Source organism: Carassius carassius, chromosome 12, assembly GCF_963082965.1.
Source record: "Carassius carassius chromosome 12, fCarCar2.1, whole genome shotgun sequence".
Classification (NCBI taxonomy): domain Eukaryota; kingdom Metazoa; phylum Chordata; class Actinopteri; order Cypriniformes; family Cyprinidae; genus Carassius; species Carassius carassius.
This window is the reverse complement of record NC_081766.1, coordinates 7,941,066-8,061,057: the sequence shown is the minus strand read 5'-3', so window position 1 is coordinate 8,061,057 and position 119,992 is coordinate 7,941,066. Positions and strand designations below refer to the sequence as shown.

The 119,992-nt window shown below is 37.2% G+C and overlaps 3 long non-coding RNA genes across 4 annotated transcripts; 1 reads left to right on the top strand and 2 right to left on the bottom strand.

The window, feature by feature from the left end:
- Positions 1 to 7,494: 7,494 nt before the first annotated feature.
- On the bottom strand, positions 7,495 to 88,828 carry LOC132154146 (uncharacterized). Of its 2 annotated transcripts, XR_009437084.1 has the most exons (3): positions 88,717 to 88,828; positions 10,689 to 10,810; positions 7,495 to 7,846 (listed from the first exon to the last, which is right to left on the bottom strand). It is a non-coding gene; the product is annotated as an uncharacterized LOC132154146 (long non-coding RNA). The 2 variants fall into 2 exon arrangements; XR_009437083.1 differs by lacking the exons at positions 7,495 to 7,846; positions 10,689 to 10,810 and adding an exon at positions 87,969 to 88,163 and having other exon boundaries at positions 88,717 to 88,805.
- Positions 13,307 to 14,411, bottom strand: LOC132154145 (uncharacterized). Its single transcript, XR_009437082.1, has 4 exons — positions 14,198 to 14,411; positions 14,020 to 14,088; positions 13,726 to 13,798; positions 13,307 to 13,583 (listed from the first exon to the last, which is right to left on the bottom strand). It is a non-coding gene; the product is annotated as an uncharacterized LOC132154145 (long non-coding RNA).
- On the top strand, positions 78,019 to 79,852 carry LOC132154144 (uncharacterized). The gene is made up of 3 exons (XR_009437081.1): positions 78,019 to 78,305; positions 78,473 to 78,651; positions 79,547 to 79,852. It is a non-coding gene; the product is annotated as an uncharacterized LOC132154144 (long non-coding RNA).
- Positions 88,829 to 119,992: the final 31,164 nt, after the last annotated feature.

Genomic DNA, 119,992 nt, shown 5'->3' with positions numbered 1-119,992 from the left:
TATATATAGGCATATACCCCTGATTACAAATGAGATCACAGAAACCAGAGCAGCCTGGAAATTTCAGCATTTTTTATTTTTTTAAGCAAGGTACGTTGACAGATATACACACTCTATTTGCATTATTGCATTCTCTTTGAAATGCACCAGTATTTCACCTCCCTAAATGTCTCTGGTCGCTGCAACCTTTCTAAAAGGACAGACAGCTAACACGCCTGCCCAGATTCAGGGCATAAATCCACACAGACTCCAAACAGATATTCACTTGCTAGTGAGTCAGCAAATTAACAAAGTGAGAGACCATTAATGTTTTTTTCAAATGTATATAAAAAAATAAAAATAATAATTGCCCTGGAAGACAGCAGCCCACAGGAAGAAAAATGATAATAATAGTCTTATAAGAGAAAATCTCTAATAAAGAAGAAGCAAGAGAGCGATAAATGTGAATTTAAATGCAGCCTTATTTTCTCATGACTGTGTTTCTCAGGTCTGCATCTCAAGTTAGGCTGGGAATTGAGAAAAATTTCACAACATCCACATTGCAATTTGATTCAGGCTTGATCTCGATTCATATTGATAAATAGGCAATCAGATCAGTGGCGGTTCTAGACCACAGTAACTGGGGGGTGGGATGGGGGGGGCACTTTTGCTTTTAAAATTAATCTTAACTTACTTTTAGTATTATTCATGTTGTCGTTTTCATCATGTCAAGTAAAACAATTGTGAATAAAAACAGAATGCAATGATGTTGAAGTTTCAAATGTAAATATTTTATTCAGAATACAACATAGATGACATATCAAATGTTTAAACTGAGAAAATGTATCATTTTAAGGGAAAAATAAGTTGATTTTATATTTAATGGCATCAACACATCTCCAAAAAGTTGGGACAAGGCTATTTTTACCACTGTGTGGCATCTCCTTTTCTTTTTATAACAGTCTGCAAACGTCTGAGGACTGAAGAGACAAGTTGCTCAAGTTTAGGAATAGGAATGTTGTCCCCTTCTTGTCTAATACAGGCTTCTAGTTGCTCAACTGTCTTAGGTCTTCTTTGTCGCATCTTCCTCTTTATGATGCGCCAAATGTTTTCTATGGGTGAAAGATCTGGACTGCAGGCTGGCCATTTCAGTACCCGGATCCTTCTTCTACGCAGCCATGATGTAATTGATGCAGTATGTGGTCTGGCATTGTAATGCTGGAAAATGCAAGGTCTTCCCTGAAAGAGACGACGTCTGGATGGGAGCATATGTCGTTCTAGAACTTGGATATACCTTTCAGCATTGATGGTGCCTTTCCAGATGTGAAGCCTGCCCATGCCACACGCACTCATGCAACTCCATACCATCAGAGATGCAGACTTCTGAACTGAGCGCTGATAACAACTTGGGTTGTCCTTGTCCTCTTTAGTCCGAATGACATAGCTTCCCAGTTTTCCAAAAATAAATTTTGATTCGTCTGACCTCAGAACAGTTTTCCACTTTGGCACAGTCCATTTTAAATGAGCCTTGGCCCAGAGAAAATGCCTGTGCTTCTGGATCATGTTTAGATATGGCTTCTTTTTGACCTAAAGAGTTTAAGCCGGCAACAGTGAATGGCATGGTGGATTGTGTTCACCGACAATGTTTTCTGGAAGCATTCCTGAGCCCATGTTGTGATTTCCATTACAGTAGCATTCCTGTATGTGATGCAGTGCCATCTAAGGGCCCGAAGATTACGACATCCAGTATGATTTTCCGGCCTTGACCCTTACGCACAGAGATTGTTCCAGATTCTCTGAATCTTTGGATGATATTATTCACTGTAGATGATGATAACTTCAAACTCTTTGCAATTTTTCTCTGAGAAACTTCTTTCTGATATTGCTCCACTATTTTTCGCTGCAGCATTGGGGGAATTGGTGATCCTTTGCCCATCTTGACTTCTGAGAGACACTGCCACTCTGAGAGGATCTTTTTATACCCAATCATGTTGCCAGTTGACCTAATAAGTCGGCCTTTTCCGGCCTGTTATTGCTACCTGTCCCAACTTTGTGTAGCTCTCATGAAATCCAAAATGAGCCAATATTTGGCATGACATTTAAAAATGTCTCACTTTCAACATTTGATCTGTTATCTATATTCTATTGTGAATAAAATATAAGTTTATTATTTTGTAAATTATTCCATTCCTTTTTACACACAATTTGTATAGTGTCCAAACTTTTATGGAATCGGGTTTGTCCATGTACATCTAACAACCGGCTAGAGGTACATTATCCTTATTTATCCTTATTTGTCGCTTATTACACGGCTCCTTGCCACATAAGTAAATAATTAGATCTAAATATAGATTTGTATAGAAATCTATATATAGAAATCAAAATATCAAAATCAAAATATAGAAATCAAAATATTGATTTGAGTTTAAATATTTGAGTGCAAGCTCAAACTAGACATACATTTAAGGGAAATGTTGATTCAAGGAAAAGGAAAATTCAATTTTGAATGAAATTTTTTTTTTATTATTTGAATATAAACAAGTATAAATAGTGTTTAAATCTATAATCAAATCAGATTATAGTAATGACTGGTTCTTTCATTCACCACCTGAATTGATGCATTTGGCCTACTTGTGCTCAAATACCTTTAAACCTTAGGCTACATCTGCTTCGTTTGTGTGCTAACATTTTGATCCATGATACTGATGCAAGTTTTAAATTAAAAACATTTATTTTTGAACAGGAGAACACGAGACAACTGTACCCTCAGAAACCAATCAAATAAGCTAAGCCTGCCATAATGAAAAAAAATGTCAACTATAAAGGAATAACCTTTCAGTTTTGTAAATTCCCATTAATTCCCTTATATTCTTGTTAACTCCCATGGAAATTTTCCAACTTTGAAAATTCCCAGAATTTTGCAACCCTATTCATTCATTGGCTTTGATAACATCATGAATTTATTGAGCATTGACTATAGCTTTTAAGCAAAGCACTGTTTGTTTCTGAAACTTGTTAATGTTGGCAACCTGACGTTAGGCCTGGCCCATAATTTACTTACAGCAACAAGCAGCCTGGTTGACAAACTAAGCTAAAGATTTAACATTAGCATACATACATTAGCAGCAGCTGTCTGGAGTTGACTACGTTAACTTTAATTTGATGTAGGTGCATAACATTCCTCATTCTGCCTCCTTTCTTTTTCCTTCCTGTCTTTCTTTTTTTTTGAAAGCCCGATTTGGTCTTTTTTTTTTGCGCAGCATGATCAGGCTCCCAGGCTCTAGACCGCTCAAGACTCACTGCGTTACTTGTTTGCCGCCGGCTGCCGTCTATTGGCGGACTAAACCATTTTCGGTGGGGGGGGTCCAGAGTGTCTGGCACTGAGTTCATTCTCTCAGTTGGTGTTATCAATATATTTTGAAATGAATAATGACATCAATTAGAGGGCCCAATTAATTCGAATTAGGCTACAAAAAAATAAAAAAATTTACAAAAAATTGATGGGATTTCAAAGGGCTCTCTCCCTAGACGGGGCCCTGGGTAGTCAGGTCCACTTCCCCCCCCCCACTACCACGCCCATGTATATATATATATATATATATATATATATATATTATCAGTTAATGCAACAGAAAAGTAATAAGAATGCCTAATGTCTTGAGGCACTTATGTCAGTGATTAACCTTTAGTGGCAGTGGTAATGGAGCGAGGCAGCAATCAGGCGTAACATAAAATGTGTTTATTTGTATTTATAAATCATCTTTATAATTTTTATTTTCTGTTGTGACCATTTCTGGGGAATGTATCGTTTAGTTTAACATTTCGCTTGCCTCACTAAACACTGATTTTACATTCTGGCAAGCGCTGAAAATAGCAGCTTAAATTAGCCTTCACTGTAAAAAAAAGTCAGTAAAATATACAGCAAAACACCGTCAAATTCCAACGGTAATGGAGCGTAAAACCAAAAACTTCCTTTTACTGTATTAAATAGATTGAATAACCGTTAATTGTGAGACTGGATAAAACTTTGTTTTTTACTGTAATAAAATGTTGAAATTCTAAATATTTTCTGTGAAAACAAATAAATATGCATACATTTAACAATTAAATATTGTAATGTTGAAAATGTCTGAAAACCTTAGATTTTACGGTATTATTTGAGTAAAACTACATCTTTTGGGGTTGTGCACATTGGAATTCACAGTATAAATCTGTAGATTTTTAAGCAAACAAAAACATCCATTTTTACAGAAGCAAGATGTTAAAAAATAGGGTCCACCGTAATAATACAACAAGTAAATACCATTTAAAAAAAGCTAATATCAGCAGTAAAAGACAATAAAATTGATAATATTTTTTTATTTTAAAATTCAGGTACTGATATACAGATTAAAAGTTACACTGTTAAAAAAAACTGTCAAATTTATGGTAAAATACCGGCAGCTGTGGTTGCCAGGAATATACCATGAAAAAAATGTGGAATCTGTAAAAGACAATACGGTATTTGTAACCCTAAATTTTACGGTAGACAACATATTTTTTTACCAAAATCATGGTAGAAAAAAACAAATATATTTGTCAATTATACAGTAATTTTATGTAAAAAATGCAAGTTTCCATAGCTTTTTACGGACATTTGCAGTAAAAAAAAAAGTTATAATATCATAATATATCACTGTAAAAAAAAAAAAAGTTGCATCAACTTAAAAAAATAAGGCAACTTATCGCAATCGCTTTTTTGAGTAAACTTAACAAACGGGACTAAAGTCCACCCAACTTAAAATAACAATAAGTTGTCACAACATAAATAGTCATGTTAACCTTAAAAATATCAGAACAAAATATATTTTGTTTGCTGAACACAAGGCCTATTATCTATAAGCATACACAATTTTAAAGTGAAAAAAGTGACACGACATTCAGCCAAGTATGGAGACTTATACTCAGAATTCATGCTCTACATTTCACCCATCGTGCACACACACACCATAATTTACGCTGCAGCACCCGGGGAGCAGTTGGTGGTTCAGTGGCTTGCTCAAGGGCACCTCAGTTGTGTTATTGCCGGCCCGAGTTTCAAACTCACAACCCTAGGGTTAGGAGTCAAACTCTCTAACCACTAGGCCACAACTTTACATTATTCAAGTCGTCTAAATAAATAAAAGACCATAACACGGGTCAAATAACTTTTTTTATTATTGAAAGTTTGTGTCCAAAGCACAAGGACATACCAAGTCTTGTATATTAATTTCTTTACTCAATGCATTTTACACTGAACTCAACACATGGTACATAATGCATGTTAAATAAATCCAGTGTTATTATACCTTCATACGTTAGCAGTCTTTTGGCATGAAGCCACATGTATTTAACATTTTTGTTTGTTTTTAAAGGAACTATTACATGAAAATTACTATATTGCGTATTTTAACATCAACCTAATCCAATGGGCAAAGTTACGTCCAGTGGACCTCTTTTTATTTCTTTGCAGATGTTGAAAAGATGTCCACTGAGGAGACAGAATGTTTTTATGATGTCTATTTTTTATGTTTTTTATGTCTTCTGTACGTCCGATATAGACGTTCACAGATCCTCCTTACAAGGTTTTGTGACTTTATTTCTGTCAGACATCTAGAGAAGCTCTTATTGAGAATTAACAAAGGTTTAAATGTTGATACTTGATTCACTTGAAGTCACCATTGTGGAGGAAAGTGTTTGGTTTAGTTGGGATCTTGGTCCAGTTACTTCTTTGCTCCAGTTACTTCTGTTTTTGTGGCAAAGAAAAGCAAAATTTAAAAGAGCTCAGGTGTTATCCACTCTTTGCTGGTGTTAGCTTGTCTCTTGCTGCTGTAACTGTGTGTTATAAAACACTCTTATTGTGGCAGAGAGAGAGTTGAGATCAAGTGTACTCTACACATCTTGTTTGTAATGGTGACAAATTATAGCAAAATCAGATGTTAATGTATTGTTGCGACTGTGGATTTGTTTTTATGGATCGAAACCTTGTAGAAAAAATTATTTTTAGAAAACAGATCATGTCGTCACAAACAGACATCAAGATTTTGGATATGCATCACATCAATGGTGACAATCAGAACAAAAAAGGCTGGAAAATAAGGATGAGTTTGTGCTATGGAGCTCTTTTGTTTGTCACCGTTGTTGTGATGCATATGCTAAATCTAGAAGTCTGTGTGTGTGAGTACATGATACTTTTACTCAAATTATTTCAAACGCATTCATTTTGACCATCTTCAAAATATGTATTTTGCTCTTGGTGCCTGTTAAAAATATCAAACAAAAAAACTTATTATGTGATGACTTTCTCATCATCAACAAAGAGTGGATAACACCTGAGCTCATTTAAATTTTGTCTTTCTTTGCCACAAAAACAGCGTTTTAAAATACACCGTTACAGCATTTAAAAAAAGACATCATAAAAACATTCTGTCTCCTCAGTGGACGTCTTTTCAACGTCTGCAAAGACATAAAAAGACGTCCACTGGAAGTAACTTTGCCCAGTGGATTAGGTTGATGTTAAAATACGCAATATAGTAATTTTCATGTAATAGTTCCTTTAAAAACAAACAAAAATGTTAAATACATGTGACTTCATGCCACAAGACTGCTAACGTATGAAGGTATAATTAACACTGGATTTATTTAACATGCATTATGTACCATGTGTTGAGTTCAGTGTAAAATGCATTGAGTAAAGAAGTTAATATACAAGACTTGGTATGTCCTTGTGCTTTGAACACAAACTTTCAATAATAAAAATAGTTATTTGACCCGTGTTATGGTCTTTTATTTATTTAGACGACTTGAATAATATAAAGTTGTGGCCTAGTGGTTAGAGAGTTTACTCCTAATCCTAGGGTTGTGAGTTTGAAACTCGGGTCGGCAATAACACAACTGAGGTGCCCTTGTGCTGCAGCATAAATGATGAATACTGAGTATAAGTCTCCATACTTGGCTGAATGTCACTTCACTTTTTTTTCACTTTAAAATTGTGTATGCTTATAGATAATAGGCCTTGTGTTCAGTAAACAAAAGATATTTTGTTCTGATATTTTTTAGGTTAACATGACTATTTATGTTGTGACAACTTATTATTATTTTAAGTTGGGTGGACTTTAGTCCCGTTTGTTAAGTTTACTCAAAAAAGCGCTTGCGATAAGTTGCCTTATTTTTTTTTAAAACTTTTTTTTTTACAGTGTATATATTATAACTTTTTTTTTACTGCAAATATCCATAAAAAGCTATGGAAAGTTGCATTTTTTACATGAAATTACTGTATAATTGACAAATATATTAGTTTTTTTCTACCATGATTTTGGTAAAAAATATGTTTTCTACTTTAAAATTTAGGGTTACAAAAACAGTATACCGTATTGTCTTTTACAGATTCCACATTTTTTTCACGGTATATTCCTGGCAACCACAGCTGCCGGTATTTTACCGTAAATTTGACAGTTTTTTTTAACAGTGTTGATAATTACAGAAGTTAAGTTGACATTTTCTCTTCTTCAGCTCTTCCTGTGTTTGATATGCAGAGAAATGTTGGGGCGAGGAAAAGGCTGTCCATCTGTCCTGAGGTTTTGATCTTTCCAGACATGATAAGGAGAGTTTAAAACCCCACAGTTCTCCAACCTATTCCAAACATTCAGGATCCCTTCCTCTCAAAGGGGCACACAAGACAAACAAAAAACTAATTTTCTCGGGCATTGGGCCAAGAGATTCTATAATTATCCTTCTTTAGCTGGTTCTCTCCTCTTCTAAACTGTTCCAGTCTTGCACTGTTCTCTCTGACAGCTCTGTACTTAATGCTACGGTGTTTAGGATTTAATAAGAGGTTTGCTTGCACCTACTACAGAAAAGGGAAGACACAAAATAAACAGTATTTAGATAAACCCGAGAATAATAGCAATACATTGTGCACAGTTGAAACATTTCACTTGTCTGAGCCTGAACTCAATGGTGAATACAAATGCAAACCAACATGTCAAAGGCTTCTAAAAATACCAGCAGGTTAGCACATAAACTAAATTTCTCCAGAGTGAGGCCAGTAAAAAAAAGGCTGTATATTAATTACATTACATCCATATTTCGGCTCTAATTTCTACAGGCAGCAATTAGGATGTGTAACTTAATTTAGAGCGTGCACTGACCCGTGAGATTGCCTATGCAAACCGCTTTGACAGAACTTCACCACAAACAAAATAAGCAGCAGGAGTTTCACATATCATTCTCTCTATGGTCGTCCCCAGGTCTCTTCATTTCAGCTTCAAATTAATTTACAAGTCACTAGAAATAGGACTGTAATGCAGGAAAATGATTTCTTGACAACTGAAATAAGTTGCTCTTTGTTCATTTTCGAAAAAGAAATATAACACAGTCACCAAATTACCACGCAGCTTTTTTAATTTTGGCCTTTAAGCCTGGAAATATTTGAGGTCAGAAATTTAATAAGGGTCAGAGCTCTTATAATGGTAGAGTGTCTCATTTGAGGATATTGAAGTCGTTGTTGTGGTCAATATCTAAAAAGTCCATCATCTCGCCACTCTCAATTAGTATGTGATGAGTGAGAGCGTCACGGTTTGACCTTGTCAATGGGGCTTAAATGGTCGCCATAATAAGATGTCTATGGGAGGAAGTGAATTTAGCCTCCATGCTGAAACATTGTTAAAACATCCCAAAGATGATCACATTTCAAAGTCTGTTAATGTTATTGAAGACGGTCACACTTCATATGTGCTGTTAAAACAAGAGAATAGAATGAAAATGCAAACATTCAACAAAAAATGCCTCAAAAATGAAATCTAACACTTCAGTTTCTCCACGTGGACTTGGAAAACAAAATTCTTAGGTGAGACCTTTCTGAGTGACTTGCAATTACTTTTCTTTCCATCTTTGTTTTGTCTCTCTTCTCTTATTTCATCAGGGTAGAAAAGGAAAAGGATCTGAGAGTGCGGAATATTCTCAAATAATGAAGTTGGTTTACTCTCGGAGTCGCAATGAACCATGTCATCCATCTTTAGGACTGTCATCCTGATTCTATATTTGAATGGCTTCAAAGGGAACGGAGATGTGAACTGCCGGCTTGTGTTTCGTTAAGAGTGTCTGACTCGTTTAATAGTCGTGAGCTTCACAAGAGCAGCACACTGTTGTTTGCTCTCCTTATAAAGAGTTTTAGAGCTTGTTGTTTGAAAAGTTTTTGAATGAAACTTCAGGAATCACAAATAGAAAAGTGTTTATTTATTGTAATGCAGTGTAGGAAAGGTTAAAGCAAAGTCAGGCTGATTGGGCCACTTTTTGATCATGAGACATAAATTATCATAAAGAGGCCTGATTTTCTTGGTTCACTATAAACTATTAATTATTCATGTTTAAATACAGGTTCTTTACTAGCATTGATAGTTCCATGAAGATATTTAACATCCGTGCAAAAAAAAGAAAAAGAAATAAAATGTTATTTTATTATCAGTTCGTCTATGACATTGTTGCAAATACGTACCATCTTCCGGAACATTTATTTTTAAGAGTGTACTGGCACTGATGGTTCCATGAAGAACTTAATATCCATATCCACAAAAGATTCTTTGTAGTGGAAAAATGGTCGTTAGATTATTAAAATGTTCTTTACACTAAGAAAATAATCATTCTTTTTAGAACTGCTCACTGAAAGGTTCTTTGGGGAACCCAAAATATTTGAAAAAAGCACTTTAGCTTTATTTTTTTATAATATATCTAGCAGTATAAAGAGTTCCACAATAATTTTTCATCTCTTGAAAAATCCTCTATGTACGTTGTATAAAGGATTTTGTACAACAATACAAATGTAAAAAAGCCATAAATTGTGCAGTTATGAATTCATTTAGAAATTATAGAGGTGGATATGAGCAAATGCTTAAATTGTTCAATTCGGATACCATAATGGTAAAGCCAAATTAAACATAATTGCACAAAAAAATCGGACAAAATGAGCAATTTGCTGGCAATTGTTGAGAAAAATGCTCCTAACCTATCAGCTTTGCTGCAAACCAACAGCGCCTGGTATAAAGCAGTATTGATTTGTTTCCTATTTTCAGTCCATTTAAACTGATGTTTACCATTTTCCTTTGCCTTCACAATTCAAAGCTGTCTCCATTTCAACAGAACCCTGTCTAGCAATGTCAATCAGCTAAATAATGTTACTTCTCTGACAAATTGAAACTATAAGCATTCACAACATCTAAAAAGGTCAAATGGAATGAATAGATGTGTGACCAATGCTGATTCTTATAGATAGATTTGTTACAGTAAACCAAAGCACAGTGAATTACAGAATCTTTCACACTGGCACAATCCTTACAATTGAGATTCGTTATATAGCATTAAAAGCAGAACAAAGTGATTGTATAGTTTTATGTTAACTGGCCACCTCCAGTGGACAAGATTAGCTCTTTTTAGCATTGGTTGAGAGCATGAGTGAATCAATAATAAAACTAGTCAATTTTAAAAATGGCAACTAAATTCTAAGAACTGTTAACGAGAGCTAGACTGATGTGAGCGGACATACTTAATATTACATCAGTAAAGCTCAGTTATATGTGTGTGTCATGTTCCAAGTAATTTTGTGGCATTCAATCAAGAAATTAATCAGGAGGATTGAATGAGAATGACAGGAAAGAGAAAGAGTGATAGAAAGAAAGAAAAGAAGAGATGGTAACCTTTAAGCAAACCTTAGTCATCCATCAGTCAGTCCTCGGTTTGATACTTCTCTCCATGTCTCTGGTGGGATCTGGTTTGCATGTCAATGCACTGCGGAGGCGGCACCATCTCCATACACAGCCTGAGAAGAGTAAAACATAGTTGTGACTGATGACTCCGGACTCTTCTGATTGTATTTCTGATTGTTACCACATAAATCACACATTTACCAATGCAATGCTGATGCATTTTTACCCTCCAGTAAGTAAGTTCAGGGAGATTACATGTTAAACATAGTGAGTGTTGCGGCATCGTAATGCGATCATCTAAACAACACGGCCCCGAATATATAAGGCAAACTCTGATTAGGGAGCCTGCATTAGAATTCATGGGAGAGCAAAATTTATGCAGTTACAAACATTTCCAGCCACAACCACAAACAAGCTCCACTGTATGGAAGACCAAAATATTAAAGGAACAGTTCACACCAACATCATGTGCAAACCCGTATGCTGGCTTTTTTTTTCTTCTGTGAAACACAAATGGAGAATTTTGAAAGGTCTTCATGCAGATTGTTTTTTTTTTCAACTGTGAGAAAAAAATAGTTTTGGTTATAAACTCAGAATTATTGAGAAATGTCTAAATTGTGAGATTAACATGCACAATTATCTTTTCATTTTTATTTATTTTTATCCTGTGGTGGAAAAAAAAGCTTTCATAGCTATCAAGCTGCAAAAAGGAATCCAAAAACACTATTACAACACGATAAAAGTAGTCTATGCAATGTGCATTAAATTCCAGTCTTCCAAAGCCTTGGGACAGATTTGAATGTGAAAATGACTGAAATTTATGTCATTACTGTAATTACTAAATCAATGAAGACTTAATCAATTAAGAAATGAAGAATTCACCCAAAGATGAAAATTCTATCATTTACTCACGTTGTTCCAAAGCTGTATGCATTTCTTCCTTCTTTTCTTCTGCAGAACACAAAAGATAGATATTTTGATAACCAAACAATTTCTTTCTCACAAAAACCTATTACATGGCTTCAAAAGAATGCAATTTTGTATGACTGGCTAATTTTACAATGCTTTTATAGAGATTTTCTGTTAATGCTGCCATTGTATGAAAATCCCGAATGAAGATTCTTCAGAAATTCTCATTTTTGTATTTGATTGTAAAAATAACAGCATGTGGATTTCAGATGTCATTTGCATGAGTAAATGATTAAAACAATTTAATGTTTTTGCCTGAACTATTCCTTTAAATGGAAGTATATTCATGTTCATGTTGATATGAAAATATATTTTCTTTGCTCTTCTTAGACAGCCATCACGTTTCCATTCAGTAATATGGCAAGTGCATGACAAGGTTATCATGCCACCGTAACAGACCCATTTGCATCAATGTGTAGCCCTCAATTACTCTGTCAAGTGGTTAAAGCGAATGTGAAACCTCTCGTTTGAATGTGGCTAGGACATCATGTTTAGCCTCCTGTTTCGAGCACAGATGAGTTTGTTAAACCTCATAAAGCCAGCGGGGAGGAAAAGTAATTTCTGCAGAACTTTTTCTGCACAGGCCACAGGCACTGGTTTTCGGAGACTTGAGGGCTTAAATTTCACTCATCATATCAGAATGTTCCTGCATATGGAGCCTAGCAGGGCGTCTGCTCATTGCGAATTCCCGCCGGCAACGGTAGCTACCATCAATCGCTCTCTTATCTGGAAAGACCCACCCAAGGTACTGACAGAAAAAAACAACAATCATCACTGGACAAAAGTTGCATATTTTATGCATGTGTGCACGTGTGTGTCCACACTGTAAAAACTAAAGGTTCCTGGAGGCACCTTTTGGGGTTCTTCACTTCGCCACACCGGCGGAACCCTCTGAAGAGCCTCTTGGCACCGCTCTAAATGGGGGTGGTTCTCTGAAGAACTTTTAATGGTTCATGGAGGAACCCTTTTATTAGGATGGCCAGGAACCACCTAGGGTGCTTCAAGGCACAATTTCCCTAATTTCAGTTCTTTAATATCCTCTTAATATCCAATTCTATAAATAATCCCACCGGTTTATTTGTCCTGCTATTGACATTTTTAATGATTTAAAAAAAAAAACTGAAAAAATAAAACAAATGCGTATAAAACATAGTTTATTGATAAACAACAACAATATCCATAATCACCTTAAATAGTCAATACTGCACATCACAATCCCATTATATACTGCTATAAACAACAACAACAAAAAAGCATTTACACCTTGGTAAAATTATAAACAAATAAATGCGACTCAATAATCTTAGAACTTTAAAAAACATTTTATTTACCTAAAATAATGATACAATTTAAATTAATAAATTCAATTAAATTTTAGACACAATGCAATTAATAGTAACATTTTCTTTCCTGTTCTAAATAGTGGTAAGTGATTGGGAGAATTCACACAGGACATTTTAAGAAATTGATAAGCCTCAAGATAAACTTAATAAACCAGTTTCTCAGCAGCATAAGTTGTTATAGTTGGGTTAACTTCGAGAGAAGTGAATGGGAGAGTATCACAAATATAGTTTTGCATTCTCATTTACTCAAATAGCAAAATAAAAAAACTCTAAAGATAGCATTTTTACAACTTTCAATCAAAGAAAAAAATCTGACACACTGATAACAGCAGTCAGAAGAGAGAACAATGTCAAATTTAGCATTCCTCCCAAAGACTCTGGATTAGAAACACCCTTGCATTAGCATTAACTATTTTTTTCTGTAATTTGATATGAATGTGATATAATACAAAGTATAGAGTAATAAATGCACATCATTTTTTAAAATAAAAATATACAAACATTGTGAGGATTTACGATGAAAACACAGCTGAAACACATCATCAGTCTTGTGAAAATGGTCCATGATCTCCTCCTGAATGGCCAACAGATACAGCAGAAAAATAGTGCGCTTTAGTGTACTTTTAATTGCTTTTCTGTATAATGTTGAACAGAACATAGGCACTCATAGTAAGGTGAACTCATGTTGGCAGGTTCATCAGCAAGAAGCTCTTAACCATCAGGAAAGTCTGCAGTGCTGCTCTCACCAAATGGGTCTCCTGTTATTACCACAGCTGTTCTGAGATTAGACTGTTCATTGAAAAAAAGAGTGATTTACATAAAATTAAATAATAAAATATTACATTTATTCATTTAGCACAGGTATTTTTTTTATTAACTTAAAAATGAGGAACACCATAGGAATTATTTTTGTCATATAAGTGCATTGATTAATGGTTGTGGCCTAATTAAGTGCACAATGTGTGTATAATGTACACTACATATGTCTACACACATGGACAAACTCATACTTACCTCATCATATACAGTCCAGGACAGCAGGATCTTCATGTTACAGGAAGGGCAATGTTATAATTTCTCTGAAAAAAAAAAGAAAAGAAAAAAAGAACTGTTAATAAACTATAAATAATTGAATGTTTTAGAAGGGGTTTCTGGGGTGTGTCTGCAACCGTTCACTTATTTACACACCTGCAAAAGATGGGGTATTTCCAGGTCTGTTTATTGTCAGCCAGCATCAGACATCAGCAGCTGTCTGTCCACTGCCTCACAGGTGTCCACTACAGAGCCACATTTCTTTATTAACTGCTGAATAAAAAAGAACAGTTTTTTTATTGTTTAATTCAGTTCAGTGTAACAGTGTACACAGTCATATATAATTTTGGATTAGGCCAAGCTGAAACACTATTTCAGTTATTTCCTTTTGAGATTTTTTGAGAAGTCATTCTGGATTTTCTGAGGAGAGAAAATTATCAAAACCAGTTTTATGTGCAAATGACTCGAAAAATAGGCTAATAGCCTAACGTTACATGTACGTTAACATAACGTTAACTATTTAATAAACGTAAACAACAACAATAATTTAGAAAAGTTAAAGAAAAGAGTTACAATGAATAAACGTAAACATAATGCATAAACAAAACTAATAATTATTGTTTGTGACCTTGTGTTTGTTTTCTCCATTTCGTCCCACAAAGTACATTAGACTCGTTATCGTCGTGGCTATTAAATTAATGGTTAAAACAAACATTTTAAATAATAATAATAAAAAAAAAACATAGTTTAATGTGTCAGTGTAGGAACTAGTGTACAAATAATAAATCTGTGTAACTTATTTATTTCAGAGCCTTTACTCACCTCTCACAGTGGTTGTTTCTTTGAGGAAAGGAGCCGTTACTTCTTTGTATTTGAAATCGCTCTTCCACGCACGCGCGCGCGAGCAAACAGCAGGAGCGCGAGGATGCCAAACCTCATGCATTTTCTTCTTCTTGACAACAGCTGAACAATTATTTCTGAATAATTTAAACTTATTTTATTAGGCAAATTAAAAAACTCTAAATATTACTATTGTACCGATTCTTATAATTTGAGTATTTTTTTCATTAAATTAATACGTTGAGTCACATTTAGTTCAATAATATTTTTAATGTTTGCTTTAAAGTTTCAAGGTAAACTATCCACCTTCAAATGATTTAACATTTAGCCTATTTCAATAAAACTATTTTAAGTTATTGCAGTATTTAAGTTTAAGTCTGGAGGAAATTAATAAATAACAATAACAAACATGGTGAAACATGCTGGATGCCTGTTTGCTTGTATATATTCCCTATTGCTGAGAACAGTGTTTTCAGAAATAATTGTAACATTTTAGTTGGATATAGTGGCTGTTTAGAAGATTTTGTATGTCCTTTTGTTATTTTATTTATTTATTTATGTTTTGACAGAACAAGTGTGAAGATTTTTACAAACATTTCGTTTTTTTTTTTTTCACATGGAAAGTGCCACAAAAGTCATTGTTCCATCACATGCCTAAAAAGTAAATATTAATAATAATAATCAGTCAAATTTAATTTTTGTCACATGAATATCTGGGTTCTTCCAGATGCTGGCTTTTACAAGTGAGATCTTCCAGGAACCACTTTAATGTTAACAGAGCTTACAGTAACCCTTTTTAAAAATGTGAGTTCCTCCAGGAACCTCCAGAGCACTTTGAGGTCTCAGTGTAATGAAAGTGTGACTCCAGAACCTCAGAACTGGGAACAAAGTGCTTCAAGGATCCCATGAGTTCCTACATGAACTGCAAAGACTATAATGGTTCCTCCAGGAACCATATTATGAGAAAGAGCTTTGGGGCACTTAAAATACATTTAAAGGTTCCTGGAGTACTCAAAAGGATACCTGAGGCACCTTTAGTTTTTACAGTGCATAATCCATAAAACAGCTGCATTGTGTTCTTCCTCTGTGGAATTTTAGGATCACAGTCTTATAAAGCTTCTCTGCCAGGCTGCAAAGCACTGCCGGTAGTCCGCACTTGCCGAAAATGTGCAGCGCTAGTGCAGCTGCTATAGAGCAGTAACCACAAGAGCAAGTCTGTTCGCCTCTGGATAAATTAATAACTATCAATCTCTCCAAAAGCCGGGCATTTCCTTTAGTTTTAATGCCAGTCAGCGAAATGCGAGGCAGCTCCTAAAGGAACTCAACACGAGGCCTTACAGGCTTTTGAGTGTGGCGGTGTCATTTTTATACTTCGAATTATAAGCATCCGCAATGATTAACAAAATTCTCATCACTTGCAGCTCCTTCTGTAATATTTGCGATGTGATTTATGCGAATATTATGAGCCAAAACCTATTTATGAAATTGAGTTGCGAGGCTTGGTGCGTATTGGATTTTTGTCCTTTCTTATCAACGTTTCAGTCTTGATTGATGACTTATGCTTTAATTATTTATTGAAATACTGTAAGTGGATGATAATTAGAGAATATCTGGGCTGAAGAAAGTGCTGATCTGAAAGGCAGAGCTGAAGGTTGACAAAGTTCATCCAGACAGCTCAGAATTTATCTGCAGTGTGGACTGAACTGCAAAATCTGATCAACTGCAAACAGTCTTCTGGCATACTAATTATACACTGACACATGTTATTCATGCTTCCACACACACATGGACATATATGCCTGTTCCTAATTTATCAAAGCGACCAGTGTCCATTTGCGAATTATTGTCATTCTTGGAGCATTTATGGGTGGTATTTTTTGACTATTTGACATTTTAAAAAATAAACTTTTCCTTTTGCCCAATTTACATTGCAAAGGTGGCAGAGAGTCACTTCTGAAGTGACATCAATGCGGCTCAGAGGTGGCATTAATGCATTTACACAACAAATACAACTATATGCTGTAATACTAGGGGTGAAGGTGGGTCAGAGCAGGCATTATTTAATAGCACCGCTGTTTTCATTAAAAAAATAATAATGTTTTCAAGAACCAAAATGGCATTTTATAATCATCTCTGAAGTATCGTGTGACACTAAAGACTGGGGTAATGGATGCTGAAAAATCAGCTTCGCCTCAAAGGAATAAGTTATTAAAGAATACATTTTTTTTTAATATATTCAAATATAAAAAAAAAACGTTACATTTTAACAACAGTTCACAAATGTACTGTTTTACTGCATTGCAATCAAATATATATATATATATATATATATATATATATATATATATATATATGTTTAAATGGCAGTGCATTAGATTACGAGTGAATAATAAAACATAATAAAACATAATTCACAATGGAATGTTTTTATTTATGGGAACTGGGTAAATAAAGATGCATATCTAAATATTATTTTTGCATGTCAACAATGAAAACATCTTCAAATTTAGCCCAAAACAGCTTTGCATCCAGTGCCAGTGCTCTGTAATATTCCATAACTGCTTCATAACAGCTGGATGTTTGCAGCAGTATACAGCAGCAGAGCTCAAGTGAGACTTATGCATTGATAGCTTGTCCAAAATATAATTTTAGTCTCCAGTCTAACTTGTTAGTTTTTCCCCAACTACATTTATGCTGTAGTGGGGTACAACAACAACTATCTGCACCTGTTTTATCCTTCCTTTCAGTATGTCTGTTTTTTATGCTGATGAGCAGAAAAACTCACCAAAACAAATGATTTGCATCATAGCAGTGACAGCACCTGCTAGCTGCAGAAGCCAGCAGTGTGTGTGGCTCTGGGGTGCATTACAGTACTCTTGCAGGGCCTTTCCTAGAAATGAACTCTGAAAACATGCTGTCACAGAGAGAGGATGAGCATTCAAACCCATCTGCCATCAGCTGCCTGGAGGTGGAACAAATTGCACAAATACATCTGAGTAATACAAGTGTATTCCATTCATACTAGAAAATAAGATAAATGTGTGGAATAATACCTTATAACCAGGTCCAGACACCACCTATTGATTTTTTCAATATGCTGGATATATACTACTAATCACAGGAGCGCCTTTACTGACGAGATGCGCATGATAATCGCATTCGATTTTATGCACAGCCCTAGTTCAGTTCAACACATGACTCCTCTCTCTATGGTGTGCTGCCCATCCCAGGCTGGTGGGCGAATGAAACGCTCTTCTGAGATGTTCACAGGTCACAGCTGATGAGAGCTACAGCCAGTGTTTTATGAATCTGTAATGGCCATCATATTTCAGTCAGGCCCGTATGTTGTGTACACCATGCTGGAAACCAATTTCCTTTATTTTGGGAAAAACTTCGCTTTCGTCCAGTAAGCAACTGCTGTTCGTTTTAGTGTTGGCTGCATCTAATTATGGCCATGTTATTTTGCTCAGAGGAGGTTTTAAAAAAAAGCTACCGGGTATGAATAATTCTTAAATCAGACCCATTATGAAGCCAATATGAATTTCATTTCTAAATAACCAAAATATCTGTGTAGAAACCTGAAGAATAGAAACCCATAACTGCACTTCCTACTTGTTTTCTGCTGCTTAAATGGCTACAGCATGTCCAAATCTAAACACTGGAAAGACTATAAAAATATTGCTGGAATGAATGGAAAACATTGAACTTGTTAGTTTAAAATGGGGAGGAAAAGCAAAATGGTTTAATCAACTTACTGTGAGGTCCGTGCCGGGGTTGGAAAAATCTTATCTTAATGTTTATTCTTCCCTAAGTGTTCCCATATATTTCAATAGTAAGAGGTTCTCCTACTTCCTGTGATATTCAGGAAGACTGTGTTGTTGGCTGGCTGAGCTGAGGGAGGGATTTGGCTGACCTGAGCTTCTCTCATGTCTGTTTACTGAACTCCCAGTTTAAACGTTCACCAACAACCTTATGAAAGTGAAATATTTTGGCTCTGATAATTTCCTCCTGTTGTTACACAAAAGGAGCAACCAATGCTTTCACTGTGATACGGCTGTATACAATGGGGAAAAAAGTTCAAATAATAATAGGGAAGCAGTTTTGGCTGACACAAGAGACTCCCAGATTTTTCTGTTGGGGGGAAAATCATGTCGACCATCAAGTCGCCCATTCAACCATAAATTAAGGTCATTAAGAACCCAAGGTCATTCCCATTACCCCCTTGATGTCCGTACCTTAATTATATATAAAGAGTGCGTCAAATGCACATTAATATTTATTGTAATTCCATTTGTAACTTTGCCAATGCAACAGCATAAGTCAAATCTATTTTTTATTGACTTTGTCAAATTTGCAGAGGAACAGGCATTGGAGCGCTGGATGTAATTAGTGCTATTGACTGAACTAATCCCAATGGAGCCATACGATTGGATGAGTATCAATATCAATTCAAACTAAGAAACAGCACAAATAAACAAATTGAAGACCTCAGAGGAAGGAGGAAAGTCTACATTTTGGGGGAAAATATACCGAAACTAAACTATCATGACATATACTAAAATCGAAGTGTACGGGTACTTTGTCAAATATATGAACTGATTGAAATTAAGACAAAAGAGATTTTCTCATTTAAGTAGCTTTGATGCAGAAACTTTTGAAAGCAAACTTTTGTTAAGGTTTAACAATAGCTGCTATTTATTAGCTTATATACAGTATAATATATAAATTATACTTCAGCTGTTTTTAGACTTTCAAAGTACTTCAAAGTATATTCAAAGTGTGTATATATCTGTGTGTGTGTGTGTGTGTGTGTGTGTGTGTGTGTGTGTGTGTGTGTGTGTGTGTGTGTGCACTGTGAACATCTAAAAAACAGTTGAAATATCATTTTTGCTTTGGAAATGTAGGGAGTTAAAGTACTAAGTATTCTGTTTCAAAGGAACTTCAGTTAAGAACAAATTCCTCATAATTTATTGAAGTACATGTAGAACCCCGACTTTGATTAACTGCTTTAATTACAATCTATGTCACAAGTTGCAGGACGCAAGTTCCTACCAAACCAAATTACACATGACCCAGGTTTAAATTTCAATCCTGGGCATAGTCCTTTAAGAAGACATCCACAACCCTGGCAACAAAAGTGCACTAAAATAAATTATGGGCTGGACCTTAGCATTTAGACCTTATAGTTTAACTTTTAGATAAGAGTGAAAGGTAAATTAAATATTCAATCATCAATTTCTCTTCAGAGAGACTTCAAGAAAATGTGATTCCTTTTCTCCTCTATTTGACCCTCTTGTACGTCTCAGGGGAAGGGACACAACCCGGTCATAAACCCAGGATCTGCCACTTTATTTATTTAAAGTGCAAGGCATTTCACTGACCCTGCATGAAAAGATTCTTTATATTTGGAAAAGTAGTGTGAGATCTCCTTGGAGAAACCATGTAGATATCACCTTTTCTCTCTCCCAAACCTTGTCTGCTGCCTGTCAAAGTTATGCATGCCAATGTGTTAATGAAAAATCACAAGTCTATCTTTACATTTTTGTTGCCATTCGTTAAACATAACACTATGCACCGTTTTTCAAGTAAGAGATTAACCCAATTCCATGACTCTGTCAAAATGTTCTAATGAGGAGAAACGCTTATGTTATTGCACAAGAAAGCCGTTTTATCATGAAACTCTGTGGATGACCTATGGTCAAGGCCTTCAGAAACTGTCAGTATAGTGGACTGCTGTCATCTTAAACACCTCTCAAACACCTCCTAGAAGCATGTTAATGGTGAGATGACTTGTTTGTCCTTGTTGTCCGCTTGTTGAGCTCTACTCCCATCGACCACGGTTCAAGTTTCTGTGGAGTAACCCATGTTTGCACTAGTATGGAAATAGTTTCAGAAGCAAAATATTTTTGCCTAGTTTGTTACATTGAGTGCATGGAAAGTTTGCACACAGGGAGGAACTCTTGCAACTCTTGGTTTTAATTTCAAGACATCAAGTGGAAAATTAATGATTTTTATTTACAACACTTCCTCTTTTTTTTAAACAACAGAACATTTACTGGAGCACTACAGCAATAAACAATTTGGCTTTGAGAAATTTGTCTGTTTTAGAAGCTGCATGTAAATTACTTCTTCACCCTGGTGTGTTCCAAATTTACACTATATATACTGTATATAGTGCATTTATTGGAAAAAATAACATCATGTTGGTTTTAAAATTACACGAGGGTCAAAAATGACTGATTCTGTGCTAATGTTATGATCACGGGTAAACCGAAGGCTTTAATGAAGGGCAATCATCGGCAAAGGCGTCATTACGTCAAGCTCAAAAGAACGGGCAAACCATTTTTCTTCAAATTGTTTATTGAATTTAACTGTCCAAAAGAACCGGTTCACGGAAAAGAACCGAACTTCCCATCACTACTGGTGATCCGAAAACAGATGTAACCGGTTCTTGACTCGAGAACGAGTTAATCTTTCTGTAGAAGAGGAAGCCCAGCTGCGCCCTCTGCTGGACGTTATTATTATTTGTTCTTTTAACAATCATACAGGATGAGCCTGATCATGCCCTGATCACGTGAATGGACAGCCAATCAGAACAGTGCACAGAACTTTTTAGTTTGTTTAGTTCAATCATAGAGAGGTGGTTCGTGTGTTGTTTCCTCCTAATTCCTGCTAGAGTTGTGTGCGTCAATGATTAAAAGTAAGTGTTTGTTCATTCTGTTTATTGCTGTAGCCTACTGCTGATTAAGATTATTTGCCGAGTTGTTTATATACAAGATTAAGCAGATGCGCGGAAGACCCGCGGCTCCGCACCAGCGAATGTTAGTGTAAACATAAGCGATTTAAATCTAATATGTATATTCAAAATCGTCTAATGTGAACCTGTTAATGCTATTATGTGATATTTCTGCCTAATTCAAATAATAGTTAGTTGTGAGAGTGCTTAATCTGTTAAATCTATACTTAATATTTTCCTATGAATACATAGGCCGTGTATTTGGTATTTGGTTTATTAAGCTTACAAGTTTAAGGATTCCCATTATTTAGATACTGTATAACAGTGCTGTGTACAGCTTTACATATGTTAATTTACATGTGGTAATGTTATCCTGTTTATTCTAGACTCATTTAATTTATGTGATTTTATTTCTCCTTTCCTTTGTTTAGACCACACACACACACATGAAAACAACACTTGTGCACATGCTAAAGACCATACCAATGTAACCAGTAAACTTGAAGAACATTAAAGTCATTTAAATGGGGTTCCTGTCTCCGTGTCCTTACCGACACACCATGGCGATGACCACATCTACCTAAGAACCAGTCAAGCTTCATTACATTAATGGTCCTTCGAGCCGGATCCAGGTCGTTACCATGGCAACCCCAAAGTCTGAAATGTCGAAGTCTGCCCCTCCCTCATCCCGACGTCCACGCAGAGTAATCCAGAGACCTGTCTACCTAGATGACTATGTGGTCGACTATGCTGGGAACCCATCAGGGCAGGCTGTTAGACCAAAAGAGAATGCAATGGTGACTTCAACCCCTATCTCCTCTCAGCACCCATTCGGAACAGCTGGTTCATCAGAAGACTTCATGCTGCAGATAATGGAGATTACAAAGCAACAGAGTGAGACTGCTAGGCGTCAAACAGAACTCTTGGAGAAAGTCCTGCTACACAGTACTCCTCAAGCATCTGCCCACTCCTCACGAGCATCATCCCGGCATCAGACACCTAGAACCCAGATCCTGAAATCAGTGGAGAAGGGGCAGTTAAAATCTGATGCTAGCCCTGATGATGTCAGTTCAGACCGTCATCCTTGGCCACAGCCTGCCAAAACCCAACCCCCTTTCATTGAGGAGCTTTCACAAGTACTGAGGAAAACCCAAATCAGAGACACTCATTTCCAGTCACCACCTCCTGTAAGCAGAGAGACTACCCTGTCTGAACATCGGTATGCCTCACCATGCCGCAGCCCCTCGTCAGACCCAACCAGAACCCAAGTGTGCCACAGAGAAGAACCCTGGATTAAACCATTGCCTCCTCTCCCTGAGCAGAGACCGAGCCAAAATACCCAGCTTCCTTTATATCAAGTAGCACCCCCAGAGGCTTATCCAGCGCACAGTCAGTTTGCATCAGAAACTGAGCCAATACCAAGAACTTTGTACCCAGTTACAACATCTCAGCTTAGGGCTGATGCTGTACCATACAGCCCCCATCCCTCCTGGCTTTCAACAGTAGAAGGCCCTACCTTCCCAGATTTCACTAAAGAGGACAGAGCCCAGTACGTGGAACTTAGGATCACTTTAGACAACCTGCTCCACCCACAGTTACCAGAACATTATAAGTACTCCATCCTTCTTAAGCATGTGAAGGTGCCAAATGCTCACAGGCTGGTGTTGGCACATGCAGAGTCAGTCATGCCCTACACTAATGCAGTACAAGCCCTTGACAGAAGGTATGGTCGGCCCTACCAGTTCGTGCTGAAGGAAATAGAGATTTTGGAGAGCCTGCCACCTATCCGTGTCGGTGACGAGCAGGCATTCGATGACTTTTCTCTCAGAGTACAAGCAATAGTCGGCATGCTCAAAGCCCTAAAGGCGGATGGTATTGAAGAACTGCACAGTGGGTCAAATGTGAAACGCCTTCTGAACCGTCTTCCTCGTTCACAACAAACCCAATTCAGGAGGCATCACCTCAAGAGGAATCCAGATAAGACTAAGTTCTCCCTCCTCGAATTTGCAGATTGGCTGCAGCTAGAAGCCAACTGCATGGAATTTGACCCAACTGATGGGACAAAAGCCACAAAGCGAGATCAAAGGGCAGCAATTTGGGGACAAAGCAAACAAACTACCATACTGCATGGTGTGGAACAAAGACGGGTCATGGAACCACTAACCAAACCCAAGGCTGTTCATCCCAAAGTACTTACTAAGCCCAAAGCCATCTGTCCATACTGTAGTGCAGAACATTACCTCAGCCAGTGTACAGTATTTACAGCATTAACCAAAGAGCGAATGGTTGGCTGGATCAAAGACAATAAACGGTGCTGGAAATGTGCACGCTCCCACATGGCCAAAGACTGTGACCTAAAGAGGCCTTGCCACCTTTGCCAAGCCAAACACCTCTCCATACTCCATGACATCAACCAAAGGAAAGGTGACGTTACCAGTGAGAGCAATAGCCTATATAACTCCACCACAGAAACTCTTTACTTAGACCAACCTCGTTGCGGTGGAAAAGTGTTCCTGAAAGTGGTTAAGGTTACCATCCATCACCAGCACAGAGCTTTGGACACATTTGCTGTACTTGATGATGGTTCAGAGCGTACAATTTTGCTCGCCACAGCTGCACAACACCTCGGCTTAAAGGGCAGACCAGAGCAACTGAATTTACGGACAGTGCATCAAGACATCAAGACACTGCATGGCACTTCCGTGAACTTCAGCTTATCCACCCCAAGCAACCCCGCGAAAAGGTTCAACATTCAGGGGGCATTTACAGCTGATCAATTCGGACTAGCAGAATACACCTACCCAGTAAGTACCCTGCAGGAAAGGTACAGACACCTCAGAGGGATACCAATACCACCTCTGGTCAAAGCTTGTCCCCTACTGCTTATTGGTTCAGATCACGCTGAGTTCATCACCCCAATTGAACCAGTGCGATTGGGTCCACCTGGGGGTCCAGCCGCTGTCAGAACTCGTCTTGGCTGGACCTTGCAAGGCCCCTCCAAACATCTGCAGGATCAACTCCCAGTCTCGCAGTGTTTGTTCACGTCTAACTGCCCCCAGTCTGCAGAATTATTTAGTCAAGTTGAAAGGTTATGGCAGATGGACACCCTGCCTTATCGCAGTGAAAAGATGGTCATAAGATCACAACAAGACCAAGAGGCAGTGAACATGCTGGAGGCACAGACAGTGCGAGTGCAAGTGGATGGAGTTGAACGATATGCCACCCCACTTTTGAGAGTTAAAACCATGCCTCTGTTACATGCTCCAAAGGATGCTGTGATGGGCCACCTCCGTAACATGGAACGTCGGTTAGCTAAGGACCCATCATTAGCTAACAAGTACCAAGAAGAGATCCAAAAACTGGAAGAAGCGGGTTACGCCACTAAAATTCCACCTCAAGAAGCAGCCCTGTCTACAGAATCATGGTATCTGCCCCACCACATTGTGACCCACAACGGGAAACACAGAGTGGTGTTCAACTGCTCATACACCTACAATGGGGAAAATCTAAACAAGCAGCTGTTACCTGGACCTACTCTGGGCCCCTCTCTCCTTGGAGTGTTAATCCGCTTTAGAGAACATCGAGTAGCCATCAGTGGAGATATAAAAGGGATGTTCCACCAGGTCCGTCTGCTCCCCAAAGATAAACCCCTTCTAAGGTTCTTGTGGCGGGACCTAAAGCCTGGGAACCCACCTGACGTGTACGAGTGGCAGGTCCTTCCATTCGGCACAACCTGTAGCCCCTGTTGTGCGACATTTGCAGTACAGCGACATGTTTTCACCCAATGCCAGCAGGGTGATAAGATACGACAGTCAATTGAACGCTGCTTTTATGTTGACAACTGTTTACAGAGCACTGCATCCTCAGTTGAAGCCCGTGAGCTAATCGATGGATTAAGGTCCCTACTGGCTTCAGGCGGGTTTGAAATCCGTCAGTGGGCAAGCAACGAGGCCTCAGTGATTAGCCATCTCCCCAAAGAGGCTAGATCAGAGAACACTGAGTTGTGGATTTCTCGCAGTCAATCAGATCCTCAAGAAATGACCCTGGGACTAAACTGGCATTGCATACCAGACACCCTCCATTACCGCCATCGTCCGCTATCCTACTATGAGATAACAATGAGGAACATCTACCGGGTCCTCGCCAGCCAGTACGACCCCCTGGGTTACATAGTACCTTTCACAACCAGGGCTAAAATCATAGTAAGACAATTGTGGGAGAAAGAACGAGAATGGGATGACCCCCTTCTTCCTTCTGAGCTGCTGCAGGCCTGGCAAAAATGGGAATCAGAACTGGAACACTTACCACTAATCAGTATACCTCGGTGTTATGTGTCAGCCGCATTAGATGTCCCAGAGGTGGAACGAGAACTTCACATCTTCTGCGACGCCTCTGAGGCAGCCTATGGGTCAGTAGCATACCTCCGTACTGAATGCCAAGTTCAAGTTGAGCTAGCATTCATCCATGCCAGATCAAGAGTATCTCCAAAAAGGCAACAATCAATGCCTAGGCTTGAACTCTGCGCAGCTCTCACTGGAGCACAGTTAGCCAAGTTACTCCATAATGAGCTCTCACTGGAGATCAGGAACACATTCTTGTGGAGCGACTCAACAACAGTTCTCACCTGGCTGAAATCAGAGTCCTGCAGATTCAAAGTTTTTGTAGGAACCAGAGTAACTGAGATACAAGAACTTACTGAAGGGTATTGCTGGCGCTATGTAGATTCAGAAAATAACGCTGCAGACGACATTACACGTGGCAAAACCTTGCTTGAATTATCCCAACCCAATCGATGGTGTAAAGGGCCGGACTTCCTCTACCTACCACCTGAATCATGGCCAGAAAGTCCTGCCATTGGACTGAATGAGGACCCTTCTGAGCTCCGTAAAACAAAGTTTTGTGGCCTCACTTTGACTGATCCTGGATCACCACTGCCAGATGCTACCCAGTTCTCAACCTTTGAGGAACTCCTTGAAGCTACCTGCAGATCCTTACACGGGGCGGCAGGAAAAATAGGTGATCCAGGAGCACCGGAGTATCAGCAAGCTGAAACTAGTTTATTGAGGCAGGCCCAATTAGACAGTTTCCCCACAGAATATCAGGCTCTTACAACTGATAAGCCGCTCCCTTCATCCAGCCGTTTGCTCACGTTGTCACCAGAGTTGGATAAAACGACTACACTCATCCGTGTAGGAGGCCGGCTACGCCAAGCTACCCACTTGAGTTACAGTACTCTACATCCCATAGTCTTGGACCCAAAACATCCTATTACCCGACTCCTCATAAAACAATATGATACCAAACTCTGCCATCCTGGTCCAGAAAGGGTCTTTGCAGAAATGCGAAGATATTATTGGATCCTCAGAGGGAGAGAAGCAATACGTCGCCATCAACATTCCTGTGTCGAATGCCAAAGGTGGAGAGCTAGACCTAACATTCCAAAGATGGCAGAACTTCCTCCCGCCAGACTCCGTCTAAGAAAACCAGCCTTCTATTCCACAGGAGTAGATTGCTTTGGCCCATTCCTTATAAAACGAGGAAGGAGCAATGAAAAGAGGTGGGGAATAATTTTTAAGTGCATGACTACCCGCTGTGTCCACTTAGATCTACTGAGTAACATGGATACAGACTCCTTTCTGCTGGCTCTTAGGCGTATGGTTGCTCGACGTGGAACTCCTTCTGAAATCCTTTCAGATCAGGGCACCAATTTTCGAGGAGGTGAAAAAGAGCTACAGTCAGCTTTCGCTTCCATGAGTCCACATCTTCAAACCCAATTAGCTAAACAGAAGATACAGTTCCATTACAATCCTCCAAATGCCCCACATTTCGGAGGTATGTGGGAGCGAGAAGTCCGCTCAGTTAAAACTGCCCTACATACCATAGTGGGGTCTCAGATCCTTACAGAGGAGGTCCTTCGAACACTCCTTACGGAGGTTGAGGCTATACTCAATGCAAAACCACTGGGGTATGTCTCTTCTGATGTAGCGGATCCAGATCCGGTGACACCAAACTACCTGCTGATGGGGCGGCCAGATGCATCACTACCGCAAGTGATTTATCCAGAATCTGAAATCCTTAGTCGGAAAAGATGGCGACACTCACAAGTATTGGCAGATCAGTTTTGGACAAGTTTTATTAAGAATTACTTGCCCACCCTACAACCACGTCAAAAATGGATGAGTGACTGTAGCAACCTCACACCTGGGACTGTTGTGATGATAATAGACCAACAACTTCCTCGAGCTTTATGGCCTGTCGGCAAAGTAATAACCACATACCCTGGATCGGATGGCCGTGTAAGCTCCGCAAAGATTGAAGTAAAAACCAAACACTACCATCGACCAGTGTCTCGTCTCATCACACTGCCCCCCATCCCAGAGAACGACACTACAACAGACTAACAAGGAAGAAGGAAAGTACATTTGCACAGTAAATGTAGGGGCGGCTGTAGAAGAGGAAGCCCAGCTGCGCCCTCTGCTGGACGTTATTATTATTTGTTCTTTTAACAATCATACAGGATGAGCCTGATCATGCCCTGATCACGTGAATGGACAGCCAATCAGAACAGTGCACAGAACTTTTTAGTTTGTTTAGTTCAATCATAGAGAGGTGGTTCGTGTGTTGTTTCCTCCTAATTCCTGCTAGAGTTGTGTGCGTCAATGATTAAAAGTAAGTGTTTGTTCATTCTGTTTATTGCTGTAGCCTACTGCTGATTAAGATTATTTGCCGAGTTGTTTATATACAAGATTAAGCAGATGCGCGGAAGACCCGCGGCTCCGCACCAGCGAATGTTAGTGTAAACATAAGCGATTTAAATCTAATATGTATATTCAAAATCGTCTAATGTGAACCTGTTAATGCTATTATGTGATATTTCTGCCTAATTCAAATAATAGTTAGTTGTGAGAGTGATTAATCTGTTAAATCTATACTTAATATTTTCCTATGAATACATAGGCCGTGTATTTGGTATTTGGTTTATTAAGCTTACAAGTTTAAGGATTCCCATTATTTAGATACTGTATAACAGTGCTGTGTACAGCTTTACATATGTTAATTTACATGTGGTAATGTTATCCTGTTTATTCTAGACTCATTTAATTTATGTGATTTTATTTCTCCTTTCCTTTGTTTAGACCACACACACACACATGAAAACAACACTTGTGCACATGCTAAAGACCATACCAATGTAACCAGTAAACTTGAAGAACATTAAAGTCATTTAAATGGGGTTCCTGTCTCCGTGTCCTTACCGACACACCATGGCGATGACCACATCTACCTAAGAACCAGTCAAGCTTCATTACACTTTCATTCGTTATCTGGCTCGGCTCGGTATTCATCTTCAGTTCTCTCTTCACAGCAGCTCAGTCAGTGTACTGTTTGAGTAAATGAATTACTCCGGGATATTGGTTTGTTTGAACTCAGAGGGAGTGTCAGCCACATTAAAAAAGTTAACAGCTTAAGTCATTTGTGTATTAATGCGTATTGGAGACCGTTTCAAACGATTCAGTTCGATTTAGTGAACTGGTTCAAGAAGATCCGGTTCGAGTGATTCGTTCACGAACCGGATTTCACTACACTGCAGTCTTGTGAACGCGCTCACAACAGACCCGGAAGAGAAGACAATGCTGAATAAAATCGTAAAATGTATATTTTTTTAACAAAATGTATTTTTGATGCTTCAAAAAATTCTATCTGACCCTCTGATGTCACATGTTTTTATAACCTTTCTGGACATGGACAGTAGACCGTACATACATTTTCAATGGAGGGACTGAGAGTTCTCGGACTAAATCTAAAATATCTTAAACTGTGTTCCCAAGATGAACGGAGGTCTTACAGGTTTGGAACGACATGAGGGTCAGTTATTAATGACATAATTTTCATTTTTGGGTGAACTTACCCTTTAACCTCTGCAACCAAATATAGACTCATGTAAATGGTAAATGAAACTATATTGAAAACTTGAAGGAAAGCTGATGTGAAAGCAAGGACTGGCTCTCTAAACAATCATCTGTACAGTATACAGGTAAGATTTTGCTTTGGTGTGTTTTTCCTCAATGTCTCGTGGTGGTAAAAGCAGGGCACAGGAAACCTAGGAACTTCAAAAAGGCTCAAAGATCTCCCTCTGAATGTTTCTATGAAGCTTGCAGAGGTGCAGAGAACTCTCTCACTTCAGACAGACTGTCATATTCCATACTTAAAAATCAACCAGAGCATCTGATGCAGCCTCCTGCTGGCACAGCACACTATCAGCAACTATTTAAAACTAACTCTTTGTACAGAAATGCTAGTTTTAAAATCTGCACCCAAAAATAGATAGAAGACATATTTGGGTGGGTATTATGTGATATGACATTAATATGTAAAAATGTGGCATTTTTGTTCCTTAAGTTATGAAGCAGAATTTTCAGACTGGTCTTTGCCATATAATGAAACTTGGGTGTGTATTGACATAAATTTCATAACGGCTATTAATTTCTGGGTGAATTGTACCTTTGATACAAACTTATCAATATAATCAATTGAACACAGAAAATAAAATTACTTCATAATGAGTTTTTAATTATTAGTCTTTCTTGAGTTGACATCAAGCTAAAATATCAGAAAATCTTTAAAACAAGATAGAATTTACTTGAGAAGCAACACATCATATTTTTTATAGATTATATTTTGAAAGATATGTGTATTCTTACTGCACTAGATTTTTTTCACTTGTTTAATATGGTTTATTCTTGAAATATGCATATCATATTTATTACTTTTTATTACTTTATTTTTTACAATGTGCATTTTATACCATTTATAAACCCAATAATAAAGACAATGATCACTAATAAATACATGTATAATAAGTTTTAAAATACAAGTAGGCAATGTCTAGACCAAGTTTGTTTGCTGAGCTAGAGGTGAACCAGACTACAGAGCAGTTCTGTTAGACACCAATGAATCTGCTCAGGCCAAGGTTGTGTGTGTCTATGTTTGTGTACCCGAGGTCAACGAAGCACTCCGTCAGCCTTAGAGTCATTACCTTCACATCAAGAAATATGTATGTACCCCCAATTCCCTCTGAGCGAACTGAGTGGGAAAGGGCACTTTAGCAGAGGCAAATATTCCTGCTGATTGAAGGAGAATCTTACTTTGAGCTCTCCTGAAAGTCCATAGGGTGCTGAGCTTGTTGTAACAATGCAAAAATGTAGCTGTGTATCTGTAGATGAGTCTATGCAGATAAGAGAAATTTGCATTATGAAACAACTCTAAGCGCAGCAACAAACTGGGTATATATTGGCAAAATATTGTATTTTACATACTCTGTGTAGAACTTTTGGCTATCAAAGAGCCAGAGGTGGGAAGTAACGAATTACATTTACTCGCGTTACTGTAATTGAGTAGCTTTTTTGTGTACTTCTACTTTTTTAAGTATTTTTTTTAATCTGTAATTTTACTTTCACTTAAGTATATTTAGTTTGAAGTATTGTACTTCGCTACATTTTAAAACACATTAATTACTGAGTAAAAAAAAATCGCTCCCTGGAAGCTATGTCAGTAAATAATGGGCAGGAGGGCAAACTGGCGCTAAAATCACAAGAAAGATGCAGACGGACAAAACAGGCGTTAGTGGTGCAGACACCGCTGAAAACGAAACCCCGTCATATTCTGAAGTTGAACTCGAAGGAAATGAAGTGAACCCCTGCCCATATTTATACTCTATTATGCTGTGTATGCTGTGCTTGCCTAGGGAGACCAAACTAGCAGTTTATAAAATCTCGACAAGACATCAACCCCACGTAATGTAAAAAAAAAAACCAACGGTCAAATATGTACTATTGTGTATTATGTATTGTGTTAATCAGCTACATGTCGGCTGACTCGATTTTCTTCTCATACATTCCCGTAGCGTCACAGTGCATTTCCCTGAAGAAGCCGAGCGACTTCAATGGGGCTGCTTTGAACAGTTTTTTTCAGTGCTCCGAAGCTAGACGGTCATTGGATAAATGCTGCGATTATGTCCCGCCCACGGACGCTCAGCGTCTCTGGAGGTGAATGAAGACTGGGCTTCCGCGTGATGATTGGAGGATCTGTCGATCTCCTTTTGACTGACAGCGGTCTGCACCATAAGAAGTCGGTGAAGCTGTTTCACGCTCAGTCCCATGATCGCGGATTTCTCAAGTGTATTCGAAAGACAAACTTCGGCAATATTTCTTGATATTTGTAAAATGCAGAACCACCACAAAATTGAATTGGTAACTAAGACAGATTAAAAATGTGCGCGCGCACACACACACACACACACACACACTATAGCCATCTAGTGGTTAAAGTGATTTATTACAATTTTTAAACTGAATTTCCCCAAAAATGGGCAAAAATCTTACATTAAACCTTATAAAATTATCCATGGTATCCCCATGTATGAAAGTTAGAAATCTGGGTCTTTTATGAAGTGAATTTTACCTGAAATGCTTTTTTCTTTTTTTGTAAAAAAAAAAAAAGCCTATTTAAATAAATATTTATTTATAGAAATGTAAAAGATTTAAATCCTCCAAAAACTGTACAAAGTTTAGTAAAAACATAAATGAACAGAGTAAAATTATATTTGTAAAAAATTTAAATATTTTACTATTACAAAATGAAATGTTATTGTCTGGGGTCAAAAAGACCCCGAGTGTCACTACAAATGAAAACCATCAGAGGGTTATAATGTAGGCCGAAAATGAGCTTCCCCTCTTTGAAAGACCAGCAGCCGCCACTGATATATATATATATATATATATATATATATATATATATATATATATATATATATATATATATATATATATATATATATATATTTATATATTTATATTTATATTTATTAAATATATATTTATATTTATATATATATATTTATATATATATATATATATATATTTTTTTTTTTTTACAACAGGACAGCAAACTAAGAGACTTGCGTTTTAGACACCATATTGCCGTATTTCTACAACAAAAATTTATTCCAAACACAGCCACCAAAACAAAATTTTGCATCTCTGAGCAACATGACAGTGTTTCGTTCCTGAATGAATCAACCGTTTAAATGATTTGGTTCAATCGCAATGACTCACTTATTAACAGTGACTTGCTGACACATACTGGCCATTTTAATTTCACATTTAAAGTATCTTTTGATTTTTTTTTTTTTTTTATAATTAAGTTTTTATAATTTCAAATGAGCATTCAACATTTTATGTCTGGCATATCAAAACATTATTCATGCATTTGTAACTGCAGGTTAAATGCATTCTTGTCCTGCACTAAACAGTGTGTAAATACATCTAAATGCCACGTCCGATGAAGCTTTTGCATTTCCTCTGTATTGAAAAGATGAGTTTGTTGATACTGATTTGCCTGGTAACAGCCCAAATGTTTTATTATTCTAAATAACTGATTCCTTTAATTAAAAACAACTAGTTTGAGATTAATAGACCTATCCCAGGGGTGTCAAACTCAGTTCCTGGAGGGCCGTAGCCCTGCAGAGTTTAGTTTTAACCCTGCTCCAGCACACATATCATGTAGTTTTCAAATAAACCTAAATGATTAGATTAGCTGGATCAGGTGTGTTTAATTAGGGTTATATCTAAACTGTGCAGGACTGTGGCCCTCCAGGAACTGAGTTTGACACCCTTGGCCTGTCCCATTTTTGACTCCCTCCCACTGTTAAAATGTAACTAAGTAATTTTTACTCTGAGTAAATTTTAAATGAGCTACTTTTTACTTTTACTTGAGTTGATTTTTTAGACTGGTACTTTTACTTGTACTTAAGTAAAATTTCATTAATGTAATGGTACTTTTACTTGAGTAGAATATTTTTGTACTCTTTCCACCTCTGCAAAGAGCTTCATTTACTCTGGGAGATATATAAAACATTTATTAAATGGATATTCAAGATAAATTTGCTGGCGATATAAACATTTTTCAAGACTGTTTCATGTTTTTTTCAAAACAAACTATTTTTATTAAACTGATTAATAACTTTTATTCAAGATTCATTTGAGTACTGAATCAGTATTTTGTATGACACTATCAGAAGGTCTTATAATTTTTTTGTTCTCATTAAATCAACAGCAGTATGAAAAACTACAAATAATATTTAATCTTTTTAGTGAGTGTTTGTTTAATTTATTTATTTAATCTTACACTATTTTTAACTGATTGGGTTTGGTAAGATTTACATGTTTTTAAAAGTCTCTTATGCTCAAAAAGGCTGCATTTATTTGATTAAAAAAACAGTAAAAAACAATAAAATTGTGAAATATTATTACAAATTAAAACAAAAGTTTGTATTTTATATATATTTTAAAATGTATTTTAGTTTTTTGTTTTTTTATTCCTGTGACGCAATGCTGTTTTTTTAGCATCATTACTCTAGTCTTCAGTGTCACGTGATCACAATCACAGTTCGTTTTGTTCATCGTCATGTTTCGGGGTGTGGGAATGTCGCCACAATAACAGACCAGTGTGTAAAACTCTGTAAAAATAAGACATATTTTAAAGATTCTATGCCACAAACTTGAAATATTTCACATACTTTTGAAAAGCCAGCATTTAGTTGATCCTGATAAATGCTCGTCGGCGAAGTTGTAAACATGACCGCTTTCTTCTTTCGTGAGGGGGTTTGGCGTCACGTCATCTTTGTTTCCAGGCGAAATGTTAAAGAACGCGACATGCACATCTACCGGAAATCTTGTATAATTTAACCAATCCAACGACAACTTCAAAACTCCTGAAGTGTTTCCACTTTTGTGTGCCGTATGCATCAGACATTTAGCCAACAGTCTGTGGGCGTGACATCTTAGGCTGAGACTAGCAGGTGGCAGCCTATGATGTCACAATTGGTGCGGCTGAGAGTATAAAAGAGCACCAGTGATATATGTCATCCACTTCTTGTCTTTAGGAGACCATTTGTTTGCACATGAGTTAGGAGTGTGGGTTTTGAACCTGAGGGAGCAGAATGCTTAAAGTGTTGCACTTAAATATATTTTAATGTTACAAAATAAAACACAGCAAAGAACATATTTTCATTCATTCTAAAATGTAGCATTACATAACTTTGTTGTCTGCGACAAACAGTTGTTCTGCCATGGTACAAGTCCTTGTGGAGATTGAAAGAATGCCATCATCTGCTGTTCCATTGTCGTCTATTTTTTGTAGTTTTAAATAAATGATCTGTTCTTTGATATTTAATTGCTGCCTTAATGGCTGTTGCTTCTCCGAAAAGCTGCTGCTTTTTCAGCTTTTGTGGTGGTCTGTGGGTTACTCAAGCATCCTGCCCGTGGACACTGCAGACTAGCGGTTTGCATGTGTGCTGCACGTCGACGCAGAAGTATAAATGAAAACCGATGTACATCCTACAGCGTAGAGGCGTATAAATCAACCTTAAGCGTGGGGGTTGTAGGCTGAGCACGGATGACCAGATGTCTGCTAGGACATAATTTTGTAGGTTGTAGGCTCTCTGTGAGCCTCCTTGCAAGGTATCTAATACACAGAGGCGGACAGAGTACACAGCTTTATTACTTGAGTAAAAGTACTGTATAGATACCCCTTGCTAAATTTTACTCAAGTACAAGTAAAAGTACTACAGTCAGATGTCTACTTAAGTAAAAGTACTGAAGTAGACTACTTCTTTTTAAAAGTACTTGAATATCAAGAGTACAAGAGTACATTTTCTAAATATTGCATTACTACTGCCACAGTGCTTACATTTATGTACAGAAACATCCTACATGGAGTTATGCAGTGTTGGGGAATAACTAGTTACATGTAACGGCGTTATGTAATTTAATTACAAAATTATTGTAACTGTAATTAGTTACAGTTACTACGAAAAAATGAGTAATTAAATTACAGTTACTTATGAAATTTTTAACGATTACAAAGGGGATTACATTTGAATATTTACACACATCCACAACTGATTTATTTCCCAAATTGCACCGACTATTCTGAGACATACCGCCCTAATAATTTCCGGGATGCGGAAATACAGTCTGGTTTGTAGAATTCAGTCATAAAAACGGAATTCCTAACGCGGACGGAATATGGCACATTTTGGATGACTAAATCAAAAATAGGTCAGTACACTTGAATCAAAACATGACATGGACTAGTGTCTGTGAATAGTAAGCCCCAAAATTGCAATATATGACTTGCACATTCTGCGCATCTGTAGAAATCAGGCGCGGACTGGACACCGGGAGAACCGGGACAATTCCCGGTGGCCTGGCAGCCGATTTTGCCCCACTATTTAATATCATTATTGTATAATTGCCTGCCAAATGTACTAAAGCGATCATTTGCGAATCCGCCATTTGATTTCTAATAAATCATGAATTGTTAGTCATGACTCGCGCGCTCTCCGCGCCTCCGCCAAACGGTTTGGATCAGACTCAGAGTAATCAATGCGAGAGAGAGAGAGAGAGAGAGAGAGAGAGAGAGAGAGAGAGAGAGAGAGAGAGAGAGAGAGAGAGAGAGAGAGAGAGAGAGAGAGAGAGAGAGAGAGAGAGAGAGAGAGAGAGAGAGAGAGAGAGAGAGAGAGAGAAAGAGAGAAAGAGAGAAAGAGAGAGAATAGAGTTGACTGCTGGAGCAGAGAAGCAGAACTCCTGTTCAGGGTTTCAGGTCAGTTTCATCTGTAAAGATGCTTTTTTTTCTTTGTTTTTTGTTTTTTATTTAATCAAGCAGCAGCACGTTGCTCATCACTCATCACTCAAAATACTATAAAGGACATCATTATTATCTGTTGTAATGTTACAGTAGTAATTTAGCTGAAAAATAATCAGATTTTTTTTTATAGGTTTAGGGGGAGCTACGACAGACAACAACACAACCCTTACGAAAATTAACATTTTAATATTTAACTATAAATCCAGAGAAAATGGTTAATATTGTTTAACTGTGATAACCAAAAATGTAAAATTATTTTGCAAATGTATTTATTTAAAAATAAATACAAATCCATTTGCAAAAAAAAATAAAAAATGAAACACGGTTATTTTACTTTTATATAGGCTAATAACAGCATGGTTAATATTTGTAAGGGAAAAATATGACTCGTGTACAGTATTAGGATTTTTCTATAAAGATATTGTAGTATTGTAGAGTATTGTATTGTAAAGTATAGTTTTGTTAAATCTTGAGTATTAAAGTCATGAGAGAGATGGATAACAGGGCAAAATAAAGAGACTGAAGAGAAAAATGGAAGTGAAGGTGCAGTTCAGGAGATAACTTTTAATTATTTTGCATGTCCCCAAATTAAAGATTTAAAATAGGTAAAAAATAGTTTTCTCCATGAATTTGTTTGTATGAGTTTGAATTGTCCAGTCTGAATTTTTTTCCCAGTCCGTCCCTCCTGTAAATTAAAGACATGGTTTCATTTACTACACATAGGCCTATACTAAAGCTCGCAGTGTTTTCAACCTCTGCCGCCTCAATATAGGAGTACACGAGCACATAAACATAATTTCTAGAACTGCTCTGTGTCACTTCATGTGCATTTTACTTATTTTGAGAAAACTATAATCATATACAAAGAGACAGCACTTAAAAAATAAAACACCAATGTTTCAGGAGTTTATTACACAGAATACGTCACATGCTTATTAGATAACTGTATTTAAGTTGATGTATATGATTTTATTTATTATTCTTTAATTTTCACAAATTTAGAAAAGTAATCAAAAAGTACTCAAAAGTAATTAGTTACATCACTTTAATAAAGTAATTGAAAAAGTTACACTACTATTACATTTTAAACAGGGTAACTTGTAATCTGTAACCTATTACATTTCCAAAGTAACCTTCCCAAAACTGGAGTTATGAAAAATGATAATGTTAATACCTTGGAGTTTGTAAATGGAATTGAATGTAAAATCAAGTCATTTTCATCTTTTTACTATGTTTCTTTATTTAACATTTGTCACTTGCCCACAAGGCAACAGCACAATGGCAACGCTCTGACAAACCTCTGTTAGAGTTTTAATTTGCACCCACATTTGAACCTGACTGTGTTAAACACACCGCATACTCAAGAAATTAAAGCAAATGCTCAGCTTACATTAATGTGTATTATCAGAAAAGAAAATTTAGCAATTGTGTATACATGTGAGTTTCTATGTTTTTGATTTTTTTTTTTTCAAATCAATAAACCTAAACCAGCAAAGAAGGCAATATAGCAATGTTCTGACACAACTCTGAACCTGACCGTGTTATACATGCAGCATAAAAGAGAAAATAATAATGATTAAAGAAAATCAGCTAATCAGCTGTGTTTAGGTCAGCGTACAAAGAAGGAAAAAAATTATTCAGCTCATATGAGTGACAGTATTGTGTGTGTGTGTGTGTGTGTGTGTACGTACTGTCATGAAGTCTTTGGCGGAAAGCTGAATGTGATTGCTGATAGGCTGTCCCAATCATTGGCACCTGCACAATCCAATCACGTTTGAGAGGGAAACAACTGAGATTTTTTTATTTTTTCCTTTTTTTCCATCCACATGGAGACACGTTTCTGTTAATATGCACAATTTTTTTATCAGACAGTCGTTCTGCCGTTTTGCGTTTTCGTCTGGACGGCGAATCTGTATATTTTCTGAAACGATGACGTCATCAGCCCACGTCTCGCCCCTAATCAGACACCGCTACGTCAAGTAACAGCAACAAAAACATGAACAAACTGAACAATTGTCTTTTTATTAACTAACACTAACACAGATTAATAAATGTATTGTTCCATGTTCGTTTGTGTACCACGCGCAAGGTTTATGAGCATAGTCCATGTCTTCTTCTCCATTTTAAGTGTATCTCTGTGTCAGAATTACAGCGCCACATGCTGGTTTGGCATGTATACTACATCGTTTTGTGGTTTCGTGTGGACGCGGATTTTTCTTGAGACGAGGGAAAAAAAGATCGGATTGGGGTAAACTCCATCTCTGTGTGGACGGGCCGAAGAAGTAACGGGTACTTAAGGCGGGCGTACACGGTGCGTTTTTTGCTGTCGTACGAGTTCGCATGCGATTTTTTTCAATCGTGTGGAAATCGCGTATGTTCGTATGGTCGCGGCTCGTATCATTTGCGATGAATTACGAGCCGAGCAGAGTGGCTTACGGGCACTTCCCGACCTCCCGATCATTTTTAAACATGTCTAAAAAGTCCTTGAGCTATCGGTTTGAATTCGTGACATGTGCGCGGTTGAACGAGCCGATTTGTTGATTTATCTGAAGTTGACCAATCACGAACTAGGAAAACCACAGAAGAAGAAAGACGAAGACGGCAGTGCCACGGCGAATGTGGACTATTGACCAGGAGGATAAACTCGCTGAAGTCTGACAGGAACAGCGAGCGCTGTATGATGTTTCTAACAACGTGTACCAATGCCTTTTTAGTTCTCTCTCTCTCACACACACACGCATATGTAGTTTACTGGGACTCTCCATAGACGTAACGGTATTCTATACTCTATATCCCCATACACTACCTCTATCCATCACGGAAAATGCATGTTTAAAATTTCTATTAAACACTGTATAGTATTTTTTTAAGCCATTTGGTTTACGAGGGCACAGGAATTGTCCTCACAAACCATGTTTACATTGTAATACCTATTTCAGATATTTATAAACCATATACAAGAACACACACACACACACAGGGTGACCAAACGTCCCGGTTTCCGATTGCTGAAAAATAATCTGTACGTGTAGGAAACAGTCACGGCTCGTATCAATATTTTATATGCAGTTATGAGAGAGGGAGAGCAGTTATATTAGGTGCGTTCCACTTGAAGCAGCGCTGCACAGAATGATCACCTGTATGACATCAAAGTACCGCGAGAGCAATTCGAATGCATTGGATATGTGTGCTGTCTTATCGCTCTCGCGGTACTTTAATGTCATACAGTGATCCTTCTGTGCGTGCAGCGGTGCTTCAAGTCGAACGCGTCTATCAACTTCGTGCGATTGCTTCTGGAATTCGCAGGTTGTAAAATCGTGTCGTATATCATCTCGTCCGTACGATTTTCATATAAACTCACTCGTGCCGTGTGCGTGGACATACGATCTTCTGTTATGGATGGAAATTTACAATATTTACCTCTCAAATTTACTTGAGTAAAGTCATGAGTACTCCCTTAAAAATGATACTCGAGTAAAGTACAGATCCCTCAAAATTGTACTTTACTCAAGTAAATGTACAGTACTCCTTTACTGTCCGGTCTGCTAATACATTTGGTGTAGTTAGGCCACCTCTGCTTTTAGAGAGTCATCATGCTGAGGCCTCCGCTCCTAGAGCTTTGTCATCTACTCCAAGCACCTTTAGACCTCCTCTCTCTACAGAGAGTTATCTTCTTTGAGGCCTTGACTTACCAGAGCTCTGCTAGAACAGTACCTGTGAGTTGTAGGCTCTCTGTGAGTCTCCTTACAAGATGTCTTGAGCATGGCCTATAGTTTGGCTTCTTCTCGTTTTAGAGAGTTGTCATGCTGAGTAATACAATTTATCTAAAGGTCTGATTTGTACTTCCAGGAGTGTAAAAACTGTGGTATTAAGGGAACATCCCAAGTTAGTCTCTTGTTACTGTACTTGACATGATTTATGCCACTATTTGTCCCATTGATTGCCCATATAACCTTCTTGAGCTTGGTGTGTGTACAGTTTAAAGCTGTGAAATCCTCCCTCCAGATCTCCTGACTGGCTGACTCCTGACTCAGCAATCCTCCCATTTGGTCCACCGTAAGTCAGTGTTTCTTCAAAGTTAATTCAATATAATTGAAATGTGCAGCTGATTTATTTTTCTTTATGCACCTAATTATCAACCCCAAGAATGTTTGCAAGTAAATGTAAATACATTTAGTGCCTGTTTAAACTGGTTTGTGGCTGAAATACTTTGCACAAGAGTAAATTCGCCTTAAGTGAATTCGCCTTAAGCATCTAATGTCTACAACAAGCACACCCAAACTGGTTTATTCTGCCTATCGTTGCCTGAAACTTTAAGTTCAGATGAACTGACTTGTGTTTTATTTCTGAAGAAATCGCTGTCATTTGTTCAGAGTGACATCTGAAAGTGTCGAATCCGAAGAGGTGCATGTCTGATCTTTTTAATATACTGCCAACAAGTATATTCAGATTGATTTGTTGCTTGTGGTATCAAGCCCTTTTTTTTCGTGATAAGGAAACACATCTTATGAGAAACAAATCATTTTAAAAGCCGAAACACAGGTTGTATCAAAATGCTGACATAAAAGAGGGCTGATTTACTGCGGTGTTGATTCGTTTATGGTTCTGTTCATCACTGGCAAATGGCTTGGTTAACTGTGCTCGGTTAACCTGTTTTAAAGCTGTCCTGTCCTGTGGTTTGTAATATGCATGCTAATAAGCAACTAGTTACAGTAATGGTGAGAATTGGTCCTTAAACTAAAGTGTCACCTATTTTTCAGTTACTAAAGGATAAAAATGCAGTTATTGGCTACTTCTTATTGGATCTATGAGCTCTTGAAGGGGTCATATGATGCTTTTTTAAAGATCATTATTTTGTGTATTTGGTATAATAGAATATGTTGACATGCTTTAATGTTTAAAAAACAAAATATTTTTTAAATACTGTATTTACTATATTTATATTTTATAAATTTATATTAATGTATTTAAATACTGTACATTATTGTAGGTCCTCTATGCCCAGCCTACCTCAAACGAGTGATTTTCTACAAAGTCCCTCCTTCTGACAAGCGCAGACTGCTCTGATTGGCCAACTGACCCAGTGCATTGTGATTGGCCGAACACAGCAAGCACTTGTTGGAAATGTAACGCCCCTTTCCATAATAGTGAGCTTCATCTTTCAAAATAAATGTAAAGACAGTTAATACTATACTTAGATTTACCATCAGTTCAAGCCTGAAAAGGGAACAGAGTCATGTGACAGACACAGTGATGAAGCTCCTATGTATTTGCAGTACACAAGCCACCGATGGTTAAGACAGCTGACTGTGTGACCGTCTCTCTCTTTCTCCTCGCTCTCAAATGCACGCACAAACGTAACACACCGCGCAAAACTCCACATTTAATTGAACATAACTAAACTAATAACAAAGCATACTTACAGTAGCTGATTCAGAAGCGCCAGATTGTCATAGCAAAGTCAGAATTACCTCCTCTTCTAGGTTCACCATACGATCATCCATAAAATGCATTGCTGTTCTGTTGTAAGTAATCTTAAAGTTTCCTAAATGCATTTACTTTCGGAAGTTCTTTTTGCCCATTTAGTGTATACCAGGCAAAAATCATGCATCTGATCAATGTTTCTTTAGACAAAAATAAATAAATAATGACACTGGGACATTTTCATTAATAAAAGCACAGTCATATCCAGCTTGAGAGGTTAATAATGTCTGAAATGCTTATATTGTGTGCGATTACACATATTGTTTACTTGATAATCATGTTTCATTGATTCATGAATATTCACTGCAGGGATAAGTAATTATCACAAATGACTCACAGATGCCATTGATAAAAATTTCACAAGAGGGTTATTAGGAAATGATGTGATGTGTACAATATAATGGCAGTGTCTCAAATACATGTTGAAACACACTCTGACCTTTTGAAAGACACCTCTTCTTTGAGTTTGAGATTATTGCTCTCTTATTAATATTCCATTGCCTGCACGCAATGTGGTTTTATTTAAATGATCAGCTTTTCAATTAAGTTAGAATGTTTAGCTGTTACTTCACAGTCTAGTCACAAAGTGCTAACGCCACATTCGCTTCACACATCATGACTGTTTCTCCGACAGCCATTAAAATCAGGACACTTCTGCCTGACTAAGATAACAAGTGGAGTTTGTGTGGAAAGGCTGATTGTGTGTGTGTGTGTGTTCCCAACAAATGCATAATTTGCTGTGTCTCGCTCAGAAACAGAGATTAGGCCACATCAGTCGCCCCGTGCCGCTGGTGGGGGAGGTTCTGCTGTGCTATAAACCAGTTCCCTGATCTTAAGTGCAGAGTTCAGCAGTTCTTCAGAGCAGCAAAACAGACAAGTGAGCTTAAATATTCATTGCTCATAACTACAACTGTGTCTCCTGATATGATTCCATAGCATAAGAGGGAAGGAGTTAAACATTAAATCATGAATTGTGTTGGTTAATGAGAGTCAAGCTAGACAAGAATTCATTCACTTTTCATTTTTCTATTTGTCAACATCTTCCAATAGTCCACAGAGCCTAAAAAGTAAGTTATATACACTAACAACAAAAGTTTGGGGTCGTGAGGATTATTGTGTGTGTGTGTGTGTGTGTGTGTGTGTGTGTGTGTGTGTGTGTGTGTGTGTGTGTGTGTGTGTGTGTGTGTGTGTGTGTGTGTGTGTGTGTGTGTGTGTGTGTGTGTGTGTGTGTGTGTGTGAAGAATGTTGGTAACCAAACATTTTTAAGACTTCCAAAGTATCTTTTATCCAAACTATGGGACTCGAAACAGTTTGGTTACTAACATTTTTTTAAATATCTTCTTTCATGTTCTACAGAAGAAGGAAACTCATTGGAAGAAATTAGGATGAGTAAAACGATGACATAAATGTCCTTGTTTTGGGTAGACTATCCTTTAAAAAAGTAAATAAGGTCCATTTTTTATTTTTCATGTTAAGTTCGTGTTAAGAAAGAAATGCAGTTCTGAGAGGATTCAAGATTAAAAGTCATTTTCTGTCTGAAAGTAATACAAACATTGAATTCAATTTCAAGGGACTGTTTCTGCTCAGGAAGGATTTTTAGAAATAACTGAAGAGAACTTAGTCGTTACACTAAAGCACCTGCCACAGTACTTTTCGACTTTATATCATCAAACACTCAGCAGGTGTTCTTTAATGCAAAACCACTTCTTGTACTGAATGGATGCTTTTGGACTGCCACTTTGTGCATGCTAATATGGAGTGAGTGTTTTAAATGGTTTACTAAAGGAATAGGCCACCCCGCAAAAAAACATTCTTTGCATATCAGCGCTCATGTGCTTCACTTCCAGTTTCTTCAAGCACACCACAATTGAGCTGTTTCGGATTAGAGCTACATTAAAATTGAGCCGAAAATAACCAAAAAGTGCCGTATGTGGTGTTGAAACACCCTGTTTCCAAACGATTACTGGAGATTCGGCCTTCTGTAGGTTTGCATCATTATCAGTGGATCAAGACCAACCAAGGATTTGACACAAATTCTGATAGTTTACCCATGCCAGTCATCGAGATTGCATCTGCTCTAATAAGGCCCAGTTGCTCCAGAGCTCCTTTCAGTAGATTTTAATTTCCCCTGAGGCATTTCATAAAGTCTACTGATTTGGTAATGACTGATTTTAACTTTCAAACCACTGTCACCTCCGCTGATCTGGATATAAATCGGCTCAACTTTGGCAGTCATTTCACATTAAGATTTGGGAATAAACTGTTTATTGTTTTTCTGAGTGGACCAGTAGCATTTGTTTTCTTCTGTTTTTCTCCTGCCTGTTCAATCACTCCACGACCAGTATGTTAAACTGATGTTTGACTACATTGACTGCATTCGTTTTTTCATAGAGATTTTCAAACACATCATTTATTCATCTCGGAAACAGGCCGTCTTCTGCGACCTGTGAGCTCTTTGACAGTAAAGTGACAGGCATGGTGTTTGCATATACACAGATCACAAAGAGGTTTGCTTTGTTCCATAAAGCAATCTTTTTGCCTTTAATGTTGTCGTTTTTTGATCTGTTACTTCAAAGTAGTTGGCTTCTTTTGCACGCAGCATGCAGAACTACCAATTCCCCCTTTTTGTTTGGAGCAAAGGTTTAATTTAGTTTGTTGTGAATAGATTTCAGAATGAACCTAGTATGCAGGAGTTTTGTCATATTGGATCATTTCCTTTAAGAAGATATGAGGCTCTCTTCAATGTATTGCCATGATTTGTCCACCAGAGCAGCCTGATCTGTGTCGATGCCAACTTTGTCCATATTTTCTCTAATGAACTTATTTCAGATTAATCAGTCCCTGAATCATTTGCATATCTCATGGGATGTGTCCCACTTTGAAAATAAGCCTTTGTATTATCTTCCAACTCATATTGTATGATTTAGATTGTAATCTAATCTAACCTGGCACACTGCAAATATTAATTTTCTTTCTCAATATTTTTGTCTTCGGCTAAAAATGATCCTTAAAACAAGATATATCTATTTGAGAAATATATATATTTTTAAGTGTATTTCTAACTTTTTTAGATTTTTCCCCCCTTGTTTTCATCATAAACCATCTAACCAAAGTGAAAAACAAGTACACTTCCTCAATGTACTTAAATTGCTCTATTTTCACGCACTAATTTTGTACTTAATATAATAAAAATGTTATTTTAGTACTTCTTAAGATGAATTTAAGATCATCTAAGGGTGCTCAACTGTGCTATTTTGAGACACATCATGAATATGAACTATAATGCACTTTTAACATACTTTCTTTGTATTTAAAAAATGTATTTAGCTACCTTTTGTAGTACACATGCATGTAGTAGTGTATGAAAGATGGATTTACATATACTACAAGTGGTGACTAAATACATTTTTAAAACAAAGATAGTATGTGAAAAGCATATCTATCTATCTATCTATCTATCTATCTATCTATCTATCTATCTATCTATCTATCTATCTATCTATCTATCTATCTATCGCTTGCAGTGCAGGTTGGTGATTGAAAGGTGGTGACTCCACCCCCCCCCCCCCCCCACATTCCATTCCCTGTAGATTAATATCCTCTGCAATGTTACTGTCACTGTTTTGTTTTGTCCATTTAATATGGTTCTAAACATGTTAGACACTTTGAATGTTAGGTGATATGAATTTCAGCTAGTGTAAATAAGTTCACCCGTTGATTCTTGTTTGAAATATGCTCTGGTAAGTAAGAAGCTTATAGGATCCTACTATAGGAAAAGGAACTGTCTGACCTTTCATTATCAGTGAGTCAAAGGTCTATTGCAGGGTGCCAAGAGCCTCTAGGGTCTGGCCTTGACCCGTTCCCGTTCCCAGGCCCTGAAGCACTAAAGTGGAAACAGTGAGCAGAGGAATGTTCCTCCTCCCTTTCTCATCAGACCGAGAAGACTCTGACTCTTGTAACAGAGGGAAAGTGATGAAAGACATTTGTTAATTTCAAATGAATTGATTTTGTTGAGTCAGCAGCCCCAAAAGGGGAGGGGGGATTACTTGGTTTTTATGACTTATATATAATAATATTTTCAATTTATTACACCTAACCCTAACCCTCACAGGAAACTTTGTGCATTTTTACTTTTCAAAAAAACTCATTCTGTATGATTTATAAGCATTTTGAACAATGGGGACATGGGTTATGTCCTCATAAGTCACCCTCTCCTTGTAATACCTGTTTCATACCCATGTCATTATACAGAGTTGTGTCCTGATATGTCACAAAAACAAGAGCACACACACACACACACACAATGCATACAGGTTTGGAATAACATAAGGGTAAATAAATGACAGAATTTACATTTTTGGGTGGACTATCCCTTTAATGCATGCTCCTGGTCTCTCAGTATGCAACTGAATCCCCTGAAAAGCGCCATGAGGCAAATCTATACCAAGACAAAGTGAATATTACTCAACACATTAGAAGTGCAGTGTCAAAATGACCCTGAGAGCGTTCAGGGGCTTCAACGATTTTGGTGAAAGTGACAGCAGAGATCTTAGAGCTGCTCTTAGGGAGGGAGCCAGGAGCACTCACCAGAATCCCTCTCCTGAGAGCCATCAAAGGAGATTTGTGTTTAACAGAGACTTTTAAAAACTTAGGTCTCTTGAAATACACTCTGAATAATCAATACTCAATTCTCTGTATTATATTACACAGTATGAGATTTCTCACAGGTTGCCTTACACAGTGCTAGATTTGAATGTTCATCCCACTCAACTTTTTCTTTAGAGTAACTGCAGGTGCACATTCCTTTAATTAACCTTTTAAACCTACTTTTCTAATAAACAAAATCAACATGGAAAATGACAATCACTGGTTCAGGTTTATAGGTTATGTCACACACCTGGACTCATTTTGTGTGTTTTTGCCCCTGTGACCCAGTTTCTGTCTCTATGTGGTTTGATTAGTTCCCAGGTGTGTCTAGTCATTTCCGCATGTGTTCCTTGTCCCTGTTAATTTAGTCATGCCATCCACCTGTGTTTCCCCATTATCCCTTGTATAAAAGCCTTGTCCTTTCAGTTCTGTTTGGTCGGGTCTACTCGTCTACTTGTTACTTGTCACCTTGTCTACTTGTCCGCTTGTTACCTGTTACTTGCCACTTGCCACCTGTTATTTGCTACTTACCTTGCCTATGTTTGATTTAATAAATCCTTGTTTCGTTTATCCTTCGGCTCCGTGTTCCTTCCAGCAGCGTAAGCCGTGACAGAAGACCCGACCAAAAAGTTAAAAACTGCGTGTTTTCCCTCCGTTTTGTTTTCCGTTTTTTCACAGTCTTTTTCTTTCCGTAGTGTGTCATGGATCCCCTCTATCGCCCCGAATACCTCCTCCTCCTGCTGGAGCAGGAGGGACTGTCTCTCGAGGACCATACCAGACGGTTTCTCTTGATAGCTAATGCCACCAGCTACCCGGACCACGCGCTCTGCACCTTTTATCATGCCAGCCTGAACTCCAGGTGCAGAGCGTTGTCGCCCGAAGATGGTCCTTGGGAGGATTTCGCCGCATTCATAGAGTGGAATCTGGTGAGAAATGGGTCACCTCTCACGGTCGGCCCAATGGAGGATCTCGCCAGGTCCACTCTGGACCCAGAGCCCAGCCTACAATCTCCCCACGGTACGAGGCATAAGCCCGAGCCCACCGATGACGGAGAGCCAGAGAGCAACCCGTCAGACCAGGTGCGAGAGCCGGCGACACTGCCCACCACGAGGGAGCAAAATGTGGAGCGCCAAATGGGTCAAAATGAGGGGGTTTCCAATTCACCTATGTCAGATCCTCTGTTAAGCCCAGGAAGGGCTCCTGATCTTCCGTTAAGCCCAGGACGGGCTCCTGTTCCCCCGTTAAGCCCAGGACGGGCTCCTGATCCTCTGTTAAGCCCAGGAAGGGCTCCTGTTCCCCCGTTAAGCCCAGGACGGGCTCCTGTTCCCCCGTTAAGCCCAGGACGGGCTCCTGTTCCTCTGTTAAGCCCAGGACGGGCTCCTGATCCTCTGTTAAGCCCAGGACGGGCTCCTGATCTTCCGTTAAGCCCAGGACGGGCTCCTGATCCTCCGTTAAGCCCAGGAAGGGCTCCAGCCCCAGAGCTTACTCCAATGCCTGCTCCTCCAAAATTCCCACCCTCCCACCCACTCCTGCCTCCTCCTCCGCTGTCGTCTGGCTGCCCCTCTGCTCGCCCTCAGCCTACCATCATTGTGGTGCGAGCTCAGCGGGACCGCCATCCTCCAGCGACGCCTTGGTCGGCGTCTCCCTCACCTCCGCCTCCAGCCTCTGAGGCCTGGACTCCGCCTCGGCCCGTTGACTCGTCGGCTCCACCATGGCTCCTAGCTCCTTCCTCTCCGCCGTGGCCCGGCAGTCCGCAGGCTCTGCCTGGCTCCCTCGTCCCTCCGGCTCCGCCTTGGTCTGGCGTCGTCCATCCTATGCCTCGGGACTCCACTCCTCCGGCTTCGCCTCATCCCTCCGTCCCTCCGGCTCCGTCAGGCTCCTTCATCCCCTCGGCTACACCTCGGTCACTCTGGCCTCACCGCGGCCTTCCGGATCCACATCGCCGCGTCAGTCACCAGAGCCATCTGTTCCGCCTAGGACCTCCTGCTCCTCCCCGTCACCCTGGCTCTTCGGCTCTCCGTCTCCCCCTCGGGCTCCTCCTCCACTTGCTCCGTTGCCGTGGGTCGAGTCCCTGGAGTCGGTGACCATTCCTCCTCCATGGCTTCTTCCACCGTCGGCCCCACCTTGGGCCGTTATGGCTGTGGCCTGCGTCCTGCTGGGTACCTCCTGCTTCAGATCCTTTCTGTCTCCTCCCTGGCTCCTCCCTCCGTCATCTCCTCCCTGGCTCCTTCCTCTGTAGTCCCTGTCTTCTGGCCCCCTCCTGGGAGGCTGTCCTCCACCGGAACCTCCTCCCAAGTTCCCACCCACGCCTCCCTTTGTTGTTTCTACGGTGCGAGGATGCACCTACCGGGAGGGGGGAGTACTGTCACACACCTGGACTCATTTTGTGTGTTTTTGCCCCTGTGACCCAGTTTCTGTCTCTATGTGGTTTGATTAGTTCCCAGGTGTGTCTAGTCATTTCCGCATGTGTTCCTTGTCCCTGTTAATTTAGTCATGCCATCCACCTGTGTTTCCCCATTATCCCTTGTATAAAAGCCTTGTCCTTTCAGTTCTGTTTGGTCGGGTCTACTCGTCTACTTGTTACTTGTCACCTTGTCTACTTGTCCGCTTGTTACCTGTTACTTGCCACCTGTTATTTGCTACTTACCTTGCCTATGTTTGATTTAATAAATCCTTGTTTCGTTTATCCTTCGGCTCCGTGTTCCTTCCAGCAGCGTAAGCCGTGACAGGTTATACAGTGAGGTTTTAAATGTTATCACAAAAAAGTCAGATAAAATGTCAAATATTTCACTATTTTTAGGTTAATTATGATTATTTGTGGTTTATTGTGATGTTTTTATGAACTCTCCTGTTCCTGTTTGCGGCTCCTGTTCCAACAAACTCATCTTGTCTTGGTAAATTTCTGCAGATTTTCATTTTTGGGTTAATTATTCCTTTATTTTATATTATATTACTTTTATTTTAATTTATCATATTTTTGTTCTGATAATATAATCTGTAATGAAAAAAGAGAGAAATAAAAATCCAAAATAGAAGCATTTTCAGTAGTGGTCTCAAACTTCAAAGTACTCACATATTACCACCTGAAACCACTGCTTTACCATGGTATCACAATAACACTTCTTCATTAAGGGTAAACTGAGAAATCTGGCAAATTCTTGCTGGGTTATGCTGTTGATCTATGGCTTTAAGTCGAATTCTTGTGCACACAGTCATTCATATACTGCGGTGAGGAAAACAAAGCATACTTAGAAACTTCCAGCACAATCACTGATATTTTCTATGCTGTAGAAGTATTTGGCTGTATGAGTGTAGGCTCTCTCAGTAAACGATTTCCACAAATTCAACTATGTAACCTCAAAGCAAACTTAGTTTAACCTCTAAGGAGGCAGCATATGGCCAGACATGCCCTGAGGAGCTCTAACATATTAAAGCTGCAGATGTAAGTGTGTCTGGAATCAGTCAGTCTTTAGACAGTGAAAGAAGAGGTGGCGATAATCTTGTACTTTTATCCTTATAAGAGAAAACCAGAAATATTCTGTTGACTGCTTTCTCATGAACAACTCTATCATCAAATAGACTTGCCTTTGGCAAACAACGGTCACTCACCTCACAACACGCTTTATTATTTTATTCTTTAATTTAAGAATTCTTTGCTGAAATTAAAAGAGGTACTCAATGCATCCTTTTGAGCATGGAAATTATAAATTCTGGACAGATAGTTTGTACAGCATTTGAAACAAAGAAGAGCTGAAGGAAGAAGACAGTTAGATAAAGACAGATTCTTTCGCATGATCAATAATTTTGCCTTGAGCTAGTGGGAGTCGGTATTGACTTGCATAATAGCACTTGCACTTCAAATATAGTTGATGTGGGAGGACTAGCAACATGTTCATGAACTGTGCATTTTGCAGATCAGAGAATCACCCACAGTCAGAAGCACACAGCATATTGCTGGCGTGTGGCATCTTGTGTGCTCTAGTCTGAATCTAATATGGCACAGTGTCCATTGCATTTTTTTGGGGGTATTTCATATCATGCTCTCAATTCTAGCTCAGGATATATCGATTTTCAGCTGTGGCTGAGGAAAATGGCCATTGAATTCATGAAGGACTCTCCATCTTCTCAATGAATTATGCACCGAGAGCATGCTGGATTGGGATAAGGAATATCTTAAATTTAAAAGAGTGCCGTGATTAAGTTGTAAATGCCTTGATGTGTGATTTGGCATGATCTGAAATCCAATAGTAGGGAAACTGACTGTCTATTATGTGATATGTGAACATATGTCAATATGTGATAGGGCAGTGGAATTCTGTGTATGGATAAAAAAATAAAAATACTTCAAAAAATATATTGAGTGCTGCTTGGTCGTTCAAAACTCACTGCCATGATGCTACACCATTCAAAAATTGTAAAACATTTATTTTAAAAGTGACTTTCCCCATCACTGATCCTGTCAAATAAGTGCTGTCTTAGTATTAATATACTGTTATAGTTTTTATTAATAATTTGAATTAATTTCAATTTTAATGTCATTTTAATTTTACATTTCTAGTATTTAAATTCTAGTTTTAATCATATTTATTAGTTGTTGTTGTTTTTTAATTAAGAGTTCTTATTAATTTTATTTCAGTTTTAGTTTTAGTACTACTTCATTCTGACAAAAATACATTTTGTGAGAGTAATTTAAAATATAGTATTCCATATGTGCATTAGGCAGATTTTATAAACCAGTGTTTCCTGCACTAAAAATGTTGTATTAGGGTTATGAAACATAACTTTCCTCACAGGGTTTGCCTCTGGGTTTAGGACCCAAATACCCCTTTTAGTCTCCAAATGACACAACTTCTCTATAAGTAAGCTTCTTATTGTAGCTTTAAACAAGTCACTTTTTTGTGCTGTAATAAAGATGTAACTAAGAAAAAGACTCACGGTTCAGTTATGGAGTGGGTTCTGAAGAATTCATTGACTGAATGAATCAGATTCAAACTACTCACAAGTATTTCATGAATATTTTTAAATGACTCAAAAGAACCAGTTCAACAGTAATTTTTTTCATGAATTAGAACACAACAGAAAGATGCATAACAGCAGTACAAAGAAAACTGGCATATACAGTAGAAAATCGGGCTAATATGTAGGCTATATGAAGTTTATGTTTTATCCAGTTTATTTTTTCATTATGGCAAGCTTTGCACCTAAATATAATACTTACTGTAGCACTAGTTATGTGCAAAAGCCCCTGCTGGTGAAGAAAGAGAAAGTGTCCTTGAGCAAAGCACTTAACTTCAGTTTGCTCTGAGGGGAATGTTGCTTTACAAGTGTGCTGCAAGTCATTCTGGATAGAAAAATATGCTAAATGACTGCTCACCTACTAGTATATCTCAAAAATTCACTTTTAACTTGAATGCAGGGCGGTCGTAAAGGGGACGTTGAATGATGGAATGCATGAATGAAACAGAAAGCAAAGGAACTGAAGGTGCTGCCAGAATCAATATCATCTGAATCACATGCTCAGTTATTTACCCTGCTAAGGAGATGTATTATTTTAAAACCTTGGCAATGTTGTTAAACAACTCTATATCCTTACTGGCAAAAAGCACAGCTCAGCTACACCCACTTGCCCTTAAAATTTTCCATGCTGCTGAAGTAAGCTAAATAAAAAATGTAAACACACACATTCATGGGAAAAACATACCAGAACTGATTACATCTGCTGCACAAGCAATCACAATGTTTCGCACCACAAGTCAGCACCTGATAAGCTGCCACTACAAGCAGTGAGTAAACCAAAAAGTAAACATATGTAGAAAGGAGTCCTCTATGTGGAGGGATCTGGACTTAAATAATTCAGAGGGTGAGCTCTGAATGCCGGAAGAGCCTGGGTTGTATATCCCTGTGTTCCAGACACTGTGACGCCAGAGCGTAGCTCTTTTCTGGGCGTCCTTAATGTCTGACATGATCAAGGAGAAAGATTTCAGTTCCAGAGGAGGTGACAGAGGTATGATTAGCTGACAGGAAGGTGTATAATGACCAGAGAGAGAGCAAGAGAGAGAGATAGAGAGAGCACAGGGAAGAAACCTGGCTGACAGGTCAAACTTGGGGCCTTCTCATCTCATATTGTTTGTAGTTGGGACAAGGTTAAAGACAGAGGCAGGCCGTAACTGGGCCATATTACACCTACTGTATTACCACCCACAGCGTACAATGTGTATGTGTACAGTAGGCTATGTATATAATTCAAGAAGTACAAGACATGCAAGGGTGCTGTTGTTCCAAAATGTCAGCAACGCTGTGAATGGCACAGAAATATATTTGTGAACTGATATTAAAAACAGCACGATTGCCACTGTGACATTGCTTTTATATTAAAGTTCAATATACAAGAAGTTAATATCGAGTAACTTACATTATAGACCAAGTATTGACAGCAACTTCATCTGTTATGCTCCACGAACATATAGGATAGTTTCCAAACAAAGCCAAAGTAGAAACATTGGCAAGGAAACGCTTCTTTGATCAAAACACAATAGATGTTTCCTGTTTTCATTTTGAATGAGTCATCGTTTTGAACAAATCACCATTTTGAGCAAATCAATTGAATGTGTCAGTGACTTGTTTTGTGCAGAATAAATCACTGTTTTGAACGAATCATTTGAATTATTCAGTGACAGGCTGCATCTGAAATTGCATACTGTCTTGAGTAGGTAGAAAAGTAGGTTATTTTAAATTAGTAATTACTTAGCGGCTGCTAAAATGTATTTTCTATATAGTATGAATGTGTGTAGTATGAATGTAATCTGGATGTACCACATTTGTCATGCTTTCATAGTCACGTGACCTTCCAGCGTCAATTGTCACGCCAATGCCGTTCATAAATCTCTCATGGCCTCATTGGATAGTAAACTGTCCAACGTATGCACACTTCAGAATCTCGCTGGAAGTAGTAGGTTACCCGGGTACATTTTGCCTACCTTTTTATGAGTACTGTAAATACAGACAACCTTCTTTTGTCACATACTCTTTTTGGAATTGTATGTGGTTTCTGATGCAGTCACACACTTGTTTCATTCCTGAATCAGCATTTTTGCAGGAAAATGTTAAGTGTACAATTGAGTGACTCACTCATAAGAGACACTTGTTTCATTCCTGAATGAATCAATGTTTCAAACAAATTGCTTAAATTAATAATTGAATGAGTAACGATGAAACATAGGCCTTAGGCTTGTACATGGCACGAATATATATGTATTGTGTGATAAAGTATAAGTTGTTTATTATTATAATCATATATATTTAAAATACTGTCTTTATGTTGTTCTACATTAATTAGAATATTCAACGTTGACATATAGCTACACACATTAATCTATACTTACACATGCCAGTCAAATTCCACAGTAGATAAAAAAAAACAAAAAAAAACAGCTTGAACCAAATGTTGATGATTTGACATGTTCTTTAAATGTAGCAAACCATTTCTGATCGTTTGGGTCTTTCCAATTTGAGCACATAGTAGCTGTACTTGGATGACTGTCAAGCTGCTCGGGGCGTTACTGTGATGGCCGCAGAGTGGACTGACTTCTTATAAAAGGCTTTGATAAATGCTGACAGAGATTGACAGTCAAGACTGATAGTTTTCAAATGAAATTGTCCGTGTCTAAAACATGTGGGAGCATCATAAACTACTGCTCAAGCCTTTTAAACTGAAGCCTTCACATGGTATCTGTCTCATCTGCCTGCGATTTTCTCAGCCTGTTTCCAACTTTGTCAGTGTGACTTACACCATCACTCAGTCTTGCCCCACTCGTGGAAACCTATTATGCTGGTTGCTATGCGACATACACCTACCTACTGTAATTCCTATGTATAAGGGAACACAGATGGCCGCATTTTGTTTCAAGGTCTTGTTATACCTCCAGAAATGCACTTTTAAGTATTTATACAGGCAGATTCTTTTATTAGACTGCTTGCTTTGAGAACAAAGGAAAGTACTCAGTCATAGATTTCTACTTAAGCAGGCTGCTTAGGTAAAAGAGAATAGTTCTGCGATGATAATAGTTCCCTTTCGTGTCCCACTTTCAGGTATCCCTCAGCATTTCGAGAGGCGAGCTCTGCACTTCAAGCCAAGTATCTAAATAGTTTCATCTGTGCACACACACCTAAGGGGATCTATTCCCATTACCCTGCACCTGCTGTCGCAGTCAGTTTGCTAAAGCAAAAGAGCATGTCTGGCACCCGCTCAAGAGTCTTTAACACCGCAGAGAATTACACTATGTGAAACTCTTTATTGTAATATTATAGTTATGGCACTGAATTCTGATTGGATAAGCTATGCTCAAAGCTGTTAAATAGCCGATATATGCACACCTTTGACTGCGCATCAGCTAAATTACATAGTGATTCTGAATTGGTTCCTTTGAACCCTACACTTCAATGACTTGGTTAAAGCTGTTATTTTACAACATCACATGGTTCTTGAAATCTTACTGTATATATAAGTCAAGTCAATTCTGCTTTATTGTCAATTTTTCCACATGTACAGTACATACATACAGAGAATCGAAATTGCGTTACTCTCAGACCCTCCATGCATACAGATAGCACTAACAGTAGAGCCTAAAAATCTAGATCAAATATAAAATATAAGATACAGCTATACAGTAAGGGAATGTAAAAAAAGACATATAATAAAATTAAAAATAAAGTTAAATAAAGCAGCGCAAGGCACATGGCAAAACCAGTGAGTGCAAACCAGTGAAGTGAACAAACAGTGCAGATAAAAAGATTTTTAGTGCAAAAAAAAGCTTATTCAGTCTGATTAAAGTTACAAATGGCTCGAGCAGTTTTATTCGACTGACTGATGAGGTAGTAGAATGATGTCAGTTCCATTGAATGAGATAGTGAGCAGACCAATACTGCACAAAGTGACTGGTGCATGTCATCATATGTTACGCACAGTCACGGCCCACTGGCGGCAGGACTGGAGCCTGCCATTACAATGGAGGCGCTGGGAGTGACACTGCTGGGGAATGGAACAACTCCACAAACTACCATCACAAGCCTTACTGTGGCACCAGAAGCGCTCTCGGAGCTGCTGTCAGTGGACCCGACGCGGAGGATTGGAGCGGGCATGGCAGATGGGGACACGACGACAGCTGAGATGGGGGGCTCATCGCTGATGTCAACGGATCCAGCGCAGAGGACCGGTGAATGTATGGCAGGCGGGGATACGCCAGGTGAGACGGGGGGCTCACCGCTGGAGAACATCGGGCGTGGCATTACATCGAGCAACCCGAACGCGGAGCTGATCGTGTCGGATGAAGTAGAACACGTGCTGGCTACACAGAATCGGACAACGGAGTGGACTATCTCGGACAAATCCACGCTGGGCATGCAACCTAGGCCACGCAGAAGGAAAACTACTGGGCAAAATAAAGCAGCAAAAGGAATTAATACTACTGATGCAGCTGAATATTTAATTCGACATAAAGCCTCACTGAACAGACAAACTGTGAGTAATCACTCATATCCATTGCAACATATTATCTCTACAGTTAGTGGTGCAAAAATTATATGGGACAGGGATCAAAAGCCAAAGGGAATCTTTGGTGCGCACTTAAATATACGCAGTTTATTACCAAAACTTAATGAGATAAAGACACTGCTAACAGGTTCAAATCTACATCTCTTAGGCCTTACTGAAACCTGGCTTAATGGTAAAATTAATACTAGTTTTTTGGATGTTCCTGGGTTATAGTTGTTTTCGAAAAGATAGAAAGACAAAGAAAGGTGGAGGGGTCCTAATCTATGTGTGCAACTCTTTGAAATGTATAGAAGTAACAATTGACTGTGATGTCCAAATAGAATACCTATGTGTTGACATTTCTCTCTCTCCCAGAATGCATTTTCTTATTCTGCTGTTGTATAACCCGCCATCCACTAATGATGAGCAATTTTGTAATGAATTAGAGAAACTGTTGAAAGTAATATCACATAAATCCGAAATTATTGTCATGGGCGATTTTAACATTGACTGGTTTAACAAAAGTAAAAAGAGAAAATTAAAAATGTTAATGACCAAATTTGATTTTACGCAGCATGTGAAAAGGGCTACAAGAATTACAAAATCCAGTAAGACGCAAATCGATTTAATTTTTACAAACAAAGAAGAATGAATTCTGAAATCGTATAACTTTTTGACTGGAATGTCAGATCATAATATGACCCTGATGGTGAGAAAATTATCTAATAAACGCTTTGTAAAACTCAAAAAGCCTAACTACAACTCACTAATAATTCCTAAAAATGATGTTCCCAAATTGGACAATGAGTTCAAAGAAATTAATTGGACTAATATGGCGTGGGATGAGGTGAACAGTAGTTGTAGGCAAGTCATGAATAAAATAGATGGAATTGTGTCTAAATATCTAAAAAAAAGAGGAAAAGTGGTAAACAGAGATCCCTACCCTGGATAAATGACTCTATCAAAAAACTTATGAAGCAGCGAGACCAAATTCTAAAACAAGCAATTAAAAGCAAGCTTAATACTGATATGGTTTTATATAAAAGCCTAAGAAATTGCGTGATAAAGGATATGATATGAGACTTGCTAAAAGCAACTTCTATATCACAACAATTACCGAGGCAAGAGGAAAGCCATCAGTAATGTAGAAAACAATTAACAACATTATGAAACCTAAAGGAAAGCAACCCCACCTGTGTGAACTTAAAATCGGGGATGAGTTTGTAAATGATAGTAAGCGTATCGCCCAGGAACTTAATGATTATTTTATTTCGTCGGTTCAGGAAGTGTCGGATTGCTATGATTTGAACAACAGGGTGGAGCATCACCAACCAAATAATTTAATTGACGCATTTTTCCTTGAACAAACAACTGAGCAAGAGGTGCTAGCTGTCATTGAAAAAGTAAAAAATAGTCATGCCAAAGATCTTTTCAACATTGACACTTCCTTTCTAAAAAGAAATAAAGAAATACTGGTAAAACCTTTAACTCAATTGGTAAATCTCTCTTTAAATGGAGAATTTCCAAATGATTGGAAACAATCCAGGGTTATACCTATATATAAATCCGGAAAGGTAGATCTAGCATGTAATTATAGACCAATTAGCATTTTACCAATTTTTTCTAAGGTACTGGAAAAAAATTTAGCCAATCAGCTAATGTCTTTCATACAGTACAATAACATACTGCATCCTCTACAATTTGGATTCCGGCCCCAATATTCGACGGAAATGGCCAATTGCTATTTTATTGAACAACTTAAACTAGCAATTGACAAAGGCCAAATAGTTGGAGCAGTTTTCATGGATATAAAAAAAGCCTTCGACGCACTTAATCATAATGTACTTTTACAGAAATTATCCCAGTTGAACTTCAAGACATATTTGAAACATAGACAACAATGTGTAATAATTAATAATGAAAAGTCATCCTTCACAACACTGAAAACAAGTGTCCCCCAGGGATCAATTCTTGGGCCTCTGCTTTTCACATTGTACATAAATGATTTACCAAACATCTGACCAGGTGCAGGTTTCCAAATGTATGCAGACGATACAGTCGTTTATGTGAGTGGCAAAAGTGTTGAGGCGATTGCTGCGCAGTTGCAGCAACACATCAACTCTATGTCAGTATGGTTTCAAAACTCAGGACTAACCCTAAATCTGAGTAAGACTGTGTCAGTTTGTTTTGCTTCCAGATTACACCCCTTGGAAGAACTGCATCTGACAATTAATGGTCAAAATATTGCCCAGGTTAAAGAAGTAAAATATTTGGGTCTAATCCTGGACTCCCATTTATCATTTGGAAGTCATGTTAAAAAGATCACCAGAACAGCCAGGGCAAACTTGCACAGTTTTAGAATCATACGGGACTGTTTACCATTTCATGCGGCAAATACATTTATGCATGCAATGATTTTCTCCCACCTTAGTTATTGTATAACCTCCTGGTCACAGGCAACAGCTACAACAATCAGGCCTTTAAGACTGATTTATAACAGAGCACTAAAAATATTAGATAAAACATCTGTCAGAACACACCATTGTGGAGTATTGCAGAGGTTAAACTTTTTAAATTTTGAAAATTTTATTAAATTTTGTAACTTAAAATTAATGTATAAATGTCTGCACAATCAAGCCCCTGATGTTCTTAGACGACTCATTGTCCCACTTCGAACAGTGGGCTCCATCACACGAGGAGCTGCTGATGGAAATGTGAAGGTGCCTCTTAGAAAAAAGACCTTCGGTCAGTCGGCCTTTACTGTCCAGGGTGCTAAACTCTGGAACTCCTTGTCTACCGAGCTGAAACAGGACTTAGATCTGGGGGCTTTTAAAAGCGAACTAAAGTGTATTTTAAAACGAGATCAAGTGTGCAATCATTTTTAGTCTGCGCTCAAATGCACATTCTTTATGTAATGTCAGAATTAAGTAATGTTACTGTAAATGTAAATAAATTTTTTATTGTACCTTTTGTATGTATGTGAAAAGCCCTACTAGGGACGGACATTGCAAATTAGCCTTGGCTATAAATGTTGTAGTGTGGTACTGGTTTATTGTTCACACATGTCCCTATTAAATAAAATTAAATAAATAAATAAAATATTATAGAGAGGTGCAGGGATGCCATTTTTATAGGCCAAAACCTGGAAACAAGTTAGCATTTTAGTACTTCTGGTTTCATTGTCCTGAAATCAGTGTTTTTTGTTAAATACCTGAAATAAGTTCTGTGGTTAACACAAGCTCAATATATTTTCATGTTTTCTTCTACTACATAATATACACAAGCACCCTTTGTGATTTCTTTAAGTGTTTTCTTGTCTTGAAAAAGCAAGTGTATAAATGAGGCTACAGAGTTTGTATGGGATTTTAAACGTCAACACGCAAGCAGATAAACCCTAATCCACTTTCAGAGCGGATTTTTATAATCACAGTCTTGCAAACTATTCTAACACAATTTTTTTTTTAATACAGACTGAAAATGTTGGAAGCTTAGTGAAGATGACAATGAAGTCATGCATCCATAGTTTGTTTATAGCCTATGTCTAACCCTTTACTTCTGGCTAATGTATTTAAGTTTGTCAATATTATTATGATGTTAACATGTGAGAATCATAAACTTTTGTTGCTTTGAGCATATTTTCTAGCTTGAATGCAGTGTAGGTCACCTTGGATAAAAGAGTCTGCCAACTGCATAAATGTAAATTAATGTCATTAACAAATGTATTTATTGAACATTGAACTTCTATCAAGCTGCTGGCATTTAATTTAAAAAAGGCCACTTGAGGTTGTGGTAAAATTACTATCAGCCTCTTGTGGTTTAATTTAGCTGATGTTTAATCCATATAATTGCAAGACTTTGTGCTGAGAATCCATCTAAGTTTTCTTTACCAACCAAGATAATTTTATCTTTTATATAATTGTAGATTATGCATAACGACGCAGACAATGCTGTGGGAGGTTGATCTGACAGTAATGGCCCAATGGTAATTGAGGTTTTGATGTGTTCGTGGGTATATTTAACCTATAGGGAATGGAAAGCACTGATGATCAGAGTTCATGACGCGCCCCAGGAACTCCGACAGAATGTGCCTCAGCAAATCCTTCTGCTTCCAGCCCAACAAATTCCCCCTGCACCCTTACCTCCTATCTCCACTCAATCTCACAATCCTCAGCCATTGCCCCAAACCACAGCTAGGATCCCCTCAGCAGACTTATTAGACATCTGGCTCCGGAGTCGAGAGTGTCCCCGGGGGCAGGCATCACACTCAAAACAAACCATTCAAAAGCCTCCGCCTCTTTCGAACATTAAGATTTGCCAGCCTCTTATACACCAATATTACACCCTCAGTTTTAGCTGAACGGAAACCACATACACACACCCGATCTCTTCTCCCAGTTAGTAGTCTTCTGAAATTTGTCATGTCCATGATGAATTATGCCTTTTGCTGGAATCAAGCCTACTTAGGCCTGCTTGTGCAGAGAAAGAGAGAGACAGAGAGCAACTGTGACTAATTCCATTGTTCCTGCTACACAAACATTCACACAAGACAATCAGGCGGCCCATTACACCAAACAATCCAAGGTCACTGACCTTCGGTGCCCTGAGGAGAAAACCAAATTCAAGTGTGAGACGATCTGCTGTACAACACAAGATTTCATTCCCCCTTTCTTTATTGAAGATTCCCTCCCAGCACTGTCTCTTCCTCCCTCCCTCCATCTCATGTCCCAAGGTGAGGCTTTCTTCAAAAACACCTTCTCTCTAAATATAAGCCAGTGGCTTTTATTTATGTTTCAATCATGAATCAGAGCTGGGCTGCAGGGCCCAGTTCAAGCCTGAGCTACTGGCTGTCAGACTCACATATTTCACCACGTCCCTGTGAGAGTCTATTTTCTAAACCACACACATTCTGAAGCACAGAACTAACCAGATTTTATACTTAACCACATAACACTTGGATTTGTTTATCTTGAGGGGCATTGAGGAGCTAGAGTGGGTTAACTTACCGTAGCTGTAGTTCAGGGAGAAAACTGGATTATCTTTCTGTTGAAGCTGGTTGATCTAAGTACTTGTTACTAAGTTAATGCTAGTTAAGCTAATTAAGAAGGCTGTTGGAGACAATCAATAAACGTTTTAATTACCACAATGCCCCTTTTAAAGGGTTAAAGTTCTGTCCTTGTTCATTTCTTAATGTTGTTCCAAACCTGTATGAGATGTTAGGCAAAGGAAATCCACTCTATTTTCTAAATGCATCTTGCTGATGTTATTGTGAATGACGCATCCATGTACATCATCATTTTTTAATAAAAATGTAAAAATGTCTGATGAATCGAGAGACTTCTCCCTGGTGACGTAGTCCAGACTTCTCCAATCATTTAGTCTATTTAAATCCCCATCCACTTCTTTCAACTGAATTTGCCTCCACTCAATAACTGATGGATAGAGTCATCCGCCTTGCATCCTTTTGTTTTTTGATAATTAATAATAAAATTTACAATACAGAAGGAAAGATCTATTGGTACTGTTACATTGCAAATTTATTATAATGAGGGGATGGTGCTGTTGGGCTCCAAAAATGACCAAAAACCATAATAATAGTACCAATTTTGACTTTTTGAAAATTGACAGAATCCATTCTATTTCATATTAGAAAGAAAGAAAGTAAGAAAGTCATCCTGTCTCTAAAGATGACAGAATGCTCATTTTAGGCTGAACTAACCCCTACAAAAGGTTAATTATTTTTACAAAATTAATTGTAAAAACTCTCATCCAGATTGTATTCAGGTTTGGTGAGTTCCGTCACCTTGACAAAGGATCCCTTTTTCCGTCTCCTTCAAGCCTACTATGTAACAGACCTGCATTACAGCTTCCTGAAGCACACATTAAAAAGCTCTCAGCTCAGGCAGGTTAACAGGGTTATATAATCCTCTTTGTCTCGTTTTCATATGAACAGAGCACTTTTAACTGCCCAGCACCATAACACCTACTGAAATGAAAGAAAGTAAGAAAGAAGCCCTGTGATAATGCATGTTTTCACAACCCAGAAAAAGAGTGGGCATGTGTTTAACCTTTACTCATTAGAACTTTCCCTAAAATCTGGCCACATGGACACTTCGTATGGGTGGCCAATAAGCTATGAGTGGAGTGACTGAATCAGCAAGTACCTTTTGACCTGGAGTAGGAAGTGCTAACTCATTAAAGAGACAAAACCTGGACTGTGCTATTCCAGTATTACATGGTTCTCTGAAAATAAATAAATAAATCAAATGAAATAAAAAACCATTTAAAAAAATAAAATATAAAATAAAAAGCCTTCAGCACTCGTTACTACCATTGAGATTAATGTGAATCCTAATATACAGCTTTCTCAAAGTATTATAGACCTCCTTGGTATCACTACAGTACACACTATGCACTTAAACTAGCTCTCTCCTGTCTAATGTATGAGTTTTATAAGGTTATTTTGTCATCATAGGTGTCTGATAGCCCTTCTTCTTCCGCTACATGATAAAAAATTGCAATAATTGAGTTCATAAAGTGTCCAACATTCCACACTTTATTTTGGGTTAAATAAGTGCATATTCTGGGTATTTAAAGTGCACTTTTTCTCATTGGAATTTTCAGTGTGAATACACTAATTACACTATTAAATATTGCACATAAAATATTAGTTATGAAATTCACCTTAACAAGAGTCTGCCATGGTATTTGAAAAATGCTTAAATATGTATTTCTATCATCATAATTTCCACCACAGAATTTTAACACAATATACCTAATTTGAAGTGTGATGGAAATATCACCGTGATGGAAATATTCATGAAAGACGACAAAAATGTCAGAATTCTGATGCTGTTGGACATTGTTAGTAGATACATTTTCTCTTTAAAAAAAAAGAAAAACAAAGAAAAATTCCTCCAGTGTTCATTACAGCATTTCAGTTAGGCTTTCATCACTCTCCTAGGTCACACAACTTACTAAACCAGCATGTTTTCCTGGGCATAATTTAATGTACTTTAGCTACATATAAAGAATTTATTAATGTGCAATATTTTCCAATGTTCTCCTACCCCAGTTTAATGAGCAGGGACAACTATAAGTAAGCTATTCATAGGCAGAATTCCCCAAGAGTGTAAACACTGTATCTCTGGTACTTTGCAAGTAATACCTTGTTTGTTTGAGCGTTATGGCCAAGGAGGTCTGTAACACCTGAAGATATCTAAATTCAAATATTGTTTGATAATGCTAAAGGCATTATACACAAATTATACATTTCACCTTCAGGCAGATTTTTCTATTGAAACAGTTTACATATAAAATAAGTAATTACATGAGGTGTCTTTTTTGTACATATTATTCTTATTTGCAGCCTTAATAATAACAACCTGCAAAGGTTTCCTGAGCATTCAAAATGGTCTCTCAGTTTGGTTCACTATATATATATTATATATATATATATTATATATATATAATAACATCAGAATACAAAAGGTAGCCATTGTGTGATGAATCTGGTTTATTGATAGAAACGATGTATGCTGTCGTTCACAGAGAACTTGCTTTTAAATCTATCTTTGCCATTTCATGTGCCTTCGGTAGATCTCATTTGTACGAAGTCCATCAACTGTCAGAAAAGATTGAAAGCTCTAATGTTCTAGTGAATTCAACACACAATCAGAAAATAAAGGCAATGAAAAAGGATAAAAGATTACTGTGCGAAATTGAAGGAAGTGATGTCATTCCTACTGTGATCTGTTGTTTCTCATTCTCTCTGTAATATAAAGACATTATAAAACAGCATAACAATATAATTACACAAATAACAACACTGTGAAAATTAACTTAAGAAGACATGAGTTCTCCAAGGCAACTACCATTACCTGTATTGCATCTTGAAAGGAAACAAATCTCCTTGATATGTGTACATATTAATTACTGCAGGAAAGGGTTTACGGAAATGTGTGATATATATATACAGTAGCATTCATAAGTTTGGGGTCAGTAAGAGTTTTATTTTATTTTATGTAAGAAAATAATTATTTTATTCAGAAGAGATAAAAGAAAACTATTAAATACTGTTTTTCTGAACTTACTGTATACGGGGGGGGGGGGGGGGGGGGGGGGTGGTAGGGTTTCTTAAACCAAAGCAGCTTTTTAAATAAAAAAATAAATTGGTTATTTAAAATGTAATAACATTTCACAGTTTAGAGTACTTGGTTATAAAGATGACAATAGAAATATGTGATGTTTGAAGATAAAAAACAACAACATTTAATTGTGCACCATTTTTAATCAAGTGGTAATTTTGTCAGATTATGCAAGAAAAGAGTGAAAATATTATTTATGCAATTGGAACAGATAAAATATTAGTTATGAAATTAGCCTTAGCAAAAGTCATGTGTCAAGGTTTCCACAAAAATATTCAGCAGCACAGCTGTTTTTAACATCGATATAATAAGAAATGATCCTGAAAAACAAAAGCAGCATTTTAGATGTAGTTATATATAAATGGTTATTTAAAATGTAATAATATTTCACAATATTAATGCTTTGCTGTATTTTTGATCAAATAAACAGCCTTGGTGAGCATAAGAGACTTTAAACACACACTTTTATGTCCCATATTTCAACTTTTTCTTTTTGTAATAAGGTCTTAAGCATAACTTCATCACTTACATCAAATTCTAATTATTTTTTCTAATTTAAGTTTTGACTTGTTCCCAGACCTTCAATATTTAATTATGAAAACAATAGATTATGTATACCATATTACTATATATATATATATATATATATATATATATATATATATATATATATATATATATATACATATATACACTCACCTAAAGGATTATTAGGAACACCTGTTAAATTTCTCATTAATGCAATTATCTAATCAACCAATCACATGGCAGTTGCTTCAATGCATTTAGGGATGTGGTCCTGGTCAAGACAATCTCCTGAACTCCAAACTGAATGTCAGAATGGGAAAGAAAGGTGATTTAAGCAATTTTGAGCGTGGCATGGTTGTTGGTGCCAGACGGGCTGGTCTGAGTATTTTACAATCTGCTCAGTTACTGGGATTTTCACGCACAACCATTTAGGGTTTACAAAGAATGGTGTGAAAAGGGAAAAACATCCAGTATGCGGCTGTCCTGTGGGCGAAAATGCCTTGTTGATGCTAGAGGTCAGAGGAGAACGGGCCGACTGATTCAAGCTGATAGAACAGCAACTTTAACTGAAATAACCACTCATTACAACCGAGGTATGCAGGATAGCATTTGTGAAGCCACAACATGCACAACCTTGAGGCGGATGGGCAGAGGTGGAAAGAGTACAAAAATATTCTACTCAAGTAAAAGTACCATTACATTAATGAAATTTTACTTAATTACAAGTAAAAGTACCAGTCTAAAAAATCCACTCAAGTAAAAGTAAAAAGTAGCTCATTTAAAATGTACTCAGAGTAAAAATTACTTAGTTACATTTTAACAGTGGGAGGGAGTCAAAATGGGACAGACCAAGGGTGTCAAACTCAGTTCCTGGAGGGCCACAGTCCTGCACAGTTTAGATTTAACCCTAATTAAACACACCTGATCCAGCTAATCTAATCATTTAGGTTTATTTGAAAACTACATGATATGCGTGCTGGAGCAGGGTTAGGGCTACGACCCTCCAGGAACTGAGTTTGACACCCCTGGGATAGGTCTATCAATCTCAAACTAGTTGTTTTTAATTAAAGGAATCAGTTATTTAGAATAATAAAACATTTGGGCTGTTATCTGGCAAATCAGTATCAACAAACTCATCTTTTCAATACAGAGGAAATGCAAAAGCTTCATCGGACGTGGCATTTAGATGTATTACACTGATTAGTGCAGGACAAGAATGCATTTAACCTGCAGTTACAAATGCATGAATAATGTTTTGATATGCCAGACATAAAATGTTGAATACTCATTTGAAATTATAAAAACTTAATTATAAAAAAAAAAAAAAATCAAAAGATACTTTAAATGTGAAATTAAAATGGCCAGTATGTGTCAGCAAGTCACTGTTAATAAGTGAGTCATTGCGACTGAACCGAATCATTTAAACGGTTGATTCATTCAGGAACGAAACACTGTCACGTTGCTCAGAGATGCAAAATTTTGCTTTGGTGGCTGTGTTTGGAATAAATTTTTGTTGTAGAAATAGAGCAAAAACAATGGCAATGTGGTGTCTAAAACGCAAGTGTCTTAGTTTACTGTCCTGTTGTAAAAAAATATATATATATATATATATTTCATTTCATTTCATTTTGTAATAGTAAAATATTTAAATTTTTTACAAATATAATTTTACTCTGTTCATTTATGTTTTTACTAAACTTTGTACAGTTTTTGGAGGATTTAAATCTTTTACATTTCTATAAATAAATAAATATTTATTTAAATAGGCTTTTTTTTTTAACAAAAAAAGAAAAAAGCATTTCAGGTTAAATTCACTTCATAAAAGACCCAGATTTCTAACTTTCATACATGGGGATACCATGGATAATTTTATAAGGTTTAATGTAAGATTTTTGCCCATTTTTGGGGAAATTCAGTTTAAAAATTTTAATAAATCACTTTAACCACTAGATGGCTATAGTGTGTGTGTGTGTGTGTGTGTGTGTGTGCGCGCGCGCGCATTTTCAATCTGTCTTAGTTACCAATTTAATTTTGTGGTGGTTCTGCATTTTACAAATATCAAGAAATATTGCCGCAGTTTGTCTTTCGAATACACTTGAGAAATCCGCGATCATGGGACTGAGCGTGAAACAGCTTCGCCGACTTCTTATGGTGCAGACCGCTGTCAGTCAAAAGGAGATCGACAGATCCTCCAATCATCACGCGGAAGCCCAGTCTTCATTCACCTCCAGAGACGCTGAGCGTCCGTGGGCGGGACATAATCGCATCATTTATCCAATGACCGTCTAGCTTCGGAGCACTGAAAAAAACTGTTCAAAGCAGCCCCATCGAAGTCAATGGACGCTCGGCTTCAACAGGGAAATGCACTGTGACGCTTACGGGAATGTATGAGAAGAAAATCGAGTCAGCCGACATGTAGCTGATTAACACAATACATAATACACAATAGTACATATTTGACCGTTGGGGTTTTTTTTTTTACATTAGAGGGGAAGCTGAGCTTCCCTTGCAGTCTTAAAGAAATCCCCACTGATCTATATATATATATATATATATATATATATATATATATATATATATATATATATATATATATATATATATATATATGTGTGTGTGTGTGTGTGTGTGTGTGTGTGATTATGATTTTTAGAGGAAAAGACAGCATTCTTTGTGTGATTTTGATTCTAAATGATTTTGATTGATTTCATTCTAAATGCATTTCAACAGACTGAATCACACAGTGAAAGAACACTCTAAATGCGCGCGTACATCATTAAAACAACAATTATGATATTATCGCAGACAATATATATCGCACACTCCGCACCAATCTTTTTGGCTAATTTGTGCAAAACCTCTTGCTAAAATGTCAAAGCATCATTTTAACCACCAATGCAATGACGCAATTATTTAGCTCACCTCTATATGCTTACGTGGGGTTGATTTCTTGTCGAGATTTTATAAACTGCTAGTTTGGTCTCCCTAGGCAAGCACAGCATACACAGCATAATAGAGCATACATATGGCCAGGGGTTCACTTCATTTCCTTGAGTTCAACTTCAGAATATGACGGGGTTTCGTTTTCAGCGGTGTCTGCACCACTAACGCCTGTTTTGTCCGTCTGCATCTTTCTTGTGATTTTAGCGCCAGTTTGCCCTCCTGCCCATTATTTACTGACATAGCTTCCAGGGAGCGATTTTTTTTTACTCAGTAATTAATGTGTTTTAAAATGTAGCGAAGTACAATACTTCAAACAAAATATACTTAAGTAAAAGTAAAATTACAGATTTAAAAAAATACTTAAAAAAGTAGAAGTACACAAAAAAGCTACTCAATTACAGTAACGCGAGTAAATGTAATTCGTTACTTTCCACCTCTGCGGATGGGCTACAACAGCAGAAGACCCCACCGGGTGCCACTCATCTCCACTACAAATAGGAAAAAGAGGCTAATATTTGCACGAGCTCACCAAAATTGGACAGTTGAAGACTGCTGCATTCAGATGGTAGAGTCAGAATTTGGCATAAACAGAATGGGAACATAGATCCATCATGCCTTGTTACCACTGTGCAGGCTGGTGGTGGTGGTATAATGGTGTGGGGGATGTTTTCTTGGCACACTTTAGGCCTCTTAGTGCCAATTGGGCATCGTTTAAATGCCACGGCCTACCTGAGCATTGTTTCTGACCATGTCCATCCCTTTATGACCACCATGTACCCATCCTCTGATGGCTACTTCCAGCAGGATAATGCACCATGTCACAAAGCTTGAATCATTTCAAATTGGTTTCTTGAACATGACAATGAGTTCACTGTACTAAAATGGCCCCCATAGTCACCAGATCTCAACTCAATAGAGCATCTTTGGGATGTGGTGGATCGGGAGCTTCATGCCCTGGGATGTGCATCCCACAAATCTCAATCAACTACAAGATGCTATCCTATCAATATGGGCCAACATTTCTAAAGAATGCTTTCAGCACCTTGTTGAATCAATGCCATGTAGAATTAAGGCAGTTCTGAAGGCGAAAGGGGGTCAAACACAGTATTAGTATGGTGTTCCTAATAATCCTTTAGGTGTGTGTATATAAAGAGATCAGGTTTACATAGTTTGCATAGTATGCATATGATTTCCTCTTGCTAGTACAAGAACAATGATGTTACATATGAGAAACACATTATTATATTCACAGAAAGGCTCCTTCTGCGACATGAGCTAACAGGCAGTTATTATGCCCAGCACAATCTGTCAAACACATGATATCATAGTTATTTTGAGGGGGAGGGTTGATCTGGAGGCTTACATTTCCACACAAGAGTGTGTGTGTAATGTCTCTGAGCACTTTATATCCTTAACATTTCAGCAGAGACCCCACACAGGCAAGAAAGCCTCCATCTTCTAAGGGTAATCACAACTGTAATTGGATAAAAGAAAGGCAAGCACACATCAGGTCTATTAAAGGCAGGTTTATCACACGCAGTCAGGATACGCTAGAAGACATATGCACTAGCCCATTCACGTCACTCCTATGGACGTCTAGCTCAAATGCCTCTGCTTTAAAATGCAGACACATCAAAGAAAGAACAGCTACGGTTATGTTTGTTGTTTGCGATGCAACGGCAGCGAGTTAATTCAGCAGTCTGTGTGGGATCAAATGTTTCTCCATCAGTTTAAGAACAATCTCTGCTGATGATGATACGAGAGTAGTTGATGTGATTTGAGAGGACCAACTAATTTTGACTGAGCTTCAAAATAAAACAAAAAAAACAATAGCCTTTGTTCATCTACTTAAGATGAAATGTAAATTACATAATTGAGAAAGCAGATGAGTTCAGAGGAGATTGTGCTTTGGGTTGGTGATTGATGGCCGTTGGTTCTTTTTATATTCTGCTCACAGTAAGGGAAGAGGAACCTGTTTTCTGCACATACAGGGGTCATCTGACATGCTGGCAACATATTGGTGGGGTGAAGAAAATCCTCTGGCTCCTGTCTTCTGATGTTTAGCATGTGTGTGTTTGAGTGTGTGTCTCTGCCACCTGTTAAAACCACAGTGTTTGTCAAGAATCCATGTGTGTGAGAATGCGTTTGCTGATGCACGAGAGACTGCTTCATTCCACACGCTTGCACTGAAGGGAATGTGATTTTAGTCAGGCCAAATGCAGTCTGGGAAAAACATTTCAGTAACCTTGACCATCATTTCAACTCGCCGCATATTGACCTGACTGACATGTTTTGTTGACAAACTGATGGCCTGTCCCACTATTGGATGCCTCTTTGTTTAAAAGCTTAAAAGCCACAACATTGACAAAATATTGCGAAGGGACAAAAAAAAAATCCATACTTAATCCTAAACTTACCTTACTTTACTTCCATTCCCTTAAACTTACATGATTCCAAAAGCTGCTTTATAATTTATGAAAACATAAAAGTCTTTTAAATTACATATCACACAAAATGATGAGCTATAAATGGTCAATTTAAAGATTTGTTAAATAATTTCATACAGTAATAAACTATTCCTGCAAATTTTTAGAGGCAGCATCAAAGAAATCCAATAATTAGCCTTAACTATATATCAAGCAACAATACTACACTATGGTTCCAAATTTGGGTGAGTAAGATTTTGTTGTATTTTCTTTTTTTGTGTGTGTGTGTGTCTTTTTTTTCAACAAGGACGCATTAAACAGTTTAACAACAATAACAACAAAAAAATACTATTTCAAAAAAATGCTGTTGTTTTGAAGTTTCTATTCATCAGTGAATAGAGACATAAACAAGAATATTAAACAGCACACTAGTTTTCAGCTGTGATAATAAGAAATAAGTGATAACATTAAGATCATTTCTTGAGCACCAAATAAGCATATAATAATGATTTCTTAAGTATCATGTGACACTGAAGACTGGATTAACGGCATCATAAATTATGAATATATATAAATTAAGAACAACAACAACAAAAAAGAAGCAGGTATAAAAATTAAAAAAAGATAGAAAGAGAAAGAAAGAAATCAAGAAGGAAGAGAGATTTGATTATCCTCGTGAGGATATGGACATCAAAGATGACATGCAAGATCTTTTCATGCAAATTTACCTAAGTGGCTGGTGCCAAGCATCACATGAAACTCCTGACATTTACTGCTAAAATGATTAAAGACATTTAAATGAAATTGAAATGTCTGAGGATAAAGGGTTAGAATGAAGGGAAATGCCAAATCTTACATCAAACGCTGAAGTGAGTGGACAATCATTTAACAAAAGAAAGAAAGAAAGAAAGAAAAGACTATAAGAAAGACAAAATGAATAGGACAATGAGAAGAGAATGTGATGGAACACATTTCTTCGTCCCTTGATTGGATGTAGGCTAGAAGGTGGTATTGCACTTAAATGAGAATGACCTCAGCCATCTAATACAACTTAATGGGTGTAGTCACTGCCACTGAGATATCAAGCTGTGTATTAATAGCTCAATTAAAGAAAGAGTATTGGATTTCTTTTTCAATTGCTATGTTGAAAAGAACATTGATAAGTTCAGAAGCAGCAGGGATTGATTTTACTTCTAAAGTCAAGAGATCACAATGGTATTAAACCTTTTGTGAGATGTACAGACCATCTGGGGCTCCCTTACTTTCTCCATCTGTCTCTCTCTTTAACCCTGTCTTTCTCTTTCATGAAGAAAATGGAGGTAAGAAAAGGCAATGCTATAATTGAAGGTCTGAAATTAATGACAGCACTACACTAATTTACATAAAAAAAATGTGTTGGATTCTCTGCTTCTTACAGCAGAGACTGAAGTTTACATATTTCTTAAAGGAATAGTAAATGCAGCTCCAATTGCAACGTGTGCTTATTACAAACAGAACACTACTGTCTGTTAGTGTGGATGCTAATATAGTTTGTTAGTTATTGTTAGTAAGTTATTGTTCTTGATGTGAACAGGATTATAACGTAGATCTGTCAGTTACAAGATTCCACAACACTCAGCATGCTGCAACTTTTATGACTTGACTAACAAATGATGTTAAAATGTTGCTAAGCTAACAACGCACTATTAATAATAAGCATAAAATATATTGCACATAACGAGTACTCGTGTAAACATCTCTAGGTTACGTATGTAACCCCAGTTCCTCGCGGGAATGAGACGCTGCATCAAACAACGCTTTGGGGAACGCATTTAGCGTGAGCGACTATGAATATCATATCCAATCTGTCTTATAGAAGAGCGTGACATCACGTGCGGGAAGAGACGTAAGCGACCAGGAAGCTATAAAGGCAGTACCAGCTTCGAGTACCAGCAAGCGCCGGCAGGGGTACCGGGGGTATGGCCTCGAGACGCAGCGTCTCGTTCCCTCGAGGAACTAGGGTTACATACGTAACCTAGAGACGTTCCTTTTAAGGAACTCGAGCTGCGTCAAACAACGCTTTGGGGAACGAGTACCAACGCTGCCAGACTACCAAACCCCTGCCTAGTGAGTATCCGAAGAGCACAGCTTAGGACGAGAGGACTGAAGTGCCTGGCATGTCTAAGCCATAGAATCTTGCAAAAGTAGAAGGCGTGGACCACCCCGCAGCATTGCAGATGTCCAGCATGGACGCACCTGCTAGAAAGGCCTTGGAGGCCGCCATACCCCGAGTAGAGTGAGCCTTGCCTCCCGATAGTGGGGGACCACCAGAGGACTCATAGGTGGCGTTGATAGCCTCGACTATCCAACGACTAATAGTCTGCTTAGAAGCAGGAAAACCCCTCTTGGAGGGACCGCAGCATACAAGCAATTGGTATGTTTTTCTCCACAGGGCAGCTCTGTGGACGTATGCATCCAGCGCTCGAGCTGGACACATACATTTTAGCTTCACTTGGTCGGGCTCCGGAAAGGGAGGAGGACAGAAGGCCTGCAGCACTACAGGTCGTGGTGTGACAGAGGGAACCTTAGGAACATATCCCGCTCGAGGGTATATGAACGCTTTGGTCATGCCAGGTGCAAAATCAAGATAAGTAAGGGCCACTGAAAGGGCCTGCAGATCTCCTACTCTCCTCAGAGAGGTAATAGCCAACAGAAAGGCGGTTTTAAGCGTCAGATGTCATATGAAATATCTTGAATAGGTTCAAACGGGGGTTTGCACATTGCCTCTAACACCACAACCAAGTCCCACGGGGGAATACGGGACCGTACTAGAGGTCTCAGCCTCAGCGCACCGCGGAGGAAACGTGTAACTAAGGGGTGTCTTCCCAAAGACTGGCCATCGAGAAGGGCGTGGTAGGCCACAATGGCCGCCACGTAAACCTTCAACGTGGAGTGGGTCAACCCTGCAGAGAGCCTGGCCTGTAGGAACTCCAGAACTGTACCAACTGGGCAGTTTGCTGGGTCTAGCTGGCGGTCTCTGCACCATGAGGTGAAGAGTTTCCACCTCAAGGCATACAGTTTCCTAGTTGAGGAAGCTCTGGATTGGAGGAGGGTCTCAACGACCTCGTTTGAGAGACCAGCTGCTAATAGTTATGCCCCCTCAGGGGCACACCACAGCTTCCACAACTCCGGGCAGGGGGAATTATCGTGCCCTGCACCTGTGAGAGTAGGTCTGTCCTGATCGGTATGTCCCATGGAGAGCCGTCAAGGAGCGAGACCAGGTCTGTGAACCATACTCGGCCCGGCCAGAACAAGGCCACTAATAACAGACGGACCCCGTCCCGGCGTACTCTCACCAGAACTTACCGGAGCAGAGCAATAGGGGGAAAGGCGTACAGACGAAGCCTCGGCCAGGTCTGTACCATAGCGTCCAGTCCCAGTGGAGCTGGATGAACTAGAGAGAACCAAAGGGGACATTGTGATCTCTCTTGAGTCTCAAAAAGGTCTACTTGAGCCCTGCCAAAAACTCTCCATATCTGCTTTACCACTTCGGGGTGAAGCCTCCATTCCCCGGGCCTCGGCCCCTGCCTCGACAGTATGTCTGCTCCCACATTTAGTTTCCCAGGAATATATACTGCTCTTAACGAGAGGAGTTTGCTCTGGGACCACACAAGGATCTGGTGCGCCAGCTTGTACAAGGGGCGTGAACGCAGACCTCCCTGGTGGTTGATGTAAGAGACCACCGATGTGTTGTCGGTGCGCACCAACACATGGTGACCCCTTAGGTCTGGGAGAAAGTGCTTCTGTGCACGATAAACTGCTAGCATTTCTAGACAATTGATATGCCATGTCAGATGGCGACCGCTCCACAGAACACGGGCAGGGTGGCCACTCATGACTGCACCCCAGCCAGTGAGGGATGCATCCGTCGCTAGTATTACACGGCGACAAGGAGCTCCCAGCACCGGGCCCTGATTCAAGAACCAAGGTTTCTTCCACATGTCTAAGGCACGGAGGCAGTGCCGCGTGACCTTGACAGTTCGAAGTGGATTGCCCCTCGGGGAAAATCCCTTGGTCTTGAGCAACCACTGTAGGGGTCTCATGTACAGCAGGCCAAGAGGTATCACATTGGACGCAGCTGCCATCAGACCCAACAATCTCTGAAATTGTTTGACAGTGAGTGACTCGATACGAGCAGGGGACAATCGTGCCTGCATCGCGGTCGAATCCCATACTACGCCTAGATAGGTGGTTCTCTGAACTGGAGAAAGTTCACTCTTCTTGGTGTTCAGTCTCAAACCCAGCTCCCCCATATGTGCGAGAATGACATCTCGATGCCGAGCCGCAACCTGCTCTGACTGAGCTAAAATCAATCAATAGTTGAGAATGCGGATGCCCTGCATGTGCAGGGGAACCAGAGCCGCGTCTACACATTTTGTGAACGTGCGGGGTGAGAGTGCAAGGCCAAAGGGAAGTACCCGATATTGGTAGGCTTCACCCCCGAAAGCGAACCTCAGAAACTTCCTGTGTTGTGGAAGGATGGATATGTGGAAGTCTGCATCTTTGAGATCTATTGTGACAGACCAGTCCTCGGACCTGATCTGACCTACAACATGCTTGATCGTGAGCATTTTGAACTTCAATCTCATAACTGAACGATTTAAGACCCTCGAGTCTTTAATCGGACGCAACCCCCCATCCTTCTTTGGAACTGTGAAATACCGGCTGTAGAACCCGGACTCCCTGTCTTGAGGAGGGACCACCTCGATGGCCTCCTTCTCTAATAGGGTTTTCACTTCCTGTTCCATAACCAGACCCTGCCTGGGGCCGACTATCGTTGGAATGACCCCGTTGAATATCGGCGGTGCAGAGCCCAACTGAATACGGTAGCTTTTTCTACTGTGTGCAGGACCCATTGAGATACATTTGGCAGTAGTTACCACGCTGCTAAATAATCTACTAAGGGAATCAGTCTCTCGAGACTGATCTCTGGTGTCTGGTTTTGGTAAGATTTACATCAAAACTGAAAATGATGTAATACACGCGTTGCCTCGGCAACACGCGAGCCGCTCAGTCACACAAACAATATTAATCTCCTCGGAGATAAATAGTTGCAGCTGCGAGTTCACAGAGGGCGAAGGAACCGCTGCGCGTGCTTCCGAACCTCGAGAATGAACTCTAAATCTAGGGAATACGGGTGGAGATAGGCAGAGCCGTCTTCGCCCCGTCCTTAGATATGCGAGAAGCACAGTCAGCCCCCTTATTTTTTCCAGAGAGCTGACTGCTTGAGCTGCGCTCCTCATTAATGCTGCTCGCGTTGCCTCGGCAACATGCGAGCCGCTTAGTCACACAAACAATATTAATCTCCTCGGAGATAAGTAGCTGCAGTTGCGAGTTCACAGAGGGGGAAGGAACCGCTGCGCGTGCTTCCGAACCTCGAGAATGAACTCTAAATCTAGGGAATACGGGTGGAGATAGGCAGAGCCGTCTTCGCCCCGTCCTTAGATATGCGAGAAGCACAGTCAGCCCCTTATTTTTTTTTTCCCGAGAGCTGACTGCGTGAGCTGCGCTCCTCATTAATGCTGCTCGTTATACAGTTAGGCATGATATGCTTGTGAAACTGATGTGTAACTGTTTGTCTGTGCAACTGATGTTAATGCAGCTTATGTTTGTGCAACTGCGAGCTCATCGACGCCCTCCGTTTCAATCTCCTCGGAGAAAAAAAAAGGCGGTGCGTCACGGCCGTCACTCGGGGGGGAAGGACCGCAACCGGAGATCGGGCAGATCTGGCGGGTGAGGTAGGAGATAGGGACGCGCCCGTCTCCATACCCTCCAGCAGATCTTATCTGCGAACCCAGCGAGTGCAGGCACCGCTCCGCCTCGGCGAAAGCGGGACCGACACCGCGAGGAACGCTGGCGAAGACTCCCTCGAGAGAGTCCTCTGGGATCAAAGCGTCCATAGTGGCTTGTACCAGTGCAGGCAGTCGGCTCCCTCAAGAGCCGAAACAGCGTGCCTCGATCCCAGGCATACCACGCACAGACCGTGTATTCCCACTCGTGATGAACACACAATCTGAAACGTGATCTGGATTCGCCTTTCAGATGTCTCGTCTTAGCTTTGCTCTTTGACTATTGCTTACTCTTTAAGGAGCTAATAGTGACAAACAACAATAAATAAGACTGACAAGCCAGAATGACATGCACACACAGAGCGCTTGCTGAAATACGCGAAGCTGAAGCCAGCTGCGCGGCTTGTGCCTTATAGCTTCCTGGTCGCTTACGTCACCCCGCCCGTGACGTCACACTCTTCTATAAAACAGATTGGATATGATATTCAGAGTTGCTCACGCTAAACGCGTTCCCCAAAGCGTTGTTTGACGCAGCTCGAGTTCCTGAAGAGGAACATTGCTCAAGTACAAAGAGTTTTTTAAATATCAGGCACATAGTTTAACCAGGTTTACATGGCTATGCATTGAAAGGATTAAACTTCTGTCACTAGTGTTGTATGTTTAAAAGTTACAGCTACAATTCGAGAAGTGTGATATAGTAAAGTCAAAATTCTGTGGTAATCACCAGCAATGTCACAGAACCTGGAATATTCCCATAAAAGCTATGCAAGCCATATTCCTTGCTTATTATGGTCATAAATTATAAACAATCGCGAAACTAATCAGCATTGCTAATTGTAGAGATTGCTCATCTTTAATGGCTGAAGTTAGTGTGAGCAGGCGGCCGTGCCTGCACTCTCTGATTTATGTTGAGACCTGTAGAGGTGCAACAGGCTGTTATTCCTATGCGCTTCTGAACCATAATAAAGATTGTCCTGTGGAGGACAAATGGTCAGAAAAGGACCGTGACGCTGCTTCATGAGTGAGAATCTTGTCCTTCGTGCGGCAGTCATGAATAATTCAGCAGAGGAGCTCTTCACACACTTCGTCAGCACTTTAATGTGCCTTTACCTGCTTTAGAAACTCTGGGCTCCTCCTCCGCCCCCTTTCTGCCATTCAATTCGCTCTGCGCTGCTCAGAGCCAAATTAAATGTGTGTGTGTGTCCAGGGATCAGAGGACATTAGTTTTAGTTAAGACACAGTGTACTAAAATACAAAGCAAAATAGTACTATAACAGCGGTTGAAATACAAATAATAATGATATATTATTTGAATAATTAAAATAATATTGAATAATTCTTATAATAATTTTTTGAGTCATTTGATACCAGAATAATGTAATCTGTTTGTGGTTGAAGACATTCCACCTGCAGATGGCAATATGATGTGTGATGCCAACAAGGTTACTGGTACTTATGAATGGACTTAATGGACACAAATTAAATCTCAATGGCTGCTAGGAAGTGGAAATTTTATACAATTTTATATGATGCAGCTTAGAAGTGGCAGACACATCGAGATTATGAATATTTATATATCTAAAATGATTATTCTTTCATTCATTCAGAGCACCTATTTGAACAGTTCCTCTCACACTTTTAAACCATTTCAGAGATATAACTAAATATCAGTGTTATTATAAAAAGATTGTTGCTTGAAATAAATTAAAAGTTGAAGGAAAAAAAAAACATTTAAAAACTTAACAATAAAAATGTTGCTAGTGGCCAGGAAGACATTTCTCACTTTTATTTAGTTTATCTTGATAAAACTAAAATAAAATTTCATTTAAAAAGCACATAAAAAAAAACATAAAATTAACAAAGACATTGAAATGAAAACCTGAAACATAAAAATAAAAACTAAATTCAAACTAAAAATGAAATAAAAATATCTTGATAACAAAATCACTGCTAAATTTTAGAATATCATCTGTGCTTCTCAGAGAGAAATGAAATGTTTGAGAGTAAAAAGAAATTTCAATAATATAACATTCTTTGAGTGCATATACTGCCTGTATGTTCAAGGTTGCTCTCAGGAATCTAAATTCTGCCTATTTTCTTTCACCAAAAAGATGTGTCACAACCTTTTTACTCTTCTATTTCTAAGGACACTGAGAGCACTGCATAAAACAAATATATGAAAATGTTGCATGCATCCATATCCCCAGGTAATCCCTGCTAAGACAGTTGAAAAGTCTGCGACAGACTGTCACTTCGAGTCTGTTCCTCAGGCTCATGGGAAATCAAAGAGAAAGCAAGAGAGAGACAGAGACAGTGAGGGAGCAAGAGCAGGAGAGAGGAAGGCGGAGAGAGAAAAGGATCACACAAAACAAACAAATACTGCACATTTGTGGCAAAGTGGCAAAAGCTAACTTTCCACCTTCAGAGAGGCTCTTCATTTCTTAAACCAGGTGAACGTGGGAAATCCCGACATCAAAAAATAAATAACATGAAAATGAAATAATAATATAAAGATGCAATGACTTTAGTCGCAATTAAGTCTCCATAAACAGCATGATCTTTACTCTAACTGCAACTGCTTGTTAAAATGCTCCTCTTTTTTTGTTTGTATCTGAAGGTGGGGCTGTAATTGGGAAGAACTGTTTGAATACTCAAATATTTGAGCTGCCTATAATATCAGTGAACCTTAACTTGACTTCTTCTTGATGAATCGGAGTTCGGTTGGGAGGGAGAGATCTCCACTCCACCAGAAATATCCCTCCTTCAGAAGCCCATAATGCTGGACATTTTAATCAGGTTCACTTCAAGTTACACTCAAAACTAATCAGTCTTACTACGTGCAACCTGTAATTTGGTTAATTGTGTTATTTGGCCTTGCATCCACCAGCTGCGAAGTTCACGTTGCAAATGTCAAGATGCTGAATCTTAAAGTGGCATGGCATGGGGAAAATCAATAGACAGTTCTTCTAGAGATGTTCATAAACATTTAACCCTATAAAGACTGACAAATGAAACTATATATAATGGGGGGAGGGGCATATAATTCAATGCAATACAATGATGATTGTAAGATGGACAGATAATTGTTTAAAAAATATATGGATAATCAAGTACTTTTAAGTTGCTTCAGTCCTGTACGTGTTCATTCTTGCAGAATAAGAAAAATCAGGAAATTCCACAGCACAGTTAAACTAATTTATATTAAAAGGCCTTATAATTCCTAAAAATAAACTTTCACACACACGCGCACACACACACACATGCATGTAGTATAATATGTACAACAGTTTTGCAATAAGATTTTGATCATGTTGATAATTTGGAGACTGTAGAAACAAATGACTCAAATATAACAAAGATATGATTACTCTGGTTTCTCTACAGATGATAAATTATGTTGTAAATCTAATTCACTCTCATTAGATAAATTGATGAGGTAGTGATGCTGACAGCAGACCAGGGATTCATCAGTATTCACATACAAGGAAGAATCTCAGCAAATACGAATTTACAGCAGTTGCTTACATAGAGGATTATGTATGAAAAATATTTCCACAACATGAAAAAAAAACAGAGAGAATTACAAATTCACTGTATCTCCACATGTTTCGTGAGTTCAAACCCAATGTCTAACAGATCGCGGATCAATCCTAGCACTTGCTCTCTAATGGATCATCTAATTTTTCTCTAGGGACAGTGAAACAATGCAGGAGTGAAGATTCAGGCCGGGCACAGGCTTACATCTGTCCCACAACACAACCTAAGAGGCTTTTAGTTGTTTTCTGGAGTTTGGGATCACCATTCTTCCTTCCCATAGTTCATCACACCTCCAGGTTCCAGCTCTAATTTCACAGTCCACACCTCCTGAAAGCTACACCTACCACGCACTGATCCAAAAAGCCTCTTAAAGTATTGCAGTTACATAGATTGCTTTCCAAAAGGGGTGGGCAGGAATTTAAACAGTGCATTGTGGAAGTGCAAACAGTGCAATCCACAATGTCTTTAGCCATGACTGACTCTATATATCTTTGAGAAAACACAGGCTTGTTTGAATCGGTATGCTAAATGTCTGTGCATTAAACATAATTGGCAGAATAGGGAGTATATTCATGGCACAGATTGAGTCTTGGTAACATTTAACATTTAAAAACTATCTAAAACATAAAAACATATTGAAAAGCATAAATGCATGGTAAAATATTTTCAGAGAATAGATCTACTGAATTAGAGTTTGTATAGAAGTAGCATTTTTTCTTGTTTTATCCATGAACATCACTAGATATTGTTTAGATATTTATAGGCCTGACTAACAACAAGGCAAAAATACTAATATAAACTACCATTCAACGTGAAATTTTTTTTGCAGCAATGTTTTCAACTTTGATAATAATGATACATTTTTCTTAAGCACCAAATCAGCATATTAGCATGATTTCTGAAGGATCACGTGACACTGAATACTGGAGTATTGAATGCTGAAAATTCAGTATACATCACAGCAATAAATAATTTTTTTTGAATATGTTAAAATAGAAATTGGTAAAATAATATTAAATGGTACAAAAATTTCACAATAGCAGTTTTTACTGCATTTTGGAACAAAAAAATAATAATTAAATCAATCAAACTTACCAAATAGTTTACATATTCTTCCTTTAAAGTTTTAGAAAAATCTCTTCCTGGTTATTAGTGCTGAGTGAGTAACTTGAAATTGGTTTCGTAGGTGTGATTTTCTTCCACCCAAAAATAATCCAGACTTGCCCTTATTACAGCAGTGCTGGGTTTGATGGCTTACTAAAATGTTAAATGTGACCTTTACGAGACATTTAAAGTGGGAATGCAGTTAATGTGTTTCTGTGTTGCTACGACAGCACCGTGTGAGATGTGCTACAGCCTGTGTCCTCTGAGTCATATCTGAATAATGTTCCTTTGTTTACACTAAGTGACACTACAAATTATAATACGCAAGAGCAAGATACACCCATAATTTAGAGAGAAACCTACTGGGTTCATATTTTAAACACCATGTTAAGTTTGTCCATTACAGCCAAGAGACAGCTAACTAAAGGAATTCACACTCATACAACGAATTCAGACACCATTGAACAAGTTCATACTGCATTTTTAATCAGCATAAGCGCAAACCATCAAGACCACAGGAGTCTGTGAGGAAGTGAGTGGCGTTTACAGCCTCAGTTCGATTCATCTCATCTTCTAATTCACAGTCCACAATCATTAAAACATAAGATCTGTCTGCATTAACTGCAGCTATAAATGCCCAATGACCCGGCTGGTTAAAGAACAAATCACTCGGGCAACAAAGTTCTGTTTATAACTGGAGCCCAATGTGTGCAGGTACATGTATGAGACAGAATCAATGTTTAGAATGATATGACAACAGTATTTATCACATTAGAACATTAATATCTGATGTATTTATTATAATCATTTGATTCCATTCCGGGATTAGTTTCCATTGTTATGCTGACGACACTCAACTATATACAAGACCAGATGAAACTTCTAAATGATCTAAGCTAACAGAGTGTCTTAAAAATGTAAAAGACTGCATGACCAATAATTTTATCCTATTAAATTTGGATAAGACAGAGATATTACTTATTGAAAAAAAAAACAGTACACAGAATCTATTGGAATACAGTTTGCATTTAGATGGATTTCCTGTTACTTCCTCTACAGTCAAAAATTGGAGTTCCATATCAGTTACAAAATATTACTACTTACTTAAGGCCCTAAATGGTTTCGCTCCTGTGTACCTAGCTAGTCTTCTATCATGCTACAATCCTAAAGTCACTAAACTCTGAGCTCTTGGTAGTTCCTAGTATAGCAAGTTCCACTATAGGAGGTACAGCTTTTTCACATTTGGCTTCGAAACTCTGGAACAGCCTTCCTGATAATGTTTGGGGTTCAGATACACTCCCTCTGTTTAAATTTAGATTAAAGACACATCTCTTTAGCCAAGCATTCGCATAATGTATCTCATAACCCTGTACTTCAGTTAGATCTGATCAAGTGCACATTAACATTCTTTTGCTTGGGTTGAACACATATTTTTTGGCTTAGCTGGAACAGCAGCTATGCTAAATTTTCTCTATTTTCTTCTCTGTTTATGTACTGGGATAGGCATACCATGGTAACTAATAATTACAAAAGCTTCAGGCTGGATCCAGCCCTTACAAAGACCAAAGGTTGACCGAACACCTGAGAAGAGATGATGCCAACCCCTCAGAAGACCTCAGATGTCAACCCTCAGACAACATACAAAACTACCAAATTTTGCTGCAAGTTTGATCGCATCATATAATCTTACTACTTACATCATATAATCTACTGTTAATAGCGTTCACCGTCTGTTTGATTATATGATATTAACTAACTGCTTGGTTTTAACCATACATTTCTGCCATGTGGACATCAACTTGAAAAAATTCTATGGAAGTCAATGGCTACCATCAACTGTTTGGTTACCAACATATCTTTTTTGTGTGTGTTCAACAGAAGAAACTCATACAAGTTTGGAACAATTTTAGGATGATTAAATGATTGCAGGATTTTTTGGTGAACTATCCCTTTAAGCACTGAATCTGTGAGCAATATGATTGCCAGCAAACAGACTGTGGCTGTTCCATGGGTGAGACTATAACTCATATACTGCTAAATAATAATAAAAAAAGTTTTCAAAGAATACACAAACGTCTCAGTTTTAAGCTCTCGCTCTTTCTCAGTCACACACACATAACACAAATAGTATGCAAATCTCAAACAGCTTTCAGCATAATTTGATGTTTAAGTGGCTAGAAACCTTGAAAACAGCTACATGGAGACTACAGTAACTCTCAAGCCTTTTCATAGAATGACACCTCAGAAAACATGTATCACTCTCCTCAGCATTCACATCTTACCATTTTTCATTTCTGATTGCACATCAAACATGAGGCCATAGGCCGTGATTAAAATGTAGCACCTCTGGAAAACTATGTAAACAGACATTGCATGAATAGCATGCACATCTGAATACCTCATTGAAGTGATACTAGCTGTGGTATGTATCAAGACCTCTATTTATGCATATATATGCAAAATGTCCCTTGTATGACAGGTATTCAGTTGTTTCATGTAAGTTTAACCTTTAGGAGCTTGTTTTTGTAAGGAATTATGCCATTAGATTCACTGTCAGAGTGCCTTATTAAATTAAGATGTAGAGCCACTTCATGTAGAGGACTCGCAGCTATTAACTTTGCATGCATAAATATAAATACTGTTGATATTCAATCCCAGATTTATTTGATTTAATTTCTCTTTATCTTTATGACTTATTGCAAAGATCCACAATCTCGGCAAATCATTTGTGGTTATTACAGCTTCTTCAGCTTAAACCACACAAAAATAGTATTTTTAATTGTATTTCCAATGCATGCTAGAGAGTAAACAAGCAATCTAACAAATTAAATCACTACAGTTACCACAAGGAGCATCTGATTTCTGTCTCTGTATATTGTCTATTTTTACAGTCATGGGAAGCAGTAGTCACATTAACGTTTGACATTGTATCCATGCACAAGTATCATGTGTAGCCTTTAAGTACTGACTACTGACCTTTATGTGAAATGCTAGCAGTGGATAAAACAATACCATCTCCTTATGTCGACCTTTATGGCTGATATAGTACCAACAAAATCTGTCTGATAATCATTTCACATGACACTCATTTCACAGTTCACTCTGACATTCCAATACATATCAAAAAGGATAAAGAGAGTGGCCATACAGCCCCTTGGACTGGAGAATTCATTCAGGTAAAATAGAGTCATCCGTCAATCTGAAAAGGTCATTGGCTGTGGCATTGTGAAAAGCCCTGTCCAGATAATCCATTAATCTTCAAATTCAAATTGTCATCCATTATCCTTATTACAGCGGTTACCAGCATGCCGCTGACCCTCCTCATTTCCATATACTAGCCTCATCATCAAAGGGCCTCTACTGAGAGGATTACAGATGACACTAGAAAAAAAAAAGAGAGAGACAAAAAGAGAGAGGGAATGGATGTAAGAAACAAGATGAAGATGTGGAATGAAGAGGGAATTTTACCGAAATGATGGCTCTGTCTCAAAACCTTGTGAGCTGCCTCGGTGTCTACTTTATTCAGACTACTTTCTTAGGCACTATCCGAAACGTAACATCTTATTTGAAACACTCTTGAAAGGTATCAACACTATTAACGTCTATCAATCGCCATACAGTTCTCACAAGATAACCGACTAATGTTTACAGTTGATTGTAGTACGTGATTCAGAGTTTAGAGTTGAGAAGAATAATGAATAGATGCGATCTCAACAATCTGCAATGCTATTTATTGGCATATACTATCCATTAGCATCACTGATGTTAAGGTCAGTAAATGTTTCAGCATTATGTGGGCTACCAGCCCTGTGATTGACCAATGAAATCTTCAGAATTGGTTGAAGCGGGTTTTGTGTTGAACTGGTTTGCAAAAGAAAAATCAGGCAATTTCCTGTAGGCTACACTCTGACATTAGTATGTTGCTAACCTAACCATGCAACACACAAAAAAACTCACAACACTAATACTGAGTGAAAAGCAATTATATATTATATATATCTTATAATCAGTCTTGGAAGAAACGTTTCACTAAGCTTGTCGTAATACCTTCTGAATTGTGATGGTGGTTTTGGCTAAAAAAGCTTTAAAACTTTTTGATGCCCACTGTTAGTGTCAGGAGTGTGCCTGGGATGCCTAAAAAAAGTTACTTAGGCAGCTGAAGTTTCGGAGAAGAGATTTTGATTCCCCTCACATACCTGTAGTAATGGCCCAGCACTTAAAGAGATTCATAACAATTGCAATAAAGTTTAAAATCAGGGGTCGAAGAGGAAAAAGTAGTTTGGAATACAGTCTGTCACTTTAGATATAATATTGAAACAGTTATTATGTGAAATCTTATTTCATGTAAAATTCTTTTGTGTGTTATTTTTGGGGAAGATGTTAGTATGCAGGGCTCTCTGAGCATAGTTATCCCTATGCTAACTTTGCTATAAAGATCAAACTAGACTACAGTACACTGAAATAAATTGAATGTGATCCTTGAGTGCTGAAGCGAAATGTCATGCAGTGACATTTTAAATTGCATTTTTAAATTGTTTTTTTTATAAATTGTACTAACAGAAGCCTCAGTATCTGCTCTATTAAAAAAGGTTCAGACATTCACTGATGCTCCAGAAGGAACATTAAAAGCCACAGGTTGAAAACTTTTTTAATTTGAAGATTGAGGTAAATTGGGCATATTTGTCTTCCCGGAAACATGCAAGTATCGTCTGTTGCTTTCGAAGGCCAGTACTAAATGAAAAAAAAAAGTATATATATATATATATATATATATGTATATATATATATATATATATATATATATATATATATGTATATATATATATATATATATATATGTATATATATATATGTATATATATATATATGTATATATGTATATGTATATATGTATATATATATGTATATATATATATGTATATATGTATATATATATGTATGTATATATATATATGTATGTATATATATATATATATATATATATGTATATATATATATACATATATTACAACAAAATATGAAAAATGGTAAATGGACTGCATTTATATAGCGCTTTCAACAGACCACATGGCCATCCAAAGCGCTTTACAATTTTGCCTCACATTCACCCATTCACACACAAATTCACACACCGACTGCGGTGTCTGCCATTCAAGGCACCATCCAGCTCATCGGGAGCAGGTGGGGTTAGGTGTCTTGCTCAAGGACACCTCGACACTTGGTCAGGTGGAGCCGGGGATTGAACCACCAACCTTCCGGTTTGTAGACAACCTACATGAACCACTGAGCCACTGCCGCCCCAAAAAATTTTTAACATCTTCATCCTGTTCGAAAGTTTTCCTTCTGGAGCATCAGTGAATGCTTTAAAATGTTTTAATAATTGTGTTTGAGTCCCTCGGTTGTCCTCAGTGTGAAAAGATGGAAAATAATACAGTCACAGCTGGAAAGGATTCAAATATGCAAAAGATGCTGGAAAACTGAAGAATTTGCAGGACCTGGAGGATTTTTCTGAAGAACAAACAAGGGACACATGAACAACCATCACAAAAAAAGAATAAGAAGAAAAAAACAGTCGTGGATCATCCAGGTAACCACACACAGTATTAAGAACCAAGGGTTCCCACTTTTTTTTTCTTGTGGACTAAATGTAATCTTATTCAGGCCAGTACTAAATTAAAAAATAGCATGCATTTTGTAGGAACTCTCCTATTTTGTTAAAATGATTCACATTTTCACAAATTCTGCAAGGTTTTTTTGTAAATATATGGAATACATCATTTAAAAAAAGGAAGAAAGTAATCCATATATGTTTGAAACAACATAAGGGTAGGGAAATGAAATTGATTTCCATTTCTGTGTGAGTTATCAATTTATTAAGAAAACAAATGGCATTTGAATTCATAACAATAATCCTAAACCACCTGCTAGCTAAGATAATGTATATTCATCAAACTTTTTGGCATTACAAAGCAGCAGTATATCTACTGGTGGACTATCAGTCAATGCTAAATAAACTAGCATCTCGGCACACCGAAATTACATTTGTGTGATGATGACGCTGTCCAAACACAGCAGCCCTGATCTCTTCATAGATCTCTCCCAACCACAAAGAAAACCTTGCACTTTTCAAGCACTCAGCACGTTCGAAAAGTGCAGATGGTTCAATCTTTATGCAAGCTGTTTTTATACAAACACATAAGCGCTGCAGCTCCAAAGCTGACTGTCATTTTAGATGACAGCATCACCCAATGGGAGTCAGATCCACAGACAAGTGAGGGCCCCCGGGTTGAGGGGGTTTGGGAAGTGGTGGGTGGATTGTTTGAGGTGCATGGATTCATGGATGGATGGATACATGGATGTAAAGGGAAAAGAATGCATAGATTGATAGTGTGAAGAGGAATGACTATGGAACGAGAGGGCAAAGCCTGCCGCATATGCAGCAAATGAGCACATGGGGCGCTGGGCTGAACACTCTACCTTCTGGTAGACAATTATTAAGCATGTGTGTGTCTTCCCATGTTAGATCTTAGAGCACAGAGAGCGACTGTAACAGATACACACACAGCTGTTGGAGGGAAATGTACCGTGACAGACTTCACTGTACTTGACAATGGAAATCTAATTCTTGCACTGTGTGGCTCTTCTTTGTTATAGAATTTTTCAACTCTCCCGGCATTTCATCAGCAAAAAAGCAATCATGATGTTGAGAAATAGCATGGCATTTACTATGGTTCAGTTGTTTTATGCAGTTAAAAAGTTTTGTGGTTTGGGCAGGGATATTAGCTCATTAATTCTGTCTTTAATTAATTAATGTACAACAACATCAGGAGTAGAAAAAAAGACAAAAAAAATGCTAGGGACTTAGTGCACATACTCTAACGCAAGTTTGAATCTGGTTTGCAACATTTGCAGATCTTTTAAGGACATCATGACAACACTGACTGACTGATAATTCCACAAATGAGCAAATAGTCCCAAACTATTCTAAACTGTGATTTGAAAGGCAGAAATGCAGCAATGAAAATCCATCAAATCAAAGCATCATCTTCTCACTAACCTCTCAAAGGCACAGCTGAAGCCCATTTAAAGTGAAGTGAAGTGACATTCATCCAAGTATGGTGACCCATACTCAGAATTCGTGCTCTGCATTTAACCCATCCAAAGTGCACACACACAGCAGTGAACACACACACACTGTGAACACACCCCGGAGCAGTGGGCAGCCATTTATGCTGCGGCGCCCAGGGAGCAGTTGGGTGTTCGGTGCCTTGCTCAAGGGCACCTAAGTCGTGGTATTGAAGGTGGAGAGAGAGCACTGTACATGCACTTCCCCCACCCACTTCCCCTTTATCTAGTATACATCTAGTAGAGCAAAACCAAACAGGTCTGGCATACTTCCCAACATCAAGAAGGAAAGATGAACCCAGGAACTGCACGAAAGGTTCTGGGCAGATTTAAAAGAGAGAGATGAATGAAGTCAATGTGCCTGGAGTGTCTCATGGTTTGCAGTGTGTCATTGCTGATTACTGTAGCACACTCCAGCACAATTAGGTTTATTAATCAAGAAGAAGACGGAAGCTATGGGGATGAGACGATGACCCTTCAAGCTGTTCACGAAGTGTGAGTGGACCTGCAGCACATCATTGCCACAGTGAATTTTTCTGCATCTGGAAAAGGAATGGTTATAAATAGCCACATCCCTGCTGGACTGTAACTGTAGAGTGTGGATGAGTTCTTTTCACACCCTAGCACAGTAAATATGTTAGATAGGTGGAAAGATCAAACCATGGTTACTCTCAGTAGGTTTAATACATGATTTACACAAAAAGACTAAAATTCACTAAATGAACTGTAACTACTTATAGCAACATTTATGTGCATTTGAGACAAACTGCAACATTATAAGCTTTGTTTCAAGCTGAATTTATTTTAACATCTGAAATAGAAAAAAAGGTACGGCACTATCGCCATTTACTTTTGCAGCATAATTTACTTTTAAGATTTTCTTCACATGAGAATTGGCATGTAAAACCATTATTACTTTTCCTCTAATTGCCATCTGAAGAAAATCAAGATAAAGAAAGTTGTCATAGCTAAACATCTGTATAGCATTGGTTAAGGGTTCAAGAAAGATTTGGAGACTGTCTTTGCTGAAACAGGCCATAGATTAGACACAGCGCAGGGCTTAATAAACAGACATAATCTTGGAAATCGACTTACCAAGACTTAACATCAATTCCACTTAATTCAGCAGAGGCTAGAAAGCACTGGACATGTGTAAACTTCAGCTAAATATTCTTGCCTTTCCTCTGTTCATTTTTTCAAACTTTCTGGCAGATTTTTACTTATTTTATTTATTTAGATTTTATGTGTTTCTACGGCAGTAGCGCTTCCTGCTGGTGAGGAGGTTCACTGTTAGAACTCAGATCAGGATAGGTTAAACATTTTAAATAATCAACTTTTAGAATATATTTGTGTTTTAAAAATGGTTTAGCCTCAAAATGTCACTAAATTAATAATAATAATAATAATAATAATAATAAAAAGATTGCAAATCAGTGAAAGCCTGTGCTTTAGAATCAAACATTTATTTTTCACAGTTCACACCAACATTTTCCTTCTCTAATGTATTTGATTTGCATAACCTTTGGAGCAAGAAAGGTACATGTCTCCTGGTGTAAATCTCAATCAACCCCCTTATGAGAGGACAATTAAGAGGGGGGGGGGGGTAAAACACTAATTATCATTCAAATTAAGAGGGTAATAATCAGGTCTTCTTTTTTTTTGGTGGCTGTGCCCAGTCGAGAGAGGCACCTCATAGTATGGCCATTAATTGAAACCCAACATAAAACTAAGGCCCAAAAATACATTAAACCTGTCAGTCTGCCCTCTATTAGTTAATTCAACAGTGTTGCTTTATTCAGCACACAGCGGTAATGCATAGAGCTAACTGCACCTGGAGAATGCTGTTAAGAGTAATTCTCTCAGTAAGAGAGAATGAGACTGCAAGAATGAGAGATGATTATTTACTGGAATTTCTCCTCCTGACCTTGTACTGCTGTAAGACTAAACAATTATCTTGTGCTGCTATAATAATTAAAAAACTTTGCTTTATGACTGAAGAAAATGTAACTGTCAGTTTGATGGGCTAGTTTGGATTTGTACTTGCACTATGGTCTGCCTTTTATTTATTCATGTGTGTGTGTGTCTATGTATATATATATATATATATATATATATATATATATATATATATGCAGTATATATGTATATATATATATATGTGTGTGTGTGTGTGTGTGTGTGTGTGTGTGTGTGTGTGTGTGTGTGTGTGTGTGTGTGTGTGTGTGTGTGTGTTTATGTATGTATGTATGTATGTATGTATACTGGTTAGGGTGCATCAGGCCTGTCATGCCTTTTCTAGTATCTGACCTTTTTGCTTTTATCACTGCAGTTATTAGTCTTTGGTGAAGGAGGAGAAGTGTTTTCATTCATTCATCCCATACTTCTATCAAATGTTTCTTAGCTTTGACCGTGGTGCACTGCTTTGGTTTTGTTTGGTGTGTGACTGAAACAAACACTACAGAGAAACTGTGAAGACATCACACAGAGATAGTACACAGTAACTCCAGACTATCTGTAATACCTTCATAAAAACATCATCACCTCATGAATTCAAGGCAGTCCTGGATGTTTCCCCCCTTTGTTTCTCACACTTGTCTTTATGTATTATAAAAATCATCATATAACACCAAAAAGAAATTCCTGCATAATGCAATAATGACTTTTGTTTCTGAATGTATCAGTACAGAAAGCTGTAGGCTATAGATTGGTTTCATAAAATAAAATAAAAATGGCAGAAAGCTATCTTTTTCTCTGTGTTTTATCCGCATATGCTCTCAAACAGCTTCTCAGAAGCTAAAAATAATGTTTTGTGAAACAATGGTGATATCACACATGAAAATTATATTTAAAAAAGAACAATGTGAAAATGAGATTCAGCCCCTCTCATAGGAAGTAAATTTAAATCTCAAGGGATCTAAATACTTTGATTATTTTGCTTTTGATGCATAAATAGACAACCTGAACCATGTTGATGTTCTTTCAAACCAGAAAGCAATAGGTTACAACAGTTAATTTATCCTTAGTGCTCTATGCGATTTGATACTGTTCTGTCTTAAAAAGCAGGCAAAATATGGGAAAATAATGATGAATAAATCACAGGAATGAGAAGAAATAGAGATAACACCTCTAAATAAAGCATCCAAAAGGGGTTTTCGTATCGATGCAATAGTAGAACCATTCTGAGTGAAAAGTTCTTTAAAAAATGGTGTAGAAACAATTTTCACTCAGAAACCTCTATAGTGAATTTCACATGCCGCCTATTCCACCATTGCAGAAGTAGTCCACATGACTCTTACGCCATGTTAAAAATCTTCTGAAGTCATAGGATAACTCTGCTTGAGGAAAATAGTGAAATTCAAGGGAATATTCATTGATAATCTTCACCACCTGTCAACTGTCCTGTGAGTTGAACTTGAAAACCAATTCAATCATTCTTTTGAGTCTGAAAGAATAAATGAATAGAGTGAATGATTTTCTTCTACATCAGATGTGTTTTTGTTTTCCATTTCTAGTGCTTAAAGGGATAGACTTCCTCATATTAAGACTTAAAGGGATAGTTCACCCAAAATTGAAAATTACATCATCCGCTGGACACCACTTTCTCAAGAACCTGTCTATGACAGTTGTAAATTTTGATATTTTTCTTACAAACGCATTCAGAAGCTTCAGAAGGCCTTTATTTTTTTTTTTACTTCTATTTTGTTCCAAAGTAGAACATCATACAAGTCAGGAATGGCATGAGGATGAGAACATAAACTTCTCCCTTTTGAGCTAATAATCTTTCAAGAAAATGAAATTTTAAGATTTTTAATGACTGGCAAGAGGAAGATTCAAAGTGAATCGATCTAAGAAATCTAAGCTCAGCTGCTCTTTTCACTTTTCGTCTGTCACATTATAGGATTAAAAAAAAAATTATCTAAATTGAATCACAGGCATACAAGCACTAATGTGAAAAAGAGAACAGGAATGGAGAAGAGGAACACACAAGAGACTGTCTTCAGCATTCTGCATTTTCAAAACAATAACAAAGGTGAAGTTTGATGACGCCATGAAAGAGAATGGAATGATGGAAGATGTCATTTTCACCATCCAGAGTTGGCTGAATCATGTAATGAAAAAAAATGTTTTACCTGTACCTTCCAAAGTTATTAAAATAGCAAATAAATAATATAAAGTGAGCAAAGAAAACGGAAATGGATAATGCAGATATTACGTAATTGATAGGCGACAATGAAACGGGATGAGCCATTATTAAAAATTTGAATTTTTCTGGATTCACAAATTCACGAACTTTTGGGATAACGTAAGCGCACAACTGCATGAAATAAATAACAAGGTGCAAGTGCTTTTGGACATTTTTTATGAAAATATAACATATTGTGCCTTTAAATCACATTAATCTAATTATTTAGTGTAAATGCATTCATGGCACTTTGAAAGTTATATACCTAATTCTAATTTCTATGCCCAAATTGATGTGCAATTAATTTGAGATTAATTTGTTTAAATAATCAGCATATCATGCAATTAATTAGATTAAAAATTTAATTTCGTTGACAGCCCTGTTAGAGAAAATAAAATATGAAAAAATAGATTTTTCAAAAAAAAATTCCACAGTATTACACCTACATCACTGTCATTATACTGCAGTCCTGTTTTATTATGTGATTTAGTCTCATTGCTGTAATCACGGTTGTCTAAACTCTTCACAAAACAGCTGAAGTGGCAGTGTTCTTTTACTGCACTTATTTTGAAAAAACAATTTTCTATTCGTTGGAAAAGATGAAGATGGGCGTTGTTTTAATATGTCGTAATCAGTGTGTGTCGTTTTATGTATGGGACTGCTGTGGGAGACACCGATAACAGTCTGGAATTCACTATTAATTCTGTATTCCATCAATGATGTTTAAATCTTAATTAACAGAAGATCAATTGTGTTTACACTGTAAAACAGTGCAGGCAAATTGTAATTAGACTATCCTACATTATTAATTGCATCAACAAGATCTGAACTTAGGAACAAACTACAGACTGTTTCAATTAAAAAACACAAGTCGTGGAAGATAACTTACCAGAATCAAACTGAATTCATAATTAATTTGAAATGATTTACTGACCCAGTAAGATGGATGCTTAAACGTTACTGATTCTGATGAAAAGGTGTTTTGAATAACAGTGACTCAGTGATTAACGCTTTGATGTAAGCATGTAAAAAATTACGTAAAATCTAAATTATTGTTCTTGACAAGCTGACTGATTTTGGTCGATTTAGTCAAAGTTGATCATTTGAAGTTGCAAATTTGCATTATATTAATGAGGTTGCTAACAGTACTGTAACTCGCTGTTGCTACACTCAGAGTTCTTGTCAAAATCCATCATATTAAACAGATACTCTGACAATAAGAGCCATAAGAATTTCAGCACAACTGACAAATTGTGCCAGTAATTTGCTGTCAGATTGAGTTTGCATGTTTTCCGTTGTCAGTAATTCTTCAGAAATACTTAATCCACAGTTTAATTTAAGCATATTTTCTAAAGATGGCCTATATCTGGTGCAAACAATAGGAAATGTGAAGAAAATAGGAGGTTTCTCCTCATCTCTCACTTGCACTTGGGCTGTTGCTGAAATTCTGTGGGAGCATATCTGTTTAATAGTGTCATGTATAAAGACCAATTTATACAGTAAAATATAAAAAATATTATAAAAACATTAACATTTTTTTTTAAATACATCAGCCCTGACTTAAATCAAGCATAATTCAAGCTTTGAAGAGTGTTATTTGTGTAGCTGTTCCAATGCTATACATTGGAGAATTTAAAAAGAAAAATCAATTTCACAGTAAAAGAGCAAAGAATGTGATAGCAGTGGAGATCTAAGTTACCGTTTATCAGGCAGTGTCCCGCCAGAGGGTAGTCTGTGGGTGGTGGGCTGTTCTTTGTTCTCTCAGACACTTAGATATCCTCATGCATGTCCTCAGACAACCTCATACAACCTCAACAATGGATTTTTTTATTTTTCTTCCGTTTGAAATAACAGTATTTTGCACTTTTTTGAAGTTCTCGCCTTCTGTGAAAAAAAGTGGATAAGAATGAGCAAGAATGCTAAAAATATGTCTAAAACACACCTCAGGATCTGAATCAACCTATTTCTTTAAAACAATATATATTCCCATTCTCTTCATAAGCAGTGACAAATGTTTATGTATGCAATAAAGTACTGTTGTTTATGGTTCAGATACAGAAATATCTCTGATAAATTGATTGTCATCATCTGGACTAGTGCTTCTCAAATCTGAGGAGACCAGCACTGCACATGACAGCTTCCCTTCTAATGAGGATGAGGATTTAATTATCACAGTTCCAGAAATGAGCAAAGCAGACATGATTAGCAGTGAGTGTGTATTTTTTTATTTTTTTATTTATTTTACATTAAAGCTGCTACCAAACTATGTACTTCTTTTTTTTCTGTTGAACATAAATTACATTTTGAAGAACTTTTTAACAGTTTCTGTACTTAAAAATGAAAATCAGTGAGATCCAAACCATCAAATGGCAATAAAATTCATTAAATTGAAAAAAAAAAACTATATTTTCCCCACAGAAGAAAGTCATAGAAGGTCTGTCCCTTTAACACTTTACCAGTTTCAAAACATGTATAGTATCATGTATAGTAAATGCATTAAAAAAATTGACCAGGGTTTTAAATGAAAATGTATAATAATAATAAATAATAATTTAAGAAGTACAGCTTTAAAAACTACATAAGTTTTATACATCCTCATTTTGCATTGTGTCAAACTTTGAATATACAAACTCAAAAATCCCATAGCAATATGCACATTGACATATAAACCTTCACACACACATACATACACACAACATTGTTTTTCCTAGTGTGAAGAATATTTCAATTATCTAAAGAATCTTTTTTTTCCATTATTAAATCCTGTACGATGGGAAGTTTCCATAGATGGGAAGGTTCAGAAACAAATGCTCCAAATGAACCAGCTGTGAAAACCCCCTTAGCCCCACATTGCCTGAAAAGCCCCCACACACACACACACACATTTTAAACTAGCACTGAAGTTTAGACTGAAGTAACATGCTCAAAGTGCCTCTCTTGACATACTACATTCATTTTATATTCCAGGCACACTACACTTTAGTGTATCAAGTAAAAAAGATTGCAACCCAGGGGAGGGATCTCAATCGATCATGTGTCTGCCTGCTAGCGAGTGATTGACATGGCTAATGTAGTCCTCAGTGCCTCTCTCAGGATCTCAGTCACTGCTACACACTTAATTGGTTTCCGTCCCGATGTGGCAGGTCAGAGATAACTGAACCTTTCTACAACCCTTACATGATCACATTCTCCCACAAGGCTCTGCTTATTGCATGAGTCATCAATTACATATCGATGCTAGGATGATTAATACCAATGTCTAATTTTTAAGGAATCAGATTTGCAGCTTTTGTCACAGATGTGCAGGAACGTTTGATAGGACAAACTACATGACACCACTAGCAGTAGAACTGAATGATGGGACCCACTGAAATCATGTGACAGCCTTTGTCCTTTGAAATAGTAAGATATCTTATAATTAGGGTAGGGATAACTCACTTAACTGTTACACTATTGTTGTGAAAATGTTTCAGTAGGAAAATCAATGTAACATCGCCATACGAAGCAGATGAAGACATTGACTTAAGTATTTAGTTCAGATCATTAGATTGATCCAAAATGTCGAACATAAACTACAAACCTGAGATTGACATGAAAACAAAGATTTGACTTGAACTTCAATACACAGCAGAGCAACATGGCAAAACGAAAGGGCTTAAATACAATACTATAGATAATCACATGAGATAAACAGCCAATGATAAAATGGAACTACTAAATAAGACAGTGGCCAATAAGAGAACTGACTTAATAACCAGGTAATGAGACAATGAATCAATAAAAAAATGACACATGAACAAGAGAGAAACAGAGATCCCATAACACAAAACACATGACTGAATCACTCGATGGAAAGCGCGAATCACATGACATGACATGAAAGACATCTATTGTACAACATAAACCTAAAGAGACATGACAAGCAAGCATGCATTTCTTTTTCTTTTATTCTCTTTTAATATTTCTTATATTTAAGTTTTTAAATTAAATCATTTTTTTTCTCCCCAAACATATTATATATTTGAAAGAGTTTGAGTACATTTACTAATGAACATGGCAGGACCATTCATCAGCGGAGATATCAAAGAGAACTCATAATTGCAAAAAAAAAAATAATAATAATAGATTTAGATTTGAATAAAGTTACCTTTCAAAAATTTGGGACCAGTAAGTTTATTTTAAAATTAATGCTTTTAAGAAGTTCTAAAATTATTTAAAATTAAATTATTTAAATTATTCAAAAGTTACAGTATAAACATTTTTACCATTTACCCCTTTTTAACATTGATGTTTCTTGAGCACCAAAGTAGCAAATTAGAATGATTTCTGAGGTATTGTGACACTGAAGAGTGAAGTAAGTTTTGCTGAAAATTCAGCTTTAAAAATGTCCTTTCAGTTGTAACTCAATAAATTCCACTTCCTTTAATTCCAATTCATTCCGATTGTGGAGTGTAGTCACATCAATTCAAATTCTAACTCTTGAACTAGTGAGCTCCTTCCCCAAAGGAATGTAATTAGAAATGATTTAGCTTTGGTTAGTCTGATAGATGTTAAACATTGCATGAAGGCATAAATAGAGATTATATATTAGTGGATAAAACTACATTGTGAATTGACTGGACTGGCAAGTTTTATGGCCCAACTTTTAGCTGGAGGGCTGTTCCTGAGAGTGTTGTCAAATCCAGTAGCATGTCTGTATATCAGGGGAGATTGACTCCAATCCATGACGCATTTTATTAACCTTCAAGATGGTGGACATTTTTTGGGATGTGTGGAGACTTGTCATATTTCCCCTGTGGCCCTGTGATGCAATTTCCTGCTCTTCACATTTTTCATCCCACACTCAATAATTTATTAAAGGGTAACAGTTGTTTTAAGCTGAAGAGCACTGTCAGACTCACTGACTAATTCATTCTTTAATCTTCAAGACAATTTTATTCATCAAAGTCTACGCCACACTTACTGTATAACACCCCTTAAATTAAACACATCCAGCTGCATTACCTGCGTAGTAAACATCCCATTGGGCTCTGACACTAATGAGCACTGAGAAAGACAATATGAAGCAAGCCTTGTTTGAAGACACTACAGGGCGTGCAAGGTGCTCCCCTAAGAGAGGCTTAGCACAAACAAGTGACCTTCTGAGTTTTTCTACCGGCTTTCAGACCTGAAACCAAATCCCTTAATATGACATTCCGCCAATATAGTTTCTGGTAGTACCCAGTAAATAAGCCTCCATCATTGATTCGAGGGGACATTCCAGCTGAAACCCAACGCACCAAAGCAGCATTTTAATGTGACCTGTGCATGATCTGGATTCCCCTGGATGTGCAGAGTAGCACTTCGCTGCCTTCTATTTAGCCATTTAGAAATCAATCCCGACTGTGCAGCTAATTCATTCTATCAGTATCCAAATGATTTTATCTGTGGTGTGGAGAGCTCCGCTAGGTCCCCACTCAAGGGGCAGGACAGGGCATGGGCCTATGAAACAACATAAACAAGCATTGAACCTCTCAATTAAAACAAATCACTGGCTGAATGAGAAGAGATGAGGGACGAGGAAGGCTAGGAAGCTGAGGTTGGATACATCACAAACAATGGACTGTACAGGGGCTGGCAAACTGATACAGATGAACATAGTCCGGGAAGTGGATTGAGCGCAGTCTATACTTCAAAAAGCAGGTCTTTTCCGGACCTTCACATCATGTAATGAAATATAACAATGAGGAGTCTTATTACCAAAAATGAAACAGACCTCCATGCTGGCTCCAATGTAAGGACAGATTTCAGATAAAGGCAGGCAGACCTACTGGCACTGACAATGTCAGAAGAGCTGTCTGACTCGAGCGCGATTTTTGATCTAATTTAGTTCGATATAAAGATAAGCCAGTGTTTCTGGATGATAGTGAAAGTGTGTGGGTAAGACACAACTTTAATATAGTGGATAAAAAAGTTAATTTATCAACCTTAGCTGAATGAACTAGTGAATTTTGGGGCATCTGAGACATATATTTTGCATATTAAATGGCTAGTTCATCTTGAAATTAAAGTTTATCTTTTAACTTTAAATTGCTGATACCTAGACTACAGCTGAAAAGCAAACTGCAGTTCAAAATAGAGTGTAATAGCAAAGTGGTTATGATAATGCAATCGGGGAGGTGGGGGGTACGGATTTTGAGTTGGATTTACAGTTTTTTTTATTTCTGTTATAAACTATAACTTTTACAGGTTGTTCTGTAAATTTATTTACAATTTAATGATTTTTTTTTAATAATTATTATTTTATATTGTAAAAACAATTAGATTTGAAGTGTAGGCAAAATATATTTTATACTATACATTTTGGACTATTATTTACTGAAAAAAAATGGATAAAGGGTTGAGGAACCAAGAAAAAGTAAATTAATTATTTCAAAGCATTAATATTCACTGACAGCTCTTGAACACTCATTCTTTCAAAATAACAATAAAAAAAGTACGTGTGAAATGCATGGCATTACAACTTTTATAAACTGGCACTTATTATTAAATCAATTATATACTAGTAACACAGTACTGTAAAGTTTGATTTACAAATGAATGACACTTATGAATGCTTTTTTTTTTACAGAATCACACACATAGAGTGAAAAGCCACCATGAAGTCTGATTCCTGAATGAAATCAAACAACTCTTATAATAAGGGTTATTTGATTTCATTCCGAAATCAGACTTCATGGTTGCTATATTTCTTTGCTGTATGTGTGTGATTGGCTCTTTATAGTGAATCAAAAACATACAGCAAGACCAGTGAAGTGTAATTACTGAAGAAAGAAAAAAATCACAATTGGTTCAAAGCAGTTTAAAACACACAAGAGACTAACTCTTATAAGCCAGGTCCTATAATGAATAATAAAAAATATAATTATAATAATAATAGAGTGTGACCAGTTAATAATGCACATTATAATCTATTTTTGAAAAAAAAGAAAAGAAGGAAATATGTAACAAAATATATGCAACATTGTACAATGCTAACAACAGCAATCACAGCTCATTTGCCCAGTGCCCTCTCAACTCATGTACAAATCCTCAGGCTGTATTTTCTATTATATAAAACGTCAGATTTCTCTCATCACAACACTTTGAAGATTATTCCATCTGATAGAAAAAAAAGATAGAGAAGGATCATTTGTTGGTGGGGAAAATAACTCTCTCTTTTGAAGTAGCTGAATGCGCGACAGTTGCATGAGAACTAGGGCTGGTGGCTTTTTAACGGCAGGCATCAGAGGCTAATGCTTTATGTCCTGCATGCCAGGGAGCCACAGCTGTAGCGAAATAATATGCCTTTCTTAAAGCTGATAGAGTCATATGTGACTCGCATGGCTTACAAGATCAATAAGAACACAGGGAGAAAAATTCAGCAGACACAACCAAAATGTTAGTTTCATGTTCAACTCAATATTTTTTCTGGAGGAAAACTGTTGCAATTGAACTTCATTCATAACAAAAAGAAGATCAGTGTGTTTCTGTTCCACTTATGTTCCTGTTCGTAGAGCGTTTATTTTATGGCATTAATGCTTAGCATGCCTGATACACACAGTTCTTGTTTTCCCACAGGAGGAGAACACTGAAGTGTTTCCAGGGCATCAGATACCATGGGAAACACATATATACTGATTATGCTAATTGCCTATTGAAAGGGATAGTTCACCCAAAAATAAAAATTATGTCATTAATGACTCACCCTCATGTCGTTCCGAACCCGTAAGACCTCTGTTCATCTTCGGAACACAGTTTAAGATATTTTAGAGTTAGTCCGAGAGCTTTCTGTCCCTCCATTGAAAATGTATGTACTGTATAACTTACTGTCCATGGTTAGAAAGGTAATAAAAACATCTTCAAAGTAGTCCATGTGACATCAGAGGGTCAGCATCGAAAGTTCAAACAAACCAATATCCTGGAGTAATTCATTTATTCATACAGTACACTGACTGAACTGCTGTGAAGTGAGAACTGAAGATGAACACCGAGCTGAGCCAGATAACGAACGAAAAATTGACTCATTCTCGAGTCAAGAATCGTTTCTGTCAGACACGTCCGATTCGAGAACCGAGGAGCTGATGATACTGCACATGTTTGATTCAGTGTGAAGCAGAATGACACACAGAGCGTCTGAACCGAACTGAATCTTTTGATAATTGATTCTGAACTGATTCTGTGCTAATGTTATGAGCGCGGGTAAACCGAACGCTTGAATTAAGGGCAATCATCGCCAATGACATCTTTACTTCGAGCGCAAAAGAACCGGTGAACCGTTTTCTTCAACCGGTTTACTGAATCGAACTGTCCGGAAAAACCGGTTCACGGAAAAGAACCGAACTTCCCATCACTACTGGTGATCCGAAAAACCGATGCAACCAGTTCTTGACTCGAGAACGAGTCAGTCTTTTGTTCGTTACCTGGCTCGGCTCAGTGTTCATCTTCAGTTCTCTCTTCACATCAGTTCAGTCAGTGTACTGTTTGAGTAAATGAATTACTCCGGGATATTGGTTTGTTTGCACTCAGAGGGAGTTTCAGCCACATTAAAAAAGTTAACAGCTTAAGTCATTTGTGGATTAATGCTTATTGGAGATGTGAATCATTTCAAACGATTCAGTTCGATTTGGTGAACTGGTTCAATAAGATCCGGTTACATCGAGTGATTCGTTCGCAAACCGGATATCACTTTTAAACTCTCTCACAACAGACACGGAAGAGAAGACCATGCTGAATAAAGTCATAGTTTTTTTTCTATTTTTGGACCAAAATGTATTTTCAATGCTTCAAAAAATTTTAACTGACCCTCTGATGTCACATGGACTACTTTGAAGATGTTTTTATTACCTTTCTAACCATGGACAGTATGCCGTGCACACATTTTCAATGGAGGGACTGAGAGCTTTCGGACTAAATCTAAAATATCTTAAACTGTGTTCCGAAGATGAACAGAGATCTTATTTGGAACAACATGAGGGTGAGTCATTAATGACATAATTTTTATTTTTGGGTGAACTATCCCTTTAAGGGCAGTTATTATCAAATTTGTAATGCAGTATAAACAAATAAAAGGCATAATTGCAATGCATCTGTAGGAAGTAAATGCAGTTTACTCTTTATGCTTGTGATCAACATTATTTGATAAGATTTTAAATTGTTTTCAAGTGGAAAGAATGATAAATTTAAGCTATTTGCCCTAGTCACATTTTTTTCTATATCTACTAGCAGTTGCATCTTATAATTCAGACTGAAAAATGGTACCCACATTTCATTAAACGTTTACAAAATTGTGTATAGTAATAATAATAATTCATCAATAATACTGCATGTTCCCTTTAGGAATTTCTATGCTTTGAAACAGCAGATTAAAATAATAATAATAATAATAATTATTAAACTCCATCAGCCTTTTAAGAGAATCACTTCACTAATCACTTCAGAAATCTTCCAATGCAAATCTGTTTTTTTGACATCATGAGATGGCAGTCCTTAATGCTCTGTACTCAAAGCTTTGCTGTGTGAAGTGCATTAACACAAAAAGAGCCTTAGTCAATAGATCTTGCCTTTGGCTAGCCCATTCCTCAATTCCTTTATTTTCCCAAAATCCGTTATAGCATTCATTTCTATCCCACAAACAGCACTTAAAAGTCATGCGCTCAGTTCACACTTCTTCTCAGGGAAAAGATATAATCTCTGCCATTTTTTGCCAACCAGAATGAGCTGGAAGTTCCCTACTTTCGACATCAGAGCCATTTCTCTGGCAGCTCTGAGCAAGGCACCTATAAAAGAGACACTTTGTAACTTTTCTCAAGCAATAATTTAAAATATGCATTTTTGCAGGGTAGTGCGATAAAGGGCTTTAGCAAACTGTTTTTTGAAAGATTCTTTTTTGGAAACAGTTGATATGGGTGCTATTTTAGGGTAGTACATAATTTGCCCTTTCTTTGCCCTTTCAATAGCTGCAGTTAGAGTCATTTGTGGTCAAATAAGATAATCTTTTCCTGTCCTGCATCCTCTGAAACCTCATCCTGTGGAGGAGTAAATGTCAGTTGTAGAATAATAATTTTCTAAATAAATTTCTAAATAAACTTAATGCTGAGAATGTTACCACCTGTACAGCTTCTGATGAACTGTGTTTCCAGTGTGATAATTTTAACAGTTAAGTTCCTTGATTGTTGTTTACAGTGTCAATTTGTAATTTGGAGAAACGCTCTTCCAAGCTGCATAGACAAACATCCATTCAAATATGTACATAACTGTTTAACATACAAATAATTAACTAGGTATTTTAGCATCTAATGATGCAGTTTATGGTTTTTGCATGTTATATTTTACAAGATAAATAACACATTTGACATCTAATATGCTTAAATTCTGGGCACAGAAACAGATGAATGGTTCTAAAACATCTACATTAATATACTCTATAACACCTCTAAAAGACTCATACACTGAAAAAGCTCATAAGCATTATTTAAAAAGTCTTAGTTGTATTAGTAGTTTGTAACTAAAATATATAGCTGAAATAAAATATTAAATATTAAAATTATATTAAAATAAAAATACATTTATGAGTTAAAATGAGAAACGTTTTATTATATTTTATTTTAGTAAACGTTTATTATATTTTAAATAACAAAAAAATATATATGGTTTTAATTTTAGTTTTATAGTTAACTACAGTGATGACCCTGCTTCATCAGTACTATAGTGTGTACAGTTTTTGTAAGAAAAATGTTGACTCATTGATGGAATAGGTTACCGGACCCTTATGTGCTATTGGAATCTGAACCAGAATTTTTACATCCCTTACAATTCCCATTCCTGTGTGTGGCTGAGAAACATTTAAAATTGGTCCTTTCTTTCCATATTACAGCCTGCCCATTTCACGTGCTTAATAGTGCATAAGGGTTTTAGCTATTTATAAACCTAGTTTGTTTTGCACACAAATCTTCGTCAATGTCTACAAACAAAGGAAAAATTTCCAAGATCAGCTGGAGCAGATTACAGATTTTGCCTGAGCAGTGAACTTAAGCAAAACACAAATGAGAGTCAGCGTATAAGACATAACATGCTAACAGACATACACAACAATGTGATTATAATAAGAGACTTTGATTGAAGCAGAAAGATGTTATATGGAACTTTTACATAATTGTCTGCTCCTTGAGGTGATGTTAGATTTGCTTCAGTTAAGGGCCAAATTGGCTTCACTCTTAATATTATGCTTTCCCCTCACACAGAGTTTGCGGTATTGCTTTTCTGAATAACTCAGGTGAGGGAGATGTCTTGTACAACATTTCTCACCTTGGGAGCTGTATTTTTCATGCGTACCGAGCTAGAAGCAAAACAAACTAGGAGACGATGTACAAAAGGCAAAGAAATATGAAAAGGTGAAGGAATGGAAGAAACAAAAGTGAAAAAAAATGAATAATGCATAACAAAGTCCTCTCTATGCAAGGGGGGTAATGAATACTGAGATATCACCGGCTTTAGAAGGTTGTTTTGGTTGGTGAAATAGGCGTCCCTGACAGTCTAAACCAAATCATACAGAATTACAAAGATAAGAGACATAAAAGTAGAAGAGACAGATTTGAGCTGTACACTATCAACAAGACTAAGTGTATACATTTTCCCAAGTATCAAATCTTATACTTTCAGGGTCTTATATATATATATATATATATATATATATAAAATATGTTTATTCAGTACCACATTTGAATATGTTCTATTGTGATTCCTTATGGAGCACTGATGGCTATAGTTCTGCAGATTTCAGTTTTTCCTGAAATGGATTTTCCATTTTATATATATATATATATATATATATATATATATATATATATATATATATATATATATATATATATATATATATATATATATATATATATATATATAACAATTTCAGCTAGTTGCCAGGGCAGCATTTTTTTCTTATTTATTATTTTAACTTAAAGTACTAAAATAATTCTAACTAAATGAACTTAACTACAGTAAAATTTAAAACTTAATTTAAAAAAGCTATATTGATAATCATTGATAATATAAAAAAGATAAAAAGGATTTTTATTATTATTATTATTATTATTATTATTATTATAAAAAATACACTAATTGTCTAAAATGGAAAGCACTAAATATATAAAATAAATAATTTTAAAAAATACAAAATAATTAAAAATAATAATGATAATAATTTCCAATGCAAACTGTTTACGAAAAATATTATATACAATCACATGTTAAATTGCTAAAATAGCACTGCTTGTCACAACTTTTAAAGTTTTATCTATAAAACATTATTTCATATTGCTATCATTATAAATTTAATATGGAAATAAAAATATTATAAAAAAAAAAAGAAAAAATACATTATTAAATTCACATAGTGTCCTTTTGTGACCCAATGGTGTTTTTGAAGAATGCAACGTTTGCTTTGTGCCCTGCACACAACCTCACACAGCTTCTTGATAACATCTTGATCTAATCTGTCCACAAAGTAATTCCCCACATCACAACTGGGCCACTACTGTGCCCTTCCACAAACTCCAGATGCTTTTTCATGGCTCTTTGTTCTTTTGCGACACTTTCCCATACAGATCAGTGTTGTGCTGAGCTCTTCATGTGGTTGGATGCTGACATGCTGTTCTGATCAAAGCTACTTAGCTCTGTATGTCCTTCTAAGAGATGGCTGGTGTCTGTTTTTATCACAAGACACCCTCTTGTTCACAGAGAAGTGAGTTTTGAGGGACAACCTTTTCAAGACAATGCCTGGGTGGTTTGATGAAACTTTCACTTCATGGTAATTGATAAGTCCTCATGAAAATTCTAAATATTCTGTTAATATATGCAGTTCATATAAAAGACAACATAACATATTTCTCTGTTAAAACTACTCACTCTACCATTCAAACGTTTTGGGGTCAGTAAGATTTTTATTTTTTTATGATGTCTCTAGTGCCCACTAAGCTCCATTTATTTAATCGGTAAAACAGTGATATTGTGAAATATTGTTACAATTAAAAATAACTTTTCTATTTTGATACATTTTAAAATGTAAATTATTACTGGGATGGACTTTCAGGATTTGTTAATGAATAGAAAGTGTAAAAGAATAGCATTTATTTTAAATAGAAAACTTTCGTAACATTATAAGTGCTTTACTGTCAGTTTTAATCAATTCAATGCTTTCTTACGGAATAAAAGTATTGATGTCCTGAAAAAAAAAATTAATAAAAAATCAAACTGACTCCAAACTTTTGAATGTAAATAGACAGTATTTTAAATAATCATAGACGTGCTTCTGAAATATGTAATATTACATATAATGAAATATCATTAATCATATAACAGTATATTTCATTATTTGTTTATTTTATTATTAATACTTGTGTGCTATGTATTTTTGATTATTAGTGTCACACTTCTAGCTTTTAGCTATTAATATTGTCACACTATTAGCACACTATTACCTACAAATTTAGTCGGAATGCACTATGGTCCATTGGAATTTTTAAAATAAAACTTGTGACTTTTTGTGATGGGGATCAACAAAAAGAAGGTCATGAAATGTGACCTTAACTGGATTCAAACTCTGGTTCCCTGCATACAAGCTATCTACCCACCAGGCCAGCTTATGCCACTTCGGTAACAGACTGCATGAGCTTTGCTGAGTCCTGTAGAGATTTTTGTCCAACCATGTCAAGGACCCACACAAAAGCAGCTTACTCTCATTCCTCTTAATTAAACAGTCATTGAGCACATTAGCACAGACAAGCTGGGTGAGGAGGTACAGAGTCAGCGTAAACGTGACCCAGCTAAATACAGAGATGCTGAACCTCTCACGGACTCAGGGAATGAACTATATGGCCTTCTCAATTATCCGTACCCTCCCGCCATACACCAGAGTAACATACAAATGCATTTGGAATGCATCAACCCCCCTTTTATGGGAATGACTAGACTGGAAAGCATTGATAATGAGTCATAATGTCCTAGAAAATTACACTACTCAGGGCTTTGTTGCAAAATGAAAAGAAAATTAATCCCCTGTATAATTGGCTGCCAAGAGATTAAGGCAATATTTACTTTTGGGCTACATATCAGTGAAGCTCTGAGCTTTATTTTACACTTTTTCTTTTATCTATAACCTGTAATGCACTAGGAGCGATTACATAATTCTAACTTGGCCTCAGTGTCCTTTCAGTTACTTGGCTGACTTAACAGATGAGGACCCCTTAGATATCTTCACTGACCTGAAATTTGCTTTTAGCATGGTATGTCTCTCACTTTGAATGGATTATTTTAGATCGCTTTGACTCTAAGATCCAACGACAAACCTTACAGCTTAATTCAGGCATAAAACATGCAGGCTAGGGCAGAATTTTTGTTTGTTTGCAAAATTCAATACATACATACATTTTAGTCTCTAAATTATATGTATACATTACCATTCAAAAGGAATTAATAGTTTTATTCAGCAAGGGTGCAATATATTCACCAAATCTGACAGTAAAGAGATTTTCTACATATTTTTTTTTTTTTATAATAAATGTTCTTCTCAACTAACTTTATTATTTGTATTATTTATTTAAAGTTATTTGGAATTCTAATGATATTTTACATTATTACTGTTTTTATGCTTTTGATCAAATAAATGCAGTCTGGGTGCATGAGACTTATTTTAAAATCTCTAAAAAAAAGATGTTACAGACCTCAGTCCTTTGAACAGTAGTGCATATTATTTCTTGCAAAACATAAATAATAAATACAGTTAATATATTATGCTTACTTTCATGAAAATTACATCACAATGTAAAAATAGATATTGCATGAAAGTGATGATCAAAGTGGGGCCCACTACAGTTCTCTAGAGTACAGCTTATTTACTGACCCATAAAAATGTTGTTCTGGACCCTGTGAATCTTAGTTATGACATATGTGCAATAAAAAAGTTCTATGCTGATCTATATTTAAACTGCCTTTGTTTTTTAAGCTGAAATGTCAATGGTAGGAGGATTATTTGCCAAACAGATCTGCACTTTAGCCATTTACAGGTATAGAGCTCATGGGTACACAAGCAGCTTTTCATCTTTGTCCCCTTAATTTACTGCTCATGAATTTCATTTGTTATGTTTCTGGTGCTGAAAACAATGGATTGAATGATGATTGAGAGAATAAGGCACTTAGGCGGTGCTGGGACATCTCAATGGAGCTGTGCAGTACACTGAGCTCTCAGTCTGTTTATCCTGCTGGAGGCTCAGTTGATTATTGGGTTGCTCTTCCAGGTTGGCTCCAAAAAGCAGATTTATGGCAATAGAGCACTCAGTGATATTGGCTGATTGTTTAAGAGGTCCTTGTGTGGGACCACCGTTTTTTGTCACTCTGCCCATTTATACTGACTGCTGCCAAGAAAGAAATTTATTTTTTGTGCCAGCTTGCAAACACACAGGAGATGCAGCTTGGACTGCAGGGAGAAAGGCTTCAGATGATTTGACTTGAGCCTGACTGTTAGTAGACAGTTTTTTGTGTGTTCGCCAACACCTCTCTGTGTTCACAAAAACACCATTTTCCAGCTTCATGCCCTCAAGATTTTTGCTGTTTTGAATTAAAAATGCATGAGTCTGAATATAGTATGTTACATCTTACTTTGTCATTCAGCCATGGCGAGAGTGCAAGTGGTTGGCGTTGCGAGGTCTGCCAGGAAGAGAAAAACTGATGTGGGGTCGTCAGTGGAGCAGACAGGTTCACACTTGGGTCGTCTAGAACCGACACATTTGAAAATACAAAAGGGAAATGCTTACTAGCTTGTAAACTCAAGGTGGTTACATTGATAACATAGACGCAAAATTCAACTTACAGCTGGTAGGATTACTGTGGCAAAAAAAAAGCCTTGAATATTGCCTCAGTATCTCACTTTGTGCTCCTTATGGTAAAAATGGGACTTATCAGGATCAAAAGATACACAAAATATATTTTATAGACTGTCAAATGTCCCATCACTTGCTGTGGCTGGTTAGGACCCCTATACGAAAGGAAAATATATTTACCAATATATTTCTTAAAATATATTGTGATATATTGTAATATATTATTTTCCCTTTTTATTTTCTAATATATATTTGAATACATTGAATAATATATTGATGATACATATATTATATAATATATTGCAAAATATACAAATGATTGCCGCTTTCAATATATTGGAAAAAATAAATATTAAATCCCATATATAAGAATATATGCCTAATATATTACATGATATTTACCAATATACTGCAATATATTTTTGTTTCATAAGGGACATGGTGTTAAATGTTGTGGTCTGCTAATAAACACAAAATTATTCATTTGTGCTTAAAGTACATTTGTTACATTGATGCGCTTCATGCTAAACAACACTTTTCTAATCAATACAGCAAAACAAAATTACCATGGTACAGTGATTGTGTCAGATGGTAATACCATGATATTTTGATATACAGTGCCTTGCAAAAGTATTCTATTCTATTATTTAAACTATTATAGATAGAAACAATACAACAAGCTCAAATCGAAGTTTAACATTTCTTCAAGCAGTTGATTTTCCCAGCAGGTTTTCTGTCTCTCTAACTATCTATCATGGCATTTAGATGCACCAACATTGACCATAATTTAAAAGTCAGACATACAGTGCATTTGGTCTGAAGCAGCGTTTCCCAGAGCTTGAACAAGAAGCTTTAAAAAATGTATCAACCTTCTTTAAAACTTTAATTGAAACAGTTTGACACAAAATGACTGACCCCATAATAAACGTTCACATCTGATTTAACTGAATGCACGCCATAAAGATCCCACTTTAGTTGTCGGAAAAGTGAGCAATAATCCTTTATCAAAGACACCTTGAATAATGGGATTACCTTAGGAATTAAATGTGAAAAAATTGGTGTATAATTTCCTACAGAAAGGGTCATTCTCTGAGATGTCTGATCAATTTCATATCCCTCTGCATTTATGCAGGACGCAGAGACTCCTGAGATTTTGTCTGAGCAGCACCGGACTGTGAGATGCATCACCTGTACACCTGGTTTTCAAATAAGGAAACACATATCATTGGATCAAACCACTGTGCACTAAAACTGTATCTAGGTTAAATCAAGCCAAATGTTTTATTGAGCTGTGGCATCCATTATTCATAATGTCATTAACGGCTTGAGCAACTCCACCATAGAGCAGCATACCAATGAACCACATGAGAGAAAGCAGAGAGAGAGAGAGAGAGAGAGAGAGAGAGGGGAATATTAATTCTTGTCTCTCGACTGCTGTAAAAGGTAACTTAAGTCTCATTAATTCTCTTGGCTGATCATTAAGAGGGAACTTTGCTGTGTTGGTTCACAGAACTGCTGTAGCAGTGAATCGCCATTTTGGATTTTAAACTGGATGCAACTCTGGTATAACTCCAAAGATACCACCACTCAAATGGGATTTCTGATAGTACAGAGACATTATACAATGCAAGACAGTCATTTCAAAATTAATGGGAGGAAACGCACCTTGGTGACTGTAAGAAAAGAAGCCTTTCAATTTAAGAAGCCTGTTTTTGTTTTGTTTTTCAAAGGAAATGGCATTGCCTAGTTTTTACAGTTTTTTAAAGCTAATTTGACATTAATGAATATACAGTGATCTTGACAAACAGTTCATTCCCCAAAGAAATAGACAGAATCTGTACTTGTCCAGTACACAACTGAAGAGGCTTACTTTAGAAAGGACTTCAGTCTAACTAATTAGAAATGTAAGAAGTTACAAATATAAGCAATTTTTTTAATGGTAGTACTGTATAACATTGCAAGAATGACAATAGAGCATGTTCACATTGCAGCTCAGGGTCTGCATATTCTCTTCTGATGAATCTCAATCCATTTCCCTTTTGTGCCACAAGGCAGGAAATGTGAGTTTTGCCTCAGACTTGGCAGGTGGCTTTTGTTGCCCCTCTGTCTTCTCTTTCACTGCATCAGGCAGAGAGAGAGAGAGAGTCTCATTGGAACGCCATGGCTGTCAGACGGGGTCAGAGAGCACAGTGGAACAGGCACAGTGTAATGAGTGCTGGTGTGGTGTAATAACAAAAGTGTTTACAAGGAGATGCCCCACTGAGATTCCTTCTCATATCCTGGGCAGCATACACCTCCGCTCAACTCCGCTCAAAAACACAGAAATAAGCACATAAAGAAGAAGCTTGAATGCACACAGTTCTTGCTCATACAAATCTACAAACATGTTAGTAGTTTTCCACATGCACACATATTGTAAACATGACATGGAAAATGTAGCTTCCACCCTAAGCATGAAATACAGCTCCTTTTGGAAACATTGGCTGTACACATATTGTTCTTAGTAATAATTCCAGCAGCAGGTTAGCATGTTCCCGATGGAACCATACATTTGCAGGTTATCCGAGAGACCTTCCTCACCACTACCTTTTTTAATGAACCATGAGTTTTAGAATGAACATCCATCTTCCTTGTTGGCAGTGAGAAATGACATTAACCAGGGGACGCTGAGGTCACCCAAGGTCAAAGCCGTGTCAGCCAATGCTGTTCTCTTAAAGGGCCCCAGCCTTTTAAAGTCCCAACTGTAATTTCCCATGAAATATACCCCTTCCCCTACTGTGAACGCATTTCTAAAACACCTTTAGAAATCAAGATCATTTCTTATCAACTGTAAATCCTGCCATAACATAACGTCTGACTCCACGGCACCTCAATATCTGAACTCTTTATGGAAAATAATGTGGGTAAGAACTCGTGGGCGGATGGAAGAGGTTAGATTATACCAGAAATGGATTCCTAATGCTCGTTTCTTATTTTGCGGTCTGTGGCCCCCTTTAGCCAATCAATCTGAGCCGTGTCACCAGGAGGTTAAAGCAGCAAATCTGGCCAGATGTAAACAGATGCTCACATTTCATCAGGCCATCTTTTACACTAAGGTGAGTATAAACAGAAGGTGGAATAGACAGAAGACGATAGGCAAATGACTTTTCCCATCATGACACACATTGATCATGTGTGGTTTCTATAAGACATGAATGAATGAGCCTGATAAGAGGTGAAATGAACGGAACCTGAGTCTGGAGGTTAGGCATGAAACATGCCGATACAGAGAGGCAATACACCTGTATAGACACACTGACACACAGACACAGAGTGATTATATTATATTATATTATATTATATTATATTATATTATATTATATTATATTATATTATATTATATTATATTATATTATATTATATTATATTATATTATATTATATTATATTATATTATATTATATTATATATAAGTGATCAAGTAATATTATTATCAGTTGAAAATGAAAAATTGTGATAATATTTTTCGTGATTTTTTGATAAATAGAATGTTCAAAAGCATTTAATTGAAGTAGAAATCCTTTATAACGCTACAATTTATTAATATTTTTAACTATTTATTTTATAAAGAGAATACATGATTTTAAAAATGAGGACATCCCCAAAAAGATTTTTTGTCAGATTCCAAAAATGTTGTTAAAGGGATAGTTCACCCAAAAATCTAAATTATGTCATTAATAACTCACCCTCAGATAATGAACAAAACATTGACTCGTTCGAGAGGCAAGAACCGTTGCATCGGTTTTCGGATCTCCAGTACTTCTTTCGGACAGTTCGATTCAATAAACTGGTTGAAGAAAACGGTTCACTGGTTCTTTTGTGCTCGACGTAATGGCGTCATTGGCGATGATTGCCCTTGATTCAAGCCTTCGGTTTACCCGCGCTCATAACACTAGCACAGAATCAGTTCAGAATCAATCACCAAAAGAATCAGTTCGGTTCAGACGCTCTGTGTGTTGGTCTGCTTCACACTGAATCACACATGCGCAGTATCATCAGCTCCTCGGTTCTCAAATCGGACGCGTCTGACAGAAACGGTTCTTGACTCGAGAACGAGTCAATCTTTTATTCGTTATCTGGCTCAGCTCGGTGTTCATCTTCAGTTCTCTCTTCACAGCAGTTCAGTCAGTGTACTGTTTGAATAAATGAATTACTCCAGGATATTGGTTTGTTTTAACTCAGAGGGAGTGTCAGCCACATTAAAAAAGTTAACAGCTTAAGTCATTTGTGGATTAATGTGTATTGGAGACGTGAACCGTTTAAAACGATTCAGTTCGATTTCCGGTTACATTGAATGATTCGTTTCGCGAACCGGATATCAAAAAACTGCTTTGTTTTGATCTCTCTCTCACAACAGACAGGGAAGAGAAGACAATGCTGAATAAAGTCGTAGTTTTTGCTATTTTTGGACCAAAATGTATTTTCGATGATTCAAAAAATTCTAACTGACCTCATAAACCATATAAAACTGTACACACACACAGTAGTTTGCCTAACTTGCTCTCAACAGCATAATACCCAGTCCTGTTTTGAACAGCAAACACATGATTTATGGCATCATTAATCTAATAGCCAGCATCTCTCTGGTTCTTCCTTTAAACCAAATCAAGAGATTTTGTAATTAATCACAAACCTGCAAACAAAACAATCAGCCATACAAAGCAAAGCAGCAACATAATAAATTATTTTAACATTACTTTGTAACATTGTTTGGGTCTGCAGTATGTTGAAAAGCTCAAATGGAACCTTGCCTCTTTTTGACCATTCAAAATCGCTTATTTTCTTTAACATTCTCTTATGCATTATGCAAAATGAGAGATTATTTTCCTGTCACACGAACACAAACTGCTAAAGCATAAATACTATTACAGAAATATTGACATTTAACGATTACTATTGAAGTATTGAATTCCAGCACCACATTAGTTTAAATCATTCACTCAGCATTACCGTCTCATTTACTGGGCACTGGCATTAGTAATTATTCATCCTTGTTGTAAGGTCTCGCCATTATGTTATTTATTTATTTATTTATTTATTTATTTTCATTTCCCTGCCTGTACGATTTCTAGAACCACATAAATCTTCTCCTTATTCATAGCTGCCTCCTCACCCTTTCCCATGGGATAAAGAAACAGACTAGTATAGCTTCTCTTCCACTCCCTAAACTCAGGCTGAAAGTCATGCCCACCAGACCATAGACAGCACATGATGAGAAAGTTACGATGCCTGTGTGGAAGTGGGCCAAGATGCAAGACTGCAGCTGGTGGGAAGGAGAAGATGGGGAAGGGAGGTTACTGAACCTGGACCGTACTGCTGTCCCAATGGGATAGTTCAGACTAGCGCCTATAAATGTTTTAAAGCATTTATATGGGTCATGGTCCAGGTCTAAGAACAGAGTGTGGAAAAAATGGAGGGAATAAACAGGAACGAGGGTTTCTTGATCATGGTGCATTAGCGTTTTCATTTTAACCTCGGCCTCCTATTGACTTTCAAGAAGAATAATGGGCATCAGCTGACATCAGCAGTTTCATCAATGCTTTTGATGTCTTTTGACCACCTCAGCACTCATCTCTGAAGAATTACACCTTTAAGAGGTAATAAAACTTTTCATTTTCACTTATTTTTCAAATATTTTCTGACAAAACAGCCTTAAAGAAATAGAACCCAAACACACTCAAAAATGAAAATCTGCCACTCAAGATGTAGATGAGTTTGTTTCTCCATCAGAAGAGCTTTGGAGAAATGTAGCATTACATCACTTGCTCACGAATGCATCCTCTGCAGTGCCATCAGAATGAGAGATCAAATAACTCATCAAAACACCACAATAATTCGCAATATGACTCCAAACCACCAATAAATATCTTGAAGCAAAAAGCTGTGTGTTTGTAATAAATAAACCCATCAATGCATTTAATTGTGGACTGAGAAGTTTCTATCAGCTGTTTGAACTCTCATTTTGATGGCACCAGTGCATAAGATCAACTGACAAGCAAAATGATTCATTTTTATACCAACACATTCTTGTGTTGTAAAAACAGCATGTTATTGGTTACTTTAAAGACTGCCTTTTCATTTCTAACACACATTATTATATGTTAATTAAGTTTTTTGGTCACACTTTATTTTACACTTGGATGGATTATGTATGGATTATGTACACTTATTACATAATCCATCTGTATAGTATGTTCATAGTACGGCTATCTGTATATCATGCTGATAGTATTTAAAAATCTGTAAATTTTGTCCATAGTACTGCCTTATCTGTATATTTATTTTACATTTTTAACATACTGTAGACACTGTATATACTGTACTTACTCTTTATTGCACTTCTGGTTAGATGCTAACTGCATTTCGTTGCCTTGTACTGTACCTTACATGTGCAATGACAATACAGTTAAATCTAATCTAATCTATTTTTAAGGTCCAGTTCTCACTATTAACAAACATTATGAATTTTGCCTCAATAAACTCCTAATTTGCTGCTTATTAATAGTTAGTAAGGTAAATGCTGAGTTTAGGTATTGGGTAGGATATGTACAGTAGAAAATGGTCATGCAGAATAAGTGCTTTATATGTACTTATTAACAGCCAGTATGTTAATAATCGGCATGCTAATAAGCAACTAGTTAATAGTGAGAACTTATTCTAAAGTATTATCAGTTTCTTTTCTTTCTTTTTTACACATGCCTAGACCGTACCACACAGGGTTTTAACATTGTGTAATGACAAGCTGTGGAGGTTGCATCACTTGCAATTTATTGTAATCAGATGTCTCAAAAATGAATTCACGCATCGCGTTTCCACTTTTGTGAGTTATTAGTAATCGGCTTTCAAGCATTACATGGATACATTACAGCTCAAGGGCGTTGATGGAGTTGTTATTGTATGTGATTATCATACTGTGCTAATGCATTAAACATAGCCGTTATCTGCTTGACCGTAGATGCATATCCTATGCATGATAACAGGATGTGGCCTGTCTGAACCGCAAGCGTTCAAGTGCATATAACCTTACAATCACTGAGTGTGTACGTGTACACACATCTATCTCTCCCTGAACCATTTATGCAAAAGCTGAGCTATGTATTAAAGTTGGCATAAGCTTGCTGCAGGCCTGCATGTTTAGATTGATGATACTGGAGTAAAGGGTGGGATTTGTTTAGCTCCGTGGCAGTCCACTCGCCGACTGATTTCTATTAATGACCTTATTATGGAACCAGAGCATTCAGACAAGCTGTTTACCTGCCTAGGGCACACACCACTGCTAGAACTGATTGCACACATTCATCAATAAGAACTAGAATCCAATAATCCAATACTGGCTCCTGCTCGGTGTGCACAACAGACTGTTCAGCAGACTTCTCTCCAATGAGTTTATAAGGATAAAAATGAGGCACTTAATCCAGAGCGGGCACCCATCACACCAGGCAGACAGCCAGATCCCTCTGCATCATCATCATCCTAGCGTGAAGAGGGAAATGAGAGAGAAAGAGAGAGCTTCGGGGTGATGGAAGAGCAAGATCGGAGGTGCCTTTGAGTTGAGGCTGCTGGGTCAAGTTCAGTAGAATATGGAAGTGGTGTTTGGCTGACAGCTGACGTTGGAACCTGATAAGACTGTAGCAGTGTGAGGTGCACAGTATCAGTGTTTACTAATATATATGGGATTCACTATTTTGGTATCTGACACAAGCACTTACCCTCTTTTGCAGTACTGAAGATCTGAACCTATACGCAGAAATGGCCAAAAGTGAGATTTCTTTTTAGGCAACATTTTAAGACATAGGCACAAGATCCAAAGGCTGTTACTAAGATACTAAGGTTACTAAGGCTGTTACTAATTTTCAGCCAAATTCGAAGGCAGCACTGCATGTGTCATTCACAGTGAATGGCTTTTACATTGGAAACAAATTCCAGTTCATTTAAATGTCGTTATTTGAATTTGAAAAAAAAAAAAAGTGTAACTACTTTTAACACCAGTATTCAGCAGCACAAGGGTTTTCAACACTTATACTGTAAGAAATGTTTCTTGAGCACATAAAAATATATTTTTTTAAATAATTGTGTTATTTTGAAATGTAAAAATATTTCACAATATAACAATTTATTATTCTTATTATTATTAAATAAATGCAGCCTTGGTGAGCAAAAGACACTTATTTGAAAAACATTCTACCAACCCAAAAATTTTGGAAATGTTTTTTCAAACATTTTTTAAACATAAACATTCTTATAATTTTGTACTGTAAATCTATATATTATTTATAAAATCACCCAATATGTGTGTGTACATTTATCATTATTGGAATAAAGAGAGGACGGTATTTGACAAACTCTAGTCTCCCTTGAGGAGTGCTATTTGTGCAGTTATCAGAGTTGCTGTTTAGGAACAGTGTTCCAAATAAGTCACCTACAAGGTTCCTTTTCAGTTAGGATGCCGCCTTAAAAAGAAGCTGTCTATGTAAACAGTAGGTCACTAGGTTTGGGACCAGAACCCATGAGGCATTTATGTCCTGTTCTAATGCTTAATAGATCAGGGTTTGCCATTTATTCTAGAACAAGAGTTGACTTCACACCACAGGCTTCAGGAGCTCTTGGCACAACTGGAGCTGTCCAGTGCTGAACTGACTCACACTGGATGGTATTTTAAATATCACACTACATTATATGTGCTACATTACATTATACATTTTAAAATGTTTATTGCCAGTACTGCTTTAAATGTCCTATGTCCAGCTGTCCCTTATGTTTATAGCAAATAACTAGGCCCCAATTTTTCCACATTCCCTGTGCAGAAAATGATGTGTATTCTGCAGAATAGGTTTAAGCATTGTAGAATGTGTTAAAAAGAAGAGACTTTACTGTTAATGGTAGCTGAAAGAATAATGAAACTACATGCTTATTTTGTTATATATATATATATATATATATATATATATATATTACAGTTTTAATTAAAATAAATAAATGCAATTATTTTTAACAGAATAATGGCTGACAAAACATTTTAAATATATTAAAATATAAAACAGTTATTTTAAATTGCAATAATACTTCCCAATATATATTAAATATTTCACTGTTTTTACTTTTTAAATAAATAAATGCTGCCTTGGTTAGCATGAGACTCTTTTGAAAACATCTAAAAAGATTTACTGGTTTTGACAGATCTACTGTCTAGACATTAAACAACAATTGCAAGATAAACTACAAATATTAATAATCAAAAGATCTGAGGGAGTGGGGGTTGTATTTTAATTGCCAGTTAATTTAGTCTAAACTGAGCTAGCACCCCATGAACTAAACAGTGAAAGTGGTATTTCATCAGCAGAGTAGAGGCGTGCATCTTTTTATTGTTCCATAATTAATGGTCCCAGTTTTCGCACCGCACTAAAAGACATATGGGGGCATTTTTGCCATGACCTAATTGGAGCCTCCTGTCTAAAATTGCATGTTAGCAAGTAGAGGTTGGATAATAACTGCAAAAGGGTCATCAAGGAGCATTACTGGCCTGTGAAAGTTACCCCAAAAGCAAGGGGTGATTTAACCACTCTAATTAAAAAGGAAAAGAAAAAGAAAAAGGCAGAATTAACTTTTCTGATTTAACTAAAGAAATGTCCTTGCTCTCATTTATATATATATAATATAAAAATTAAAATTAAATTAAATTAAATTAAATTTATACATTTAGCAGACACTTTTATCCAAAGCGACTGAAAGTGCATTCAGGCTATCAATTTTTACCTATCATATATATATATATATATATATATATATATATATATATATATATATATATATATATATATATATATATATATATATATATATATATATATATATATATATATATATATATATATATATATATATATATATATATATATATATATATATATATATATATATATATATATATATATATATATATATATATATATATACATATATATATGAATCTATCATATATATATATATATATGAAGGGTTACTATAGTTAACTAAAACTAAAAACCATAAAAAAGTATTAATAAACAGTAATTAAGAAATGTTAACTGAAACAAAATAAAATACAAAAACCTAAACATTTTCAAGATTAAAATGGATTTTAATTTGGTTTTGATGTACTAAAAAACTACAAAAAAGACATTAAAATGAAAATGGAAAATAAAAATAACTACAAATTTTATGAAAAACTCTCATAGTAGTATCTCGATACTAAAATCACACTGGTAGTATGTCAACATCTTGACACCTTCTAAAGAATAAACACTTTGATGCAAAAATGCAGATTTTTGGCATTTCTAACAAAATAAATTAAATGTACAAATCAATCAGATCTATTTATTGTAGCACAGTTAAGGCAATTAATGTAGATTTTTGTGTCACTTAAATTATATCTTACAAACTAGCACAAATGTTGAACATTTTAGGTGCTGTCAAAAACTGAAATTGTATGGTTCAGTATCTAAGAATATACAGTACTTTGGATATTCAAAAATAAGGTCAAAGCCAAAATCTATTTTTAACAATATAACAAGCAGAGAAACACCATTAACCATCTATACTGTGTTCTAAAAGGCAGCTTGATTTCCTCCTTCCCACATTACCATGGCAGTAATGATGGAGGTTTTTTGTTTTTTCTTTTCTTCTTTTGGGTGAGTGATGTATCTAGAAAGCTGAGATGAGGGTGGAATGCAGACAGATCCATTACTGAGCCATTAGACACACTTCTAATGAGCAAGTCATCAGAAATGATCAGGGCCAGGGCATGACACGTGTTCCTGTCTCCGACAATAAAGAGATATTGTTTGGTTAAGAAATGACAAATCATTCCGCTGACAAGTTGCATTCAGCAGAAACCGTTAAAGATTTTTTCCAATTTGTGCTCACAGTTGGCATTTGAAATTGCTTAGACTTTATATATAAGGGAAGTTTAAAATATGAATCAAAAATTAATTAAGTTAAAATGAATTGGTTCTTCATTCTTTTATTTTAAATTAACAGAAAAGTTCTGTCATTATTCTCTTGCCCACAAGATCCAATTTCCTGCAGAATTTAGCTGTAACCTTAATCAAACACACCTGAGCATGCTAATCAATGTCTTCAGGATCATTACAAAATCACATGTAGGTGAGTATGATCAGGGTTAGAGCTAAACTCAGCAACGCATTGGCCCTCCAGGGAAAGATTTGAGGAACCCTGCTGTAGACCATGAAACACAAAAGTAGAAAGTTTGAAAAATGTAGGCCATACTATTTTCCAAATCATTGGTAGTCATACTTGGGCAACCAAACAGTGAAAGGATAATGAGAGATTTTTCATGTTGAAAATTCTCAGTATAACATATACACTGTATCAAAACTTTACAACTTTTGAGTTACTAACACAATGGGCATTTGACTAAAATGAACTTGGAAATAAATAGACGGAAGCAAAAACGGATCCTTCCACATGTTGCACAGCATTTTCTGGTCCTTTGCTTTATGTCAGTATACATTAGTAACAGACATTATTTGTTCATGGCAAAGAAAAGGCCTCCATGGGTCATCTCATGCAGTGATTGAAGTTACTCGCCTGAGTGACTCTGAATGAAGCAAGCATACTGTCCACCACTTTTTCTTTGTCCACTCATTTTTATTTTCCCATCCAGACACTGTCCTCCTCCTATACTTTCCTTGAACCTGCACACATCATTTCAATCACTTAAATTTAAAGAACAGATACTATAGAGAGTATGCTGTTGTTGAACCTTTTGTTTGTCTACTGTAAATATTTAATCAATTATCTGCAAGCCAATGAACAGATCCTTTTCTGCCTAAATAAATGTATAATTAAGTAAAATAATTTTATCGTAAAAAATTTATTTAGAACTAATATAACAGTTTCCTAGGTCACTCAAAAGTTTCATTTAACTACATTATTTGCTACCTTAAACTACATTTTAGAACTATAGTAATTAAAAGTGCAGCCGTCGGTTTAATTTATACATTTTTCGGTTAATAATGTTAAGCTTCCCTGCATGACTTCGATTTCCACATATACATAACTGATAAACCATGCTAGGAGATAAAAAGCTTTTTCTGGAACACTATAATTTAGCATTGAACCACGTAATTGTTTTTGGCTTGGGTTTTGTGCTTTTTGCTTTTTTTTGGCACATTTTTCAATTATCAACGGATGACTTTAGTATAGGACTTGTTTTGGTCTTTAATGTAATTGCAATTTAAAACCATCATTTGAAACAT